The 143770-nt window shown below is 34.9% G+C and overlaps 11 protein-coding genes, 1 long non-coding RNA gene and 1 other non-coding gene across 23 annotated transcripts in view; 7 read left to right on the plus strand and 6 right to left on the minus strand.

Annotated features, from left to right (window-relative positions):
* Nucleotides 1-7261: 7261 nt before the first annotated feature.
* On the plus strand, nucleotides 7262-25330 carry LOC104906450 (uncharacterized). Its single transcript, XR_008968692.1, has 4 exons — nucleotides 7262-7848; nucleotides 9282-9457; nucleotides 11154-12482; nucleotides 25014-25330. It is a non-coding gene; the product is annotated as an uncharacterized LOC104906450 (long non-coding RNA).
* LOC104906449 (BAG family molecular chaperone regulator 3) lies at nucleotides 13485-16068 on the minus strand. The gene is made up of 4 exons (XM_010695199.4): nucleotides 14972-16068; nucleotides 14590-14846; nucleotides 14212-14358; nucleotides 13485-14122 (listed from the first exon to the last, which is right to left on the minus strand). The coding sequence occupies exons 1-4, from the start codon at nucleotides 15246-15248 to the stop codon at nucleotides 13712-13714; spliced, it is 1092 nt and encodes a 363-aa protein (XP_010693501.1). The 5' UTR covers nucleotides 15249-16068; the 3' UTR covers nucleotides 13485-13711.
* A 14264-nt stretch (nucleotides 25331-39594) lies between the features above and the next one.
* Nucleotides 39595-43951, plus strand: LOC104906446 (dihydrodipicolinate reductase-like protein CRR1, chloroplastic). Of its 2 annotated transcripts, XM_010695197.4 has the most exons (10): nucleotides 39635-39895; nucleotides 39981-40103; nucleotides 40208-40282; nucleotides 40894-40959; nucleotides 41075-41170; nucleotides 41369-41485; nucleotides 42757-42849; nucleotides 42957-43058; nucleotides 43161-43247; nucleotides 43611-43951. In XM_010695197.4, the coding sequence occupies exons 1-10, from the start codon at nucleotides 39794-39796 to the stop codon at nucleotides 43641-43643; spliced, it is 894 nt and encodes a 297-aa protein (XP_010693499.2). In that variant the 5' UTR covers nucleotides 39635-39793; the 3' UTR covers nucleotides 43644-43951. The 2 variants fall into 2 exon arrangements, with proteins under 2 accessions (XP_057249550.1, XP_010693499.2); XM_057393567.1 differs by lacking the exon at nucleotides 40894-40959 and having other exon boundaries at nucleotides 39595-39895.
* Nucleotides 40889-56139, minus strand: LOC104906447 (protein COFACTOR ASSEMBLY OF COMPLEX C SUBUNIT B CCB2, chloroplastic). Of its 2 annotated transcripts, none has more exons than XM_057393566.1 (7): nucleotides 55843-56139; nucleotides 55621-55736; nucleotides 55460-55537; nucleotides 54014-54157; nucleotides 53670-53823; nucleotides 44461-44649; nucleotides 40889-41151 (listed from the first exon to the last, which is right to left on the minus strand). In XM_057393566.1, the coding sequence occupies exons 1-7, from the start codon at nucleotides 56054-56056 to the stop codon at nucleotides 41141-41143; spliced, it is 906 nt and encodes a 301-aa protein (XP_057249549.1). In that variant the 5' UTR covers nucleotides 56057-56139; the 3' UTR covers nucleotides 40889-41140. The 2 variants fall into 2 exon arrangements, with proteins under 2 accessions (XP_057249549.1, XP_010693500.2); XM_010695198.4 differs by having other exon boundaries at nucleotides 55466-55537; nucleotides 55843-56137.
* A 2699-nt stretch (nucleotides 56140-58838) lies between these two features.
* On the minus strand, nucleotides 58839-63751 carry LOC104906445 (lysophospholipid acyltransferase 1). The gene is made up of 8 exons (XM_010695196.4): nucleotides 63358-63751; nucleotides 62244-62299; nucleotides 61305-61525; nucleotides 60798-61200; nucleotides 60541-60626; nucleotides 59897-59960; nucleotides 59697-59809; nucleotides 58839-59257 (listed from the first exon to the last, which is right to left on the minus strand). The coding sequence occupies exons 1-8, from the start codon at nucleotides 63657-63659 to the stop codon at nucleotides 59114-59116; spliced, it is 1389 nt and encodes a 462-aa protein (XP_010693498.2). The 5' UTR covers nucleotides 63660-63751; the 3' UTR covers nucleotides 58839-59113.
* A 9561-nt stretch (nucleotides 63752-73312) lies between these two features.
* On the plus strand, nucleotides 73313-74548 carry LOC125495470 (uncharacterized). Its single transcript, XM_048640199.1, has one exon. It carries the CDS (start codon nucleotides 73313-73315, stop codon nucleotides 74546-74548), a length of 1236 nt encoding a protein of 411 aa, XP_048496156.1.
* Nucleotides 74549-80259: 5711 nt separating this feature from the next.
* LOC104906444 (probable transcriptional regulator SLK2) lies at nucleotides 80260-88894 on the plus strand. Of its 2 annotated transcripts, XM_010695194.4 has the most exons (10): nucleotides 80260-80416; nucleotides 81215-82415; nucleotides 82644-82778; nucleotides 82917-82965; nucleotides 83805-84019; nucleotides 84102-84170; nucleotides 85422-85522; nucleotides 85823-85916; nucleotides 86023-86092; nucleotides 87659-88894. In XM_010695194.4, exons 2-10 carry the CDS (start codon nucleotides 81495-81497, stop codon nucleotides 88594-88596), a joined length of 2592 nt encoding a protein of 863 aa, XP_010693496.2. In that variant the 5' UTR covers nucleotides 80260-80416; nucleotides 81215-81494; the 3' UTR covers nucleotides 88597-88894. The 2 variants fall into 2 exon arrangements, with proteins under 2 accessions (XP_010693496.2, XP_019107919.2); XM_019252374.3 differs by having other exon boundaries at nucleotides 80344-82415; nucleotides 82647-82778.
* A 793-nt stretch (nucleotides 88895-89687) lies between these two features.
* Nucleotides 89688-91893, minus strand: LOC104906443 (pentatricopeptide repeat-containing protein At2g37310). Its single transcript, XM_010695193.4, has one exon. It carries the CDS (start codon nucleotides 91678-91680, stop codon nucleotides 90031-90033), a length of 1650 nt encoding a protein of 549 aa, XP_010693495.2. The 5' UTR covers nucleotides 91681-91893; the 3' UTR covers nucleotides 89688-90030.
* A 10487-nt stretch (nucleotides 91894-102380) lies between these two features.
* LOC125495471 (uncharacterized) lies at nucleotides 102381-104730 on the plus strand. Its single transcript, XM_048640200.1, has 4 exons — nucleotides 102381-103293; nucleotides 103439-103737; nucleotides 104145-104450; nucleotides 104557-104730. The coding sequence occupies exons 1-4, from the start codon at nucleotides 102381-102383 to the stop codon at nucleotides 104728-104730; spliced, it is 1692 nt and encodes a 563-aa protein (XP_048496157.1).
* A 2417-nt stretch (nucleotides 104731-107147) lies between these two features.
* LOC104906442 (probable E3 ubiquitin-protein ligase ARI8) lies at nucleotides 107148-115801 on the minus strand. The gene is made up of 16 exons (XM_010695192.4): nucleotides 115590-115801; nucleotides 115332-115465; nucleotides 113288-113412; nucleotides 112621-112726; nucleotides 112430-112520; nucleotides 111868-112040; nucleotides 111652-111753; nucleotides 110923-111005; nucleotides 110725-110829; nucleotides 110343-110394; nucleotides 110179-110256; nucleotides 109194-109241; nucleotides 108803-108874; nucleotides 108581-108680; nucleotides 108071-108194; nucleotides 107148-107730 (listed from the first exon to the last, which is right to left on the minus strand). The coding sequence occupies exons 1-16, from the start codon at nucleotides 115675-115677 to the stop codon at nucleotides 107439-107441; spliced, it is 1773 nt and encodes a 590-aa protein (XP_010693494.2). The 5' UTR covers nucleotides 115678-115801; the 3' UTR covers nucleotides 107148-107438.
* Nucleotides 115802-123573: 7772 nt separating this feature from the next.
* On the plus strand, nucleotides 123574-124923 carry LOC104900594 (uncharacterized). Its single transcript, XR_008968540.1, has 3 exons — nucleotides 123574-124024; nucleotides 124276-124498; nucleotides 124774-124923. It is a non-coding gene; the product is annotated as an uncharacterized LOC104900594 (transcript).
* Nucleotides 124924-125234: 311 nt separating this feature from the next.
* On the plus strand, nucleotides 125235-126187 carry LOC104886768 (protein disulfide isomerase-like 1-6). The gene is made up of 3 exons (XM_048641029.2): nucleotides 125235-125393; nucleotides 125616-125669; nucleotides 125762-126187. Exons 1-3 carry the CDS (start codon nucleotides 125277-125279, stop codon nucleotides 125855-125857), a joined length of 267 nt encoding a protein of 88 aa, XP_048496986.1. The 5' UTR covers nucleotides 125235-125276; the 3' UTR covers nucleotides 125858-126187.
* A 10132-nt stretch (nucleotides 126188-136319) lies between these two features.
* Nucleotides 136320-143770, minus strand: part of LOC104906441 (probable E3 ubiquitin-protein ligase ARI8) — an 8689-nt gene continuing 1238 nt past the window's right edge. The window contains exons 2-15 of one of the 8 annotated variants that reach the window (XM_048641005.2): nucleotides 141656-141780; nucleotides 141386-141500; nucleotides 141122-141212; nucleotides 140037-140209; nucleotides 139835-139939; nucleotides 139647-139729; nucleotides 139240-139341; nucleotides 139037-139157; nucleotides 138848-138931; nucleotides 138457-138504; nucleotides 138129-138200; nucleotides 137678-137777; nucleotides 137304-137439; nucleotides 136321-136733 (exon numbers count right to left, since the gene is read on the minus strand). In XM_048641005.2, coding sequence (XP_048496962.1) covers nucleotides 136496-136733; nucleotides 137304-137439; nucleotides 137678-137777; nucleotides 138129-138200; nucleotides 138457-138504; nucleotides 138848-138931; nucleotides 139037-139157; nucleotides 139240-139341; nucleotides 139647-139729; nucleotides 139835-139939; nucleotides 140037-140209; nucleotides 141122-141212; nucleotides 141386-141500; nucleotides 141656-141780 — 1593 coding nt within the window. In that variant the 3' untranslated portion in view covers nucleotides 136321-136495. Of the gene's footprint in view, nucleotides 136734-137303; nucleotides 137440-137677; nucleotides 137778-138128; nucleotides 138201-138456; nucleotides 138505-138847; nucleotides 138932-139036; nucleotides 139158-139239; nucleotides 139342-139646; nucleotides 139730-139834; nucleotides 139940-140036; nucleotides 140210-141121; nucleotides 141213-141385; nucleotides 141501-141655; nucleotides 141781-143770 lie in introns of all 8 variants that reach the window. The other 7 variants (XM_048641007.2, XM_048641006.2, XM_019252397.3 and 4 more) reach the window with 7 other exon arrangements.

Raw genomic sequence — 143770 nt, forward strand, 5'->3', positions numbered from 1 at the left:
ATTAAGACATGGGCGAGTGGATTGGGCAGTTTTTTGCTGGTACGTTCCGTGTCAATTTTGTTTTTCTTCAAATAAATCAAAAGAGTAGCGATAAGAGTTACTACAACGTAGCAGCAGTATTCTTGTTTGTCGACGGCCCAACATCATAAAGCACTTCAAAGTTCAAAGGATAAAGAAAGAGCAAAATTTTAACTTTTCCACCCTTTTCATTTTTTTATATGCCTCTTTTTGAGCAATTGATGTGTGTCGAATCATATGTGTGAGTAGGGGTGAAGAAAGAAAATATCCACTTTTGACTTTATAAATTTGGTGACTTAACTTTTATTAGAGAATGTATTGGGTCAGACGCGTCCGTCCATAATATTTGGTCGGACGACTTTCAGTTGGTTTCAAATTTTTTCAGTTGGTTTCAAATTTTTTTCAGTTGGTTTCAAATTTTTTCAGTTAGTTTAATTTTTGTTCAGTTGGTTTCAATTTTTTTCAGTTGGTCCATTATTTCTTTCGGTTGGCCCATTATTCTTTCAGTTGGTCCATTATTTGTTTCAGTTGGTCCATTATTTCTTTCAGTTGGTACACATATTACGAAACAAAGTACAACTGAAACAAAACAACAACTAACTGAAACAAAACAATAATCAATTGAAACAAAAAAATAACCAACTGAAAATGAAAAATATGAAAAGAATGGAGACTGAAATTAAGAATTTCATGAAGATCTGGTTATCGAGCAGCAGCAGTCTCGCTCGACCTCCCGCAACAACGCGAACCTCCGGCGACGTGAAAGGAAGGGCGATGAACTCCAACCGACGTAAGGAGATGAGAGTAGTGTAGGAGAGAGAAACAGAGGAAAGAACCAAAAGGCGGGAGAAAGAAGATGACGTGAAAGAGAAAAGAGGAGAGAGAATACTCTTTGGGGGTAAATAAAATCTCACGGCTGAATGAAAGAAGTTAGGGTTTATTAATATATTTTTTTTCATTTGGGTCAGCCCGTTTGACAATAAGTATTTGGTTAGACGGTCGGACCCAATACTTTCACTTTTTATTATGTTATTAAATGGATATTAGAATGAAACTTGCTTTAAACTTATAAATGTTTAAATTCTCGTGCTTCTTTATAGAGTAGATCAAACGTACATGTTCTAACTTGAAGAAAGTTCAAAGAAATTAAATTGTTGGCGTATCGAAAGCAATGTTTAATCTAGTGGTAAGATTTGAATCTCACAAACTTCATTAGCCACTTGGGAGTTGAAGACTCATCTTATCCTTCCTCCTTCCCCTCCACCAGGCTCCCACCCCTCCCTGCTCCCAATATGTTTTGCATGTTAAGTTCGTTAGAGATAATGTAACACGAATTCTTGGGTGTAGCTATTACACCATAATTAATGATGTAACAACATATTAACCACTGCTCGTTCTTCTGTAAAAATATTCAATGAACATGAAATAGATGACATGAGATTCATGCCATTATTTGTATAATCAATGTCATTATTAAAATATATGTCATTACACATGTAACATAATAAATTATGTTATAACATGTTTCACCTAAGATGTACTCATAATGTAATGAACTTTAAATCCCTACTCATGAGGTTCTTACTCTCAGATATATGTCATCTCAATTGCTTGAACTAAACGTCCTTTTGGTTAACATTTGTGATAGAAAAAGTGGTTATTAGATGTAAACCTTCTGATCTTAGCTTTATGGAAATGCTACATTTTCTTAGGAAGAAGAAGAATATTTTCCGTATAATTATTTTAGTCCAAAAGGCAACTACTTTGGTTGATTACTTCACGCTAAAAAAGAGTATTTAAAGATAATCTTACAAGGTGATGCATCCATCCAATGGTATCTAAAGTTAAAGATTGTTATTTGGAATGTCTTTCAACAATCCAATGGTATCTAAAGTTAAAGATTGTTATTTGCAATGTCTTTCAACTTTGTTGAAAAATGAGCAAAGCCTGAGATTAATCTCTCAAAAAACGTAATGCTATCGGAAGCTCTTATACAAGAAAATCGGCTCCCTATTTTCTTAACACATATTGATAGAGTATAAAACTATTTTTCTGACTCCAACCATTATTTTTAGCTTTTGGTTGAGTTGGTTTTGTGACATGGTACCAAAGCTAGCGTGACACAAATGTCACGGGTCTAAATATCATCCACTCATTCTTTCTAAGTGGAATATTTAACGCTAGGCATGGGGGAGACTTATACTGCATCCACACTTCAAGCCCAATGGACTCTTGTGTGAGAGAGTGTGATAAAGTATAAAACTATTCATGTGACTTTAATCATCAGTTTAAACTTTTGTTTAAGTTGGTTCTTTGACACATATGTGGACATCTCTAGCATTTAGCAAACGCATGCCTCAACCAATCTGACACAAGACTTCCACGTAATAATAATAATAAAAAAAATATATTATTATTATTATTGTTGTTGTTATTATTAAAAGTGTAAATTACTGAGTATGCTATGTAACGTCATCTTGATAGGTTTGCTCCTTTCGGAAGTGAACAAGTTTCGGAGAACCATTAGAATTATTCCATATGTAAGCATGAATATTTTATCTCTTAATTAATGTGAGCTTACTTTTTCCCTAAAAAGTAAAGGAAAAACCTAATAATGAGAAAACCGTTTAATAAGTAATTACAAAAAAATATTGAGAATACAAAAATTAGTTTAAAATGATAGTAAATGTAACCGATGCAAGAGAATTAGATTATACTATCTCTTGGTGCCATCATAAAGGAAAACAAATACCAACCAGGGTTGGTGTGAGTGCGTGGTTAAGGGTCTCTCGCTCCTTTACTAAGGTCTCGTGTTCGAGCCTTGGGTATGGAAAAAATCCCAGCTGGGAGGGATGCTTCCCTTTGAGGTACCCATGCAAACTCCCGCAGATTAGTCCACTCGTCTAAGGCGGTGGAAAACCTACCCCTCGTAGTAGGAAAAATAAATAAAAGGAAAACAAATTTATAGACTTTTGTGATTTTGCAAAGGAGATATTAAAATTCTTGTTTCCTTGAATTGAGGGGATATAAAACTTTTTTTTTGGTATTTTATATGTTGAGATGAGGGGAATAATCTCAATTTTGCCAATATTTGTGGTTTTTCAAAGGTGATACTAAAATCATTGTCATTTAGTACTTTTTTGTGATATACCGAGTAGTTAGTAGGCCCGTCCTATGGTCCAGGTAAGGAAAATTTTCATTATTCATATTATACTTTAAGATAATAACACTAAAATATTACTTGATTTAGTAGTTAAGACTTTAGCTGTTTAGCATATAAACTTGAAGTCACGGGTTCAAAACATATACTATGTCATTTCTCAATTTTTTTTATAATATGTATTACATGGAGTAAAACATCCTTAGGAAGAGCGCCAAATAACACCGTTCGTTGTTCAAGAACACTTTTTTAAATATATTGATATAGATATTGTTTTAATATATTACTAATCAATAAAAATTCAATAATAAAGGATTAACAACCCTTAAAATTACTTAATCACTCCCCTAACAAGAACAACAACAACAATCTGCGTGAACACCATTTAAAATTGAAATTGAGGAGATCAATTAACCCCGTGATTTGAGAACTGGGATTAATCACCAAGTGGCAATGCATTCCATTATTAGCACATAAAAAGTGTCGTCGTTACCACACAAAGTTCCAAACCAAACCTCTTTCGGAAAAATAAGATCAACTTGGTTAGTGGTGAGAGTAATATATTAATCCCTCTGTCAGAAGTAGCTGGCTAAATTATTCTCCAAAACCTGTACTTATCGAAATCAAGCAAAGAATACTAGTAAAATTTTATCATTTCAAGTTTCCAAGCAAATAAAAATTCCAACTCAATACTGATATAATTAAAGGCAAAGTCACCTAATGCATCTACTATTTGCCAATATTATTATTCTTTTTCAATGATCTAATTATCCTATCTCGGTGGCAATGTACGTCAATCTAACTGATGTTATTTCCTACATTCCAACTAAAACAAAGAGATTGTTTCAGTTTGATATATCAGATGTTAGTAATATAGGTTTGGATATAAATAAAGGATATCAGTGATATAGCAAAATATATTATTGGTTAACTTTGATAGATAATTGTATTAGGATGTACGAAAATATTTAAATATATATAATTGAGAATTTTGCATTTAGACATTTTTCTTCCGAGTGACTTGATGCAATCAATAGCGGAATTCGAGGCGGTTAATCCTTTTGGATCGGGTCTCTTATCGAAAGTTGAAAGTAAAAGCCATAATTATCATTAATTTCTTAGTCTAAATGTTTTTTTTGAGGGACTTGGTCAAATGTCCTCACTCCTTAATTGGAAAATTTTGATTACGTTACTAAACACTATATATTGTTTCCCCTCTGATCTACCGTAAACATAGCTACTGAGCACCATATGAATCTTATATATCATATTACACTAATTCGTTAGCTTGTACTTGGTCCTACATAACACTTATAGCCAATGCGTAATTTGTTTAGATGGATTAAAACATGGAAATTAATAAGAATCAGAAAGAATCATAATTGTTAATTAAGAGGGATATAAATAGAGATGAAAACAACCCTAAATTCTTTTGAAAGTATACCTAGGGAAAAGTATGAAAGGAAGAGTAGGATGGGTATGGACAAAGGGATTAAAAAAAAAACTTTTAAAACCTATATTAAGACAAGGAAATTAAAAGACGTAATTTCAATAAACCTATTATAGACAATTTGTTGTTTATTCTCAACCTATATCCAACACTAAATAAACAAGAGATACAAATTATTAATCTCATTCTTCTCCCAATCATCAATCACTTATTCTTGTCCCATCTTTTAAGTTCCACATATAATCTCATATCTCCCATACAGGTTAATTACTACTTCCAAAAATCACAATGACCGCATTTTTGTGGCTTTATCATATACTTTATTTTCAGAATTGGCAATGAGTTAATGACAACTTTGAGTGCAAATAATTATGAGATTAGACAGGTTGGATTGCACAATGAAAGAAAGAAATTCGCAGTAAAACAAAATGTAAAAGACAATTTCAGTTGATCAACCCATTAATAGCGTAAGGACAGGGGCAGAACCGCTAGCAAATAGCAATATATATATTATTCTTCTCAAAAAACATGGAAAAAGATCGACCTATTTTTAGATTTGGTATTGACCAGTTGTCCAGTTAATGCATCAGTACATGCAATCCATTATTGCCACTTTGAGAAATTATTACATTATTATACTATCATAGTTCTTGACTACACTGAGATCCAAATAATATCCACTACTTGTTTGGGAGATTAGATTACATTATAGTTTCTGACTACACTATAAGGTCCAAATTTATCCACATTGGAAAATAAAAGATAACTTCTTTAGTGGTCGATGGTAGTTGTTTCGGTAGTGGAACGAGTGACCAGCCTTGTGCTCCAACCACGGCCAAGAATAACCGTGATAGAAAGTGTGGCGGGGTCGTCATGGAAATCGAACGTAAAAGATCCTCAAAGCTGTCGTGAGGAAACCCCCTTTGACGATCACGTTAGTTAATGTACGTGAAAGATTTAGAAAGAGTGCTCAAATTGTCACCCGATGCAAGTATAAATAAGCTATTTATAATAGTACTGTTCACTCTTGGGTAGGCCTGTAACCCATGTCCATATATACAATTTCTTCTAACCAAATGTAGCGTAATGATCGATGCACGTGTACTTTTGCATAACCAATGGCCTTTATCATGCACTGACTGACCTTAAGTTATTGTTGTTAACTTATCATCGCGTCCATCATTATATTCATAGCCGCCATGGTAGTGGCCGCAATGAGAGTTATTGGACTTATACCCATATACTTGCAATATCATACTCGTTCCATTTTTTCGTGGTGGTGTTATTTGGATGGAATATCTTGCTCAGAGAATCAAAACTTCTTTTTTTTGGCTGAAAATATGCAACCACAAATTAAGATGAAGAGTTAAATAGTTGGTTATAATTCGAGGTAATATAAGTGACAAGTCATACAATGATTAGGGGAAGGGTAAAAATCCTAGTTATATTTGTAATATCATTACAAGTCCGACTATTTTTAGCAAGAACGTCCCAACCATAACTTTTCTTCTAAAATCCACTGACTAGATTCCTGAACATGATCTTATGACACCACCATAACCCAAAGGAACATTTGGACTAATAAAAGAGGCATCCACATGAAGAAGCGACCAATAGAGAGGATGATAAAACACAGTGGAAGTGGGAGGAGGGAAAGAATCAAAACTTTAATCACTAATATATATATGCAAAATATTAATACTTGTGTTTTAGTAAGATTCATTTCAACAAATATTTCCAAATTACAATTTTCAGAATTTATATCAATATATAGCTAAACATATTAATGTCATTCATGTGCAATTAGAATTGTGAAATAACAATTGAAAATGAAAAACAAGACTGAAGAAGTGATACTCTCAAGCAGGGGCGAAGTTATGTTGGGGCCTAAGAGGGTCATGGCCCCTGCAGCTCCAATATAGCTTTGAAGAAAATCAATAGTAATCAATAATTATATCTTGTTTTATAGGTAAATTGACCTCCCTTAATAATCATGTTTAGAATTCTCTGCTAAACTAATCCCTTCCACAACCAAGCCTGACTTCACCCCTACTCTCAAGCTTCAAATGTATAATAGCTCATGTGTTTATGACAAGAGTTCAACACTCCTCCTTACAAACAAATCTTCTTAATATTGTAACACACTGAAATGGTACACAATAAATCTCCTAATAGAGTAATAGTCCATAGTAGTATTACTTTATTAATATGCAACAGCAAACTACAAAGTCCACCATCTTCTAGTGCAATGTATGTTCAAAATCATCACAACAATCAAAACCCCGTCAAAAGAAATTAAACATTATATTCAAATTTAAATCGCCCGAAATTAAACACCAGTTTAAACTTTAGACCTAATGATATGGAGGGGAGAGGATTTTTTTTGCCGTGAATGTCTTGTGTATTCTCAAATTCTCATAACCCACTCACAGCACGGCCCTATAAAGATTGTATAATGGACGGATCACCGTAGTCTTAATATTTCGCTTTTGGGCCCAACAACCGAATATGGGATTAGCTTAAAGTCTTACTTAAACCTTATTTGGTATTATGAAAAAGAGTTTTTTGCGGGCATGTATGAGCTTATGAGGGTAATAGATCATTTTGTTGAGATATATTTTGCTAAATTTTTTTTGTGGGGATATATCAATTTAAATTTAAGTTTTGTTAAAAATTACTAAAACACTATTTTCAGCGAAGAAGTCAATTTTTCGGCCTTTGACCTGATAGGAACTCGCGAGTGAGCCACACAAAGTGACGGCGAGGAAGTTGGAGGAAACTGAATGTAATAGAAGCAATTGAATATTACACACTATACAAAGAGTAATTAAGCTAGTCAAAAGCGAAAAATTTGACTTTCTCACTAAAAATAGTGTTTTTAGTACATTTTAACAAAATTTAAATTTAGGTTGATATATCACAAAAAAAAAAGGTAAATTATATCCCAAAAGATATATTATTAACCTGGTATATCCCAAAAAAAAAACGCTTAGGAAGAACCAAATATACCGAATTCAAAATTGCCACTCACACTCTCCAGTCTCCAGTCTTTCCCCCCCTATTTTCAGAGTTCTCTCTTCACTCATTTGTCGATCACTGGTGAAATTTCGTCGAAAGCGAATTAAATGCGAAATCGCGCTCTTTCTCTCTCCTTCATCTTTCTCATACGCAAAAACTAGGGTTTTAGCGTTAAAGGAGCTCGATACTTCCGAACAATGAGGTAAAAACTGTATAATCTCAACTTCTTCAAGTTATCAATTTCTCTATTTTTTCAGGTTAATTTTCAATTTTTTTTTCATGAATTTTGTTGCCTTATGATGATGCTTTCACAATGTGATTATGTGATCCTAGTTCTCGAAACTGAATTTGAATCTTGAGATGATTTCAATTATTGCACGAAAGTTTGCTTAATTTTCCGTTTTATGATTTTCTCTAACTTTTGTTGGTTGATGATGATGATTATTAGAGTTAATGTGCAAAATAATTGAGAATTAGGATTCTATCAAGAAGAGGAGTAACTGGATAATTAGCTATATGCATATAGTCTGGAAGTAATTGTGTTTGATTTTTCCTGAAAACTAGATAATCTGAGTGTAGGTTGAACTCATCTGTTTTGTTGACTAGAAAATTACGTCACTTAATATACTGTATACAATGACACTCCTGAAACCGCTTATTTTAATTCACACTCAAAATTTTTACCAAAAATAGAAAGAAGGAAATTGTTGCATTTAATTTAAAACAACCATTTTTAGAAACTGTTGCATATAATTTGATACGGAGGAAGTATGAAAGATAGGTATAACATTGAATTGAGAAGTTTGGAAGAGATGATTGCATGACTGCGTTATGTAGGTGACTGAACTTTGCATTCTGAAACGGGCTTTTACTACAGTTTCGTGTCATTGTATTTACTTGTCTAAAGACATGAAGATATACAATAACATAGAGGAAAATGCAACTTGGCTAAGAAATAATCAAAATGCTTGCATGATTTCGCATAGATGCATCTAAGTGGTATGATATCGTGCCTTTCAATAGGCTTCACCATAGTTATTTCCTGTATACTCAAATTATCAGTTGTATATGTAGGTATAATCGAACTGGTTTGGTTTTGAATGGCTGTCATTTCCATGAATCTGGAAATTTGATGATCAATTTATTTATTAGACTGAGGCCGACCTTACTTTGGGAAACCATCTCCCTTGGATAGGTTTAAGGCTATGTGCTTGTTAATTTCTCTAATCACTCAACACGACACATATGAATATGATGGACCAGCATATTGCTATTACAGGTGCTTTTCATTGCATTACATTTCCCTGTACTTGTATCAACATCCATGTACATGAGTTTTGTTTTTAATTTGCTTGCATTTGCTAGAAATCATCATTACCAGCATATATCATGACATTTTTGTAGTAACTGCATCTTCTGTTATTTCTTCATTTAGTCAATCAAACCTTCTGCACCCTGTATGGAGCATGAAAATGTTATATATGTTGTGTTCTTTTATAATCCTTTAATGCAGACACATTGAGATTCTTCTTATAAATATGCTAATATCATCATTCATAAGAATACTTTTTCTTTGCGGTTGTTTTAAACAGAGTTCTGACTGATAAAAATCATTTTTATGGTAAACTCTGCAAGATAAGGGGTTCACTTTGGTGTGATGACGGATGATGATAATGTCAACTTTTGATGATGATCCCGATGTATATACCTACCGAATCATAAATATTGGAGAATGATTGGCCTTTTTAACAAGATTTTACTATTGCCAAATGCCAATTGATGCACTAATCTTACCATCATTCATATTTTCGGTAAGTCTCTTTTAGAAATTATAAAGTCATATTTCATGATCTGTATCTTTTACATGTTTGGTTTATGGTAGTATAGACTAGAACAATAATGTCATTTCACTTGTCATCCATGATTTTCCCTTATCTTCTACGTTATGTTCCAACTGCACGCTTAGAATGAACTGGTGTGAGATTCACATACAGACTGCAGTATCATGGCACACTTTGTATATTTCCACCTATTAAGTGGTTGGTGATGCGAAATTGGACTCCTCTCACGTGTGTGTTTAGAAGACCCAATAACACAATGTGGCGGAAAACGAATGAACAATGGATATAGACTTTTAGTCGAAAGAAAAGCTCTTAAAACTAAAAGAATTGTTTGATAAACACAACTCAATGAAGAATGGTGTTTAGGATAGTATGAACTATAAGCTAAAAGAATCTCCACTCTTAAAGCTAGTAGTTTGCTTAAGTTTTCACAAGCTTTACTCACTTATGATTGCTTAAGAGTTCTAAAACAAGTTAAAGGCTTCACTCACCTTAAACATGATTTAGGATGGATTTGAGAGTATTTTAATTAGCTTCACTCACTAATTATCCTAACTCTCTCTCAAATTAAGCTTTACTCACTTAACTTAAGGGTTTTGGGATTAAGTTCACTCCTTAACCACAAGAAGAAATTTTGGATTTAACCCTCCAATTTTTCAATAATCACATAGCTCAATTTTCAACATTCAAAACTCTTTTCATTCATGTTCCAAGTTACATATATATAGTACATAACTAAAAGACTTACTACAAAATAAACTAAGTCTAATACACTAAGGAGACTAAACAAAGCTAAAATACTACAAAAGATCTCCTAGAGCAGCTGAAAACATCCACTTGTTTCATCCACTTGTTTTCCTTGGATGTGAGGTTCTAAGTAGCAGCAAAAGAGAACCAATGGAGCCTTTCCTCCTTGTGAAGAATCCTCTAATCAAGAAAGCTTATGATGGCCTAGCTGCACCACTTGGGCGTCCCACATAGCATACATCCTAGGCTAAGTAAACAAAACCAGTTTACAAGCAATATGTTACAAAAAACTGATTTTGGAGCTAAGTAGCTAACTATTACAATTAGTGAAAGTAAAGCATGATTAGTGTGAATGTAAAGTATGTTTAGGACTTAATTAACACTAATTAACAACAAGCACCTCAAGCACACACCTTACCAACACCCTTGGGCAGCTGCTTGCTTCCTTACTTAGCTTCTCCTCCTTCCTTTGTTAAAATCAGTGAAATGACGTCTCAAAGGAAAGGCTACTGTTACTTCGTTTCTTCATGAAATGTCACCAAATTTGGTAGGATCAAAATTCAAGATGTTAGCAATCCAACAAAAAAAGAATCACTGAAAAATGATTTATAGATTGCTCACAATAGCAAAAACAATTTCGCTGCGCTAGAGTCTCTGAGAACGTGAACATCTTCACTTCTACTCTCCTTTATGCAGCCTTTAGAGATCATTGCTCTTAAAGATATATCATTTGGTTGTCTTCTACCATTTAAGCCCTTAATTCCCTTCTTAATCCATAAGATTAACCATATCCATAGATTAAAAAGACCTATGGACATCTTTGGACTAATAAGGCCTTTCCATTTCGCATCAGTTGGGCTAGCAATCTTATTCTCCTTTCCTTGTGAAATGTTTTCTGATATAAAAAACTATGTTACAGTGTAATTTTACCAAGGCAACATGGATGACATACGATATTTCCTTCAGATCCTACATGCAGTGACAGCAAATTTGGTTTCGTCCTATACCTGGATAATCAGCTATAACGATTACGATCAAACTTTACAGGGATTGTACTTTATAGTGTGTTCATTAGATGATCAAAGACAAGCCATTTTACTTGTGCGAAATTATTTGGCCCTATATTTATAGCACATTTGGATGTCTGCAATATCCATATATGGATTCTGAACTACGTAGCACATCCATCTTTCTGTTGTGTGATCATGCATACAAAGAAAAGCCTAGTTACCTGAAAGTGATGTACACATTTTTGCGTCTTTAGCCCCTTCTGAAGAAAAGGAATAAGATATTGACAATTTGACACGTTCTTGATTTGTTCTTCTTGATTTTTATTTCAAACGTTTACTGCAACTATCTGGTATTATAGTGTTCTCTAAAGTTCTGTCCTTTTTTCCCGGGGGAGGGGGGGGGGTTGTTGTTCCACTAGTCATTATTATAACAAATTACAGCTGGACTGGGCTTAACTTATAACTGCTTTTGGCCAACTGATTTTCGCTCTTTTTACTCTCAAACTAGGCATTTTGCACGCTTTGGTCAGCTGCATGCTCCTTTATTTAATGGGAAAGATTTGATGCCAGATTTGCTTCTCTGTTAGAATCTCATCATGGTGAATATTTAGTTGATAAGTAGAAACCCAATCTACTCTTATCACCCTGCACTTTGATTTGGACAGGTTAAGCCATGATCAAAGCAGTCATGATCAAATATCAAACCATAGAATTGTGAATTTGACACGAACATCGCCGCTGAAGAAAAATTATATAACCTTTAGTACCAGAAAGTGAAAGAGATTGCTTACATGTAGATATCTTAGTGATCCAATGCTTGTATCATTAGGTTGTCATCGTTGCAATGACACAAGTTGCTGGTTGCATGATTTTTACTAAAAGCAGTTATTATCTCGTATGCTTCAAAGACTTGCTAAGGGATTTATTATGTACTCTCTAAACATAAAATGCTGGAGCTATTTCCATCTTACCATGTGTTATGCTTCCGCTCTATTTTGTCTGTTCCACCCACAAGGCTCGCTATTATAATTGACTTTGAAGCATAGTCTTGTTCTGAATGAGTGATTGTTACCTTCTTTGTACTTTATCTACTCCATGTGCACTGAGGAATCAAAGGGACAGGGACAACTTCCGTCCCAAGTGAAGTGTTGAATACAAACAAGGTGTTCCAGGTGGCTCTGTTTTTGCTTGCTCCCAATGCACAAACTTCAAGCACGCCAGATCATGACTTGTGCCAGGTAAGAGCCAATGATCACAACTGGAAGTTTTTTTTAGTTTATACTACTATTATATCATTTTGTTGTTTTGGAGTGTAAATATTTCATCCTTTATGAGCTTCTGCCAATGTGGCTTTCTGTTTATAGTAACTACTAGTATTCTACAAAGTGTTACTTGGATCGACTCAAACTTAGGCATCATTAATTTGGAAACCCAATAAGATACCTCAAACACCAAGGACCCTTGGGTCCAATGGTATGACTTCCTATCTTCCACATGGGACACCAAGGTTCAAATCTTGGTGGAAGCAAAAATTTCATTATTGTTGGCAGTTGGGGAGAAGGGGGCGTTTGGGGCTTGTTGAGCCTTTGGATGTGGCCCTATATAAGGGTAGTCTAGAGGAAATTCATCTTACCACGGGTCCTCAAAAAGGTGCCCCCAAAAAGAAAAGATACCTCAAACAAGACAATTGTAGCAATGTAAATTACTTGGCCTAAACCCTCATAATTCCCCCTTCGCCTGATGTCACCTAAACTCAACGAGGGGTGTTTAGAAAGTTGAAGGAAGACCATTGCCTGATTGCTTCTTATTGTTGTTAATTTGGGTATTATACATACCTTTTTGAGAGTGACACTACTCCAAACTACTTGGGCTCACCACCCAAACGATGTTATTAGATAGTTACTAGTATGTATGTGTTCCCCCATCCTACTTTTCCCTTCCTACTTTTGGTTCACATTCTCATCTGTCAGATAGTAAACCTCACAGGAAGCAAAGCATGTAAGAGTAATAATATTCCCTATATCTAGTCATCTACCACTCTTTGATATCAAAGGATTCGTGCCAATAATAGTACTGGCTTGTAATAGAAGAGAGAACAAGACAGAACATTTGCAGCAAACTAGGGGTTTTCAAATTGCTTTATACCAACAATACACCTCTCCTCCATGGCTCTATCCATTGGAATATCTAGCACAACAGCAACTGAAAGCAAGATATCCAAAGAATTTCGAGTCCAACAGTAAAATAGACACGGACCATTATCGTAGTATTAATGGATATTCATGGATACATCCCCCATTTATTTCCCAAATGGTGAGGTAATAAGGGGGTGCTAACAAAATCTAGATACAGAAAAGAATGAACAAACAGAAACCAACTCCAACTGGACACAGATATGGAATATGAAGAAAAAAAATTACACATCCACACACATAAAACATATTGGGGGATATGTATAAGTTCCTCCTTACTCAAAGTCCCATGGAAACTTGGGGTTGATGAGCTTTGGAGTGGCTGATCCAGATGATGATGTAGGGGAGACAGGAACAAGTGGAGGCGCCGCCTCAAAAGTCTCCCATTGTGTAGTAACTACAGTCCCTGCTGTCGAATGCCTTGATGGCTGCTCGTGTTTCTGCGCCTGTGGCTGTAGTGGCGAGTGGCCTATAGAATGCCTTTGTCGCTGTTGGGGAAGGGGTGGTTTTCCCAGATTTGACAGCCTCTCTTGATTATGACCATTACCGTTTACTGACTTCTTAGTATACCCATTTGAATGTTTCTGCTGATTTTCGTTTGGCATATGAACTCCATTGGCTGCTGGACTCGAGTTTTTGATCTTTAGCATATCCAACGTCTCTACATATTTCTGAACTCGTGTCACCTACATCAAAAAAATTTCTCTGTTCAAAACTTGAAATAATTTCCGTACGGTATTCATCATCAAGTGGAAGAACAAAATTAAAGATTTACCTGCATCTTTCTTTGCAATTTCACATCTCCATCGGCTACAATACCATCTAATTTGATCAGCTCACCCATTAATGATTCAATAAGGGTAATAACTGTCTTCTCTGCTACTCTTCCTCCTTTCGAAATCACTGATTCAAGTGCTGACACCTGCCAATCACAGCATAAAATTAAAACACAACCCATAATTACACTACTCCCAAAATATTTCTCGATTTGAAGGTCATACAAACATTCTATAACACTTCCAAATCAATCCAAACCTTATTAATCCCGAAATTCGGGATATTCATCAGACATATCATACTTCCAAGCACAATTCGATGAAATTTAAGCAACATGCTATTAATTTAGTGAAAAATTACATCAAGGAATTTATACCTGACCAGCAAGTCTGTCAACTTCTAAACTGATCGCTGAGATAGACTTGGCAGCTTTCTCCATCTTGGCATTCTTCCGCATTTCCAGGTACCTTTTCTCTTGGCTTAATGGATCCTCTTCCAATACCAATTTCGATTTATCTTTCACCCCAACCATATCTAAAAACTCCTTGGAATCTCTCTCTTTATCCTTGTAATACACTTTCATATCTTGATGATGCAACCCTGTTGGTCCTGCTAACAATTTCTTCAATTCCCCTGCAATTTTAAATAATAGAACCAAGTCAACTCCTCATGACAAATTTTACCAAACATTGAATAAACGCAACTAATTCATCTAAATCTACAAATGCATATAATTAGGAAGTAGTAGAAATAATTACCAAATGTAGCCTGGGAATTAATGTGGATTTCATGGTAAATTGAGGCATATTTGACCCTAACCCGAATAGTTGGTAAGGGCTTGGTGTTTTGTTCCTCATCTACTCTCTTCTGTACCAGCATCCCACATGGTCGCATCTCCCAATTCTCTGGCCGTCCTTCTCCTTCTCCTCCACCGACACCGCCGACACCATTGCCAACACCTCTGTGTCGGTCGCCATTGGCTGTGTTACCATTCATAGGTGAAAGCCCTGTCAATTTAGTCCTCATACGCATCATCTTGGACAATAATATCCCAACTCTCCCTAATAAGTAGCCTCTTTTTTATTTTGTTTGTATGTTTTTGTATAGTACAAAAAAAATTAAATGAGAAAAGAAGAGCTTTCTCTTGATATTTTAACTGCCACACGTGACTGAAGAAGAAATCAAAAACTCTAGCTCAGAATGAGATGAATGAAATTGAAAGTTGAAACCTCTCTTATTAACAGTCCATTCTCATCTGAGTTTAAAGCCATTTCAAACTAACAAGTGTCTGACCAACCTTAGTTCTTCTTTCCATTGGTGATTGGTTCACCCACTAAAGAAAGGAATGTGTTTGAGGAGAGAGAAAGTTAAAAGAATAACAAGGAGAAGAAGCTAAGCTTATGCTTCAACTTTTTCCAAGAGAATCCGTGGCTTTCTGACAAAGGAAAACACACACTTATCACAGATAATATAGATCTCTTCTTTTTTTTCTTCCTCAAATTGAAGATTATATGCAAACTTACTTCAATCTCTCAGATCTCTTTCTCTCTCTTACTCTTCAGTCTTCCCTCCCAGAAAATACAATAAATTGAATGTGGGGCAAATAAGTAGCCACCCCCCCAGTTCTTGGTCAAACTAAACCCGCCCCCTCTTAAAAGTTACCGCTACTAATGACTAATAAGTAATGACACAAGTAAATTGAATAATTGGAAGGAAATGAATAGGTGAAAAATAATGAGAAAAATATCAAAGTAATTTCCTTTTCTTTTCTTTTTTTCTCTCTCTCCTTCTTCTACCTTTTTGTGGTTTCTGGAGAAAACGCGAAGAAGAGAGGGGGACAGAGATAGAACACCCCAACTGGAAAGAGAGAGGGAGATCAAAAGATTTAATTATAATGGATTGACAGCGAACCAACCAAGGTTATGATTTATATAATTCTTATCTTATTATTATTATTATTATTTATAATACTTCTTCTGTTTAAAATACTCGCTACACTTTTTATTATAGGAAGTTTTACATTACTTGTTCCACGTTTTTTTTTGGCAATAAACTCTCTCTGTTTCTCTCCTCCCACATGGGTCCCTTTTCTTTTTACTCTTTATCTCTTTCTTCTCCAAGAATTATCTAGGAGTCTGTGAATTGAGAAGTGTAGCGAGTAATATGAAACGAAGAAAGTACTACTCTAATAAGTAAGTACTCCATGTCTTTTAAAATTAATTTCTCATTTGTCATTTTTCCGTATATATGACGCGTATAGGTTAGGAGGGAGAGGGAGAGGGAGAGGGAGAGGGTGAGAGAGATTGGAAGCCGCCAAAGTTTAGGTTGGAACTTGGAAGGTTAAGATTTGAGAATATTTTTCTAATCAAAAATTATTTTTAAAGAATATTAAACTTTCCAAAAACTAGAGTTAATTCTAAAAGGTGAATATTAGCTACTAACTACTAGGGGAGAGAGGATCTTGTGTCTTTCACCAAACTTGGGTAGTTGACAGCGGGATGTATGATTATGATGCATCATGAATGATGATATCGATTCAACAGCTGACACGTGTATATGGTTAAGGGTGTTTTGGGGTTTAGAGGCCGTCCAATGATTGTGAATTAATGATGGGAGAATTAGCTTGTATACGTGGCTTGTAGAGAATAGAGGATGCATGGGATGGTAGGTGGGCTTAATCACTGTCGATGATTTCCTCTGTAACCTTCTTTGGGTCTGGAGCTAAATACGAAAAAACCCGTTACAGGATTTTAATCAAAGTAACTAAGCTCTTAGCTGCCACACGTGTCGTTATTACCTATGTAATAACTTAAGGGCTTTGCTAAATAACGCCCTAATATTTCCTATTTACGCCCTAAATACAGTATTTTTATACCGTATTTATATACTTGTATGTCTTTCTCTCTCCTCCCTTGACTCACCCCATCTTCCTCCATTTTTTACCCATCTTCCTCCACTTTCTCTCCCATCTTCTTGACTCACCACTAAACACCAATACACCACACAACCACCGCCGCACCACCACCACTGCACAACCACCACTGCGCTACCACCACCGCCGCACTACTACCCGACACACCACCACCGCATACCCCACCATCACCCCCTCTCTGTTTTTTGTTTAATATACAGTGAATTTTAAAAAAAAAAAATTTAGGGAGGCGTCCACCATGGACGCCCCACCATCCGTGGAGGCGCCCATGGCAGGCGCTCCACCACATGGTGAGGCGCCTGCCATGGGCGCCTCCACCGGTGGTGGGGCGTCCATGGTGGACGCCTCCCTAATTTTTTTTTTAAAAAAAAAGAGGCGTCCACCATGGACGCCCCACCACCGGTGGAGGCGCCCATGGCAGGCGCCTCACCATGTGGTGGAGCGCCTGCCATGGGCGCCTCCACGGATGGTGGGGCGTCCATGGTGGACGCCTCCCTTTATTTTTTTTAAAAAAAAATAATGAAAATGCAAAAAACAGAGGAGAGAAGAGAGGGTGGGGTGTGCCGGAAAATATTGCTGCCGGAAAATATTGCTGCCGGAAAATATTATTGCCGGAAATAATGGCGCCGGAAATATTTGCTGACTTGCTGCGTTGAGTTCCTCACTCTCAATTTCCTTCGTGACAGGGGGGTGAAGTATGAGAATGGAGGGTGGAGAAAGTAAAATAGTATAAATACTTAATAAATATAAATACAGGGCGTTAGTAAAAAATAATAGGGCGGTGTATAGCAAATGAGTAACTTAATGACCATTTCTCCTGCACACAGAAAAACCTATCGCGGTAATCTTTTGACGTAGAGGTAAAGTGGTAAACGTGTAAACGTGGAAACGTAGAAATATATAAAAAGCTATTGAAGGAAAAAAGAAAATTATGAATAAATCTCATACGACATTTGTAACAAAATTTATTTTTTAAGTACAAGTTAATGTAAAACTTAGCCTGGCCGCTTTGGCATCACTTTTCTATAATGGTATATTTTTCCAACCCTAATTAAGGTTCAATGACTCAAATATCGTAATGTCTGCTATTAGAATGCACTGGAATCCGACTAACCTTTCATATTGATATTCTTGACTTTTTAACTAATTAAATCGTTTTTTCATATATTCAAATTTGTAAACTAAAAAATCAAAGTAAGACTTTTAAAGAGTAAGTTTATGTTTTTTTGGACTAAATAAGGAGAATATTTATAGTACACCTGGGTGTACCATGCTCATGGTACACCCAAGATTATTTTCTCCAAATGAGCAAAATGAGCGAATGATTTGAGCAAAATGAACAAATGAGCAAACATTTCTACTCATTTAAGAAAATGAGCAAATACTTTTATTACAAATGAGCAAATGAGTAAATGAGCAAAATGCCCATATGAGCAAATTTGGTGTCAAATGAGCACCTGAAGTTCTAATTTATTACAAAAATACCCCTGGGTGTACCATGCTCATGGTACACCCGGGTGTACCATGAGTGAACTCCTAAATAAGTTTGAACTAAAATGAATTTATTTGAATTGAACTTAACTGAAACAAATTTGTGTGGAATGAACTAAATTGAGTATTATTAATAATTACAAGTAGAGTAATATTTTTCTCATCACCGATAATTATAATAATTAATACTAATCATAATAAGTAATAATATTAATACTAATACTTTTTTTGAGAGGATATTAATACTAATACTAATAATATGCATCATAATATTCTTATGAATTGATCAATATTAATAATAATGAGTAGAATAATAATAATAATATGAAGTAATAATATTATTAATAGACTTTTATCCTTCAAGACTGCTATTCGCAAGTCAATATATACAAAAACCAATAGCATGCATGACTCAAAATAATAATAATAATAATAATAATAATAATAATAATAATAATAATAACAATAATAATAGTAATAAATAATAATAATAATAACAACAACAACAATAATAGTAATAAATAATAATAATAACAATAATAATAGTACTCCATCCATTTCCTAAAGATCTTCCTTGAAACTGTTCCATATGAGACTAGGAGAGTGAAAGGAGGTAAGATGAATAAACAAATAAAAAGGGGTTAAAGTAGGAGAGAGAAAGATAGTAAAAGTGAATTAATAATGTAATGGTGGACCATATGATAGGGACATGAGAAGGTAAAAAAGAAAAAAAAAATTCAAATAAGGAATAAAGTAAAAGAGAGAAGATCTTTTGGAAACGCACTTAAACGGAAAGATGGAAGATCTTTAGGAAACGAAGGGAGTAGTTTCAACTGAACTGAAATGAATTTGTCTTAACTAACTGAATTGATCTTATATGAACTGATGAACTAGTTTGAACTGAAATTAATTTCTATTTATTCAATCCAAAAGAAACCATTATAATACTGTATAAGATCCTCAAAAATTAAACATATATTAGCAGTTAATGAAACTACAACTAATTAAGGTGATAAGAATAACAATTTTGATAAGTTCGAAATCTAATAAGTTCCAATAATTTTCAATAAGGCTTTGTTTTCTCCAACTTATTTTAAGTTCAGTTTAGTTCAATTCAATTCAATTATTTTATGTCGAAGAAAACATGCCCTAAGTTGAGATAGTTTCAACTAATTTTCAACAAATTCTAACATCTTATGAAAGAAGTTTTAGTAAGGTTAGATAATTCAAATCAAATAATTAAGCTTTGAAAATATCAGGTCAATTGCATCCACCGATAAACCATATATTTCATACACCAACCTTTGTCTTATTAGCTTTGCTTTTTACTGATTGGTGTCGTGCAAATAAGTACATAAACCCAAGTGCATGTATGAGTATGGTGCACCGTTTTTTAAACTACGTCATTTTATCATTTTGGAGTCTATAATTTTTTTTAAAATATGTTGCTATCTGTTTCCTTAAATTTTGCAACTAAAAATTTCTTTTTCAAACTTAAATTTAAAAGGTATATGTTCTTTTACCTTAAGCGTAGATGTTTATTTAGTATATGTTCTTTTCATTATAACCTATGTTTTTTCATAAATATATATTTACATGTTCTTTAATTTTAACCCGTGATTTCTTTTTTAAAGTAGAAAAGTTGTTGAAAAAGGGTCATGCTCTTTCATATAAATGGCATGTTCTTTTGGGTGCACAATGAGCATTGTGCACCTTAGTGCATAATCCACGCTTTACTACCTCTATTTTTTTTATATGCAACATTTAATTATTTTAATCCATCCAATAAAAAGGCAAATGATACATATAAAAAATTGAGGAAGTATTAACTCATAATCCAATGTCAAAAATATAATTGCATTCATTTTAAGGGTCTGTTCTCCCCAGCTTATTTTCAGTTTAGATCAGATCAGTTCAGTTCAGACCAGTTCAGTTCAGCTCTTGACAATACTTTTACTCTCACATATCACTATTTATTTCAGTTCAATTCAATTCCGTTCAATTCAGTTCAGTTAAGTTCAGCTGTTTTATGCCGAAGAGAACATGTTCTAAGTGATAGATAGGCATTTAATTTTTTTTTAAGAAATTTATGTCTAATACTACCTCCGTTTCTTAATAAGTGCAACATTTTCCTTATTTGGAATAGTCACAATAAGTGCAATCAAGCTCAAAATGGTAAAAAAAAGTTCAATATTATTACAAATATGTCACCTAAAAGCAAGAGGAGACCACAACTTTTTTGTTTCATCACTTGAATTACTCTACTTTATTGTCGTCCCAACTTTCTCTCTCTACATTCATTGGTATTCCCTCACTTTCTCTATGTTGCACTTATTAAGAAACGGAGGAAGTATTAAGCAAATGGGATGGCGGTAATGCTTATGGTTATAAATACAAAACAAGCAAATTTCCTCATTCTAACAAAGCCAAAGGCCTCGTTACAAAATCCTCGTTGCTTTGCCCTTAAATATAAGAACACTCATTCCTTTGCCTTTTAAAACTTTCCTCTTTGTTATTACCTTCTTTTAGGTCGTTAGTTTCCCTTTAAGGCTTTTGTCCATGTTTTTGGCCAAAAACTAGGGATATATTTGTCATTCTATCCATGGTCATTAAAATTACTATACCAAACTAGTACTAATTGTAGTAGCAGACTAGTAGCATTAATTTTTTTTACGTATTATCAAAAAACACAAAAAAGCATATCTATTTTTAACTTCCTTGTAAAGGGTCTAGCTTTCGTCACAGTGCTGTCACTGCCGGTGCTTTTATTTTGTTCCCTTTCCTTGCAATTTCTCTCTCATTGACCAAACCAAAATTCGGGCCACCGACACTGAGCCAAAGCACTCAAGTTAGATCATGTTGACGTGTCAATTTTTGGGTCGCACATCATGAACAAGATGTTGCTAAACTCACCCTGTGGTGACGCTTACTCGAGTATTTCCCTGCGACGTAGATGGAGACCGTACAACCTACTGATTAATGAGATACTAAACAAAGTAGGTAGCGGTACTGGACGGTTGTTAGATGGATCTGTCAAACTAACAATATTCTTATTTTGTTAATTGTTAAACAGTGAGATTATGTGACTTTAGAGGTGACTTTGATCAAATTAGGGGTGACTATGTTTCTAAGAGAGAAACTCCCAACAATCAACTGTTCGAGTTTTTTTGACTCAAACAACCAAAAGAAAGCAATTTATTATTTGTCGTCCGTATTTATATGGTATTTTTTTTTCTTTTTCTCCCTCCTTTACTTCTTCTCCCTTGATATCTACCACCACTCATCCACTCACCTCCCTCCTCTCGCAACTCCCATCCCCACCCTCGCATCCCTCTGAACCCCCGCACCCCCTCGCAAACCCCGCACGATGTATCCCCCACACTTCTTCTTCCGCTTTCTCCTTTACTTTGATCCCGTTTTTGAGATTCAAATGTTTTTTTTGTTTTTTTTCACTACTTCTCATGGAATCGAAATAAAATTTCCTTTCCACCATGGTGGAACCTAAACAAAATTCCAGTTCCATCGCGGTGGAAACGGATTTTGATTTAGTTCGTACTAAAAAAATCTAAAATTTTAATATTATGAGGTAAAGAAGAAGTTAAAAAAAAATATACAAAATACATATAAAAAAATACAAACGATTTTAGTAAATACGGATGGTAAATAGTAAATTAGAAAAAGAAAAACCAATATAATATGAGGGCCACAAGAAAAAAAGTGAGGAATGAGAGGAAAAACAAGTGAATGAAACTCACTCTCCAAAAAGCATGAGAGTATGGCAATTTTGAGAAATCAAGAGAGAGAAATCATTTTAACTATTTCTCTAACGAGTGAGAAGAGAGAGAAAACTCAACTCTATGAGCTTGGCGGGATATTGGCGAGATAAATTCGCATAGCATCTCCCCAACATTGTAGAAGAGAAAAAAATGAAGCAGATGAAAAACTTACTAGATCTAAATCAGCCAATCTCCATGGATGAGAGCTCGAACAACAACCTTTTTGAATCATTTGTATTTTTATACGTATATGTATATCAATGTAAATCATCAAGATTCAACTTTTGAATTTTTATACTAATTAATTTTATAGTTTGAGATATTATGGCTTAAAATCTTACATTGAGTAGTTTGTAATTATGGTGTTGTATTTATCTTGAATTTTGTCCATCATGAATTCATGATCTACCTATTTTTAGCATAGCTTGAAATTAGCTAGTAATCAAACTCAAAAAAAAAAAAAAAAAAACCTCAAAACTCGACCTATTGACCCGTATTGTCACCTCCCATAGCCCGTGGGTTGAGACTTGAGAAGACACACTCTATGCTTAGCGGGCTTACTGCATGTACCGCAATAGATTAATTAAGGGAAAAAATTTAGTCTTTTAGCCTTTTGCCAGCCGTTGAGTACTGTTCGCATGGATTTTCTTTGGAAGTTCTTGGTCATTACTAGGTTCAAATTGTACATCACGTGATTAGCAAATCTTTGACTTTCTTGACACCCCTCTGGCCTCTGCTGTGAAGAGTTGAAGGTTGTTGTCGTGAACTGTACTTGCCGTAATATTCTTCACCATTAACCCTACCGTTGGAATTTGGATAATAGCAAAATCTCTTCGGTACAAGAAACCTGGTTAGTGGTTATAACTCTTATCAAGCATAAATAAAACCAACTATATGATGTCAAGCAGTTTTTCATAAAATGGTCGCTTTTTTGACATGCTAAAACTTAAAATATACTCCCTCCGTTTCATTTTAATCTACACACTTGCACTTTTCACATATGCTAATGCAAAATTGATAGGACATATATCTTTAATTTTGTATTTGTAAAAATTATAAAATGTACATATTAATAAATACATGTTATGATGAATCTAACAAGATCCCACGTGAATATATTTTCATCCGCGTATAAATTACAAATGATGATCAAAGTGAAATTTGTGAATAGTGTAAAATATCAAAGTGTAACAATTAAAATAAAACCAACTATGATATCAAAGTGTAAAATAGTAGTATCATATATTTTTTGGAGAAAAAGATAATAAAGTTAAAACACATGAGTAACCGGCTTTTTTGAAACTCCTATTATTAGGAATTGAGGGACAATTGTTTTTCTAATCTCTTGCTCTTTTCTTAGACCATTCTAATCTCCTATTCTCCTACCAGGTGATTTCTTCGCGTAGAAAATTCTCTGTCATTGTTTTTTAAAAGAAAAAGGTCTTAATCTTCCTATTATTTTATGACTTTTAACATAGAGTATAATCTCTTTATGCTTAACTTGTGAGTTTAAATGCTTTCAAAAAAAATATTTTGAAAATCACAAAAAAGTGATTGTATCACTTTTCATTGTCAATTTCGAAAATAACAAAGATAAAACTTTCGACTATTTTAAATTCAATATAATTCTTTTGTCTCATAAGTCATAATATACATTATTCATCCACCATTTTGAGATGACTAAAAATACTTTAGTCTTTTTTATTTGGCTGTAGCCACATTTTATCTTTCATCTACATTTCTTTTCCTCAATATAATATACTCTCCTTATCTCATCCTAGCCACCAATTTACTTATGTCCTTAAAATATGGCCTCTAAAAATCTGTTTAAAGTAATCAAAGCAGAAGATAATATAGTAGTGTATAATAAAGGAAGTATGATTTATGTATTACATACAATTTCTTTTAAGAGCATGTTTGATTTAACTTTTCTTACCATCTCATCAGTCAATTATCATTACCACCTGGTAATGATAATAGATTCCTCTAATTTATGACCTTCTTTTCTCCCTCAAGTAACAAAATTCGTTTGTTGGTGGTAATGATTTTCTTTTCTCTTCCATTCCAAAATTTGAATCAAACATTCAATAAAATTTTGTTATCATTTCATTTCTTTATTTGATTTCATTTCATAACTTGAGGCAAACATGGTGTAACTATTTAACCACGCAAATTAAAATTCGACAGATACCAAGCAAGACCGTACTTCCCCATCCATTAGTAATTGCTGCACGTATATACATTTTTGTCATTTAGGATAGTTAAACCATCAGATAACACCAAGTTGATCTGCTGCTAATAATAAACTGAAAACAAACCGCCCAGCCGACACTCTTCTTGCATTGGCCGATTTGTAGCATAGGAGGGTGTGACATAAGTATATTTTTTTTTTTTTTTTTTGATAATTGTGACATAAGTATATCTTATAGTACTATTCTTAGCATTATTTCTTTAGTAACATCATTATGCTTTTAACACCGTATTTCTTAATTCCTATAAGTACTATTCTTACTTCAAATCAGTAAATACAAGTGTATAATAATGTGAATTGGTCATGAGGTGGTCCTCTTAACTATTATTGTTTGTACATCCATATTACAGGGGGGTCAATAAAAGAAAAGAAGGGTCTTAAAGCTCCATTAAAGAACTAAAAAAGGAAAGAAAGGTCAATATGATAATCACTCTACAGTTCTCATGCAGCAAAAAATCAAGAACCGACAGAATCACAGTAACCTCAATAATACATAATTGTACTGCAGAGAAAGGCTTTCATTAAGTGATTTCCAATAGCTTTTGGGTAATCACAATATTGTCTTTGATTTCTACTCCACTAGTGTAAAAAAAAAAAAATTGGACTTCTGTGTTCTGTCAATGTATATTTTTATAACATGAATTTTATTTTACTTTCTTTTTACTTATAGGTCATTTGAACGTTTAAGGTTATATGTTAGGCAAATGTGTAAGACAAATTTTCAAAAAAAACAAGAGAGTACTAACTGGTGATGTCTTTGTTTACTTGTTACGATAGTGACTTTCATATAATAAAACTAGACCTGGACATGGGTTGGGCCTGTTCACGAACTCGTCCCGTGGGTTTGGGGAAATGACAGGCCGGGCCGGGTCCGAGCCCATGAGTGGCTGGCCGGGCCTAAAATTTTTAGATTTTGTCCACGGCCCAGCCTAGGCTAACAGGTCTGTGGGCCGAGCTCGTGCCTCCTGCGAGCCTAGCCTGTGTTTTATGTTGTTTTTTTTGGATTTTTGACAGTTTTAGGCTAAAAAAACAAAGGAAAGAATGTTCGGCCGCCCCGCGGGCCCATAGGTCATTTAGGCGGGATCATGCTAATGCGGGACTGAAATAAAATTTCTTGAGCGTGACAGGCTCACGGCCCACGTGGCGGACAACGGGCCGGACCGGGCCGACTTGCTTGCTGGCCCGGTCCATGCCCACCTATATCAGCACTATTATGGTCATAAAATAAAGGATAACTATCTCTTGTCCTATAGAGTATGATTGCATATCCTTTCTCAATGCAATAGATGTGAGTTGTGACCACACACTATAACGTAAAAGATTTAGTTAGGTGTAAGAAGTATGTAGTTTGTTGTTGATAATGACGAATATAAAGAAACCCAACTATTTTGTTGCTAATCTAAAATCATTATCAATTAGTTGAACTATACTATAGCTGCCAATAGCTTATGAAAATAATTTTTCATTGCTATTATACGTAATTGATAAAATAACAGACTAATATGTTTGGATAAAATTAAATATACCCCCCTACTATTATCCAACCAGAAAATAATAGGGTTGGTAGCAGCTTAGAATCTTCCTAAAGCTGATGCCATTGTAATGGAAGTAGTATTTTTTTTTTTTTCTTGAGGGGGGCGAGTAATATAATATATAGACAACACATGATAAAGGCTTTCTTCCCAGAAATTAATTAATTATAGTGCTTATTAGTCTGTTGGAGTGAATCTCTCCACATTGTAAAAAGATTAATTAATTATAGTGCTTATCGATTATTGTAAACAATCAAAGTACGAGTACTACATATGAGAAAACAAAGACATTTATAATAGTACTTCTACTTGTTTAGTTGCAACATTTAACAAATGTCTTTTTCTCAAATATTAAGGAAAGAGGAGATAGAATCATGCCTTGTTTGGTTGTATATAGGAAGTCATACTTCCTAGGAAGTTATTTTTTCCATGTATTTGAAATTCTTAGGAAGTGTAAAATTGTGTTTGCTTGATAATGGGAAGTAGAACTTCCTATGGGAAGCTTTACTTACCTAGAGGGACCTAGGTAAGTAACTTCCTCCATTTTGGAAGAGGTAGAACTTCCTAGGAAGTACAAATTCCCATGATTTTGCCAACCAAATAACTTCATATACTTCTACTTCCTAGGAATTTGCACTTCCCATGATTTGTTTTGTCAACCAAACAAGGCCTCAAATTCAACCCAATTGTCTATACTTTTTACATATGAAGTAGGTAAAGTGAGTATAATTGATCAAATTGTCTCAAAACCTTTACCAAAAAAGAAAATGCTACATTTAAAAACATCTAAAAAGAAAATAGTTCCAACTAAAAACACAAAGTAAGTATTAATCTAAAAGGTAACTAGTTCGAGTGTCGAAATTTGCACTAGATAGGTAGGAACCATAACGAACCAATAATTAATTTTGCAGAACATTTTTATAACAGCTGATGCTAATAACTGAATTGAACCACCATTATTATTTGCTAGTTAAATAAGTCAAGTGAAACAGCTGAATACCAACCGCACACACAACACAAGTTCAATATCTTCCACTCAGGAGCAAGTAAGAACCAGCATTTTTTTTATTTTTGTTTTTCTGCACATTTTCATTATGTATAAGATCCCAAAATGACAATTAGCATATAGTCATCTACTCTATGATTTGTGAGGAAACATCTTTAATAGTGACTTTATTAACTATTATTGAATTATTGGAATTACTGTTTTAAAAAATGGGTCTAAGATGCTTAAAGAATATGAAAACAAATGAACAGATTAAAATTGAACAACGAAAAGCTTCATGGAGTGCATTTCAACCAAGAAAAGTTTGGTGTGAGCATCACGGGGGGTCGTCGGTGACAAAAGTTTGTGGCATGTCAAATGTGCGCATCAGTTTTGGCAATTTTCGTCTAATGGAAGATGTGACACATTTCGATTATTTTTTGTCTTAAGAAAAATACAGAAGTATTAGCAATTAGTCTTGTAAGAGACCGCCTACTTTTAAATTAAAATTAGGCAATGACAAGTTCTATATTGAAAACAAATTTTAGCCCAATAGTGATTAGTTTGATTTTTTTCAGTGACTAGTTTAATCCATTTGGTGATTAAGTCTACTTTTATATTAAAACTAGACCGTTTCTTTTAATAATTTGTGAAGTACTAGTTAGAGTGGTGGTAGAAAGTCTCTATATATGTTAGTTTAAATCTAATCTAGAAAATGATTAGCCAACCATCATGCAAACACAAGCAAAATTGAAATGTCAACTCCCTCAATCAGCTCATTCAAATGAATGAAGCAGTTTTTTTTTTTGTATGAATAACCGCGAATCTATCTGGTAAAATCTTGGGCAATACTAAAGTTAATCATAATAATCTTGTCTAAATCATATTTTTAATAACTTAAACACCAAAAAAAAATAACTGAAATTTTCATCGCCCCGAAATTACTTAAAATCACCCCCATTTCACCAAATATTTCCAACTTAACCCTTCCTTTTTATTTCTTTTATTTTCTCAAACCACCACCTCCTGCCACAACCAGCCCACCACCATCTCCAGCTCCCCCCACCCACCTCAATCCCAACCGGCCACCGCCACCTCGTCAACCACCCATATTACGAAAACTTTTTGGGGCTGAAGGTCAAAAGTACGTTCGACCCATGTCCCGAACATCCATACCAAACTTTCGGAACATGGGTTGAACGCCCTGGCCAAACGTTCGACCCCTAGCTCCAATTAAAATTTATTTTTAGGGGGTGGGTGGTGGCATGTGGTGGTTGGTGGCGGCGAGGGAGGTAGGTGGTGTCGTGGTGGCTAGTGGTGGAAAAAAGAGAAGGGTCAAATAGTAAATTTAAAGTGAGACCGGGTGTATTTTAAGTAATTTTGGGAGTAATGTTTAACAAACTTCAAAAATATTTTGTATTTGTAATATTCTTGGAATGTATTCTCTGTAAGTACCATTTTCGTTTTTTCTATTAATTTGCACATTTCATACTTTTGTACTGTTGATATGCTTTACTTAATTTGCAATTTTAAAAAGAAAATATATTAATGTGGATTTTATTAGATTCGTCTCAAAATATATATTTTTAAATATGTCTTTTGATTTTTTTTTTACCTGTTTATAAAACAAATTTTATGTATAGACAAGTGAAAGTCAAAATTCTACAGATGAGGGGAAAATATAAAAGTAAAGAGGTAATATGACTAGCATACTTAAATACTAGTTTTTCCCTTAACCTTCAAAAAGAAAGAAAATTGATCGAATATGATGAAATATCTCTTGGAATAACCTTGAGTGCCTGAGTGGTACTGTTCGATGGGAAGAGTTTTATTCTTAACATATTCTGCGTATTAATTTGGCTTGCATTGACGGACCTATGAGAAAAGGATAGAATAATCCATTGAGCAACAATGTCAAATTGTACTACATGTCGTCTTTACTGTGATTCTAGTCTTCAATGGCTACTACAATCTGAAAAGGACATGTTTGATCAATGTATTTTGCCAAGTGATGACAAACCAGCTTAATTTCTTTGTCGAATTGTTTTTAACAAATAAAGCGTATAATTTCTAGCTAAGAAATTTTTTTTTTTTTTTTTTTTGGACATCGTTAAAACGTACAGAACCATAAAACAAAACCAACTACAGGTTGGCCATTGGTATCTGTCCTAGGCGAACATGATTGGCCAGTTCATGTGCCCGCTGCACCTGTTGCCGATTAACTTTTAGAATACGACACCATTGAAGTTGTTGTCCCAGGATTCGAATGTCGTTGAGAGTCCAGGCAATTGAAATAGGTTGTGTGGCTTGATGAAGCAAACTCCGGACCAGATATCGGAATCTGTGTAGATCAAAAGTTGATAATAACCCTGAGCTTGAGCCCAAAGCAAGGCCCCAGACAAGCCCGTGCTTCAGCCACCAGGGCTGACTCAGCATAAATGCAGCTACCTTGCCCCTCCTTGTGTTAGTACTACGTTATCAACAACCCAGGCAATACCGCCAAAGGAGAAGACTTTTCCAGGACCATCCACTTGTATCTGTAACTGTGGTACCCGGAGAAGAGAACCCAAAATGTGCGAAAAGAAACCCTGGGGACCTGGTGCCTCATGCAAAATCCTAGCTGAGGAAGAGGAGTAGCCATAAAGGTGAAGTGTTGTTGGATACCTTTGTCCTGAAGTGAACGGATTAGAGGCAGATCAGGTGTTGTCCGTTGAAAACCTTTTGATTCCGTCCCTGCCAAATAGCCCATAAAATAGCCACAAAAAAGGAAGACGATGGCCATTGTATCCATCCTGCTGGTAGAAATAGTGTATCCATGCAATGAGCCAGTCTTTAAAGCTCACAAGGGGAGTTAGATTGGAAATAATTCATTGGCTAGTTTGCCATGCTAACGTGGAAGATGACAAAAGCGGAAAAGGTGTTGGCATGTCTCTGGTTCCAAATTACACTTGGACAACATCTGAACTAGCAAACCACGGTACGAAAGGTTAGATGTTGTTGCTAACCCGTTATGGAACAGTTTCCAGAGGAAAAGTTTCCATTTTGGCATGATGCGCAATCCCCATAAGATTCGAAAGAACTCCGAATTGAGAGGGGGTTCATGCTATAGATATCGGTATTTCGAGAGAGGAAGTAGTACCAGATTTGGTAGTATATTGGCCCGAAGTAGTAAAAGGCCAAATAGAAAGGTCCTCTTGGTTTGTGAGTTGTGGCACTTCAAGAGTACGTATATCACGAACTGTGCTGGAATGAAAAAGTGAATGAAGCCGGGAACATTCCATCCTTGTTGGTGTGGCAACAAGAGGGAAGCAATGGAAGCAGTAGCAGTGTGAAGAGAACATTATCCCGAAAGATGGAGGCCTTCCATGAACCCAGCGCTCATTGCCAGCACGTAATCTGGACTTGGATCCAATTTTCCAAATATAATTTGTCAAGAGCACCTTCTCAGCTTGAATTAACCCGCGCGCACCCCAAGAACATTGATCCGCATAGGACGCAGTGTAGCTATTGATGAAGTAGGCCGCAAAGTTTGATCAGCAAATACTTTACTTATAAGACCATTGGAATTCCTATGAATACGCCATACTTTCTTAATCAGAAGCGAACGATTGTGCACCGCAATACTACGTAATCCGAGTCCTCCAGCACCTTTTTGCAAATGCAAGAGCTCCTTGCTTTTCCAAGCAATTCCTTTACCTGAGCAATTGGACCAGAAGAATCTGCTAGCATGCATCCAACTTATTGTGATTGTTGTGGGAACAAGAAGACTGATAGGATATGAGCTATGGAAGCAATGAGGACTGAATTAATGAGAATCAATTTCCCAGCTTGTGAAATTGGTATATGATTCCACGCAGTTATACGTTGAGAAATTTTATCAAGTAAGAAGGTGAAGTGCTGAGTTTTCTTCCCTTGGATATCCACAGGAGTACCCAGATATGTGCCCAGGGAAACGTTGGCATTTAGTTGCAAGATACGTTTGTATTCCTGACCCATGTGCTCGGAAACATTTGGACTAAATTTGACAAATGACTTTCGTAGACTGAGTATTTGACCAGAAATATGGCACTATCGATCAAGTAGATTGGACAGTTTCGTACAAGAAGTAGTCGACGCTTTAAAGAAAAGAAGAGCATCATCAGCAAAAAACAGATGAGATATAGTAGGAGCGTACCTGTGAGCTCGAATTCCATCAAATAGTCGAATATCCGTAGCCAGTATTATCATGCGAGAGAAGATATCCATACAGAACAAGAATAGATAGGGGGAAAGTGGGTCACCCTGACGGAGCCCATAATGGGAAGGAAAGGACTCTGTAACCTGTCCATTAACCAGGATGCGATATGTCACTGTAGATATACATTGACTAATCAACTGTATCCAACTAAGAAAATTTGAGGTTGTAATTTCTCCTAACTAATAAGATATACAAAAACACTATTTAGCACTTTTCCAAAACAAATCAAAATTTGTTGAACGGTATGCGATCAAAGATTATATAAATTGTAATAGATAAAGAATATCAAATAATTTTATTTGGCATTATGCCTTACAACCCGAATAGGTAAGTTTTTGATATAACTAGGTGGGCTCTATAAATTTGTGTAATCACAATATTTTGGTGAAATCAGTTGATCTAGCTAAGGTTGTTTTTTTAAGATATGTAGTGATAGTTAAAGTTATCATATTGTTTGATGCGACTTATTACTTATATAATTAACGACGATATAATAGACTCCATCAATTGTAAATTTTCATATACTAATATGTGATAGAGTAACTTTTTACATTACTAAGATTAATATACTAGACTAGCTAAACGTATTAGCACGAATTTCATAAGAATGTATTAGTTGAATTCCCCACATTAAAATGCTGAAATTACATAGGTAGAGTTTATCTAAATTAATTAGGATTAAGAAAGGCCATATTTTTCCCCTCACAAATTAGAAACAGTACAATTCAGCAAGATTTAGATTTAAGTCTACAATCTTATATTTATAAACCCCTATTATTGAGCATGAGCATCCAACTAATTGTCCATGATTATATATGTGCAACCTTAATCAAGTAATTCTACCTTTTTTCTGTTATATTCATTCGTTGTAGGCTAGGCTCTAAGATTTCATGCGTGATTGGTTTATTCATAAAGAGCCAAAAGAGGTGTTGGAAGGAAAATCAAAGTACATACTTTGATATCAAGTAGGATAAATTATGTGGTTATTATGACAAATGAAATGGTAATTTAATTATTGTTATTAGTACTTTTAACCCAACAAAAATGTTAGTTTATTAACGGTAGTCGCAAAGTTGAATATCTGCAATGATAGCCAGCTTCGTGATTAGACTATTGTTTTTGTGAGTACTCATTGCCAGCTCACTTCCTTCAGATAGCCAGCTCAGCCTCTATCTCATTATTTCAGCGACTATTAAATAAGTTTCGGTTCAAATTTCGGTCTGCTACTGTTGAACACCAAAATGATTTTGTGAACAAGGTCATGTCTAATGGATTCTTATGAAATATGTGAGGAATGGGTTTTATCTGATCAAGATTCAAGGCTTATCAACTCATGAAACTGTGAAGCTTTTATTATAAAGTTTGTTGTATAAGAGACCACCTATTCTTAAATTAAAATTAGACAATAATAAATCCAATATTAAAATGAAAATTAATCTAATAGTGACTAGTTTAATTTCTTTCGGTGACTAGTTTAATTCATTTAGTAACTAGGTCTATTTTTATATTAAAATTAGACCATTTCTTTTAATAATTTTTGTAAAATGTAAAATTATAATGTTATCAAATTATTACATGTAAAAATGTTATCAAAAATGTTATCAAATTAACAAATTATAAAATGTTGTCAAAAATTAATACATGTAAAGTATAAAATGTTATCAAATTAATATTAATGTAAAATTTATAAGGGTTTTTTTTGTCAGAAAGGACCTAATAAAATACAAGTTTTGTGAGAAAGGACCTAATAAAAAAATTTTTGTCGAAAAGGACCTAATAAAATACTTCCGATTGTGAACAAAAATCACTTTATGCATTTTCGGCCAAATTTACCATTTACCGACGTTGACCCTTTTTTTACCCCTAGTTGACTCCTTTATGTTTTGTTCCTATTTTAACTGACCCAAACATATTGAATTCTCACACTTTCCTCCCAACAACGCAATCTCCATTGAAGGGAAGCATCAACCTATTCGATTTTATCCTGCAACCTTCATCAAATCCAAGGTATGTTTTGCTCTTCAAAATTTTCCCTCTCAATGTTTAAGGGGTTTTGAAATTTAGGGGTCCTATTATACGTTTTTCCCAAAACTGCAAATTAGGGTTCTTAAATTTACGGTAATTTCTCTTCTCCTCCTAATTTTACGGTAACAGAAACTAATTAAAGAGTCGACTAGGGTAAAAAAAAAAAGGATCAACGCCGGTAAATGGTAAATTTGGCCAGAAATTCATAAAGTGGTTCCAATTCACAATCGGAAGTATTATTAGGTCCTTTTTGACAAAAAAAAAATTTATTAGGTCCTTCCCCACAAAACTTGTATTTTATTAGGTCCTTTCTAACAAAAAAAACCCAATTTATAATGTCAATTTTTTAATAGAACATATAATTAAGAATATTGACAAACATAATAAGGATAGAAGCTAAAATGGATAACTAGAAACAAACACAACTCTGTCTGTTTTTCTTTTATCTTTCTCACTTGAAATTTTGACACTATTCATACTTAAGATATAATCTTTTTAAATTTTTCTCAATTTATCAAAAAAAATATAATCATGTGTGGTATTGTTTGATTCGTCTCAATTAATACTTTATTAATATTTAATTTTTATAATTTTTACTAATATATAATTAAAGATATTTGAGATCAAAGACATGTATAGAAAGATGCATACAAAAATGTGACCATGATTAAAAAAACACAGAGAGTATCTAACAATTTAGAAGGAATACTTGAGTGTTTCAAAAAGACTCGAAAGACCAATGTTAAGGCTATTCCAAATTCAATACTAAAAAGTTTTTCCAGAAGATTATGTCAATTAATAAAAATTAATTACCTTCAACTCAACATCAAGCTGGAGTATAAATGTCATAAGGTCTTATACGTTACTCCAGAATTTAACTTTAGATAAAACAATTCCGGCTTTATCTCCGGCGATGTTTGGGATCTTACATATTTACACATTGTTTATCTTTATGTTTCATGTTTGAGATCTTACATTTTTACATATTTATTTATCTGTACTCTTTTCCAATATTACAAGTTTCCATATTATACCTGTAAATTAACGAAACTATATACCAAACAAAGCTTAGCTTAGTGTTAAAGATTTCGCCTCATAATTTCAAGGCCGTGTAATCAAACCTCACTAAGGACTCTTTAGAGGCGAGTCCTGAGATATCCTTACCATCCCCCTCCCTCTCAGCAAATCTTACCTACTGAAGAATAAATAAACGTTTTTTCACCACGTATCTCTGAGGTTTCACGAAATGCATCAGGTATCCTCGTTGTTTCAAAAATGCACCATATGCCCTTGTGATTTGCATAAAATGCACCAAATACCCTTAATGACTAACGGTGTTAAGTTTCCGTTAGCTTTATTTATCATTTTGCCATTATTAACCCATAACCCTAAATCCTAACCCTTAACTCTAACCTAAACCCTAACCCTTAACTCTAACCTAAAACCCTAATCCTAAGACTAACCCCCCTAACCCTCCCCCAGCACCCAACTCTCCTTCCCCACCCCCCGTAGCAGCCCCCCTTCCCCACCACCCTCCCCCACCCCTCGTAGCATCCCACCACCACCCCCTCCCCACCCCCGAAGCATCCCCACCCCTGTCGAATTCCCCCTCCTTCGTAAAAAACACACACGAACAACAGAACCCCATTCCCCCCCCAGCAGTGGGGTCGGTTGGTTGAAATCGACGCGGGTGGAGGGATTCGACGGGGGTGGGGGAACATGGGGGGGAGATTCGACGGGAATCAACATGGGTGGGGGGAACAGGGGTGGGTGGGTGGGATTTGACGGAAATCAATGGGGTGGGGGGGGGGGGGATCGACGGGAGTGGGGGGTTTAATTAGGGTTAAAGGGGTTAATTAACCCTAAAAGCTAACAGAAACTTAACACCGTTAGTCATTAAGGGTATTTGGTGCATTTTATGCAAATCACAAGGGCATCTGGTGCATTTTTGAAACAACGAGGGTACCTGGTGTATTTCGTAAAACCTCAGGGATACCTGGTGAAAAAACCGATAAATAAAATTATATAAAAAGTTGAAACCGAGTAACTTTAGTCGTGACGAATGGGCCAAAGACAAGACACGTCAATAAATGATTGTCATATTATCTCAACTCATCATATTCTAATATTTAACATATCTCTATTATATAAGGGAAGAGGGGAGCAATGGTGTCCTCTTTTTTAATACCTATTTTGCCCCCTTCCCTTTCTAAATTACAAAAGAAATGTCAAAATCAAAATCGGCACTCAATAAAGAAAACTATCGAAAATTAATTTACAAGACTCGTTCACAAATCACTTAATAGAAGAAACTTTACAAATCACTCATACAATTGAGAAAATCACCTTATAAAATCACGCAAATCACTCAAATAATCAGGAAATTTTATTAAAACTTAAGATTAACATACAAACTAAAACTAATAACCTAGAACGTCAATACATACAAAAACATTTACAAAAATTTACTTACAAATCAATATTCTCAAGAACCATTCACAATTAATGGTGGGTCATGATAAAAAAGAGAGGTGTATTTTTAGTGAAATCATAATTTAGAAGTTAGACAAGGAAAAAAATTATTTACTTTTTTATAGTGTTTAGAATTTAGAAGTTAGTACTTGTACTTAATTCAAAAATCAACTAAAAAATTATAATATTAGAAATCGTAAATAAATTCAATAAAATTTCTATTTTGTTCATAGAATTTAACTTTGAAAAGTAAAAAAAAAAAGACAAAATAATGGTGAGAGACTTAAGTGACAGAAACTAAACCAATCAAATTTTGCAACTAAAAACAATTATAATTCATATGTCTAATGTTCAATTTTTGACTCTTACGCCGAAGAAAATCGAGTTTCTGTTTCGAAAAAAAATTCAAGCACGCATCGCGTGCAAAAAATTCTAATAACTAATAATATCAACTCTCACCCCTCTTTCCCTCAATGACGTATCATAAAAAAATGTTATCTATTGTCATTTTTTTTTAAATGTGACTAAGAGAAATATTCTCTAGATGCAACATTTCTCACATGCCAATCAGTTTAGTTTAGTAGTTTAAGTTCTATTATTGCATAACAAATAAAGAAATCATCACTTTTACGGGATTTTAGTAGAGTTTGATGTAATAGCCTTGAGAAACATCTTTTGTCATTAATCCATGTAACACTTGTAACGATTGTTTAAATATAGACTCTTAAGTATTACTCCCTTCATCTTTCAATAGATTTCCTTTTTTTGCATTTTTCGATGCACTTCCGTACGATTACTAAATACATGTTAGTAAAAAGTATAAAAGCTTGATTTCTGTTTTGTATATAATGAGGCAAATCAAACAAGACTCTATATAAATATGTTTTTTCTTATATATTAGGGAAAAGTTGGAAGATTTTCCTTACTTATTACTTACGAAGAATGCCAAAATTAGAAATGAAAAATCTATTTACGAAGAATGCCTATGTAGCATGGGTACTACTTCTAGGTCACGTACTCGTACCTGCACCCGTACCCGATACGATACATATCATGTATGGGTACGCCGTATGCATACCCTTTCCAAAAATTGCAAAATCTTGTCGTTTCTAGTTCCCGTACTCGAATCCGCAACCGTACCCATATCCATCTATGTGCAAGGTGCAACGTAGAACTCTACGAGCTTAGTAGTATCAATAATTCAGTATCTGAAGTTGGACGTGAAAACTTCTTGCCCTGGGTGGCCATCTGAACCATCCTTATCACTGCACAGCAGGGGTAAAGCTAACAATACGGCCCTTTATGTTGATGTAGGCAACTGACAAATGTAAACCTTTAAATTGAATGATTTGTGGGAAAAAGAAGAGAAAATAAGTTTGTATTAAACCATAGTTGTAGCCACTTGTAGGGCTAAGTATTAATTTCAGGAAGAAATTAGAATGGACCATAGTAGACTAGTAGGAGTATGTGTATTGGCCTTCAGGCTTCAACCAAGATGCAAGTAGGCTCATATATATGGGCTTCCCAGTGCTTTTACAGTTGGGCCCCTCTGGTCCACTGTCCTTTTATTTGTCACAAAATTTGTGGCTCATTAATTTCTTTAGATATCTTAATTTTAACATATCTTTAAAATGGCTGGCTAGCAAATGAGATACATATACAGTAGTTTGCAGTCACAAAAACAAAATTGGAATTAGAAGTAGGTGAAATTGATAAAGATTGGATTGGATCATAAATGGGGTAGAGAATGTGGAAATGAATTGGAAATTTTCATTGTTTGCAATAACCAGCATTATAATTTATAGTTTTCATTGTTTCAAGTCTATGGTAGGTCACATATGTCGTATTATGTCTATAAAATACTTCTGATTTGGTATGCTAAACAGCCCAAACTACTTGGTTTGGAATAGTAGAATAAAGCTAACAAAAATATCAAACCAAACAGGAAACTTTATCACACGCAATAAATGCCTACTATCTTCAATTATAACAGGATGAACTTTAGGAGTCTATGAACAAAGTTTCGCCATTTTTGTCTATACTTTTTTTTTCCCTTGTGATGGTCTGTGGAAGACTCCCAAAACCTAGCCAATCTGATCTAATATTAGTAGTATGAATCTAGCTATATGTAGAGATAATGAAAGTTGCTCCGACAACACGAAACAAACTATGATGAAATACGCATATGTGCATTGAGATATATGATCCATTTATTTAAACGGGTTTATCATGAATTTAATAATGTAATAGATAGTGAAAAAAAATATTAGAGATTGGATCTCGAAAGTACCAAGATAGTACCAATGTTTTATCCATTTATCTTAAGAATATTATTTAAAAAACAGGATTTACACAAGTTCATAGTTCATTGGCTAATGTCAAGCATTCGACCTATTTAACTAAATGAGTCGGCTAAACGTCAGTTTTGACCCAACTAATTTAGTAATATAATTATATGAACATTATCAAGGATGTCTTGGCTTAGTAGTTAAGCTTGAGGAGCTGTGAACGATAGGTCACAAGTTCGAATCCCCCTTCTCCTTCTTTGTACTTTGTACCGCCTTCGTGGCTCAAATGGATCAAAAAAAAAATTATATGATCATGGTCCTTTCCAAATAGAAGTGAGTAAGGCCGAAAACCCAATCAATACTTCCAGAAAACCCGAACCTATACAAACTAGTTTGACGAAATTAAAACAATATCTAGAAAGAAACTATCTTTAAAATTTGAAACAGAATCGAAACCACTCTATACTGATAATCTAGGTATCCAACCTTTTCAAGTAATTACATTTTCCACGCTAAAGAAAATTATATACTTCTATTTCCTTTGTTCTTAAATTTGTTCCTATTTGGTTTTTGCAAATTTTCAATGCATATATTTGAGCAACAAAAGCATTCGACATGACTATACACTGAGAAAAATCTAACAATATCCCACATGACGGTTTGTTTTGCTTATATGTCTATCAAAACTCATGTTCAAATTTTTTCATTCTTTAAAAGGAATATTCCAAATAGGAATATCACATAAGAACTGAAGGAGTATCAAAAAATGAAATTATTATATGACATGTGAATCATTATATACCCAATTTAATCGGAGGTTCAATTACATAAAAAATTATGGCGGATTATATATAATTAGTTTTATCAAATATTCTCCCTACACTATGCTATATTTTGTTTCCTTAACACTTTAGACACTTGACATGAAAAAGAAGCGTCAATCAAGTAATTGAAGCATAACCTTCCTAAACAACACACGTAAGTGTCCTCATTGATAAAAAGATGAGAGAGTTAATCAATTTATAATTGTCATATAATTTTAAGACAGAATCCCATTGGTCTTGTGAAGTGGATTCTCTCTCCTTATGATACATAGGTTTGTGTTAGGCCTAATGAAGTTTATTAAGCATCAAATTCTTCTTCCAGCCCAATAAGATACTCCTTACTTCTAAGTTAACTTTTATTTTGCAAATTGGGGCTTAATGCATTTATGTTTCCTTCTTTCAAGTATCGACTTATAGCTCATTCATAAAATCATAAGGATTACGGAGATGAATTTGTGTATCACAAAAGGATCAACATCTATTCACACCTCACAAGGTACAAAAAATTACTTGCGATTAGAACTATTGAATTTTTTTTGTTGGTAAACAGAAATATGTAAAATGCAGTACGTAAACAAGATTATGTCAAACAGCTTAATTATTTCAAACCTTTGGCAGTACATGGCATAGCAATGTGAAGTGGAAACCAAACAACAGTTGTAGAATTCCCTCCAAACAAGAACCTTATCAAAATGACAAACCTTATCCTAAACTAGAAAACCAGCAAACCACTTAGTTCAAAAACACAAGAAAATTTCCTGAAAGCCATGGCAGCATTAACCTGCCACCTTAAACCAGCAAATTACTACACTAAAGGAAGACCCCTCATTTCTTGCACAATGCAACAGCCAACCCAGAGTAACATCAAGGTAATACTGCATTGCTCTTATCCAACGTTTCATATAAGCATCTCTCTCGTGTCAGTCATTCATGGCTCGTTCGATGGCTTTACAGGTAATCATAAATGGTGCGGCCAAGGAAATAGGACGGGCAGCTGTGATTGCGGTGACCAAAGCAAGAGGAATGGAGGTGGCTGGTGCAGTAGATAACTATTGTGTTGGAGAAGACATTGGAAAGGCATTATTTTCATTATATTGCAGATTTCACTAGCTCAATTCTGATATTATAGATGTTGGTCTTTTTCCAAGCTTGTCTTTGAATCCTCTCTTGCTATTGATTAGGTATGTGACATGGAAGAAGCACTGGAAATACCCATAATGAATGACCTTACAATGGTTTTGGGCTCAATATCACAGGTATTATACGATGACACTTGACAAATACGCCAAATATATGACGCCCTTCGTTTCACATAATTCTGCATACTTACCTTTGACAGGAATTTAAGTAAAACAAAATAGAAGCAAGAGTTGGGCTATTCACATAACCGTTCTGCTGAGAACAAAGAGTTCATTGCCTTTATTTCCCTTATTAACAAAAAGACAAGTTACAAAAGGCAACGATAGTAATACCAATATACACCGCTTTCTCGGAAAATGGTCAAATATTAAGTGGTTTTCATAGTAAAGGTTAGAGAATGTGTTAAGTTGAAGAGATCAGAAAAAGGTAAGAGAAGGTTTACTTCATAAGGATTGTGTTCTTCACCAGATGTTCACTTATTTAAAGTTACCTGAACTTGAACTTATGATTTCTGGAAAGGAGAATAAAGGTTAAGTAGATATAGAGGATAAAGAAAAGGAAAGTGTGGGGCTAAAGAGAGAAAATATAAGTGAAATTTAACCTCAAAGTGTGAGATTAACTTAGGATGGTGAATAAAGGCAACTATGTGAAGTAATATGTAATATAGGGGCACTAAAACTAATCCTCCTATGTGAATTCTGACAGTTCTTTTACAAAATGAATTCAGTCAAGAGCAACGGGTATTGTGGTTGATTTCACTGATCCTTCAACTGTATATGACAATGTAAAACAGGTATAGTTGTTTTTGCCATTTCTTGTAACATTCTCTAGTCATACTTCCTCTTTTATACAAGCAAATACACATTTAAGAGTTGAAATAATACAAACCTTGCTGTTATGCTTCACAGGCAACAGCATTCGGCATGAAAAGCATTGTTTATGTGCCGCGCATTGAGCTAGATACAGTGGCAGCATTATCTGCATTCTGTGACAAGGCCAGCATGGTGAGCACATGGTGAGACTATAATGAGAAAAAATGTGAATAGAAGCTTCAATGAAAAGATATTCACTGAAATTTTGGACACTATATTAGTTATTTCATCTTTCCAAAAAAAATAAAAATAATACTAGTTGTTTCACTTTAATTAAGTGCACAAAATCATTCTAAGATTTATGGGGTTTCACTTGAACATTCAAATCAGGGTTGTCTTGTAGCACCAACATTGTCAATAGGATCTATACTTCTTCAACAGGCAGCAATCACAGCCTCCTTCCACTACAACAACGTGGAAATCGTTGAATCGAAACCAACAGCAAGAGTAAGCCTATGCACTACGCTCTCATTTTACTTATAGCTAGAATTCAGATCATGGGTACTCTCACGCCATCACAATTTTGATTATAATTCTACCAACAAATGTCATGCATAAAAGAAGAAAATTAAGTTCATATGTTGATGGACATATCTTCGTACATACAGCTTTCAAGATCCTAATTGAAAATGCATTGTGCGAGACAACAAAGCATACTTTTGTTACCAATCCTACTTTTTACTTTTGTTTTTGATCCAACAACAAAACAATGAATTTAGTACTCTCAGAAAAACACGCATGGCAAACATGCCATAAAGATAGATGTACTATCTGAAGATTGACAGTTCTATATTAGTGATTTGAATTGCTAACCTTAATGTTGCATGCCTAAATGAAACCAATTACATTCATGACTCATTCGATAGCCAGTAAAATGGTAGTAATAGTAATGGAAATGGTATGTATATAATTCTCAAGTCCATGTCCATGGTACAATATCTCTACTCTCAAATGAGTTTTTAACTTCTTATTCTTAAATCTTCACAGCTCACTACCATCTTTATGTAATCCTAGTATTAAATGGAAATGGAATTATTTATGAAGAAAAAACTTACACTTGGACATGGAATTGTAAGACCAGGGATCTTGACATGAGATTTTAAATTTACACACAAAATTATTAGCAATACCGTTATTTGAATTCGTCTACTAAACAGACTGTCCGTCCGTGTTGTGCTTCGTTTAGCTGTAGCAATTGACTACTCCCAGTCTGTTAATGTATCTCTTAGAAATGACTCCAATTATCTAGATAAACTTCTCAAGTCCTTTTCATACAGACCAGCAGATGCAATGCACACATTGGCCTTACAGACATTATATCAGCTCTTTTCTGTTTTGCTGTCTTCCTTTAATATTCTCAAATAGGACCAACCACTTGAAGAACTACACATCTATATCACTGCAAGGTCCATTAATTGGATTTTAAAAGTACAAAATAAATGTGACCCTACCATAGACAGGACGCTCATACCAGCTTGATGGTTATTGGTTTGGTTCATAACAATTATTGAAATAAGACCATCTGGTAACAGAGATTCAGATAATCAATCACAGTTGCTTGTTTACAGTACTAAAATTTTAAGACAAATGCTTCAATTGATACAGTTCTGCACTATTGGAAAGTGTAAACATCTGAGAAATCGAATGCAGAAGTCGTAATTTTTTTTGTTGAGTTGAAAGATGAATTCAAATCAGAATAACTTAGGACTGCATTACAGGATTTTCCATCACAAGATGCAATTCAAATTGCCAACAACTTGTCAAATCTCGGCCAGCTCTACAACCGAGAAGATATTTCAACTGATGTTATGGTAAGAAGATTCCAGATATAAAAGAATATTTCATAAGAAGCAAGCAACTAAAGGAACAATATGTTTGAAAAGTTACTAAAACTGGAATCCATCAATAATTCCTGAAGGCAAGGGGTCAAGTTATAGGAGAAGATGGAGTTCGAGTGCACAGTATGGTTCTTCCAGGTCTTCCCTCAAGCACAACAGTTTACCTTTCGGGCCCAGGAGAGGTGTGTTTGGTAGCCCCCCTCAGATATTACATGCAAAAAAAGAAATTAAATTCTTGTAAATTACATGCATCATACTTCTCTGACCTATAAAAACTGGTACAGGTGTTCACTCTTAAACATGAGATCACAGATGTGCAAAGCCTGATGCCAGGTCTGATCATGGCCATAAGGAAGGTTGTACGACTAAAGGTAACTAACATTTTGTAATCCTGCTTCATTTTGAACTTTTGTTGAGGAACCGTAATGTTATCAGTACTTCAGAGTTCAGACTACAGAGCCAAAGAGGTGTTTTTCTCTGAATGTCATCTTTTATTTTAATTTTTCAATTTTGAATCTTTTTGAAAATATAATATCTAGAAATAGTGATTCCAGTTTTCAGTTGTCGATTTTAAAAAAAATGATAGAATGACTTGTGAATTTTGATGTCTTAAAACCAAAAACTGGAAACTAGAAGTGATACCGAACAGCCCCTAAAAATGTCATGGAGATGTCAAAGCATATAATCATCAAACTTGCTGATTATTCTGATACCAAAGTGTTCCTCTTTGACAGAGCTTGGTATATGGCTTGGAGAAGCTTATGTAAAGGATCAGAAGGTTTTTCTCACATATCAAAAACTATCAATGTTTGGAGCCTCTTTCATATTCTTATGTCTCAAGCAACCAGAAGTCAGAAGAAAAGGGCTAACTCAGGGATCACATAAAAGGAAGGACAGATTAACTCTTCCAATATTAATAGAAACCCCAGAAAGCCATTCAGAGAGCATGTAACATGCTGATGAGATATCACGTACAAAACAGAACTGAACAGACCTTTTATTCCTGACACCTAAACACATTTATAACATCATAGAAGTATTATTATTTAGTCCTTCCAAAAGATTTTGTTTATGATGTTATTGTCTCGGTAAAACTATGCTTTGATTTCTGAAGTTGCCTATGTCAAATGTATTCATATACTATATGATTAAGAAAATGGAAATACTACTAGGACAGAGAAGATTTGCAGGTCAATCAGTTTCTGAAGCATAATCTATTACACTAATTTACCTAAACTTAAAGAAGATTGCAAGTACAACTATAAATTGCCTTAGATATAAACTCAACTTGTACATTATGCAAGTATTGTTGCTCAGCTTACATTTATAACACAGTCCACACCTTCACAGAACTTTACCTCAAAACCCTATTGCAAAGGTTACTCAATATATCCGTGTCAAGCAAAGACCATAACAGCTTGGCAAGGGGTAACACTTACCATATAGAATCAAGATCATTGTACAGCGTATATCATAACGCAAAGACACTTGACACTTGTTATGGGCTACCTTTGACTGGACAGAAGCATAGATGTCCTGGTGCACAAGGAGACTGAAATTAAGGATCTATGTTTATGATCTCACCTTTTAATTTGTTGGCAATGGCTTTTATCCACAACATGTCTTTGTCATCGTAGGCATAGCTTATGCTTGAAGCTACAAGCACAAAACCCAAAACATTCTTCTTTCCCTCATCTTGTGGCTTTGTAATGTAAAATGGCTGTATTAAAATTGAACCAGTCTCCTCAGGAATAACCTTCTCCAGCACTGAACCTGCAACATAATAAGCCAACAAAACACATGAACAAACAGGACCTTTGTAGTACATGAAAATCTAAGCCATTTGAAAGCTAACTTGATTATGAACCAAAAATATGCTATCTTAGGTATGCGTCTATTGCAACAGGAATTGCTCAGAAAACTATAACAGGAAAAGTTCAGACATATTCAGCAGACATGTCTATAGCTTAGTTGTGCCAATCAATATATAGTCTAGACTCTAGACATAGAACATAGAAATATTTGGAAACTATTTCGCTCTATATTCTATGATAAACAAGACTGAAGAACCATTTAAAGGTCAGCCCTGAGGACCAAATTAGCCCATCTTAACAGCATATGACAAGTAACTTTCTCAGGAAATCTTCATTCACAAGAGCTCCTTGCAAACTTCTGTCACAACTATATTTGCTTCTCTTGTTGGTAAAGCAACACATTTTTGTAACCTTGATTGGCATGATATAGCTCCCCCTGCAAAAGTCATCATATAACTTGATAGTGACTTTCGCAAATCTACATCATTTGTCATACATCTGTGTATCCTTTTAATATAAATCTCCTTGACCAAAGCATAAGCACAATTTTGATGTGCCACCACATACCTTGATTTGCCACAAATCCATTTTATAGCTTCCCAGTGTTCTTTTCCTGGATTCGAAAGGAACTTGCTGACAAGTTGACAACACCTGTTGAATAGGCAATGTCTGGTCTTGTACAGACCATAGCATACATCAAACTGCAACTGTAGATGCATAAGGAACTTTATTCGTCTCTTCTCTTTCTCGCTCACTTGTAGGACATTGTTGAAAGATCAACTTAAAATGACCTGCAATTGAAGACTTTACTAGTTTAGCCTTATGCATGTTAAACCTCTCAATATATCTATCCTATGACAGCCATAACTTCTTATTTTTCCTGTCACGGGAGATTTTCCTGCCAAATATCTGTTTTGCTAGTCCTAAGTCTTTCATGGTGAAGAATTTATTCATCGCCCTTTTCCAAATTGGCAATTTGATTGGTATCACGACTAATAATTAACATATCATCAACATAGAGGAGTAAAATAATAAAATCTCCCTCTGCAAATCTTGTAATGAACACACAATGATCAGATGTCATCTTGTGATACTTATGGTCCTTCATAAAGGATTCAAATTTTTGATACCACTGGTGCAAAGCTTGTTTTAAACCATACAAGCTCTTATTCAAACGACATACCATGTGCTCTTTTCCCTTAACCTAAAATCCTGCAAATTGTTCCATATATATTTCTTCTTCCAGATTACCATGTAGGAAGGCTTTTTTCACATCTAGTTGTTCAATTTCTAAATCCATGCATGTTGTCATGCCTAGAACAACTTGTATCGTCGACATTTTCACCACCGTTGTGAATATTTCTTCAAAGTTAATACCTTTCTTCTGATTGAACCCCTTCACAACCAGCCTTGCTTTGTATCTTGGTTGCGCATTATTTTCTTCCGTCTTCAATATGAACACCCACTTATTCTTGAGTGTGCGTCGACCCATTGGTAATTGTACTAAAAATGTGTGATTCTTATGCAAGGATTTTATCTCATCTTGCATGGCTTGCATCGATTCTTTATGGTAGTTATCTCTTATAGCCTCTTCATAAGACTCTGGCTCTTCCCCTTCACCACTAGTCTATCTCTGATAGACCTTGTGATAGTGGTTCACTCTCTTGTTGTGTCATCTGTTCCACATTCTCATTATTAACATCCTCGTTATCATCTATATGGTGAGATTGATCTTCTTGGTGTACTTCTCTCATGTGATCATCAATTATTATATCCGGAGAAGGAACTGAATTCATGATTATCGGTGATTCTTCATGTGATGTTTTAGATTTTCCCGTATTACGTATATCTTCAATGGTTTGATCTTCAAAGAAGACAACATCTCTTTTGACAAAATTTCCTTCGCTAGGACGCCATAACCTACAACCAAACTCATATTCAGGATAACTAAGAAAAATACATTGTTTTGTCTTGTTATCAAGTTTTGATCTCTCATCCTTCGGGATGTGAACGAAGGCTCTACAACCAAAGACCTTCAAACTTTCATAGTTCACTTTTCTCCCACACCATATCGTTTGTGGAACCGAAGAAGAAAGATTAATCAAATGAACTGCAGTTTTAACTGCCACACCCCAAAATGATTTGGGTAACTTTGCACGAGACAACAATTGAATGGACATTCTCGGTGATTGTTTGATTCATTCTTTCGGAGTTTTCTCGAGCTTTATCCGATACCTCCTACAATATTCTTCAAATGGACCTCTACACTCACCACCATTATCGGATGTCACACATTTGAATTTCATGGTCATGCTCTTTCTACTTTTGCATGAAACTCCTTGAACGCATCAAGGACTTGGTCTTTACTCTTGAGAAGATAGAACCACACTTTCCTGGAATGGTCAATAATAGATGTGACAAAATAAGATTCACCACCAAGAGATTTTTCTTTCATATCTAGAACACGTGGTCTTCTAGATGGTGGATTTCTGCGAAATGGAACTCTTGTTGTTTTCCAGCCACAATCAACAGAAGATTACAAATGAACATCCTTCAAAGGAAGGAGTTTATTTTGAGTGAGTATTTGCAATCCCTTCTCACTCATAGGTTCGAGCCGCTTATGGCATAGCTCAGTAGAACATTCTTAAGCTACATTGAATTGTGAACTAAGCTTCCCATTTGTGACATAAAGGGTTTGTTGCTTCTTTCCACGAGCAATAATTATCGCGCCTCTAGATAACTTCCATTTTCCATTAGAAAAGTGATTTGCCTACCCTTCATCGTCAAGTTTACCAGCAGATATCAAATTTAGTCGAATATTTGGAACATGTCCGACATCGTGTAGTGTTAGCTTACACCCTTGTATCCAAGCAAACATCTACAACACCAATAATTTTGGAGGATCCATTATTTCCCTCATAAAAGCCAAGATCGACGCTAGTGTAAGATGTGAAGTAATCTTTGTTTGCAGTTAGATGATATGAAGCTCTTGTATCAATTACCTAACTACAATCTTCATTTGTAAGGTTAGAACATAAGTCATCACCTACAAAATAAACTTCGTCGCCAATTATTGTAGCCATGACGTTTTTCTTGTCTTCATTGTTAGTACTCTTGTCATTCTTTCATCTCATGTCCCGCTTCCATATTCTACATTCACTTTGTTTATGTTCTGCCTTACGACAATAAAAGCAAGTGAACCTCTTAGTGGATTTCGATCTGCCTCTCGATTTATCTTGACTTTAGGAGCCTCGTAACATTGGCCTCCTCGTACTATCATCAATGTGTCGTAAGCTATTTTTTGGAATTTTTTTTTTCCTTTTAGCTTCTTCATTGAACAAGCTATCTTTCATCCTATGTTGCTCAGACTCGTGTACCCATGTCCGACACGGGTACGTGTCCAAGTGTCCGACTCGGCTATTTTTTGGAATTTTTTCTATTTGTTAGCCCAAAATAAAGTGTCCAAGTGTCCCACCCATGTCCGAGTGTCGAGGATCCGACACGGGTACTTGAGGTGAAATGAAGAGTCCGAGCAACATAGCTTTCATCATGTCAAGGGTGAGTTAACCATTCGAACTGAAGTGCTCAACAAGATAACAAGAATTTCCCAAAACTCATAACCTACTACGTGGGAATTGAAGATTTCAGGAAAAGAATGGCACATGAATTCGAAATGACGGATAAGACTAGAGACTCATAACCTACTACGTGGGAATTGAAGCTATACAAAGTGATTGAAGGAATCTTCATCCATTAAATTAATTGTCTCTTCTCTCCATTAATAAAGTATAGGTTGAAGGTAACACACATTTTTTATTCTTTAGTTATATTTCTCTCCTATTTTATCTTCGTATTATTTTTGCACAATATAGCACAAAGCCTCTCACAAGGCTAACAATTGGTATCAGAGCCATTATTACTCTCTAAAAATTAAAATAAAAGAAACTTTGAGCAGCATTTTCTACCAACTTCCGCATAGCAACTCAAAGTATTAATCATCAAAATGTCCTAAATTTCAACGGGGAAAACTATGACTTTTGGGTTGTAAAAATGTAAACGTTACTTAGTCAAGAAATCTTTAGGACATTTTAGAAAATGGCCCCACATAAAGTGCTCTCACAACCTCATAATCTCCAAGCGATGGTGAGCCTTCTAAGGAGGAAATCAGGATCAAAATGCATTACAAATTCTGAAAAATGGAATGATAGATGCTATATTTCGAAGATTAGTCAGCGCTAAAACGACGAAGGAGACTAGGGTTACACTTAACACCGAATTTCATGGAAGTGCTCAAGTTAGAGGCATTAAATTCCAAACCTTGAGAGTGGAATTTGAAAACTTGGCGATGTCTAATGATGAGAATATTAATCAATATTTTTCACAAGTCACACACATTGTCAATTAAATGAGAATATATGGAGAACATGTTAAAGATGATAGAATTGTTTTCAAAATACTTAGATAATGAAGAAGTATGACATTCTTGTTAGTGTTATTCAAATTACAAAAGATTTAACGTTGAGTGCAATTAAAATGATTGATTTATCATTTATGTAAAGCACAAGAACAACAGGGTAAAAGTGAAGCGGATCATAGTTCATCCGAAAAGCTTTCCAGTTAAACCAAATAGGTAATAACCAAAAAGTTGAGGGAAATATAGTTCTAGCAACTTTGGAGGAGGGAATAAAGGAAAATCCCTTCGCGTAGGATTTGCAAGAGAACTAACCATCTAGAGAAAGCTTATAGATGGAAGGGAAAACCTCAATGCAAATTGTCTAAGATGTTTGGGCATATTAAGAAGGATTATCAAAAGAAGCCAAAACAAGCTCAAGCCCAAATTTATGAATGTCATGATGAAGATTATCTATTATATGCATACTAGGCAACGCAAACCATTAATGATGATTTGTTGTTGGTTGATAGTGGATGCATTCTTGATAGGACAAATAATTCATTTTGTTTCATCAGTCTAGATAATTCAGTACAAATCCCTATAAGGATGGGTAATGAAGCAATTGTCCAATCAAGCGGTAAAGGTACTATTGCCATATGAACTAATAAAGGAAAAAAATTACTCCCTCAACACATGTTAGGACACATATTTTAAGGTGATAAATTGTAGTGTGGTTATCAAATGTTATTTTATTTAAACCCAGATGTCATAGGAGAGTTGCTGGGGTATTTTTTATTAGAGGAAAGAGAAAGTTGGGTAAATTTTTATTGATAAAAGGTAGAGTGTGGGTCAAAGGAGCGTAAAAGAAATAATTTATTAATAGTGAGACCATGTTAAAAATGGAATTGTTTAAACTAATTTGGGACAAACATAAAAGGAAAATCTTCGGACTATTATGGGACGAAGGGAGTAATTAATATGTCTTATATGTTCCAAACCTAGACAAGAACCTACTCAGTGTTCCTCAGATGATGAAGAATGGATATTCAGTTCACTTTGTAGGTAACACTTAGCAAGATTCTTGATCCTTCTGATAAGGAGATTCCTGCTAAGAACTAAGATGATGTTTAGCTAATTCTTAGTAAAAACAATATAATTAGAGGGATTAAGAAGGACTAATGAAGAAATTAGGAGAAAAGGACTAAGATATGACTTATTGATGATTAACACCCATAACAACCTAACCAAGATTAATTTTGGCACTATTTTGAATTATAAAGCAAGCAAGAGTTGTTGTCAAGGGTTATTCTCAACAATTCAACATTGATTACAATGAAACATTTGTGCCAATTCTAAGACATGACACTAATCGAGTTGTTTTACCCCTAGCTGCCTCAAAGGGATGGAAGGTATATCAGATGAATGTCAAATCAGCCTTCCTCAATGGGTATTTAAATGGAGAGATACATGTTTAGCAACCCTCGGATTCGAAGTGAAAGGGCAAGTTGACAAAGTCTTGAAGCTCAAAAATGCCTTATATGATCTTAAGCCTAGTAATGATTATTTTACTTAGAAGGGTTCGAAAAAAGTCTAAGCAATCATACCCTTTATGTCAAGAAACATAAAAGTGGAGATATTCTAATCCTTTCCTAATATATGGATATGATCAAATCACCATAGGCAACAATCAGGAATTTATTTTGAATTTCAAAAATGATGCAAGAATTCGAGATGATTGATCTAGGACTTCTGAGTTCCTTCCTCGGTATGAAAGTTAATCAAAGTCCCAAGATCTTTATTTGCCACAAGAAATATGCAAAAGGTTTACTAAAGAAATTTATGTTGGAGAATTGCAATCCTGTGACAACTCCACTTCAAGTTAGTGAGAAATTGCACAAAGATGATGGGCATAAGAAGTCAGATGAGAGAATTTACATAAGCATAATTGGAACTACTTTATCTTACTGCAACTAGACCTGATATTATGTTTGCAGCAATTTTCCTCTCTGGATTCATGCAGAACCCAAGCCAACATCATCTCGGAGCTGCCAAAAGGCTCTTAAGATACGTGAAGGGAACCACAGGCTATGGAATTCATTTTCAGACCTCTGCTAGTCCAAGAGTAGTTAGTTATATAGACAGTGATTAGGCAGGTCCTCAAGATGATATGAGAAGCACCTCAGGTTACACATTTGCACGAGGAAATGGTGTGTTTTCATAATTTGGCAGTTCTCAAGATGATATGAAAAGTACCTTAGGTTACACATTGCACTAGGAAATGGTGTGTTTTCATGGTTATCTCAGAAACAAGAAACAATATCCCAATCTAGAGCTGAAGCATAATATATTGCCCGCTTGTGCAACTGTGAATCAAGCAATATGGCTCAAGAAGATTATGTCAGACCTCGGTGAAATTCAAGGAGGAGCTACTATCATTTATTGTGATAATAAGTCAACAATAGCCATTGCTAACAAAAAAGTTTTTCGATACCAAGCATATAAAAGTCAAGTATCACTTCATTAGAGGAGCAGAGAATGCAGATGACGTTGAGCTTGTTAATTGCTAGGGAGATAATCAGTGGCAAACATTTTCACCAAACCCTTTCCAAAGGGTAAATTCGAGATACTAAGAAACATGCTTGGGATGAGAGAGAAGAGTTCCAATGAGGAGTCTTAAAATAATGGCCTAACCTCTCCATTAATAAAGTATAGGTTCACATTAATTTACTATATAGTTTAAACTCTATTATTAGCATTATACTATCTCTCACTGAAAAAAGGCGTAGAAGAGAAAATCTCTCCCCCCCCCCCCCTCTTTGTTTTTTAAGGTAATCGATACAGTTAATATGAATATATGATGTAAGAGAATGTAGAAGATAACACACTTTTTTTATTCTTTAATAATATATCTCTCTGATTCAATCTCCATATTCTTTTTGCACAATATAGCACAAGCTCTTACAAGGCTAACATCATCTCACAAGAAGCATATACAAAAGGAGTATTAATGAAATTTAATATGCTAAATGTTAATTCAGTAAGCAATCCAATGGAATGTAGGGTGAAATTGTCAAGTAATGACCCGTATGGAGAAAATCAGAAAATGTTAATCGAACTCTATGCAAGAGTTTGCTAGGAAGCTTACGGTCCTTAACATGTACTCGACCACACATTTTATTTGTTGTTGGTCTTATAAGTCTCTTTATGGAAAATCCATCGATTTCTCATCTGAAAGCAGCAAAGATAATTCTTCTTATTTAAAAGACACAGTAGATCATGGGTTATTTTATTCTACTTCACATGATTTCAAGCTAAGGGGATATTATAATAGTGATTTTGCTGGAGACATTGATGAACGAAAGTATAACTGGTTTTGTATTTGAACTAGGCAGCAACGTTGTTTCGTGGACTTTAAAGAAACAACCAATTGTCACATTATTCACTGTGATTCAGAATATATGGCTGCAACTTCATGCGTACGTCATTCCATCTAGTTGAGAAGACTATAGAAAGAACTTGAGTTGCCACAAACCGAGCCTACTGAGAACATGACTGATAACAAATCAGCTTTAGCTTTGGCGTAAAATCCAATTTTTCATGACCGAAGCAAACACATTGACACTAGGTTCCATTTCATGAGACAATGCATTGAAAGCAAAGAGATTGGGTTGAAGTTTGTAAAGTCAGCTGAATCAAATTGCTGATGTATTTAGAAAACCACTAAAATTTGAAGATTTTTATGAGAATGCAAAAGTTATTAGATATAGTGCGCAAGTCAAGTTTAAAGGGGTGTGTTAAAAATAGGTAAACTTCACATTGATGGAAAAATATAAATGCATCTTATTTGATGTACAAGAGAAAATTAAGGAAGCCTTTAATCATTGAGTATGGAGATTTTCTAGGGAGAATTTAAAGGAAAGATTTTATATTTTTAGTTAATAGGTCGATTTAAGTATGTAGAATGTTTATTCATTTTATTGTAACTCACATTTTTCAGATTGTTAATAATAAAGTTGAAGTGCTTTTGTTTTCCATTTCTCTCTTATAAAATTATTGCGAGTGCCCCCCTTACTTCCAACAATGACATCATAGCAATTTTTTCAGAAAAAATGACATCATAAATCTCAAGTTTGGGGTGTCTTCCCATATTAATCCCATGTTTGATTTATTAATGATTACTCCCTAAAAAAATCCATTAAGCAAGTACAAAAAAAAAACATCATGCTCTAATTAGCAATGACAGTCTGATGAATGTAAAGGGGAGAGAGGAAAGAAAAGAATGAGAGTTTAGAGCCCCTCTGAAAAAGCAAAACATAACATGCAAAAAAGGTAATAAGTCATCTAAGACCAATAAGCAAAGAATACCCATAACTTGGGATTATTAAGAAATAAATCATGGTTAGATAAAAATGGGAAAACACCCCAAGGCCCAAACTTGAAGGTTTTAATGACAAACTTTCCTTTTATTATTAAAACTCATTAAGAAAGCTTAATAGTAAATATAATTTATCTCATATGAGCTGTGACATACCCCCAGAAGAAATACACAAAAGTAATAGTATTGATATATTGTCATCTAATATTACCTGTGCTTTGGGCAAAATAGAGTGTCTCCTCCACATCAGATAGCCCAGAGTTCTTTATTTTAGCCATAAACCAGTTGAGAATCTCATCCTTTGACAGATTTTCAGGTAAGTTCCAATAACCACGTATACAGATCACATCTTGCAAAGATATCAGCTGAAATTTAGAAAATTAGGTTTTATAAGATCCTGCCATGCCAGCAAGGTTTCTTTTTCCTTTCTTTTTTTTTTGGAAGGGTGGGGGTGGGGAAGAGGGAGGGAGTAGGTAAGGGAGTGAGGAAGGGTAACTGAAAATGTTGGGTATCATAGATTCATATCCCATAACTCAACATATTATATGAACTTACCACTGAGACAGATTTTGTATTACGTAGTAGAATATATGTTGTCCAAGCAAGGTCCTCCTTCAGGACATCTGAAACATTGGGGGACATCACAAAAATTTGTTGAGCACGTTGAGGTATAGTTGTTAGCTCTTCTGGTTCTGCTCCCTGGAAGTATTAATATATCAGTCGATGGAGCTATCAAGGTTCACAAACTTGCTGCATTATTCTCCTTACACATATTAAGTGGATACAAGCCAAAGCAAATCAAGCATAAAGAAGAAGGCACAAATGTAAGAAAGAGAGTTCAAGAAACATATTTACACAATAGAAACTAAAAGTGGTAAAAACATTGAGTTGTTAACTCCCATGTTGCTCACCATGAAGTATATATATATATATATATATATATATATATATATGAGTCTATGGAGCTATCAAGGTTCACTCGTACTAACAACAGCCTTGCTTACACAGATAGTGAATGCATGCCAAGCAGATCAATCAAGAAACGCGGCCAGCCCAAATATGGAGAAAGGATTTATTAAGAAACCAATTTACACAATCAAAGATTATACTTCATAAACCTCATACAGGAAGGTCTAAAAATGCATATCTTTCATAATGAACAAGAAATGTGCTGTAACTCTGTAGAGTCCAACACTAATGGCAGATTCTACAATATGAACATGAAGTGCAAAAAATAAAATGGAAAAAAAAAAAAAAAAAGGATCTTCCGTTTACTGGAAAATTTAGTATACACATAAAAAGCAGCATCAAGCTAATACTTCCTCTGTTTCTTTTTTAAATGCAACATTTGCCTTTTTGGTGAGTCAATTAATATAATCAAATGCTGTATTAAAAAAAAAAAACAGTGGTAGTACATGATAACATGAAGACTTGGGTAGGGCTAAATGTCAGAAAGATACATGGCTAAGGGAATACTTGGAGTATGACTGTATAAGTACAAGATATTTAGTGGGGTACTTGATTGAGCTTCAGAGATTTTAGCCAAAGGTGTAAGTTTGTTTAAAAATGGTTCCGATGGCACACTCGAGCTTCTCAACAAGGTCTTCAGATGCAAATATTTCTATTGTACTTTGTGGCAGGAAACCAAAAAAATCTGCCGATTAGATAACAATTTCCACAGCATTGAACAACTTCCTCTAGCACTTTTAGATGATGTAAACTATTGAAAATGGCTATCAAGCTTACTTCAAAAAAAAAAAAGGGAAAATATATGGCAATCAAGCAATTTATATCTCACATAAATGAATGCTTTACAACATCACTAGGTGAATTTTCTTTGTTACTAACCACTACATATGAGTGTCAACGCATGTTTTCCTTTGCATAATTCAATGAATTCTTCTTCATAAAACCACATCAAAAAAACAAATCCAATAGAATTTCTCATCACATAAATTTGAAAGCATAACCAAGAAACAACAAACAAAGTTAAGAAATAACCTTCACCTTGAGAAATTTTCCCACATAAGGAAGTGTGATAGAGAAAGCCGCCAACGAAAGACCCAACGCCTCCGAAATCTACCCATAAAACCAGTATAAAATTTCTCAATCAAGCAAACTTTCACAACAACAGTCTTAATTCAAGTAAGATTTCTACTTACAAACTGAGCTGAGGTTACAGGGGAATTGGACCCAACAAAATGGTTCAAAATAATAAGAGATCCAAAACCATAACCTAGCCATCTGGGCAAGTAAGATTCGTCCAACCAAGAAATTCCTGCATAAAACCCAGTTCATTTAAATGAGAAAACAGAAAAAAATAACTCAACAGTAGAGTGCACACAAGGTGTTTGTGTTTATGCCTCACAGAAAGATGAACTAACCAAAAGTAAAGCGAAGAACTGAGAGGTTTACTTGTTGCTGAGAATTTGTGGGTGATGAAGAATCATCAAGTTTAGCTAATAATTTCAAAGCTTTTCTCGGATTTCTTCTGGTTTTGATAGGGGTAACTACATTATGAAAATAATTGGCGCGAAATGTCAATGATAGAGTTAACGGTAGCAACTGATTTCCTGTTAGAATACCCATATTTTCCATTTGTCAGTTATAGTTTGCCTACATCGGGAAATCTATATGCTATATAATGAGAGACTTTTCATGCTACTTTCCCAAAGACTATATGCGTGATTATAAATATACTCAATGGCTGAGATTTGAATGAGATTTATTTCTTTTACTCTCCCACAATAACTATGGATAATACCCAAAAAAAAAAAAAATTACCTATGGATAATTCAGTATTTTTCGTCCAATATTTTGATCCAATTGATATGAGAATTTACATTGTTGTATAGACTTATAGAGATGATTTAGCTTTCCGAAACATGATTGGTTCATATGCTATGTGTTATTTTTGTATTTAATTTTGTTCTACATTTACGTGGTAATTTAGGCCTTGTTTGGTTGTATATAGGAAGTCATACTTCCTAGGAAGTTAATTTTTCCATATATTTGAAATTCCTAGGAAGTGTAAAATTGTGTTTGGTTGATAATGGGAAGTGGAACTTCCCATGGGAAGTTCTACTTACCTAGGGGGACCTAAGTAAGTAACTTCCTCCATTTTGGAGGAAGTAGAACTTCCTAGGAAGTGCAAATTCCCATAATTTTGCCAACCAAACAACTTCATATACTTCTACTTCCTAGGAATTTGCACTTCCCATGATTTGTTTTGTCAACCAAACAAGGCCTTAGAGTGCTATGAATTGCTCTAGTCGGTGTCGTTAATTCATTTCAAAACATATTCGGGTGATGAGTCATTTGGTTTGTATCCTATAAACTTACATTTTTGAAGTGTATCGGCAAAAAAGTTATAAATTTATGATGATAAATCAATCAATATTAATCCTATAATTTTTGCATTTGCTTGATTCAAGTCGAGTCAAAGTTACTTAATATTGTAATTCTCATAATAATAGTACTAGTAAAATTCGTCAGGATAAAACATGGGTTACCTAATAGGTAGTTTACCCACTAGACTAAAAAAATTTGATGTATGATGAAAACAAACTCTTCATAAACAATTATTTTTAATGGTCTATTAAAAGCAAATAATCTACCCAATGTGTAGATGTACCTATATCCAATTCACCATGGTCTACTTGCTATTACAGGTGGCCAACAATGCGGGTCATTCCAGCCTAACATGTCTAGTGGGCCGTGTGGGGTAGGCGCATGAACATCCTGATCCAAAATTGTTGAAATCGTGAAATAGTGGATGGGCTACGGACTGATTCGAGCCCAAACCATGAAAACCCAACATATGTACCAAACCACCCTAGAACAGCCCGCAAAATTATTAATATTTATGTTCATTTTTATTTAAATAACTATCAAATTGTAAATTGTAATGAGTAAAATGTAACAATAATCAAAATAAATGTTATTGATCATAAAAATTACTAATCGTTATTTATTCAAATTACTTTATAAGTGTAAAAATATATATCATAATAAAAATCATTAAGCCTAAAATTATACAATAAATGTTATATATTAATATATCATTAACTTTACTCATTGACTCATGTTTAATTAATTTGTTTAAACATTTTTTTATAATAAAAAAATTCCTGTTAGTCCGATCCAGCTCATCAAACCAGTGGCCAGCTAAACCCGCTCCATGAATCGCACAAGCTCAGAGTAGATTATCGTAGGGTAAGCAAACTAGCCCACCAGACTAGCCCGGCCAGCCCGCGAAACTCGTGGTCCGATCCTCAGAGCCAGCCTAACCCGCTCATCCCATGGCCCAAGCCACCCAAACCGTCCATTGGTCACCACTAGTTGCTGATCATTAAAACATTAAGAGCCTTTTTTTTTAACACACGACAAGGAGATTCATTACTTAGGGCCTAAGCCCATCTAAAGCATTCAAAACATCTACAACCCAACAGTCTATGGGATCCAAAACGAGAAAATTAAATATGAAACCTACAAAAAAGATAAGAACATGGCTATTAAACCATCAAACTGTGAAGAAAACGCGCTTAGTCCAGGTGTATAACTACATTGGATATCCTTTCTTGCATATATATACTCCTTAATCACACAACTTGTAGGGTTGAAGTGTGATTTTTTCATCTTTTCATGTCCATAACAAATATTGCCAAGTTGTAACCATGTTGACATCACGTTTTGCATGCATTGACAACCCAAATCAGCTTGTAGAGCTGGACAACATCTTTGATGATTGAGCTAAGCTCATGGTAGGGAAAATGATATGCTTTATCAATCATGATTTTGAGGGCATGGGCATCAGTCTTCAGCTCTAAATAAGTGATCTTGAAGTCTTTGGCCATGGAAAGCCCTTCTCAGATTGTCAATATTATGATATTGCAGGATTCGCAACCTTGAGTTTAAGAGAAAACCCCATGAACCAGAACCATAAATATTGATCACACCACCACCACTTGTTTTGTATTGCTCTTCCAACACCCATCAGTGTTTAGTTTTAGCTACATTTTACTGCTGTACTGGTTCTCCGCCTGTGTTTACTATGGAGTTGCAGAATTTGACTAAGAGTTAGATGGGGAACAACATGTGCAATTATATTCTTGCAGATTTGCAGTTAGCTGGGAGGACGATGACTTTTCTTTCTTAGAACAAGATTTACTACTAAAACATGGTGGAAGGGGGATAACATATCTTCCGGCAAGGGTAGTAAACGTCCTCAATAAAACAAGATGGACATATCTTGGAGCGTGCATGGACCCTGCAAAACCAAGGGTTGGAAAAAGAGGGCTATTAGCCAATCCAATAAGCAGTTTTCTTTTCAGTGAGGCAATGTCATATAAAAAAAAATCAAAATATAGACAGTATAAGGTTTGTGAACTATTTTGCCACTTCCATTAAAGCACCTTTGAGTGGTACAAAACACTAAAATGTATCATAGTTTCAAAACAAGTCCTTAAGAATAGCGAATTGGCAAATCAACAGATTCTGAAAACACAAGGTAATGAAAGGAGCACAATCAATTCTTCAGGTCGATCCACGGTGAGGCTGAATTTGAGCCAACAACGGAGCATCATGGGGTTTTAGCCTCTTTAGGCAACCAAGAAAATATTGTTAGGTATGTGCGTATGTTGTTAATGTTCAGATTCACTGCTCCTTCTTCTGAACTTTCGACCTTGCTGGTCTTGGAGGTTTGACAACACAATCCAGTAGCAAAAGGGCAACAGGAATTATGGTGCCAATATAATACACACTTCCATATGCTGTCAAGGTTTCATGTAAGCTTAGTACCTGGAAACACAAACCTCGTTAGAAATTTAGATTTTGGTCGATATCATAGCAACAAAGCACAGAAAATCATTTACTTACCACTAAAGCAATAATTTAAAGCATGATTTCCACCTAAATGGAAACTCATTTGCAAAATGTTCGGTGTTTAAGGGAAATAATATCTTCTACAACAAAATTCATCTGAATTTTAACTGAAAATCTTAGATAATCTTTCCTAAATAAATTTTGGCAAACTAATTTTCTTGAGTTTTCGAACTAATTAGCCACAACTTGGACTAGAAGTTACAAATTCAACCTAGAAAAAAGTAACATTTTCTTCTATATATAATATTCCAAGCTGACCTCAAAATTAAATCCAGGCTAACTGGGTGAACTAGTACTCCTGAATTAAAAACAATCCCAAGAATACTGCGAAAACAATAAACATAAAGAAACTGACCATGAAACCGACTGCTGAATAATTCAGGACCAACATTGTATATACAAAGTTCACAAATGTCAGTATCTTCTTCAGAAAATCAGCAGATACACCCTGCTGCCATCTGTAAATTACTGTTGAATGTACAAAACAGAATTGAGTTCAGTACATCAGATAATGCATACAATGAATTCACCAGCGGCATTAGTATCAAGAAATACCTTTTGAGCCAGCAATCATCAAGGCCGACTGAACAAAGAAAAAGATGTAACCAGGGTATAAACCCTGTTATTTCAGCACAACCAGAAAAGAAGTCAGTGAATGAAGCATTACTAAGCATTGAAATTTACAAATCACAGTAGAAATAAAGTTTTCCCTCAATATAAAGAAATAAATGTACTTCAGGGAAATTCAAGTACAGTGAAATTATGACACTATTTTCAAAGTCAACAACCAAACATGAACTCAAGATCCACATCATCCCATTTTCTGATCAGGGGTTGAAGCTATGGATAACAAACAGAGACAAGATATTCCATGCATGGAAATTTCATTTTCAAAAAATTAGCATTCTTTGAGATTTCTCGATGCAAGATATACTTCACACACTCATTTGTCGATGGTTCAACAACGAATAATATCAATTGCCCAAAAGTTAGCCATGTGTATGCCTAGACAAAATGTCTTACTTCTATAAATTTTAAATTGTCCTAGTAATAATAGCCTATGCTATGACCTATGGGTGCGATCTCTTCAAATAATAGTCCAAAAAAAAAGTAATTTCCAGGCTAATCAAGTTCAATCAGGTTTGAGTTCAGATGAAGAGAATGCACCATAAGATATTAGTTCAAAGAAGATAACTCACATGCCAAATAGCACTGACTGTCTGTGTGGCAAGCAGCTGAAAGAAACCAGCCTTCTTACCCTTCTGGACCAGTCTCTCATACACATCTGAGGCAAGAAAGTATTACTTCAGACACATAAATACTAAGGTGCCGTACCCAAAATCATGAGCAAGAAAACCATAGTTTAGAAAAAGGCATAGTCATAATAGTACATAATAGGCTATAACCATATTGCAATGAGCTGAAAACAAAATGATAGGATGCCAAGATAACTTACAATGGCGGAGCCAGGTGCTAACTTGTATATTCCAGTCAAGTGGAATCTGAACCGCACTCTTCGCCAACTCAACACCAAGGATGTCAGCATTTTTGGCACGGTCCCACTTGGGCTTTGGTGGGGAAGTATTAGTCCATCCACTAAACCCAAAACCAGAAATTATAATGGAAGCTTCTGAGATAGACCAGATGAAATAATACTTCCACCGTGCTGTAAATCCACACATGTACTGATAACCCAGCTTTTTGAAGAATCCCCAATCCCCATACAAATGATTTGTGAAAGTCGACAAGGGGAATAATGGCACCAAATATAAATACAGAGCCATGCATATAGCAGCTTGAAGAATAGCCCGAGCTACTGCACCCCAAGGTGATGGTTGTTTCTCTGATGGACTCCAGAGCTGCAAAGACAAAGTAAACTCACGATTCTGAGTTTAAATGCACCCATAGTTTAAAACCTAACAACAAGAGCATGACAACGAACAAAAATGCCTCATGAACCGACCCCTTTCCCTTCTGTCCAATCAAGATAATCCTTCATTTCAAAGACAGGTCCGGCAAAGTGACTGCCGCAGCAGAGGCAATAACCAACATATTCAAACAAGGAGGGCATCTGTAGCAACCGGTTCTTTTTTTGTGCTTCACGTAGGTCCTCGTCTTTCAAGAGTCCATCCTGATAATTTATTGCACATGAGATGACTTTGAGTGTCAAGACCATCAAAGCACCTTCAAGGAAATGAACAGTGTTAATGCCTAAAAAGAAACACTAAGACAGGAAAGAGAACATAGAAAGAAAAAAATCAAACAAACATGAGTATTTCCTCACTATCTCTACCACATTCCCTCATTGATAAATCAAATAAAATCTTCTTTTACTACTTTCGCCTCTTAATTATTTTGCACAAACTAAGTGTAACAGTAAAGTTCAAATGGAGGAGCTCACAACAATCACGCGACCAAATTTTGTTATGATTTCTACTTGCCACGTAAAACTACATCCCCAAACACCACTTTCCTCAATACCACTACAATTGTGGTGAAATTACAAGAAAGATCATACATTCCAAGATAACAAGTCATCTTCACATGGAGTAAAATAAATTAAAAAAAGTTCGTGGAAATAATATTCTTAACATTGCCCATTAATGGATTGTAAAAGCTCTCAAAATTTTGCACTTAGCATCACCAACTCGGAACTCATTTGTGCAATATGATACAACAATAGCCAATAATATGTTCCACAAAAAAAACATTTGGCTCTAAAATTTTGGGAAACAAAGAACCCTGCTATGGTTTGAAACCAATTTCAAAATTTTGGAAAGCTTCTATTAAGGTATAGAGTCCATCATCCACATTGGCACCAAATAAAGAGCTTTAATAATGCTGAGCTCAAATAATTGAGCATGTAGCTACAAGAAATAGCTGCAATATAGTAAGAGGTTACCGGTAGCATCGATTCCACCCTCCTTCCATGCATCTCCACTCATGTAGTAGACATGGCTAGCAAAGAAAAGAAATTTCAAAAGGTAAAGCACCATTCATAAATTTAAACACAGCAAAATTGCATCCACGAGGCACAAAAATTTAGTGTAATATCATCATGTGAAGTAGATTGCATCAGTTTATAAAATCAGCCTGGAGCCAACCTCCATTCCCATATTTTCAACATTGTCCTTGAAAATCTCACTGTTAATTATAGGTTCATAGTGAAAAGGCATCACTTTTATAATAGGCAATTTGGAACTCCATGAAAGTTTTAGTGTTGTACTAATCATATATGCTTCCTTAAACTACATGCTCAAGTCACAGAAGAACTTATCTTGAGACGGGAAGACAAACTTTCGACGTAATTATTCACCAACATCTGTTGATCAAATTGAAGCTGTATACATAGAATGATTCTATTGTCCTTTCAATTGAAAATCAAGATACTCTTATGACCTCCACTTTCATGCTCCATACAGAACTATTAGTACATTATATACTTAACTCCCCCACCCACCCTCAAGTACTCCTTTTTTCAGCCCAAATTTACCCCAATAGAAGAAAAGATTCAAACTTTAATAATACCATTGTATCAGAAACTGGTTCTAACAGCAGTAGCGGTACAAGAAATTCCTAGTTCCTTATTATGCATCAAATCTTTTACCTACCAACTACTCTATATAAGGATAATTTTGTACTAGTACTATTTTCGTTTCAATATACAACATTAATGAGTTAAATACACAAAATTTTTGATTCAAAATACAATTGCCGTTATCAATTAGGCAGGGCTGGTGGCAGTACAGCAGTATTGAAGCAAATTAATTAAATAAACAAATGTTGTAGTGAATTTGAACAAAAAATAACAGCTTGTGCATGCAAATACAAGAGTAAAAATACATCAAAAACATAATCCTCAGCAAAACAAAACCCAACAAATTAAGCAAAAAAATAAAAACAAGGGAATCAAATTCAACCAACAAAATCAACAAATAAAAGTACACATACCCATTAATTGAAATCGACTGAAAATCAAAAATTTAAACAAACCCATGAAAGAAAATCTGACTTACCAGCCAATCAAGTACCCAAACGCGGCGAAAAAAGCGATGAGGCCACATTTAGGGCGATAAACAAGCATGGAAGAATACCCAATTAAAATAGAAACAAGAAAATGAAGATTAGAAGAAATCCCAAAAGAGATATAACAAAGAAGAACACCAGTGAAGGCAGAATAGATGTGTTTTGGGAGAGTTCTTGGTACAAGACGCCATAACAGGCTGATGGGTATTGTTGCAACAAAACAAAGGAGAAATCTGAGCACTGCAACTGATAATCCCATTGCAGCCGCCATTGATGACATGTCGAGGTTCATGGTTGAGCGAGTTAGTGACTCGGTTGGGTGAGTTGGGGAAGAGCGAGTTAAGGGAGGAAAGAAGATGATGAAATCTAAGAAGTATGAGTTTTTAGAGTATTTTCTATAGATGGTTGTTTAGGATATGAATTGGCATTGGGCCAGTGGAGTGGACCCACAAGAAAGGGAATGTAAAAAATTACTAGTGTGAATTAAATAATGAATTACTTGTAAGTTGTATGATGGATTGAAGAGCCGTTTGTGTTAGATGGAGAAGTTGACGTTCAACAGTTTATGGGGGAACTGGTGTCGTATAAGTATTGGTTATGAATCTGGGTTTGTTGAGTCAGTCTTTCATCTCATGGTGAACTTCTATTTTTGGAGTGCCTACTAGGTTGTGTTTTTGGTTAAAGTGGCTATAGGGCCTATAGGTTCATGTTCAAGTGTTTGGAGAGAAGTCTCATTACTGATTAGCGGTAGAGGTGATAGTGGATCGAGCTGTGTTTTATTTGTAAAAGTCATATTTGTTTTAAATAAAAATTAGTTCTTATTCCGAGCGATATGTATCGGATTATTTACCAGCGTGCATTTAAAGTCTTCAAAAATAGAATAGTATTTTGTCTTTAAATGATTTTTCTCTCACAAATATTAACATGAGTATTGTAGTTTAGTTGGTTAGTGCATTTGCATATCAAATGAAAGGTCATGGGTTTGAGCCTTGAAACACACATTTTTATTGCTTAATTGTGTGGGGGAGGGGAGAGTACATGTGGCAGCATGGCATTTGTGTTGTTTAATGACTTAGGCTATGTTCAGTTCACCTTATTTTTGCTTATTTCAGATCAGATCAGATCAGATCAGATCAGAAAAAATAAGTTCAGATCAGATCAGATCAGAAAAAATAAGTTCAGATCAGATCAGATCAGACCAGATCAGATCAGACCAGATCAGATCAGTTCAGATCATATCATGCTTATATTTAAAAACTTATTATTATTAAATATCTTTCACTACATATTAATAAAAATTATAATAATTGAATATTAATAAAGTACTCATTGAGACGAATCAAACAAGACCCCACATGACTATATTTTTTCTTATATATTGAGAAAAATCTAAAAGATTATCTCTTATTGTGAATAGTGTCAAGATTCTAAGTGACAAAGATAAAAAAAATACAAAAGGGGTATTATTATTTACTAGTATATTTGTTCAAAAGAATTATTATTATTGTTGTTGTTGTACTTATTAATTATTAATATTGGTAATTATTATTAATCTTATTGTTACCATTATAAATGTCATTGTTATTATTATATTATGTTATTTTGTTGTTATTAAATAATAGAATATTAAAAGCCACGTGTTAAGAACATAAGATTGACGCAAAAATAAGAAATATATAAAATATGATATCTCAAATTCATGATAACGAAACTACTATGTTCGGATTACATTTCAAAATAAGCTAAGTGTGAGATACAAATTATAAATTTAGATTCGGTATACCTCTTCCTACCGAATTTCAAATCTCTCTAGCTATTTGAAGTTGCACGATATTTATTTATTTTTTTGCTCAAGTCATAGTTGTTTGTATATCTTGTTCTATTTTATATGGAAAAAAAAGAGTTCAGTTTGCCGACTTCTCAAGTGTGAAACTTTTTTTTAAGGGAAAGTGTGAAACATTGTATAAGTGCTCTTATAAAATAATGACTTGAGTTATATAATTATTTTTAGTAATAATAATAATTATGATTATAACTATTATTGTTGTTCTTATAATAATGATAATAATAATAATTATTATTAATAATAAAAGTTGTATAAAAGTTGTAATAGAAATAAAATGATAATAATAGTAACACTATAAAGAATATCTTATAATGTATTGCATAATAATGATTTACAAAGTAATAATATAATAGTAATAATATATTTTATAAAAGATAAGATCTTGTTGAAAAAATCAGATCAGATCAGATCAGATCAGAAAAAATAAGTTCAGATCAGATCAGATCAGTTCAGATCAGAAAATTTCAGGTGAACTGAACATAGCCTTAGGCTATGTTCAGTTCACCTTATTTTTGCTTATTTCAGATCTAATCAGATCAGATCAGATCAGATCAGATCAGAAAAAATAAGTTCAGATCAGATCAGTTCAGATCATGCTTATATTTAAAAATCACTATATCTTTCATTACATATTAGTAAAAATTATAATAATTGAATATTAATAAAATACTCATTGAGACGAATCAAACAAGACCCCACATGACTATATTTTTTCTTATATATTGAGAAAAATCTAAAAGATAAGATCTTGTTATCAGATCAGTTCAGATCAGATCAGATCAGATCAGAAAAAATAAGTTCAAATCAGATCAGATAAGTTCAGATCAGAAAATTTCAGGTGAACTAAACATAGCCTTAATGTCTCATTTGATTGTGTGGGGGAGGGGAGAGTACATGTGGAAACATGGCATTTGTATTGCTTAATGACTTAATGTCTCATTTGATTGTATGGGGGAAGGGAGAGTAATAAATTTACTTAATTACTCCTTAATAAATCAACTACTCTACCAAAAAAAAGATGAGACAATCAAACTAAAATATGGCATAAAAAAATTATATCAATCAAATATTTGATCAATTAATACACAATCAAGTAGAAATCAAAAAGAAAAACACAATCAATTAACAAAGTGAAATGATTTAATTAAAACAAAATACTTTGTTGATAAAAATATAAGAAATCATTAATAAATCTGCGTAACATTCTTTTATCGCTCATCAGTTTTAATTTTAAAAATCTTAAAGAAAGTATAAATAAAATAACGGTTTTTTTACAAGTACCCCCGAGTTTTTTCAGAAAATCCACCTGGTATCCCCTAAGTTTTTAAAATACACGGGGTACCCTTAAGTTACTAATTAATACACTCAGATACCCTTAATGACTAACGGCATTAACCGAAGTTAGTCTTAACCCTAATTAACTGTTAGTTTTAACACTAAACCCTAAAATCTAACTCCTAATTAAACCCTAACCTCTAACTTCTAACCCTAACCCTAACACTAAACCCTAATTCTCCCACCACCCTTTCCCCCACCCTCCCACCACCCCAACAACCCCCTCCCCAACCCTCGTAGCCCCCCTCTCCCACCCTCACCCCTCCCCCTCCCACGTCCGTTGTCGCGAGCCCATAATCCAAGAGCCTAGTCGCCGACGAGCTTCCCCACTGTCGTCGCGAGCCCGAAATCACCGGCAAGCTGCTCCACTGCGGCGCACGCTCAACCTTCTCTCATTCGTCTTCGAACTGGAGTAGAGTAGAGTAATGGGATTCAACGGGTGGGGAGTAGGGGGATTCAATGGGGGTGGGATAGGGGTGCGGAATTCGTCAGGAGTGGAGGAAGGGAGTGCGAAATTCGATGGGGTTGGGGGAAGGGGTGGCGACGGGGCAGGGGGAGGGGGAGGGGGGCTGCCACAGGGTGGTGGGAGAGTCGGGGAAGGGGGGTCAAGGTTAGGGTTAGAAGTTAGAGTTTAATTAGGAGTTACATTTTAGGGTTTAGGGTTAAAACTAACAGTTAATTAGAGTTAAAATAACGGCGGTTAATGTCGTTAGTCATTAGGGGAGTGTATTAGTTTGTAACTTATGTTGGATCTCCTTAGTTCTATGGCTAGTTTGTTCCCTATATGTGAAAAATCAAGTTAAGTTTTTTCCAGACCTCAAACCAATACTTTCTCCGTTCTGTTTTAAATGAAACGTTTGTTTTTTTCACGCAATTAACCCCGATGTGCTTCTCTAATCATTAATATCTTTAGTTGTGTACACGTAAAAAAATATACTTCAAGTGATGAAACAAAAAAGTTGTGGTCCCCGCTTGCTTTTTGACGGCATATTTGTAATAAGATTGAACTTTTTTACCATTTTGAGCCTGGTTGCACTTGTTGTGACTATTCCAAATAAGGGAAATGTTGCACTTATTAAGAAACGGAGGTAGTATAAAAGTTATATGCATCGAGACGAATCTAATAAGATCCCACTTGACTATGTTTTTTAATTTATAATGACGATAAATTGAAGTTAAAATTGATCAATGAATAGTGTTTTTTCACCAAATATTTCATTTAAAATAGACCGGAGGAAGTATAAACAAATTTTGTTGTTCGTCCCTGTAATCATGTCCGAAGCCCGAAAATGTTGCCTACATTTCTGAAAAGTTGTGCTCTGAGGCCGATATATAGCTAATATGCTCTATGATTAATATATAAGATATAATAGTGATTATAAGGGTGAGACAGTTGTTGATATCACTTCTTCATTCTCGTTTTCACCTAAAACTAGTATTTTGGACCAGGCGATACCCCGAGTTAGTTGCAATTATCAAATATAGTATTATTCACAACTTTCATGATTGAATCTATTAGCTTTCACTAGTACAGAAAAGGCAATTTGCGTCGGATGTGAGGCGCCTATTTGCGTCGGACCCTGGTGCGACGCCAAAGCTCTCGACGCAAATGACTCAGAAACGATCTGCGTCGTATGCGAAAACGACGCAAATGGTTCAGCTATTTGCGTCGCACTCGTATACGGTGCGACGCAGATGGCTATCCCAGCCCAATTTGAGTAATGTAGAGGGCAATGTGCGTCGCACATTGCCTAGGGTGCGACGCACATTAGTGATTTGCGTCGCACCTCGGGCTATGTGCGACGCAAATTACTATTTTAATAAAAAAAAAAATTTTTTTTTTAAACCTAGAATATACTGCAAAGATGAATATCCAACAGTAGAAGAGTAGGAGGAAAAACGAGGTGAAAAATCTCATTTGCATTCGAACAGAAACTTCGAATGACCACAACCAAACTTCAATTAAAAAATGACAATGAATGTGTAGAGATAGATCTGGAAAAATAAAACTAATAACAATACCGTACAAAAATTCGAATAGATCTGGAAAAATATTACAATAATTCATAAAAACAAATCTGGAAAAATGAAAACGAAGATGCAGCGAAAAATGTTGGAGCTTCCTTCGCATCTTGACCTTCCTTCTCGTTGTTATTTTTGGAGTCTTCAAACAAGGTCTTCAAACAAGATCTGAAATCGCTCCTTGTGAAGTTCGTTGCGAAAAATGAAAACCGAAAAATTCACGAAATGAAAAAACGAGGTCTTCAAACAAGATCTGAAAAAATGACAAATTACAAACAATTAAGACATGCGAAAAACAAGAAAAAGAAAAAAAAATAACTTACCTTATTTTTGGAGTGCGAAGAACGAAATCGCTCTTTGTGAAGTTCGTTGCTAATCGAATGTTGCTGTGCGAAGAACGAAATTGTTGATGTGAAAACGAACGAAATGAAGTTCGAATGATAGATTCACGAAAATGAAAAAACGAGGTCGTCTCAAACAAGATCTGAAATAAATGACAAATTACAAACAATTAAGGCATGCGAAAAACAAGAAAAAGAAAAATAAAATGACAAATTACCTTCGAATGATAGATTAACGGATGCAGACGAAATTGTTCATGTGAAAACGAACGAAATGAAGTTCGTTCTTTGAACAAGTTACCGCACTGTGGAATTGTTGATGTGAGAACTCACGAAATGGAGTGAGAGAGGAAGAAGAAGGAAGAGAAAGAGAGAGAAGAGAGAGAAGAAGAGAGAGATGACGGCCTCTGAAATGTTTAGGTTAAGGAAAGAAATGGGAGAAGGAGAGAGAGAGGAAAGTGAAGCGCGCGGCCCTGAAATGTTTAGGTGAAGGATTTTTTAGTTTTTAGGTTTAAACCCAAAAACACGCGGGTTATGGGCCGCGAATCTGCGTCGGACGGGTCATGGAGTCCGACGCAATTTGGGCTTTTGCAACGCGCTAAATTAACATGCGACGCAGATCTGCGAAGATGTGCGTCACACCCTTCTTCGCGTGCGACGCAAATGACCTTTTGCGTCATTTCCGTTTCTGTGCGACGCAAATCAGGGGACGCAAATCGTCATTTTTCTACTAGTGTTTTAGTAATATACTGTTTAGTGCGAAATTGAAAAATGGACATGATGACATGATAATAAGTTGTTAAAAAACATCTAAGGAATTAGGGATAATAATAACAATATCAATGAAATTTGGATAAGAGAATGTTATTATAATACTTAATAAAAATGTTGAAATCAAACATTTTGTCTACATGTTTTTCTACTTACATACTTCCTCTGTTTAGAAATAGTTGCACCATTTCTACTTTTCACGCATGCCGATGTATGATTTCAACCATTAATATCTTTAATTATCAATAAGTAAAAATTATAAAAAGTTTATATTAAAAAAATTTACATCGAGGCGAATCTAATAACAAGATCCCACATAACTATGTTTTTCCTAAAATATAAATCACTAAAGACAATCTAAGTGTAATATGTGAATAGTGCACAAAATAGAAATGGTGCAACTATTTCTAAACGGAGGAAGTATAATTGTAAGACTTTTATTATGTTTTACTTTGAAACAATAAGCATTGAAATTGTAATGGATTAGTGGTTAAATGCTCACATTTCATATCAAAGGTAATGTATTCGAATTCGAATAACTATGCATTATATTTTTGATTGAAATTATAAAGATGTGTATTAGAAGATTTAGAAGAGTGTCACGTGACACTGTTCCTATGATAGGAACGTTTTTCAATATATTTGCATAGATATTAATATCCACTATCCATTCATTATCCATGGCGAGTGCAAATTCAAAATCCATATATTATATTTAAATCCACATCTATCCCACCACCTAAATGGATATCCACTTGCCACCACCTACTAAGCCTGTGCACACCGCTTGCATAAGATTCGATATCCCAACTACATGGGTATTTATATCATACCCATGTTTGAAAATATAGTTTATATGGTATACTCAGTGCTATTTGTTTTACTAGCTATCAATTGTTACTATATGTAAATAAAAAAAATCTTAAATTGGTATAAGGTAAAAATAGTTGTTGAATTAATAAAAGAACATAATATGTACTACTTTCAGTAACTACTCCATAAATATATCCTACCTTGAAACTTGAAAGCTAATTGTTTAAGCATTCAACATTAACAATTTAAAGCTAATTTACAACATCATTCCAGCAAACATAAATTTTCTTTTTAATTTGATCAAGCCTTTTAAAGATAATTAAAAATTTATTGTCATACACAATGTTAATAACTAGTACCAAGGAGGCAAGGATGTTTTGGCCTAGTAGTTAATATTGAGGTGGTGTGAACGATAAGTCACAGGTTTGAATCCCCATCCCCTTCTTTGTACTGCCTTTGCAGCTCATATGGATAAAAAAAACAACGGTTTTTTTCACCATATAACCCAGACAATTTTTTTTTTTACCATATACCTTTTCGACTTTTGAAATTCACCATATAACCTTCACTTTTCAAAAAATACATCAAACTACCCTTAATGACTAACGGCGTTAAACTCCGTTAGTCATTAGCTCCTGAACCCCCATTTATTCCTAATTAACTACCCTAAACCTAACCCTAACACTAACACTAACCCTAAACCTAACTAACCAAAAAACCTAACCCTAAAAGCCCACCAGCCCAACCCACCCACAACCCACCACCCCCAACTCACCACCCCCAGCCCCACCCCCACAACCCACAACCCACCACCCACCACCCCCAGCCCACAACCCACCACCACCCCTAACCCACCCTAATCCTAACCACCCCACCACCTGACCTACCACAACCTGACCCACCACCCCCACCCTTGACTGGATTTTCGCACCCCACCCCACCTCACCGGATTTTCGCACCCAACCCACCCCACCGGATTATCGCACATGTGACCCCCACCCCACCGGATTTTCGCACCCACACAACCCCACAGGATTTTCGTACCTCCCCCACCACGCAGCCCCCCTCCCCTTTTCCGCCATCCCTGACCACGCAGCACCCCCTCCCCTTTTCTCGCAGCTCCCCCTCCCCTTCTCCCCCTATTTCAGCGAGTTTAACTTGCGACTGTCGGATTTTGCGGTGCTGCACGAGTTTAACTTGCGGCTGCGCGAGTTTGCAGTGGTGCCACCCGACGAGGCAGGCGGTTTGCACGAGCTTGTTCTGCGAGTGCAGTGCTGCGGGTGGCAGAAGGTGAGGGGGTTGCAGCGGAAGGGTGGAGGGGGAGCTGCGAGAAAAGGGGAGGGTATAGATGACTCTTCAAATAATAACTAACTTAACGTGTTGATAACATTAATTAGTTAAATATATAATATTTGGTTTATACAAGCGATGCGTTTTTATATAAGTGAACAATATTTTTAAAAGATACCAAGGACAAGTAAATTTTGTCCATAAAGTAAGAAGACACAAAACTTTTCATACATCTTGACAATGTACTATAATCTCACAATAATATACTCTTGGAGGGGTGATTTTTGAGTAGTCATATTTACTGAAAATATAATGTTTCAATATGATTATGGACTCGAATTTCCAATATTAAAATTATTCTCCTTTCTCCACTATTAGATTACCCATTATATCACATCTAATAAAGTCATACAAGATTTATCACTCCTAGAGTATATATTTAGTTCACATAATCCAAATCCAAAAATATTATTCTTGTGCACGATTGTCTCCTTGTTTATAACTAGTGAAGACAGTAAAATGTCCCAAAATTTTAAGTATCCTACATTGATTTTGTCACAACATATGGTTGTGATCAGTTCATGCATGTGTTAAATTCTATACGGATAAGTGATAACTAGTACTTAATCTTAAGGATATATGTCAATTACATTCTTATTATGCATTTAAAAGCTTTGTACGTATTAAGCCTATATTACCTCATGGAATACTAAATATAGCTAATTCAAGCACCCATCACTTAGGCATCTGGAAGGAGGGACTAAGGTCTAAGAGATCTCAAGCATAATCATTACCTACAATTTACTAGGATATATGAGGAAAAAATAGTTTGTAGCCCACGTAATGCCCCAAATTATTTGTTTGATAAGTGCAATAATATTTAGTCTAATTTAAACTTTAATCACAAAAATATGATGTAATTTGGCGGTAGAATAATGATATTTTAAATAGATGGTTATGGTATCGAATTTTTTTGCATAACTTTTTGGGTAAAATATAATGAGAAGACACACTGCGACAAACAAATGTCACTCCATGGATGACAATGATCTCATGTCAGCGCTTAAGAGTTCCCTCGCGTTTTAATATTACCTACAATGTATTATGATACCTTAAGAAAAATGGTTGCCTACATTGTTTATGTTTTAAGAATGACCATTTTGGTAACTCGAATATTACCATAAAAAAGGCCTGAGAAGGTTAAATTACTTTGCTATCCATAATTAACTCAGACTATCAAATTATACCCCTAACTTCAAGCACCGTTGAAAGATACTCTAAGTTTATTGGTTTGAAGCTTGTGCGTTGGTCTTATTAATTATCCCGTAAATATAAATGGCGGGAATCAATTAAATGTTATGGTGCTAAAACTACATTAATAGTTCTCACCTTGCTTAATAATACTTCCAAGTGAGAATATTATGAAAGAAGTCGATTCATTAACACTATCAAGTTTTAGTACTATCAAGTAGTATTTGGTCATGAATTAAAACAAAGAGAGTTTCTCACTCTAGAATTCTCTCTGCAATGGCGAGAAATTCAAAAGTGAAGAAGACAGTGATATCTAGCAATCCAAAGCAAAAAGGACCGAATTCTGATTCGCAAGCTAAGAAAACAAGAACAATGGATGAAATTCTAGGAGTGACGGCTATGGAGTTTCAATCTGAGCAGCAATCTGAGGAAGATGATGTACGTGATATTCAGAATAGCATGAATACACATAGATTTTTCTCGGAGTGGTTGACTTCGATTCACACTTCTGCTGAGAAGGTGAAAAATGGAAAACAGAGCAGGACTGAAAATGCGCGCCATATTGATCCGATTCCGATCCTTCAGATGTCGGATAATGAGGTATTATCTAATTCCTCAGAAATCAATGCTAATTCCAGTAATGTTGAGTCTAGAATCAAAATTGAAATGGAGGATGTCCAATCGGAGGTTGATTATTGGTCTTCCTCTGTTATCTGTTATGTTTTGGGAGCAAATCCTCCTCCATATGTGATGGAAGGATTTATCAGAAGGATATGGAGGAATTATGGAGTGGATAAGGTTGCTGTGGTAAAATCTGGAATCTACATTGTTAGATTTTCATCAATGGAGAAGAAGGACCTTGTTCTAAAGGAATCGAATCCGTTTTTTGATAATAAACCTGTAATTGTGAAGAATTGGATTCCGGATATGGATATCACTAAGGAGCAAATTGAATGTGTGCCTGTATGGATTCAGCTCAGATTGGATTTCAAATACTGGAGTGAGCGATGTCTTTCGAAAATTGTAAGCTCTATAGGAAAATTTTTGAAAGTGGATGGTGCTACTGCTAAGAGAGAGAAGCTTCAATATGCGAGAATTTTAGTAGAGATGAAAATTGGTCAAGATCTTCCTGATCAGATTACTATTGTGAATGAGAGAAGCTTGGAGATGGTATTAGGAGTTGTGTATGAATGGAAACCCATTGAGTGTGCTGTTTGTAGGAAATTAGGTCATTCAGAAATTGAATGCAATAAGAAGGAACCTCAGAAGGAGTGGAGAGTGAAGAAGGTTGTTCAGCCAATGGCTGAGCAACAGAAGGAAGATGATCAAGTTTTCAAAATTGTAACCCAGAAGGCTAGGACAGGATGGAGTATGGCCAGCCCTGTTCCTGTGCAGAACACATTTTCAGCTTTGGAGGTCATGGAGGAACAAGTTATGGTGGGCTCAGTAGCTTGTGCTAAAGGAGAGTTAGAAGATATCAGGGGAGGGGACTTCCCTGACCAGCATGGATAGCATTATGGTGTGGAATGTCCGGGGGATCAATTGCTTATCAAAGCAAGCTGAAGTGAAAAAGATTATTGCTAATAGATCCCTTGGATTGATAAGTCTCATTGAGACAAAGGTGAAAGCAAAGAATATGGGTAGAATGTATAGTAACATGTTCTCAGGTTGGTGTTTTACATCAAATTCTTCTTATCATAAAGGAGGAAGAATAGTTTTAGCTTGGAATCCTCTTAGTTTCCAAGTTCAGATTGAATGGATGAATGCACAAATGGTGCACTGCTGGATTAGTCCTCAAGGTAATACCTCAGGTTTCTATTGCACTATTGTATATGCATTTAATAGTGCTATGGAAAGGGAGTCATTATGGAAAGATTTGAAGCAGGTTAAGGTTGAGAATAAGCCTTGGATTGTTGCTGGTGACTTCAATTGTGTGTTGAGTAGAGATGAAAGAATAGGAAGTCTAGTAAGGGACAGTGAAATTGCCCCATTTAGATGCTGCTTGAATCATTGTCAGCTAGATGATATCAAGAGTTCTGGATGTTTTTACACCTGGAATAATAAGCAAGAAGGTCAAGATAGAGTATACTCAAAACTGGATAGAGCATTAGGCAATGTGAAGTGGATGGAGGAGTTCCAAAATTCAGAAGTTCATTTCATGCCTGAAGGAATATTTGACCATTCACCTATGCTGATTAAAGTATATAATCAGATAGGATGTGGAAAGAAGCCTTTCAAGTACTTCCATATGTGGAGTACTGCTGAAGATTTTGGGAGAAGAGTAAGTGAAGCTTGGTCTGCTCAAATTACAGGTTGTGCAATGTATAGAGTTGTAAAGAAGATGAAGTTGGTGAAAGATAGTTTGAAGCAGTTGAATAGAGTTGGGTTTAACCAGATTCAAGCTCAGGAGCTGAAAGCTTTGAAGGAGCTCAATGAGATTCAAGCTGCCTTACATCAAGATCCTAGAAATACAACTCTTATAATTGAAGAAAAAAGAGCTGTTTGTAATTACAGGAAGTTAGCTGAAAGGCATCAATCTTTTCTGAAACAAAAAGCCAGATTAGATTGGATGAGAGGTGGAGATGAGAACACAAGAGTGTTTCATCAAGCTATAAAGGCAAGAAGATTACAGAATACAGTGTATGGTATAACTGATAGTAATGGAAATTGGGTTGACTCTCAGGAGCAGGTCAATGAAGCTTTTCTGCAGTACTACATTAAGTTGTTAGGTACTGAGAGAACTAGTAGGGTGAGAGTTCATGAAGCTGTGATTCAGGGTGGTCCTGTAGTTACAGAAGAGCAAGGAAGAGCATTGATGAGAAGAGTTTCCCCAGAAGAAATAAAAGCTGCACTTTTCTCTATTCCAGGTGACAAATCACCAGGACCTGATGGGTATGGTTCACACTTTTTTAAAGATGCCTGGGAAATTATTGGTAATGATTGCATAGAAGCTGTGTTAGATTTTTTTAATTCAAAAAAACTTCTTAAACAGCTAAACCATACAATCTTAGCTCTTATTCCTAAAGTGAAATGTCCTAAAAGTGTTACAGAGTTTAGGCCAATTGCATGCTGTAATGTTCTTTATAAATGCATAACTAAACTTCTTTGTAATAGATTAAATATGCTATTGCCTGATATAATTGCTCCTAATCAAGGAGCTTTTATACAAGGTAGATTCATTGCTCATAACATCCTAATCTGCCAAGATATTGTGAGACAATATGGCAGGAAAGCTGCAAAGCCTAGCTGTATTATAAAGATGGATCTGAAGAAGGCTTATGATTCCATTGACTGGAATTTTCCGGAAGATGTTATGGAGGCTTTGAGATTTCCAGTAGACTTTATAAGACTTATAATGGAGTGTGTCAAAACTCCTAGCTATTCCTTGATGATTAATGGTTCTTTGGTGGGATATTTCAAAGGCAAGAGGGGGCTTAGGCAGGGGGACCCTATATCACCCCTGCTTTTTGTCATTTGCATGGAGTATTTCTCAAGAACTATGAAGAAAGTTGCTGAGAGAACAATGTTTAAGTATCATCCAAGATGCTATGGTGTTAGGCTTAACCATTTGTGTTTTGCTGATGATATCATATTGTGCAGTAAAGGTGATTATGCTTCTGTGCTAAGTTTGCTTCAAGGTTTTCAGCACTTTTCAGAAGCTTCAGGGCTTGAAGTAAACAAGCAAAAATCTGAAATATACACTGCTGGTATGAGTCAAGAGGAGACAAGAAGAGTGCTTGACATGTCAGGGTTCACTCATGGTTCACTTCCCTTCAAATACTTAGGAGTGCCCATCTGTTATAAAAGAATTTCAGTTGGTGAGTGTAGTGTGCTTGTGGAGAAAATCACAGCAAGAATAAGAAGCTGGAGTTCAAGGAATTTAGCTTATCAGGCAAGAGCTTTGCTCATAAACTCAGTATTAATGAGCCTTCATACATACTGGGCACAGCTGATGATAATTCCAAAAAGAGTTATGCAGGAGATAAACAGCATCTGTAGGGCTTTCCTCTGGAGTGGAGACTATTTCAGTCATAGGCCTGGAAATGTTAGCTGGGACCATGTGTGTACTCCTAAAGGTGAAGGTGGTCTTGGGTTGAGAAGGATAACTCAGTGGAATGTAGCTGCATTGGGTAGATATGTTTGGGCAATTGAAGCAAAGAAAGATAGCTTATGGCTAAGATGGATCAATGCAGTCTACATCAAGGGTGCTGAGTGGTGGTCATATGTTCCCACCCAAGATAGTAGTTGGTACTGGAAAAGAATTTGTGAAGTAAAGGAACAGATGAAATTGTTATATACAACTCAGCAAATGACTAATATGCAGAAGTTCTCAATTCATGAGTGCTACAAGAAGCTCACTGGTGAAAATGAAAAGGTGAACTGGAGTAAATTTGTTTGGAATAGACTAACTCTTCCCAAACATAGGTTTATATGCTGGCTTGTTATGAAGGAAAGGCTAAATATAGCCCTGAGATTAAGAAACATGGGCATAACAGATGATCCCTTATGCAGACTATGTGGCATTGAGGATGAAAGTCACCTACACCTGTTTTTTAACTGCCCTTTCAGTCTAGAGGTGTGCAAGTCAATCTCTAAGTGGATGCAGTTTGAGTTATTTGGAGACAGTATTGATAGCAGCTGTAGAAAAGTGCTTACTAGCAGAAGGTCAAGGTTCCAGAAGCAATGTCTACTAGCAGTGCTGGGGGCAGCAATCTATTTCATATGGCTTGCAAGGAATGATGCTGTTTGGAACAGTAAAATTGATATCATCAGGCATCATGTTCATAGAATTCAGAAAGTTTGTATAGATAGAATCTATAGTGTCATCCCATATAAGACTACAAATAGAGATAAAAGTTGGTTAAGAGATAGAGCTAACTCAATGATGATTTGTAATTAGTTTTTGTCAAGCCTTGGGGGTGAGGGTCCAACCTAGTTGGTTTGTCTCTCCCTTGGTTTGTGGTGTCTTGTAAATTGTTTTGGTGGTCAATATACTTTACTTATCTAGCAAAAAAAAAAAAGTAGTATTTGGTCCAGTGACAAGGTCAGTGTCTCATATATAAATATGAGGTTGTCGGATAAAAACTAAAAATACTTTGGGATGAGATTTCCTCATCATTTCCCGATCCATAAAAGATCTTGCCCATATATCTAGTTTTAGTTTCAGTACTAACGAGCATATATGTATTCTCTCGGGCTCAAGCACTAACTACTCGTGACAGTAATAGGGTAAGGGCCTATTCTCTTCGGCATAAAACAGCTGAACTGAACTTATTGGAGCTGAATTGAACTTATTGGAGCTGAACTGAACTGAACTGAACTGAACTGAATTGAACTAAATTGAACTGAATTGAATTGAATTGAATTAAATTAAATTGAATTAAACGGAATGTAATAAATATATAAATAATATTTTAAACAATAATAATATGAATATTAAATAATAATTATAATGATAAGTAATAATAATGAATAATAATAATAATAGTATTTTGGATATTTTTAAATAATAGTTATAAATAAATAATATTAATTCATAAATTAATAATAATAATAATTAATGATAATAATGATAATTAATAATAATTATTTTATATTATTTGTATTAATATATTAATACTTGATGATGATATATAATAACAATAATATCTAAGAAGTAAATTTTTATTACTATTTTAATAATTAGATTTAATAATAAAAAAATATTTAGTAATAAAAATAATGATTGGGTTGGACCGCGAAAATTACATCATAAACCGTCTTGACGCGATTTGATTGGTTTATGGGCTAAAAAAGTGGGTTTATTTGTGCTTCGACCTAAACCATGTTCCTCCTAATAATAATAGTAATAATAATGAGTAAAGTTATAATAAACAAAATAATATATAGAAATAATAATAATAATACTTAATAGTAATGATATATATTTAAATAATAATAATAATAATCATAATAATAATGATAATAATAATAATAATAATAATAAGAGTAATTAGTAAAATAAATTATACCAACATAATAATAATATTTAACAAAATGGTTATAAAAAAATGGAGCTGAACTGAACTGAATTGATTGGAGCTGAACTGAACTGATTGAGCTGAACTGAACTGAAAATAAGCTGGTGAGAACATGCCCTAAAGTTAGCAATACCATCATCTATCCAAAGTTGCTAAAAAAAATTAACATATATTATATTCTTCCATTCTTTTAGCAATGCCTCTTGACAACTTGAGTATAGCCATAATTAAGAAATAAACAAAAGACCACAAAAACAATAGACTTAACTCAAGTGGTCGGCGATGGCCACACGAGGGTTTGTTTGCATCCTTTATTTGCAAATTTCTTCTTTCTTATCATAAAACTTCTTTTCTCAGAACTTTTAAAACATAAACTCAAGTTAGTTCCTAACTATTTTATAAAAAAATAAGAAGTAGAGGTAATAGCTCAGTAAAGTATTATTCTGAATCTTCATCCCAATAATATGTTAAACATTACTTTTGGACTATGTTGTCTTATACTTAGCTTTTGAATATGCCCTGCAAAATACTCCCTCCATCCCATAATATAGTACTTACTTCTCATTTTTCACGAGAATTAAGGAAAAGGGAAGGAGTAAGTACTTTCTTGGAAAATTAATGTAAAAATGAAGAATAATTTAGTCCAAATAAATTGATAAAAAAAAACAGGCACAACATTTTGGGACATCCGAAAAAAAATGCGAGCACTATATTATGAGACGGACCGACGGAGAGAGTAGTAGTTTAACGGCGCTTGGTATTTATACTAATTCTCTTTTCTAATAAAATAATAATCTTTAACTACAAATAATCCCCTGTTATCAGACTCATTTTCTCACTCTCATCATTACAATCATATCAATCACACCAACCCAATAAAATATTTCCACGTCCTACATCTTTTATAATAACACACATAAAATTCCGAAAATACCCTTTGTGTTTTGATTTTGTCAACGTGGCAACATCTAACGGTGATCCTTTTCTGTACTGCGTCACATAGGATCCCAAAAGTCACAAAACAAAGATCCCAATCCTCTATTAAATACTTACCAATGAACACTAGACACGTCATCAAAGACCTCCCTTTCTCACCGCTTTGATCAAGCCACCGACTACGTACACCTACCGAGAAACTGCCACGTGTCTGTCTTTACCGGCTATATCGGTAAAACGTTACCATTTACTGGTGCAGCCGGTCACCCAGTCCTTCCACATCCCCAGCTATCTATATAAAGTTGATTGTCTTGAGTTTTGATTTTCTCTCTCCTCTTAAAAATTTCAGCTTTCCTTTTTTTTTTTTTTAAATAACTTTATTTTCGTCCGTCGTTTTAGCTTTTTTCAGCTCGCCGTTTTCTAGGTTGGTTTCTTTCTCTTTTCTCTCTCCAAATTCAGCATAATTTCTAATTATTTCTTCAGTGATCACTGCAATTTTTGGTAATAATTTGTTCTGTTGCTTGTATTTTTGCAAAGTACCCATCTTTATATTTTTCTGCATTTTTTCTCCATTTTTTCTCCATTTATGTGATTGAAGTTAGATTCTTGTGTTAATTACTCATGTGGGTGTTCATTTTTTTGTTGATTTAAGTTGTAGATTTTTTAGGAGTGCTATTTTAACTTCAAAGTTTTAGTGGGTTAATGGTAAATTTAGTTCAATCCTTTTTTTTGCGGAAAATCTAATGTAGTGAGTGCTGAAAGAAGTAGACTTGGGGTTCTTTTTGTTGGGATTTTCGTGGATTTTGTTGATTAATGGTGTGATTTGGTTTGTGGTTGTTTATTTTTATGGAAAAAATTGTTGGGTTTTTTTTTTTCTTCTTGATTTGCTTAGCTATTTCTTGGTTTAGTGACTAGGTTTTTAGGGTTTTTTTTGTAGATAACTTAGCCCCTGACTTTTATAACTTAATTAATTATGGTTAGATACTTGCTTTTGTAGGATAAGACGATTAAATATTGTTTTTTTGTTTTCTAGAGAAAAGGATAAACGGGGTTTAAATTTAGGTTTAATTGAGCAGACTTTTCTTGGGATGTCTTGGTAGATTCTCCTTTAGTGCTGGTTGTTAATAACCAGGGTGAGAAAGCATAGTATTATTTGAATTTCCTTGCTGGTTCCCTAGGTTATTCTACTGCTAATTATAGCTTTGGTTTGTGTTTTCACTAGAGTATAAGGCTGTCAAGGCAAACAAACAAATCACTGTACATCCGAGCGACTTGGGTAAACTAGAGCTTTTGGATTGGGTAGTTTGTTATAGTGTTGGGTTTTGATTACATTATCTGTTCCACTATTGTGTTTGCGAGGTATTCTATGAGGACTCTATTATGGGTTTCTGTGTGTAGCTCTACTTGAGGAAATTGGGTATATTTTTTGGTGAAAAGTGGGGAAGTCAGGCGTGGCTTTGGAGAGCTATTTGGATTCCAGCCATCAGGGGTCGGTGCCGCTCATGGCACCTTCTCGGGTGGCTGGAGGACTGTCTCAATCTTCAGCAAGTTCTGGTATTTTTTTCCAAGGAGATGGACAATCTCAGAATGTAATTAACTCTCACTTGAGTTCGTCTTTTGGGAACTCTGCCAATTCAATTTCTGGAACAGGGCGCTCGAACCTAGGCCCAGTTTCTGGTGACGTGAATCAGACAGTTTTGAATAGTGTGGCAAATTCAGGGCCAAGTGTTGGAGCTAGTTCTTTGGTCACTGATGCAAACTCAGCCTTCTCAGGAGGTCCCCAGTTGCAAAGAAGTGCCAGCATCAACACAGAATCCTACTTACGATTGCCAGCATCACCAATGTCATTTTCATCCAATAATATTAGTGTTTCTGGTTCCTCTGTGATAGATGGACCAACAGCGGTGCAGCAGGGTTCTCATCATGACCCTAATTCTCAGCAAGCTATTCAGAGTCAACAGCAGTATCCTCAAGGGGCATCTGGTCCTTCATCATTGCAAGGATCTCAAACAGGCCAACTCCCGCTTTCAATGGGTTTAAGGATTCCCAACTCATTCATCCAAGACCCTGCTAATTTATCCCATCTGCAGAAGAAACCACGGCTGGATGTGAAGCAAGAAGATATCTTGCAGCAGCAGGTTTTTCATCAGTTGCTGCAGAGGCAGGATCCAATGCAGTTGCAAAGCCATAACCCACAGTTGCAGGCTATCCTTCAGCAGCAGAGACTACGACAACAGCAACAAATGTTGCAGGCAATGCCACCAATGCAGCGTGCTCAGTTACAGCAACAGCACCAGCAACAACAGTTGAGACAGCATCTTCAACAACAACAAATGGCTGCCATGAAGAATCCTTATGACACTGGAGGTGTATGTGCGCGCCGTCTGATGCAATACCTGTATCATCAGCGGCAACGACCACAAGTGAGTTGTTTCCTTTGCTCTTCCTAGCTTATGTTAGATTGTTGACCACTTTGGGTTGTGAAGAGTATAATTTCAAGCATATGGTTTGCTTTCATCTTGTTAGTAGTGTTCCGTTATCATGCAACCAACCCGCCCTATTAGGAGTAAGGCTTTGGCACTGTTGCTCTTCTTGTATAATGACATAAGGTACACCTTTTCTAGCCTGACTCATCTTTCTGTGTGTGTTAGCAGGAAAATACTATTGCCTATTGGAGGAAATTTGTGGCAGAATACTATGCTCCCCGTGCTAAGAAAAGATGGTGCTTGTCTCTATATGACAATGTTGGACATCATGCATTAGGGGTTTTTCCGCAAGCATCTATTGTTAGTAACTTTACCTTCTTAAATATTTTGATTTTCCTGCTGGTTTTAATCCAAGATAATCCCTGAGCTATTGTTTCCCCCCCTCTCCAATAAAAACTTTTGGGTGGTTATCTTATATATGCTCCTTGTATGATTTAGGATGCTTGGCACTGTGACATATGTGGCTCCAAGTCTGGAAGAGGGTTTGGTAAGTTCTTGTTCTGCATGTATGCATATATTTTGTTTTGTCGTTTTCTGGATCTGAATAATTGAATTAACAAAGCTTATTCTGCTGGGGGACTGGGGCATTCCGCTGTTACTATTTATGTCTTTAGTATCTCACTATCTTCTTCTTTAACATCTATTCAAGGAAAAGCATGGTTTAATGCTCGAATCAGATGAGTGATAGTTATCATGTTAAGGTGCTTTAATGCTTGCTTCATGAACCATAGGTGTCCATGTCTAAATTTTAGAAGTTACGGTGATTGATTCTACCTTCATTAAAAAAAATTTCCTTCGCATGCCATGGCATGTCAAGTTGTCAACTTTATGATTTGCGCTGACAATCCTGACATCCTATATTTTGAGAGGTGGTCCATGAAGTAATCGGAATTTGTTGTAAAATAACCCAAACTTATTGAATCTTATCTGAACTTAAAATCTCTATTAAAGGTCAAAACAACACACCTTCTATGCTGTTAACTTTTTCTCTATCGATGACTAGATTTCTACTAAATGTGTCATATTTAGCATTCGGTTTACCATGATGACGTGCTTAGCTTGCATGAGGAACCTCTATTAGCAACTTGTTCCTTTATTATATACTTTTTATGACCACTCTGAATTTTATGAAGTCGTCAGAAAAGGATGACGCCATAGGTAGCTAAGAAATTTGTTGCAGGCAAATTGGGAGAGTGAACCACAATTGTTGTGGAATATTAGTCGTCCAAATTTTGATTAGTTTGCTGCTGCGTTTCTCTGCCTTAAATTCTTCACTTGCATATGTTGGTTTGGGTGATTAGCGGCTCATGCTTTATCCTTCAACAGAGGCAACATTTGAAGTACTCCCTCGGCTCAATGAAATCAAATTTGGCAGTGGTGTGATAGATGAGCTTTTGTTTGTCGATTTGCCCCGTGAACGTAGATTTGTTAACGGCATAATGATGTTAGAATACGGAAAAGCTGTTCAAGAGAGTGTATATGAACAACTTCGTGTCGTTCGTGAGGGTCAGCTTAGAATTGTATTCACCCAGGAATTAAAGGTAATCGCTTGTGTAAGATTATTTTGAACTCTTTATCTTTTGAATTATCAGCTTCTTTTCATTTTACTTGCTTTGGTTGTAGATCTTATCGTGGGACTTCTGTGCACGGCGTCATGAGGAGTTACTTCCTAGGAGGCTTGTTGCGCCCCAGGTACTAATTTCTCCTTTCAACTCTTATTGTTAATGTACAAGCATCTAAACAACTGGTTCTGTTCTTAAACGCAGTAGTATGAAGCAAGTTCTAGCACTTAAATGAAAAAAAACTCTTATCATGTATATGGACCAAATAACTTAATCCCCCCCCCCCCCTTTATATTTTTTTTCCTTTCACCCCTTCATTTTTATTGCTCGAGGATATCATTGCTGAAGGTGGTGGACAGGTTATTTTCTGTCCACTCCTTCAGGTATTTTCCTCTTACTGGGAAGATGCTATACTTTTAACTTCTGAAAGCTTCTGTCTACATGGTCTTGTTATTGTGTTTTAAGTTTTATTTGTTTCCTTGTTTATTCTTGTTTCTCTCCTAAAGTCATTGAATGACATCGTTGGCCATACTCAGGACGGGTTTGGCTGATTCGCTCGTTGGCTCATGCAATTGTGTATTCTTGATGATGCTTACGTGTTCCAATTAGGGAGCTATATGTGTCAAAGTGCACTGCTTCATGCTAAATTGCTAATGGTGGAGAATTATTTAAAAATCGGTTGATGGTTTCTGTTTTGGATGCTTAGCACAGTGTAATATGCGAATGTCAAGTAGAGATGATCAGGTTATGTGATCATGCTCGAGCTAGATGGGTGTTGAGCTTGATTTTCTGGGGAAGCTTGATTTTGACTCCTCATTTTCCTGGTTTGTGGGAGGCAAGAGTGGTGCAATTTTTGAACCTGTTGCTTTATATGCAACCATTAAATAGCAATACAAACCTATATGTCAATCGATCCCCTACAACCCTTGTTGACGTAGGTATTTATATTCGATGGTTGCATATATAGTAACATGGATGTAAAGAATTTAATTGCAATGAATAATAGGAGAAGGTCAATTAGAAAAAAAGGGAAAAAAATGCGGCATTGGCCATGTTTTTCTGGCTCACAAAACCCTAGGACCTGCCTTACAATCGCCCCTCCATTAGTGAAGTCATGGTTTCCTTTGTCATCTTTTCTCCAAGAATAATCTTTACACTTTTCTGTTTGAGATGATCCGATATGAACTCTATTGTTGTACAAAAAAAGTTTGAAATCATATAGTGATGGAGGGAGTTAGTAATTTTCTTAACTATTCTTATATCTTATATTCTATGGTGAACGCCTTTTCATGTTACTGCCAAATAATATCTTTAGCAAGTATATCGTTGCAGTGTCGCTGGGTTCCTTCTATACTGAAGAAGGTATTTTACATATTGGCAGGTAAACCAGCTGCTTCAGGTAGCACAGAAATGTCAAAGCACGCTTGCTGACGGTGGATCTGAAGGAGTTTCTTCACAAGATCTACAAACAAACAGTAATATGTGAGTTTATTGGTATTTAATCAGAGGAAATTAATGAGTCTCAACAGTCCAACATGCTTAGAAATGCAAGACATGTTCCCTCCCTTGTCAGCTTTTATCTGAAGGTTTACAAACAGTAGAGCATTGTGCGTGCCACTACACATGTTTATGGATTTTGAAACCATATTGGCTGTCCTGAATCCGGAGTTTGGAGGGTTTTTTTATGAAGAGATAATATATATGTTCTGTATTTAAATTATAAGGTCCCTTCAATTCTTGTGTGAGTTAAGAATTCAAGTTTAATTATGTATGATGCAACAGGGTTGTAACAGCTGGTCGTCAGCTTGCTAAGAGCTTGGAGTTACAATCACTCAATGACTTGGGATTCTCTAAAAGATATGTTAGGTGTCTGCAGGTGTGCAGCTAGTCACTAGTTATAGACTGATCTTATTTTTATATCTACATATATAGAAGTATACGATATAGTTACCTATAATAATGTTTGGTTTCATTGGTGACAGATTGCTGAGGTTGTTAATAGCATGAAAGACCTCGTAGATTTTTGCCGGGACACTAAAGTTGGGCCTATAGGTAATTTCATACATGTGCTGTTCATTTGATTTTGGAATGCAGTCCCGTACTTTAGAGCCTGCATTGATTTTCTTATTTTATATGCTGTTTATTCTTGATAAATCATTTGTAGCCTGTATGTAGATATCCTGGTGGATTTCGATAGTCGACAGTACTGTTGTTGAATGCTTGAGGTCTACCCTGGCAATAACATAAGCAAATACGAATTGCTAAGTAAGGTCGGCATTCCCTGGCGTATGTGCAGCCACCACGGGGGGTGTGTGTGTGGAGGGGGGGGGGGGGGTTTGGTTTATTTTCGTTCAGCGTAGTTGTACAAAGCAGTATCATGCCGGCTGACAAAGGTGATCCCAGGAAAGGGATGCTAAAATTGAAAATTAGCTTATGTACTAAAATTTGTATTCTGATAGAAATAGAAAGAATAGAAGAATTTCATTCACGATAGATGACTTGAAGAGTGTTCACTGATGCTCTACTCTTTCATGATACATACCTCAGAAGCTGGACTATAAGAGGCTTAGGAATGAACAGAGAGTTTGTGAAGGATGGGAACTTTTAGATAGGCTGTTAATGTGAAAATCCAGCAGTTAATGATTACCACTGACCAAATTCAAGATAACTTCTTGTATGGAGGATCCGTAGTTTCTTGAACATATCTTGTTGTATGATTTTCTGCACTATCTCAGAAGAAACAAGCATTAGTCCTGCTATTCACTTCCTGTTTTTACTTCATCCTCTGAAACAGCTGGTTCCTTTCTATCTTTCTCATCATGTAACCTTTTCCATGTGCTAGTTGAACTATGTTTTTACCTGTAAAGGTTTATGTGCTATTTCTTAGAATTGTTGCTTCTTTATACTTTGTGTCGTCACATAGCCAGGGAAACGATTTTCCTGAAAGTTGCTTTTGGTCTTGGTTTATTTTGATTGGATCAACCACAACCTTAGCCAGAACAGTTGGTCTAGCCCATCAAACTCAAATGCTGTAGAGGATGTATTATGTACGGGTATTTTGGCCTATGATCACTGTGCTAGAGGGTAACAATAGTGTTGTGTGTTGAAAGTTAGTCTGTTTAAAAGTTGGTACATTCTTTCCTGGTTACAACCTTAGCCACAACAGTTGGTATAGTCCATACAAAACAAAGACAAACTCAAATGCCATTCTTTCCTGGTTACAACCTTAGCCACAACAATTGGTATAGTCCATCCAAAACAAAGACAAACTCAAATGCTGGAGAGGATGAAAAGTCTACATGTACTATTGGCCTATGATCACTGTGCTAGAGGGAACCGATAGTGTCATGTGTTAAAATTAGTCTGTTTAGAAGCTGATACATACTTTTCTGGTTGGTAGTTTGAGCTGGGATTGTTCAAGTTTTTTGATTAGAATAAGATCAATACTCTAGTTTCCGTATGAGGTACATTCTCATGCTTTGCTCACCAGGTCTAAATGTCTAATTTTAAAATCCCGAGTTATTTTACCAACAACCTTTTTTTCTTAGTTTACTTTAATGTGATTCTTGTACTTTCTTTTGATGGAAAAGAACTCTCATCATACTTTCTCTTGTGCAGAGGGCTTGAAAAGTTATCCCCGACATAGCTCTGCATCCAAGCTGCAGATGCAAAGGATGCAGGAAATGGAGCAGCTTGCTAGTAATATTCAGGGTCTGCCCACTGACAGGAACACGATCAATAAGTTCATGTCAATGCAGCAGCCAGGGATGAATAACTCCTCTAACATGGGCAATAACCCTAACATGGTTGTCAATAACCGAGGTGCACTAAGTGGCCCTGCAGCAGCTTCCTTAGCACTGACCAACTACCAGAGTATAATGAGACAAAACTCCATGAATTCAAGCCCTAATTCACTTCAACAGGAAGCATCTTCATCTCATAACAATCACAATCAAAGTCCATCTTCGTCTTTCCAAGGGGTTTCTAGTGTCCTTCCAGGATCAATGCAAAACTTACCAGTAGGTGGCGGGTTTTCAAACCCGCAAGTGGGTGCTCAGCAGCAGCAGTATCGCACTGTGAGTGGTAATGGTTTACCTCAACAGAATCAACCACTGAATAATCAACAGCCATCACATGGAAACCAGGCATTGCAGCAGCACATGATCCAGCAGCTGCTGCAGGATATGTCTGGAAATAATACGTTGGGACAACCAAAAACCCTTAACGGGCAAATGATGAATGCAAATGCAGCTGCAAGTGGGTTGGGATATGGAAGCAATGGTACACCGGCAACACCAGCTGCATCGAGCAATATTTCAGGAGGTGGGCCCCCCAATCTGACTAAGAGTAACAGTTTTAAAGGTCCTTCAAACAGTGACTCTTCAGCAGCCGGAGGTGGTGGTTCAAACGGTGGATATAATCAGAAAGCACCAGAAATGCCACAAAATCTACGATTGACAGATGATATGGTTCCAGATTTGCCCCATGATTTTGCAGATAACGGGTTTTTCGGGAGTGATCTTGATGACAATATGGGCTATGGATGGAAGGCCTGAGGAAGTTCCCATACAGGCTAATGGACTAACTGCTGGTTGATTCTCATTTGGCACATCTTATTATTGGTGCTCAGGAATCATTGTACAGGATATTGAGATAGTTTATCAAATTCTACTTTCCTTTTTTGGGGGTTTAAATTCAGGAGTCCTTTTTTCTTTTATATTCTAGTACCACAATAGTATAACATCAATCTGTCCTGGGTTTTTCTGATTTCAAGTCTTGGAAGTGTAATTTATCAGACAAAACCTATTGCTTCAGTAATGTGGTAGCTTCACAGTTTAGTTGGCTTTCTGAAAACTTTGTGCGTTTGCATTTTGTGTTCTTTCAAAGCTTCAACTGTTTGGCTTCGAGACTCTTGGCTAATGTTTGGTCTTCCAGTTTGTGTTGTAGTTTGGTATGTGCCACCAAAAGATAAAATGTGCGATGAAGATTTGACTTTTTATAGGTAAATTTTTTTTATCAATTTTGGATTTTTTTCCACATTATCTCTTATTATTACAAGAACTTCAATTCAAGATAGTATTTCAGAAAAAATGAAATGAATTACTAATAAAAAGTTTCTATATTATCTAGAAAAGATGGTATAGTTTCTAAATTTGCTATATTTCGTCAAAATAAATTAGTATTTGCTTATTCTTTTAAATATAGGTGACACACATTAATCTCTATTCTATATGTTAAGAGGGGTAGTGCACAAAAAAAACTACTTTAATTAAAAAAATAAAAAAAGTAAAAATAGAAAAAGAACTACCTATAAATTAAAAAAAGAAAAAAAAGATAATTAAAAAGAGCTTACAAAAAAAACGTCAACAATTCAAAAAAACCTAATTTATTATATGTAGTTAACAATTAATTTAATTTTCTACATTTCCTATAAAAATAATTTTATACCTATTTTCGCACATATGTGCATATAAAACTAGTACTCTATATTTGAAGCATTGAAAGAGTACTAATTCTTTTGTATTTTTGGAGGTTCTCTCGTGATTCATTACGTCGGATGTCATCTTTTTAGTTGTTCTACAACTTCTCTCTATCTGTTTTTGTTATGACTTTTAAATTCCCGATTCCTCCAATAAAGAAACTGCCGTTTCATAACAATATGAGCGTTTTTGTTGATAACATGGTTTGATTGTATATTGAACAACAAACGTTGTATAATTACAAACTTTGCATATTGAATTGCACAAATGTTGTACATGAAATCAAGGTACAAACATCATCTAAATGGTTGTTGAACTTAGACCCGATTAACATGGAACTTTTTCCTACAACAGGCTTCCGTTGCCAGTTAAAAACTGACTTGTAGCAAGAATAAGCAGTTAAGAGACTCTTCTCTCATAAGTAAATCCTAACTAAAGTACAAAATTGTTGATTTTCAGATTGCATTCCTTCGGAACAAAAAATCCTGAAGTGAATTGAACAATGCATCCTTAAACTTTTGCACTGAACAACATTGGCATTTTAGATATGAATTCTGCAGCTTCGGTCTTGTTTCCTACTCGCGTCAAAACCCTAACAACACAAGCATAATGCTCTTCTACGGGTCGTATCCCATATTTATCATTCATATCCTCCAGTATCTTCCAAGCGTTGTCTATATAACCTAAATAAGCACAAGCCGTCAATATGGCAGTTAAGGTAACAGGATCAGGTTTTGTCCCATAATTTAACATTTCATCAAAAAGATAAAGGGCTTGATCAGCAGCTTCATATGTTGCATGAGCTGTAATTATCGCTGTCCAAATCATTACACTCCGATGCCTTGATCGATCAAAAACACGCCTTGCACCTTGAAGAAACCCAGCTTTTCCATACACGTCGATCATACCAGTTGCCACATAAATATTATCCACGAAATCATTTCTAATAGCATAAGCATGTACTTCTTTGCCTCTATTTAGATTGCTGAAGTGGGATAATGCAGACAGAACACTCGAAACTGTCACAGAATTTGGTTTAAAACCCAAATCCTGCATTTCCCGCATTAAGTTAATTGCAACCTCATGAAAATTGTTCTGTTCTAAACCCGAAATTACACTGTTCCATGTACTCAAACTCGGGTTTTCCATCACCCTGAAAAGTTCCAATGCTTTCTCGACATAACCGTGAGCTAAATAGCCTGAAATCAAACAACCATATGTAATTTCATCTCTCTCACTCGTCTCTTCGAACAACTCCCTAGCATAATCCAACATACCACATTTAGCATACATCCCTATAATTGAATTACAGACCAAGATATCTATTTTGATATTATTCTCCATAACAAATTTGTGTATTTCTCTCCCTTGAACAAGATCCCTCATTTGAGCACAGGCCTGGAGTACATTTGCCACAGTCAAGTTATCTGGTTTCAAATTCACAACATCCAACAATAGCTTATAAAGCTTCAAACAATCCTCATAATACCCACCTTGTGAATACCCTGAAATCATGGAATTCCATGATACCATATCTTTTTTCCCCATCAAATCAAACACTTTCCTTGCCATACCCATTTCATCACACCTTGCATAGCATGTAATCAAAGGATTAACAACAAACAAATCGGAATCGAACCCGTGTCGCATAGCATAGCAATGAATCTCTCTAGCTAAGTTAGTATCCGTATACAAACTCGACAACGACTTCAAGATGCATGTAAGAGTGAAATTATCAGGCTTCAGTGATTCATTTGATTCTCTTGCAAAAGAAGAGAATAACCTCAATGTCTCTACTGGCTTATCATGACATGAATAAGCTATGAACATAGCATTGTATGACCAAGTATTTCTCTGGGGAATTTCATCGAACACATTGCGTGCATTACAGAGACGGTCAGTTTTAGAGTAGAAATTGATGAGTTTTGAAGCAAGAAAATTATCGAGGTTGAAGTTAAAGAGGATGAGACGAGCATGAAGTTGTTTACCCTGTAGTATAAGACGATGATTTGCGCAGAATTGAAGAAGGTGACCAAAGTCGCCATTGTTGAGGGTATATGGGTCGTTGTATAGGTTTTTTATGGCGAGTTGAATTGGGTTTAAACATGAATTTGTGAGAGAAATTGTTTGGGGATATATAGGTCGTCTTAAGATCTTCATACATTCTGTAAAATGCTTGATATTTGCTTTAATAGTAGATTTAATTTCAACTTATATGTAACATGATTCTTGGGGGTGAGTTTGGGATTTGTCAATTTGGAGAAGTATTTTTGCGAGCTCTTTCTTGTGAAATAATGAGGAAGTGTTCTCCCGGTAGGGGATAACTTGTTCATGTCATGTCATTTTTGTAATTTCACTAGCAATTTGATACAATATAACAATTACTCGATATGATTAGATATAGTTAACTGATATGATATAATAGTTAACTGATATATTGTTAGGTTCTAATACATCAACTAGATTACAACTAACAATCCACAAATAAAAATATATGAAATTTTTTAAATTTATAATTTTTTAATATTAATTTTTGTCATAAAAAATACTGAAATGCCATGATATTGGACCCTATCGAGTATGAAAATATCATTGCTCGTGAAACAAGGAAATAATAACGTTTGTGTCAGAGTTGGGGGGAGTTGGTATAATTTTTTTTTTTTTGTGATTACATCTGTATAACCAAGCTACTCTATCTATGTTAGAGATGGTTAGATGGGAGTATATATAATTATGGATAACATTTTGTTAATATTGACTAATATATTTGGTGGATTACTGCACCTATCACCAATTGGTTTTATGATGAAATACTAATAACTTTGTATGTGGTCAACCTCACCTCCTACATGAGCTTGTGTTAGGCTCAATGAAATTTATCACATCTGTTTCATGTTACCCCCAATGAAGTTTATCAAGTTTGTTTTGATTACTATGTTAATAATAAAGCTACATGATCAAATAGATGATGATTGTGTATAAAGTGTTTCACAAGTCTTTTTTTGTTTTTGTTTTGACAGAAAGTAGGCGGAAGATAAGGAAATGCCACTACTAAAGTGCCTCTAGTCTCTAGTAAGATTTGATCCTACAACCTTAAGATTGTGAGATACAAATCTTACTATCAGCACAAGTTTCACACATGTTAGATGTAATATGCAACTTTGGAAATACAAGTCTCCATCCAAAGATGCATGGTCATTTATATGAAGTTGATTCAAGATGAAGAGAAAATAAAGTAGTGTACACATGTTCTCAATACTAAAGTAAAATTCTCAATTGACATGAAACATAATATGCATGTGCAAATCATAAAATGCAGATTATTTAAAAGGGTAAAAACAATCTAAAAAACTAACAAGTTTAAAAATTAAATCAAACATGATAGAGTTTGTCTTGTAAGAGACCGCCTACTTTTAAATTAAAATTAGGCAATGACAATCATAATATTAAAAAGAGAATGGGCCTAATAGTGACTAGATTAATTTCTTTCGGTTACTAGTTTATGTTAGAAGTGTGATCAATGAGAGAACCGGATATCCACTCCAAGGCACGGAAACTACGCTTTCCTATTAGTTTAATTTCGCCCCTCTAGGATCACCGGGTTAACACGAAATAACTAATGAGATACAATGGAGAGAAACAATCCACTTAGATGATCTTCTAAGTGAATCAAAAAGAACTTGTGTTTTTGTGTTTGTGAAGAACACTCAAGAGAAGATTGCAAGTTTTCTCTTAAGCTAAGCAAGAAGTTTTGAGAGTATAGAAAATCTGATTTTTCTTCTAACCCCTCACTCATAGGAATCCCAAGGTTTATATAGGAAGAATAAACCTTTCATTGATAGTATCACATAACCCATCTTAATCACATTGACTAGAGAGGTTAATCACATAACCCCCATTTTAATCACTCATCAAAGGTCTTTAATCTACTGATTAAAGGACCTTAAAAGTCATTAAAATGATCAACAAAGCATCACAACGGATATAAAACCGTCGAGGCAACTTTTCGCATTCCAAGGCAGAAGACACGTCGCGACTCGCGAAGAAGCTCGCGAGTCGCGAGGCGCTGGTCGCGACCCGCGACGCTGTCGCGACTCGCGACGGGCCACTGGTCGCGACTCGCGACGGTTGTCGCGACTCGCGGCCAGTCTTCTGTCTCCCTTGGTTTATCAATGCGTTTTGCCACTTGATGCACTCTAGCCTTTTGCATACTAGACCTCCTCCTCTTCTAGTACATACCCTTATGAGTTTCAAACCCATTACCCTATAAATGTTCCAACAATCCTCCTCCCATTTATAGGGTAATGTTGAAAAGTTTTTCAACTTGCTATAAATCGCAAACACACATGTTCATGCATCATGGAAATATCTAACGATTGAATTTCCATTTAGTAAAAGTAATCTTTACAATAATTTAGATCATAATGATAGACAAAGCTTTGAATCATATAACCATTACAAATTATTGAAGTTACTAATACACACAAACATAAACTAGGTTCTTAAAACCTCCGACACCTATGAAGCCTTGGTGTCCATATCCATTCATAAGCATTCCAAGTCAAGCCTAGACTTGATGAAGCGGCCAAACTTCTAGCTTACATAGGTAAATCTTTCCGGACATGCTCCTACAATTGAGCACCTTATCAAAGATTTATTAAGAATAAAATTCAACCTCTTTATCATTGTAGCAACAAGCACTAACCTCGGGATGTATTAAACAAGTGCTCCCAACCTCTTAGAGAAGTACTATCCTCCTTGAATTTGAGATCTAACGTTGTATTAGACATCAAATAGAGTTTTCCTTCACCATAGGTTGATCAATAGGCTTAAGACCCATCCCTTTGTTCATTTTGTTCACTAGTTCCCTTGACAACGGTTTTGTAAACGTATCCGCCAAGTTCAAACTAGACCGAACAAAATTAATAGTTATACAACTATTCCTTATCATTTCCCGCACATAGCTATGTCTAACTCCAATGTGCCTTGACTTGCCATTGTAGACTTCACTATATGCTTTAGCTATGGTTGATGCACTATCACAATGGATAGCAAGAGGTGACATTGGTTTCACCCATAAGTCCACCTCACTCAACACATTCCTTAGCCATTCCGCTTCTTGGCAACAAGAAGCCAAAGCAATGAATTCCGATGCCATAGTGGAATCCGTTATACATGTTTGCTTCTTGGATGCCCATGAAATGGCACCTCCTCCAAGAAGAAACACCCAACCACTAGTGGATGAATAATCTTCCTTATTCGAAATCCAACTAGCATCCGAGTAACCTTCTAAGATAGAAGGTTCTCTTTTATATGTTATGACATAATCCAAGGTCTTATTCAAGTACCTTAACACTCTTCTCAATGCTTGCCAATGCAACATACTAGGATTACTAGTATACCTACTGAGCTTGCCAATAGCAAAGGCTATATCCGGCCGAGTGCTAGTCATAGCATACATCAAGCTTCCAATTAAGCTTGCATACTCCAATTGTGAAATTGGAGTACCACTACTCGGAACCAAGTGAATACTAGGATCCATAGGAGTAGCAAAATGAGTCGAATTTGACTCATTATACCTCTTGACCACTTTCTCAATATAATGAGATTGTGATAAAGAAAACGACCCTTTCCCTCTTATTATTCTAATACCTAGAATAACATCCGCTTCACCCAAATCTTTCATGGAGAAGCTAGAGGAAAGGAAGACTTTGGTCTTTTCCACTTGTTCCAAATCAGTCCCAAAAATAAGCATATCATCAACATATAAGCAAATTATAACTCCTTTACCGTTATTATCAAATTTGCTATATACACACTTATCGGACTGATTTATTTTGAACCCACTAGACAACACAACTTCATCAAATTTTTGATGCCATTGCTTAGGTGCTTGTTTAAGACCATACAAAGATCTAACTAATTTGCAAACTTTAGTTTCTTGACCTTTAACCACAAACCCTTCAGGTTGATTCATGTACACTTCCTCCTCCAATTCACCATTAAGAAAAGCAGTTTTTACATCCATTTGGTGAATTACTAGACCATGAATCGCAGCTAATGCTATCAATAGTCTAATAGTAGCTATTCTAGCTACTGGAGCATAAGTATCAAAGTAATCGATACCATATCTTTGCCTAAAACCTTGGACCACTAACCGGGCCTTATGTTTTAGTATGGTTCCATCGATTTTCTTTTTCCTTACAAAAATCCATTTACAACCTAGGGGTTTGCAACCGGGAGGTAAATTAGCTAAAATCCAAGTGTGATTACCCATTATAGAATCCATTTCATCATTCACTGCCTCTTTCCAGAAAGCAGAATCATGAGACTTCATAGCCTCATCAAAGGACCTAGGATCCTCCTCCATATTGTAACAATATGAAATTTGAGTCGAAATTGACTCCCTTGACCCTTCAACTAAATATAGTTGAAAATCCGGTCCAAAAGATTTCTCTTTTCTAATTCGTTTACTTTTCCTAATTTCCGGTGTTGTAGTATCATGATCATTTGAAATGTCATCTACAACATTGGAACTAGTACTAGGTATCATGTCCTTTGGTCTTGGAATCGATGAGAATCTAGTCTCATCAAATATTGCATCCCTTGACTCTATCACGGAGTGAATAGAGACAAAGTCATTGGGCTCAATGACATAAAACCTATAGGCTTTGCTATGTACCGCATAGCCTATAAAAATGCAATCAATTCCTTTTTCACCTAAAGTTTTCCTTTTAGGTTCCGTCAATTTGACAATTGCCCTACAACCCCATACCTTAAGGTAATTGAGATTAGGCTTTTTATTACACCAAAGTTCATAAGGGAGTCTTATTCCTTTTATTAGGAACTCGATTTAAAGTAACATGCAGTTAAAATTGCATCACCCCAAAAACCGCATTAAGACCCGAATTAGAAAGCATAGTGTTAACCATTTCTTTTAGGACCCTATTTTTCCTTTCCGCTATACCATTACTTTGAGGTGAGTATGGGGCGGTTGTTTCATGAATTACACCAATGGAACTAAAATAACTTGGATTATAATATTCACCACCCCTATCCGTTCGAAGTCTTTTAATCTTTTGATTAAGTTGGAGTTCCACTTCGATTTTAAAGGTCTTAAACTTTTCTAGTGCTTCATCTTTAGTAAATAATAAATATATGTAACAAAACCTTGAAAAATCATCAATAAAAGTTACAACATATTTCTTATTTCCTAAAGAAGGTGAACTATGAAAGTCACACAAGTCACTATGCACCAATTCAAGCAATACCGTTTGTCTAGTCACACTAGGATAAGGATTTTTTGTAATTTTATTTAGCACACAAGTGTACACTTCTCTAACTTTAAATCGAAAGGAGGTATTAACCCCATTTTAGACATGTCATATAATCTACGATAATTCACATGACATAAACGATTGTGCCATAGAGAAGAAACATCAAGCATGTAAATAGAACTAGTACCAATTTTATTATCAATACTAAATTTAAACATTCCATTACAAAAGAAACCTTGTCCAACAAAAATACCACCCTTGGAAAGTACAAATTTATCCGACTCAAAAACAACTTTAAAACCATACTTATTCAAGAGACCTCCGACACAAGATTCTTCCTAACTTCCGGTACATACACAACATCCCGGAGAGTTAAAGTCTTTCCCGAGGTTAACAACAATTCTACTTGGCCTATGCCTCTAGCCTTTACCGTAGAATCATTCCCCATATACAAGATTGGACCATCATCCAAATCTTTCAAAGACTTGAAGAAATCCTTGTTATTGCACACATGTCTAGAGGCTCCCGAATCTATCCACCAAGAATCATCAACCTGCACACACATAATTTCAGAAATCATAGCAACAAAATGCATTTCTTCAATTACATTAACATGTGCATTGTTACCTTGGTTTTGAACAACACTAGGTTGTGTGTTCTTTGTCTTCTTCTTGTTGTTAGAAGGACAATCCCTCTTAAGATGAGGACCATTGCATATCCAACAAGAGAGGGTCTTCCTCTTCTTGTTTGCAACATTGGTTTTGTTATGTTTGTTGTTGTTGTTGGATTTCTTGGTCTTACTAGACCCACCAACCTCTACCAAATTAACGGTAGATTTAGGAATACTAGGAGTAGTATCCTTAACCCCATCTTGAGCCCGGATCCCCTCTTCAATACGAAGATGAGTTCCTAATTGCTCCATGGACATGTCTTCCTTTTTATGTTTTAAAAGATGTTTTGTATCTTTCCAAGAATTTGGTAATTTGTCAATGATTGAGGCAACCGCAATTGCCTCATCCATCACCATACCATGTGATCTTATTTGGTTCAAAATATGATGAACCTCATGGAATTGCTCCATAATAGGCCGATCATTAGTCATTTTAAAAGAATTAAAATTACTAACAAGGAATTTCTTACTTGAAGCATCTTCCGAAATGTACTTGGCCTCAAGAGCATCCCAAAGTTCCTTTGCACTCTCCACATTTTGGTAGAGATCAAACAACGGGTCGGTGAGAGAGTTGAGAATATGACCACGACAAATGTAGTCATCATTCTCCCACTTGATCCTCTTCCTAGTAGTCTCAAGAGGCTCTTCCTCTCCATCTTCCGGGAGTGGTGGCATAGGAGTTGATAAACATACACCACATTCAAGGCGGTCAACAAGAAGTGCATCTTCTTTTGCCACCTCCGATAGCCCACCCCCTCAAACTTATCCAACTTTTGGAAGTTCATAGTCATGTCCTTGAGTGATTGAGCCATATCCGAAAAGAAAGAAAATTAAACTAATAGATTGTTAGAGTTTGTGATCAATGAGAGAACCGGATATCCACTCCAAGGCACGGAAACTACGCTTTCCTATTAGTTTAATTTCGCCCCTCTAGGATCACCGGGTTAACACGAAATAACTAATGAGATACAATGGAGAGAAAATCCACTTAGATGATCTTCTAAGTGAATCAAACAAGAACTTGTGTTTTTGTGTTTGTGAAGAACACTCAAGAGAAGATTGCAAGTTTTCTCTTAAGCTAAGCAAGAAGGTTTTGAGAGTATAGAAAATCTGATTTTTCTTCTAACCCCTCATCATAGGAATTCCAAGGTTTATATAGGAAGAATAAACCTTTCATTGACTAGGGAGGTTAATCACATAACCCCCATCTTAATCACATTGACTAGAGAGGTTAATCACATAACCCCCATTTTAATCACTCATCAAAGGTCTTTAATCTACTGATTAAAAGACCTTAAAAGTCATTAAAATGATCAACAAAGCATCACAACGGATATAAAACCGTCGAGGCAACTTTTCGCATTCCAAGGCAGAAGACACGTCGCGACTCGCGAAGAAGCTCGCGAGTCGCGAGGCGCTGGTCGCGACCCGCGACGACTGTCGCGACTCGCGACGGACCACTGGTCGCGACTCGCGACGGTTGTCGCGACTCGCGGCCAATCTTCTGTCTCCCTTGGTTTATCAATGCGTTTTGCCACTTGATGCACTCTAGCCTTTTGCATACTAGACCTCCTCCTCTTCTAGTACATACCCTTATGAGTTTCAAACCCATTACCCTATAAATGTTCCAACAGTTTAATCCATTTAGTGACCAGGTCTACTTTTATATTAAAATTAGACCGTCTCTTTTAATAATTTTCAAACATGATATGGCAAAGAGATCACGAGTAATATAATAGAGATGCTTTGAAGTCTATCATCATATTCATCAAACACAATTTCTAAATGTAATCCCCTGATACGTACACATTAAGGGAAATTCCTAGGAGAAAATGGCCACGGCTGCCACCAATACCAATGATCCTGATTACAATCCAACACGGCCAGAGTGGTCGACCAAAACTTGCTAACTGGTGATGAAAACAAGTTTATAAACAATAAAGTAACATTATTGATACTCAATAAGAGAATTCAAGGATTACAATAATTACTCCCTCTGTTTCAAATTATAAGGCATTTTAGCTAAAATTTTTTGTTTCAAAATACAAGGCATTTTACATTACTAATGTAAAACTAAATGCAACTTTATACTATCAAGATAAGATTATAGGTTATTTTCTATTATCAATACAATATTTAATGTAAATTTTTATTACCTATGCAAATTTAACTAAAACTAACTAAATATTCGTAAAAGTAGTTTACATGCTTATAATTTGTAACGGAGGAAGTAGTTGTCAAGAGGGAAGACTGAGAGGATGAGGCTTATTCAATCAGCAATAGCCATTAGGGAACTTACCAATTATAACCAAGTATATAGCAAGAGTGCATCTTGGAGATTTGAAGATACCGAGAGAGTATCATACATAATTACGTATCAAATCCAGGTCACTATTAAAGGGACATATAAGAAATAAGTATATCAAGGATCCTTGAGTCTAATGATATGACTTCCTTTCTTCTACATGGAAGATCAAGATTTAAACAGACCCTTCTTTGGAAAAAAAGAATGCAACTCAATTCTCATAAACTTAACTAGCGATGGCCAACAGTGCGGGTCAATCCAGCCCACCTCGTGGGCCGTGTAGGTCGGGCTTGCAAAAAGCCCGGTCCAGTCCCGCTCGAACCGTGAAATTGGTCGGTGGGTCGTGGGCAAATTTCTTGAGCCTAACCCACTAAAGCCCGCTACTAAAACCGGCCCATGAACCGGACCAGCCCAGTCCAAGTAAATATTGAACTAAATTGTGTATATTTAATCAAATTATATATATTTTAATCAAATTGCATATATTATAATTCAATAAAATTTTAAAATAATGAAATTATTCATTAATATTGATAATTGTATATATTTTAATTCATTTTAAAGTTTTGATGTAATAATAATGAATGATTTTAATGATTAAATATTTTTTTAAAAAAAATCTCATGCTGGCCCGCCAGCCCGGTCCAACCCACTTGACCCACGAACCGCTTCCCGAACTGTGAAAACCGGTAACAGACCGATGTGGGTCAAGATTTTTCAGCCCGCGAACCAGCTCGCCCAACCCATGAATTTCACAGTCCGGTCCTGGACCGTGAAATCTCAGTCCAGCCCGCTAGGGCCCAGGATCCAGCCCGCCAGGGCCCAGGATCCAGCCCGCCCAGCCTGTACCAGTGGCCATCACTAAACTTAACAACCTTTACCAATTTGACACTAATTGTTTCTCACTTTTGTTGATACCTTTTTTTATAGTATAGAAAATATTCTATCAAATATATTTTGTCTTGTCTAAGACATCAATTTCCAAACAGTGAAAACATAAAAATTGAATTTCTCTATAATTAATTAATTTAGATTGGGAAAGAGATTTATTTTCTCATACTTGGATACACATTATGTAAGGGAAGAAAAAAGAATTAATAGGATTCATTATCTCCTTTTTAAAATTCCAAACAAACTAGGTTGTAGTCCCGGACGATGCTCCGGGTTATTGATATTTTCAGGTTAAAAGTACCATCTAATATTGCATAGCTAATTGGTTAGAACTCTAGTGTATTAAGTTGAGGTCATATGGTCGAATCTTATATGAAGCATTTTTTTTTTGGAAAATGATATACATAGCCCTTAGGGCTATGTATAAGGTGGTTAAAATAGAAATAAAATATTGAATCAAGTATTTATTACCTCAATTGATGTGAAAATGTGTCTTGAATTCTTAAATTGTTTCCATTTAAAGAAATGTATTTAATGCTTATATGTAGCCCTTAGGGCTACATATATCATTACCCTTTTTTTTTTTAAATGTGCATAATAATGACATCAAGTGAAACAACTAAAGGAAGAGTGTTATGAGGAGCATAAATTTGTTTAAGAGTGCTTTTTAATATATTAGTAGAGATTCTTCCATATTTTGAAAACATTAGGAAGGAAATGTTGACTCACTCTTTTACATTAATCTATTATATATATATATATATATATATATAATATATATATATATATATATATATATATATATATCTATTAAAAAAACTAATATGAACTCGGTGTACACTAATTAGTGTGCACCCGATCCATATCACGTGAGTTTAGGATTGTGTATATTGATATGATATAAGTATGTCAAAATGATATAGTGTATGTTAAAATGATATAGTATATGTTAAGATGATATAGTGTATGTTAAAATGATATGGTGTATGTTAAAATGATATAATGTACCTATGTATAATATAATATATCTATTTTTGATATATTGTATTTGTACCTATGTATACTATAGTATATCTATTTTTGATATAGTGTATCTATTTTTGATATAGTGTATGTTTCTGTAATGCGTTTAAGTAAATATTTTCCTATAGGATATAGTGTACCTAGTTATGATATAGTGTTCCTATAGGATATAGTGTACCTAGTTACGATATAGTGTACCTCTGTATGATATAGTGTACCTAGTTATGATATAGTATATCTATTTTTGATATAGTGTACCTATGTATCATATAGTGTATCTATTCTTGATATAGTGTATCTATTTTTGATATAGTGTATGTTTTCGTAATGCGTTTAACTAAATATTTTCTAGTGAGTACTTCTTAACCGGTCACGTGCATGGGTCTGGTCCACACTATTTTTAGTGTGAACCAGGTCCATGCAAGACGGATTGTTAAAAAACACGGACAGGCAACAAGGGTTATGGTTTATCGGTTTGAATCTGAAGTAGAATCAAAATATGAGTTTGATTTGGTTGGAATACAATCCTAATTTAGTTGGGATTTGGATTGAAAAAAAAAAACTATCGAGGTAAGCTCCTATAAAACTATAAAAGCACTACCAGTACTACCTACGAGGTACAGACTACAGACTATAGAGCTTTGGTTGGGAGAAAAATAGGAGAAGTTTGTATCGAAATTCCAATCTCTACCGAATGTCAGATTACAAAGAGATGTTTTCGATGAGTCGAGAAGGAGAAAGAGAAAGAAAGAGAAAGAGGCGTGGACGTCGGTCTGATTACAAAAAGAATGGAGCTAGGAAAGAAAGACATGATCTTGAGATTTCTGAGCTGAAATTAGTTGGTAGAATGAATATTCCTCCATTTAAGTTGGGTGGAATGAATATGATGAAAGAAATTGAGGACAAAAGCAGTCTTAAATATCAACGTATGACTTGGGATTCCCTTAGAAAAAGTTTTAATGGTTTGATGAACAAGTTGAATGTTACTAATATCAACAACATTATTCCAGAATTTTTTAGTGAAAACTTGTTCAGGGGAATTGGTCTATTTTGTCGATCATGTATGAAGTCACAGATGGCATCTCCAGGTTTTACTCATGTATTTGCTGCTCTTGTTGCTTTGATCAACACTAAGTTCCTTCTAGTTGGTGATCTTCTTTTGAGGGGGATTGTATTTCAGCTTAAAAGAGCTTACAAACGAAACGACAAGCCTCAACTCATAGCTGCTGTCAAATTCATAGCACATCTTGTCAATCAGCGAGTTGCTCACGACCTTCTGGCTTTCGAATTGCTAACTATTCTATTGGACCAGCCTACTGATGATAGTGTGAAAGTTGCTGTTGATTTTGTCAAGGAATGTGGCTCTATCCTTCAAGAACTTTGTCCAAACGGTCTGTATAGTATCTTTGAGCGATTCAGAGGGATCCTGCACGAAGGCGAAATTGACAAAAGGGTTCAGTTTCTGATTGAAGACCTTTTCGCCATCAGAAAGGCTGAATTCTGTGGATATCCGGCTGTTCGGCCTGAATTGAATCTTGTGGAGCCAGAAGATCAGTTCACTCATGAGATATCACTGGAAGATGAGATAGATTCTGAGACTGATCTTGGTATATGAATCATTCTTTTTTCTTTTAAAAAAGTTATTTTCTCATTTGAATTTGCTGGTATTAACTCATCTAGCTTGTATTCAACCGAGTAGCATTATTGATATCTTGAACTTTATCTAATCATCTATATATGTGTCAAATGCAGACATTTTCATGCACGACCCTGATTTCTTCGAAAGTGAGAAATCTTATGAGGAGTGGAAGAAATGTATACTAGGAGTTGAGTCAGAAGATGAGGCTGCTTCTGATGCTCGATCTGATGAGGAAGAAGAAGACGAGGAAGAGGATGAAGATAACGAAGAGGAGCTGATGCAAATTAAAGATGAAACAGAGACTAACCTTATAAATCTTCGAAGGACGATATATCTAACAATCATGTACAGTGTTAATTTTGAAGAAGCTAGCCATAAGTTGCTAAAAATCATACTTGAACCGGGGCAAGAGGTAAGCAATCCTTCTGTAGTGAATTTGCTTTACAGCTTTTGTGTACAGCGTTAAATTATGTTCCTCAAAGATTTTCTATATACATAATATATATGTCTTGGCCTAGTGGTTAAGATTGAGGTGATGTGAACGATAGGTTACAGTTTCAAATCCCTTCTTTGTACTTTGCACCGCCTTCGTGGCTCATATGGATCAATATATATATATATATATATATATATATATATATATATATATAGTCCAATGATGCTTATTAATGTGCTAGAGCAATTAGTACTCTATTAATACTTGATCTCTCTGTAATCTGTGCCATTTCATCTGCTTGTTGCATCTCGCTTTTAGTAAAGCTGTTCTTTTCATCACCTTCTAAGTGCTCGTTGTAACTTATCATGATGTTACAAATGCAGATAGAGCTGTGTATAATGCTGTTGGAGTGCTGCAGACAAGAGAGGAAATATCTCAGATATTATGGTCTATTAGGCCAACGCCTTTGTATGCTTAACAAAGTACATCAGGAGAATTTCGAGAAGTGCTTTGTTCAACAGTACTCGATGATTCATCGCCTTGAGACAAACCAGTTACGCAATGTGGCCAAATTCTTTGCTCATTTGCTGGGCACTGATGCTCTTCCTTGGCGCGTATTAGCTTACATACGTCTGACAGAGGAGGATACTACTTCTTCGTCCCGTATCTTCATCAAGATCCTCTTCCAGGTATCTAGAAAGTAGTTTTTCACTAATTAGGTTGATATATGATTTTAGTTTTGCTTGCTTCTTGGTACAACGACTAGTATGTTTATGTTGAATCTGATAAATGCAGGAATTGTCTGAGCATCTAAAAATCCGCCTACTCAATGAACGACTTAATGATCCAACAATGGTGGGACAATTCGAGTCAATACTCCCACGAGATAATCCTGAAAACACACGCTTCTCTATTAACTTCTTCACTTCTATTGGTCTAGGAGGTATAATAACAGAGAACTTGATATAAATGTCCAAATCAAAAATTCTCAATACTAAAGTAAAATTCTCAATTGAACATGAAACATAATATGCATGTGCAAATCAAAAAATGCAGATTATTTAAAAGGGCAAAAAAGAATCTAAAAAACTAACAAGTTTAAAAATTAAATCAAACATGATATTGCAAAGAGATCACGAGTAATATAATAGAGATGCTTTGAAGTCTATCATCATATTCATTACACCTAGGTAACTATTTCATGGCAATGATGGTAAATTTTGTTACTTTGTTGTGAGATCAACGTTGCATTACTCTTGAATATATCAAACCTTCCAAATATATAAGAAAGGGATCTATTGCATGTGTAATTTGCTGTGATGATTTTCTGACAACAACTCAGATCATTCACCAAAATTTCCTTGAAAATAGCATCAAAAATTTGAATGTGACAAGATTTAGTTATCTTATCAATGCAATCTCCCAGAAATCTGTAATAACCAGGCCTTGGCTCAGGTGGTAGAGTTGAGTTGAACCATGGATCAGTAGGAGCTGGTTTAGCAAAACTCTCAGATGCATTTACCATGATAATACATCTTAGTACAAAAGTGAGGACCATAATTTGAGTGAATACCATTATTTTGGATGATGTTTCTTTTTCCTTGGAAAATATGTTAAGAAAAGACATTATTTTGGATGATAGTAGCATAAAGATTTGGAGCAATTTTTTATTTATAGGACATAAGAGTGTTTTAGCTACTTCATGTGTTTAAGATTTGCATTTAGTGTACAAGCTAAGATGCTCATATTCACATAATACGTTTTTCTTGATTAGTCACAATGACTAGTCAAAATGAGTGTATTAAGTTACTATTGTAAATGTGTTTTATTTTAGATTCCTTTTATGTAACTTAAACTTGTAACGGTTTTGTGTTATTATCTAATATTAGAGGTTGAAAACAAAATTGACTGTTAGATTCCATTATCAATTGCGGCTATATTATCGATCGTTTTCGCTAACAACTTCTCCAAAGAAATCATATATCCAATTTCTTGTCTCATCTCGTATCTCACTTCTGTCCGAATTTGTCACTTCATCAACCTAAATTTAATTAGTACCTTCTTTCATTTGAGCTGGTTTATGTTAGTGTTACTATTCATGTGCTTGAATATTAAAAGCTTGGAGTATATAATGCTTGATTTACATGCACTTTTTTTTGGTTTGTTTGTTTGGGCATAAGAGGTGACAAATGGGGCCAGTATTGAGTTTTTTAGTTCAAATTTAATTCTGGGTGTATAAGTTATATTTCAAACTTGTTCTGTTCACATTTTTTTCATTCGTTATTATCATAAATAAGTTCAGATAAGATAAAAACTAAGGGCTTGTTCTCTTCGGCATAAAACAGTTGAACTGAACTGAACTGAATTGAACTGAACTGAACTGATCTGAACTGAACTGAATTGAACTGAACTGAAATGAATAGTGATATGTGAGAGTAAAAGTATTGTCAAGAGCTGAACTGAACTGAACTGGTCTGAACTGAACTGATCTGAACTGAACTGAATTGAACTGAACTGAACTGAATTGAACTGAACTGAACTGAACTGAATTGAATGGAACTGAACTGAAAATAAGCTCGGGAGAACAGGCCCTAAAGAGGTTAATAAGTTCAGTTAAATTGAACTAAGTTCAATTCAGCAAAAATAAGGTAACAATCTCACAAAATAAGATCTAATAACTTTAGATTAATTCAGATAAGTTATACTAATAAGTATAGATAAGTTCAAATTAGTTAGAATTAGCAAAATTAAATTAAATAGAACAAGATAGGTCTATAACCTATTTTCTAAAAACTCTTGTCAATTTCCATCAATTAGTTTCTTTTGGAACGGGTCAGTTCAAGTTGAGATATTCGATTAGTATTAAAATCAGGTTACCTAGTCTTGTGCCAATAAAGATTTGGGTATGTTAAGTTCGAGTTAGATAATACAAATCAAGCTGATTTTGCCAAATCCACATGAAACAAGAAGCCTAAAAGATGCCCAAAGTAAGTTGTCAGGAACTCAGGATGATAGATCATACTATCGACTTCGTATTCGTTGACAATATGAAATCATGAGCTAAGTAATCAAATGACCCCCATATAAGTAACCTTAATTGACAAATTATGTTATCGGATTTTCGCAATTCTTTGGCCAATTGTCTTTCACCACAGTATTTTTTATTTTTTGATTCAGTAATTAACTGGCCAAGTAAGCTCAGCCCTCATGAATTAGGGGGTAGCAAGGGATCCCAACCCATAAGGAAACTTTCAAAGATTGGAAAGTGGAATTTAAATATCCACACAAACACCCCAAATTTGGGATTTATGAGAGTCGGACTCCCGACCATGAGGTTAGGAGGTGGGAGCTCCAACCATTAGGCTCCCACGTGATTCTCACGCGGCTTACACTATAATTAATACTTCAACATTCTTAATATCAAGATATTCACAACTGCATAGTAGAACTCCTAGTTATCCCATAGGTAGAATTTTAAGGATTTATTGCTGTACAACCCATCCATGACACGAAAACTCCTAACAAAATACCAAAAGGAAGAGTGGGAAACCGGGAAAAAAAAAACCGAATTTCTTATATACCTCAACCAAACAACCCCTAAATCTTTTTTCTACTAACTATTCTTGGAACAAGTGGAAGTTGTACTTGTTAGCTAAGCATGCTTGAAGTATCACAAATCAGTCATTTTTAGGCTCGAAATTGGGCTGAACAGGCTCCGATATCGTAGTCCATGAATCATCAGATTTAGGTGTCCCAACCGGGCTGCTGATGTTAATGTCACCTACCCCTCTCATGACTTTGACGATTGGGCTAGAAAACGGGTTTTCATTTGGGCTATTCCAGCTGCAATCGTTTTCACCTTCCTCTCGTGGTACCTCCACCATTGGGCTAAGCTCTGGGATGCAATCCACTTCAGGGAGCCCAGCCTTCAGACCCTCCACCAATTTATCAAAGTAGTTTTTTGACACTCTGTGTTTCCAAACCAAAGTTATATCGACAAAAAGAAAAACACTGGTTTAATAAATCACCAAGAAATCAGCAACAACCATGATAAAAACAAGGCAGATATAATCTCGTTAGAGATATAAATAGGAAAAATATCATAAGTGATGAAGGGTACTTGAAAAAACATATGTTGCATGTATTGTGGAACGGATGTAGTAAATGATTCTTGTTTATGCTTGAAAATATTGTCATAATACAATTTTGGGATTGGTCACATTTTCAAATATAGAAAGAGTATCAGACATACCCCACTTTTATGGAGGTGGGACAATATGGCAAATAAAACTGGGTGAAGTGAGTATACCTGGTGAGCGTAACTATCTTCTTTCGGGATTCTACGTACTCCATATAGGGAACCTTTGCATATAGCATTTCTTGGAGCTCCTCAACAAGTTTATAAAGTTCCATCACAAGACTTGTTGCATATTCTGAAACACAATCATCTCAACTAAGTTTTTTCTTTTCCTAAAAAGATATCTCAATTAAAGGTATAACCGTATAACTTCCATATAATAGTTAGGCAACCAGAAAACGACATAAAGTCTATTGTGCCCTCACTCTCTCCTCCCATAACCAAACACCTAACTCTAATTTAGTTCATAAAGGTCATTGCATTATGTTACCCGTATCCAAGTCCCCAACCCGGCTATTTTATGAAAAATTTCCATGATTTTAGCCCCGAATGAAGGGTATAAACATCCATACCTATGCCAACGCGTCAAGGATCCAACAATGGTACTTGAAGTAAAATGAAGAATCCAAGTAACATGTGCAAATAAACTATTTCAAAGATAATGACGGAAAATAGGTATACCTTGCAAATACTCAAAGAGCTGCTTCTTGGCGTTCTCATTCTCAGGCAAAAAATATCCATATACATGTGTGTATTTAAGGACTTGCCAACATTCAGCAACCTAACAAAAACCATGGAACAAAATCTTGAATTCATAATCCACCTTACTAGCAGTGTGCAAAGTTTGGAAAGTGTCAGCATAGTTTATAAGTATTATCTCATTGCATCAATAAAATTACTTACTTGTAGTAATGCTTCAACAAGAAACCCAAGCACTTCTGGAGAAATTCCAAAAATGCCAGACAAAAGATCAAGCTGAGAAAAACAAAAAAAAAATATATAGAAACTATTAGTTATCATTATTTTCAGAATTTAGTTTGTTTTCAACTTAGGTTTGTTGAGTTGGGAGTTTTTTCATTTTCCTCCGTTTATCTGTCAATAATGGATGGTATAATAACTTGATTTTTCGAACCCTTGCCTCTATTATTCGTGTCGACACTTTTAGCTGGTAAAACAAAGGTAAACGGAGTTCAAACTTGATTTATACTGAATAAAATTCAGTTCAAGATACTTCCTTTTTGAACCAAACGCAACCTTAAATAAAATAGATGCACGACATGCTAAGAATCCCTACCTCTCCATTCTGTAGCTGCTTCAAACTTGTAAGCGCCTTTTCCCTAGACTGCAAGGATGAGATTAAGCATAGCATAACTTCCATGTATCTTGTAGGCATGTATACCTCCTATTCTTAATAATATACACACTTCTCAATTGGAACAAGGTAAAAGTACCTCCATTTCCTCTAGGCGTTATTGAAAAGAAATAGATTCGGCGAATACAAGAAAGGAGGAAGAAAAAAGGAAATAAACAAAGCAAATATCAAACAACAGGGAATTTTCACCATATACTCTGAGGTTTAAGGAAATTTACCATTTAACGATAGCTTTTCAATAATGCACCATATACCATTGAGTTTTAAATCTTTTCCCTAATTACCTTTCACGATGGATAAATGGAATCCTATATTAGCAAGTGAAGACAAATTGATTCCCAAACATATGAAATAGTGACAGCAAGTTGAAAACACAGTTGTCAGAGCTCCAGAAACATAAACAAAACTATGCAACAGTTAACATCCTTAATAGTTTGTTTCAATAGGAACCTATGGAGGGAATGGCAGAGACTTGTCCCTTATTTGGATATAACATGGGGACAAAGGAAGGGGATCGTGAGGGTTCATTTTCTTTCCCCTCTTAATAAATCAAATCGTTCCCGTACAAGCGCACGCTTCCCTCACCTTCCAATCCTTCCCATTCTCTCTTCTTCCCTTCCCCATCTTTCTCTTCATCATTGCTATCCAAACAAAGTGTATGTCATTAAAACGTGATTGGTGAATTAAGCAAAACGTCAAGGTTACATGATACATTTTTGAAAAGTTAAGCGTATATGGTATTTTTTTTTTGCAATTTGGGGGTATATGGTGAAAATCCCCCCCCCCCCCCTCCCAACAAAAAAAGGCCAATAAGAATAAGTGTGTAGATTATGAAGCAATTGTGGTAGTATTATTGTTTTAATTTGTCGACTAAATTGTCTTAGTAAAAATATTTTTCGTATAATACCGAACCACAGGTCGCCCATCCTTCATAATAGTCATTATATCTCTCGAGGGGATTCTTGACTGGTTCTATAAAAGCATCCTGAAAAAAAGGAGACCAGCAATATTAGAAGTTGACAAAAGCTAAGCCATACGGCAAAATGCATAACCAAAAGGTCCAAAACTTACTACATAGCCTGTACAATTATGCTCCCAAGCCAAAGAATCATCACCACACAATCTGAAAAGCATGACCAATCCAATGTCACAATAAGAAAAGTTCACCAGATACTACATCCGTCCCAAACAAGTTTGGAATTTTTTTTTCCATGGTCAAAATTTATCAACATCTATCACCATAATTTTACTCTAGTATATAAAACATATACTATTATAGTATTAGATGTATGTTGTTATATTTATTTCTATGTATATCTTCACAATAACAACACTTTATATATTCAGTAACACGTAGACTAAAGATAATATGGTCACATGTGAAAAAGCAAAGATAGGAACTAATTTGTGTAAATAATATTTGTAGAACAAGGGCATAGATATACAAAGTTACCTGCAAAATTGAAATTCGCAGACGGGACAAATTACATATTTACTGGATGATGCCAACTCAAATGGAGACTTGCAATCTTGACATGTGATTGTATTTGCTAACACCCTAAGAGTACACACAGAGATATCGTCAAACGCAACTTTGAGAAATTTTATTACTCAAGATGACGAGATGCTATGAGAACGAAATCATCATTACCAATTTTCTGACTGGATAACGCTTTGCGACGTCCATTCAGTAAGCGTACCACAATCAACAGGTTCATGCGCTTCTCTGGAACACTGCATGATTAACATCCATTACAAAAACTCCATACATTGTTTTGCTATTCTTAGTGAGTTTGCCTCAGATTTTCTTTTCAGTGAGTACAGCTAATTAAATCAGTCTAGGCAACAAAATGTGAAAAATAAACAGACTTCAATCCGCAAAAAAAAAAAGAAAAACCTTTTGTTAAAAAAAAGATGAGCCTGAAAATTGATCTTTGGCTAAACAAAAAGTCTGTAGTTGAAAATGACTTATTAATCATTATTTAAAACCTGAAAATTGATCTTTAGCTAAAAACGAAAAAAAGGAGAGGTTTTGTTCAAAAATAATAAAACAAAACATATGGTTCCAACAACATGAAACATACATATATAAGCTCTATCCGTTTCAAAAATATAAGGCATGCACACTTCTTGAGAATTTGCTTTAACCACTAATATATCCTTTAATATGATCGATTAAAATCATACCATTAGATTTATCTTTGAAAAAATAATATTACAATATTCTTTTCCTATAAATTTTATTAATATGCATATTGCATAAAAAATTAGAGAGTGATTAACGGTCAAGGTTTGACCTTGAATAATGTTTGTCTTGTGTAAAAGATGGATGGAGTGTGTATGAAAGAAATGAAGTTTCAGAAGTCAGGAAAAATCTTACACTCCAGCAGAAACTATGTAAGCATTGGCAAGTGACATTGCCTTCCCCACAATAACAAAACAATACAGCGTAGTTGCAATCAGGAGCAGGACACCATTTTGCCTGAGAAACATAAAAATGGTTACGTTAACATAGGAGTAACACAAATTTAGGAAAACAATTCAATAGCAAAAATAACTAGTCTTATATGAAAAAGTTAAGTGGCATTTACCATACCTTACGGTTCCTAGCAAGATAAGATCTAAGAAGGTGATTTTCAAATTTCTCTTTATCATCCTTGGATGAAAGAAGTTCTATCAAGTAGAGGCCCACAGCAGCATCACAAGATTGTTCAGGGCATCGCAATGTCAAACATCGAGGACCATCATTGATTGCTTCACTTATGTACTCTGAAAGAAGGGAAGATAAGTATATGATTTGTGAGACAAGCCAATATATCCTATCTTAGTTGGACTTGGGTACTCTCGTAGACACAAATACATGTCCTAAGTGTTTGACTCGGCTATACCATAGACAATGTCCACGACTTCAACCCACAATGCATGTTGTGTCAAAGTGTCGGAGATCTGACACGGGTGTTTGAGTTTGGATGAGGAGTTCAAGGATCATAGAATGAAAGTAAAAGCAGCCTAATATGCTCACACCTAACATAATGATCTAATCAAATGCAATACAACGCGCTTGGAGACACCAAGTCGAAGAAAATTATGAAGTTTCATAGCTAAACAAATCATGACGCCTCAAGTAAAGCAAAATTTCCAATAAAAAGTTATTTGACCTTTCCAGCAAGAATGGCAGATTTGATGACCACAAGAAACCGAATACATCAAATAGCTCGGAAAATCCACATGACATATTCTGCAAGCAATCTGCAAAGAGCAAATGCAATGCATTACCAATATTAAGAAAATAAGATGGTCCAGAATAAAAGATAAATTATGAACAAATCATGTTGATGGAGTTGCTTACTTGAGCTGCATTAGCTGGGGTTTCGGAAACAGGTCTAAACAGACCAACTGCCCTGCGGACCTTCTCTTCACATGCCAACCATTCATCATTGGTTCGATTGACAGTCCTTCAAAAAATGCACCATGTTTTTGTTATAGAAAATATTTCCTAAGTTCCTAAACTCTGGCCAATTCCAACAGAAGAACAGAATAACCCAGCATTATGCTTATATTTTTCTTGTAATAAAGATGTTTAGTTTGTTTCTATTTGCTAGTTAATCAAGTAGATTTAGCGAGAAAGCCTTTCCTAGAAGTTAGTAGGACACCTAATTTGATTTAACCATTAGGTGACAAAGCATCATGAGGAAACTGCAATGCCCTTACTCTTTCCTTTATCTCATCCCGAAGTAAGTACAAATAGGTAAACATATACCTTGTTAGATAACTTGGAAGCTATATAAGAAGGCTGGCTAGAGATTTATTAAAAACTCTAGCCCCACTAAGCTCATAATGAGAATGTTTTAACTTCTTTTTTTATTATTCATGTATTCTAAATTCTCATAATGTATATTTGAGGGAGGAGCCGTATATGGTGAACGTTTCACATACGATTCTCGAATATCATTTCTTCTTAACTCTCCCCACCCAAGAAAAGAGGCAACAAAAAGAAGCAAAGAACAAATCATTACCATTTAAAATGGTGGAGAAGAATCGCAGCTTCATTTTTTGACAATAAAAGGACAGTAGCCACCTTAGTAATTTTGTTTTCCAGCCGTTGACGAACATCAGCTTTGCTCAATATAGTGTAATTCATCTAAAACAATGCAAAAAAGAAAACAGTAAAAAAGTTAGGTTAGGAGAGGCCTCTAACTTGGTCAAAGGCACAACAAGATTACATCCACTGCTGCAAATATTGTACATCATATATACTGCCTCCATTTCTTTTTACTTGCAACGGTTTGACTTTTACACTATTCACCAACTCTACTTACTTTATCTTGAGTGATTTATATTTAAGGAAAAATAAATCCATGTGGGATCATGTTAGATTTGTCTCAATGTATATTTTCCGAATATCTACTTCACATAATTTTTAATTACCGGTAATTAAAGATATTAATGGTTGAAGTTATGCATTGATAAGTGTAAAAGTCAAATAGTTGCAAGCAAATGAAAAGAAACTAAGTAAGTATATCTATTAATATAAAAAATAGTATATCGGGTCCAAAATTTTGGGTATTGTGGGGTCGCCTATGTCGCACATGCTCGGCGCCGCCTCGGCTTCCACTCAATATGACCTAGTGTTTTGAGAAGTTATTTTAACAAAAAATGCCACTAAGGCATGCCTAATCACATATCAGCATTCTTTACCCTAAAAATACATATATATTCATCTATATTATGAAGTACAGTATATGATAAATCTTCAAGAGTTCTTGAAGAATTTGGTGTCCACTAGAAATATTTTAAATGCCCTTCATTTTTTTTGAAAATATATTACAATTATGACTATTATAAAAAAATTTATAACTTGGAGCACGCATTGCATGCAATTGAATCGAGTTACCGTTAGAAGTTAGAACAACGCATTACCATGAAGGTGTCGTAAAACTTTCTAAAACATACCAAATAACTACTCATTCCCTCGTAGGTACTCCATGGCTTGCAATAACTCCTTGGCTTGGAATAACACTTGTTTCATGACCAAAATCTCATTACTCGACATGGAAAAGAATTCTCCATCTCTTTGTACATAATTTCCTCCGAAATTTTTCCTCCACCCTCTCCTCCCCTCCCCATCTCGATTTCCCCTTCTTAGCTTTTCCATCAAATCAATAAGACAAAACTAATATTCATTTGTATTCTCCATAATTTTTTTTTCTGTTAAGATAGATGGTAACTTAGGTAGAACGAGGAAAACATAACCTAAACTAAATATAATTTTATCAAATACTACCTCTGTTTTTATTTAGTTGCAACGTTTTGACTTTCACGCTTGCCAATGTACAATTTCAAATCGTTTTATCTCTAATTGTATGTAAGTAAAAATTATAAAAATTTTATATTATGAAAGCTTACATCGAAACGAATCAAACAAGACCACACATGACTATGTTTTGTTTAACATATAAATCAATAAATGTGGTCAAATAAGAGAACATGAATAGTGCAATTTGTCAAACGTTGCAACTAAAAAAGAACGGAGGTAGTATTATCTCAAGATAGGATTATATAGGTAAACATTTCTACATAGATAAATCCTAAATCTATCTTAACATTTTTCCATCAAACCAAATATACCCATGGTAATGCTAATTTATCCTAAAATGTCCACTTTCCTTCTTGAATTTTCATTCCCATCCAATACCACCTTGTAGGTGGTAATGAAAATTGCTTCCTTTTGGAGACAAAAACACAAGTTTAGGGGTGAGATTGGTTGTCCATAGAGAAAAAATGTCTCCCCATGAAAATTTTAAGGTTACTTCCCTAATAAAATTACACTTAAAATATATTCCCATTATCGCAATTTATTAACGACTACCAACTGGCCGTTAGTTTATTAGGTGATAAACGTTCTAATGAGGCATCAAAGGTTCTAATGTCTAAAACAGTCAACCAATAAGATAACTTATTATTGTACCCATTTCTAAAACAAGCCATCAAACATAAATAAAATTTTGATTTCTTTAAACTGACTAGAAAAAAAAACAAGCTTTTTATTATTTTAATTACCTTCTTATTATGCTCCAAAGAAGTAAAAGACGAACATTCAGATTCTTCTTGATCAACCATCTCAACATCATCTCCCCAAGCGAATTCACGATCAAGAAATTCGATGAATTCCCAGTCATCTTCAATATTAGCCCCTATTTTCCCAAATACAAAAAATAAAAAACAAAAACAGGGTATTTCAGAATTACGGAAAACAAAAAGGTAATTTAGAAAAAGAATGATTAAAAGAGTAAATAAATAAAAGAAAGAGTTTGTTACTTTGGTGATCATCTAAAGAAAGCAATCTAGAGAAGACTCTATGAAGTAAATTAGGGTTAGAAGGTAGAAATGAGCGGAAATTAGGCATGATTATTTTGTTTTGGATAGTTTGATTGTATCTAGGATGTAAAGCAGAGAAGAAGCAGAGGAAGTTAGGAGAGAGAAAGTGGGAGAAGAAGTGTCAATAGACAATAGACTGAGTTTAAAAGAGTGTAGTTGACTGGCGTTTACTTCTTTAATAAGTAATTTCGTGCATTTTGGTTTGGCATATGAGACCAATCATATTCCCATACCCGATATGAGCCAATATCATGACATTTATGTAATTTTTATGACAAAAGTAATATTAAAAAATTATAATTTTTTTTTTTCATTTTTTTGGTGCTTGTTAGTGGAAATCTTATATCATATCAGTTAGCTATTAAATCATATTTGAGCTACATTTAATCATATTAAGTAAATGATATGGGAAAAGTCGCCCCATATTGAATATTTTTTTTTTGAGGGGAAAAGATAGCACCATTCTCATTCATCTTTGGACAGAAAATCCATAAAAACATAGGGCTCAACCTCAACAGGACTGTGGTTCTCCCATATTTGTTCTACACCACCAAGGATGTCTTGACCTAGTGGTTAAGATTGAGGTATTGTGAACGATAGGTCACAGGTTCGAATCCCCCTTCCCCTTCTTTGTACTTTGTACCGCCTTCGTGGCTCATATGGATCAAAAAAAAAATATTTGTTCTACACCAAAAGGTACTATCTTAGCCAGGTGATGAGCTACAACATTGCCATCCCTTTTAACATGAGACCAAAGCAAAGAATTAAAACAACTACTAGACATGAGAATATCCTCCAAGACAGCATCCAAATCCGAGTAGTAGACCATGGCTTTTGAGAGGCGCGATATGAGCACTTTGCTATCCGATTCCAACACAACATTATCATAACCAAATCGTTTTGCCAATCTAACTGCCATAAGCAGCGCCTTACCTTCAGCTATTTCCACCGGCCAATGAGCTCGTACTCGCCTCGAGGCTGCGAATAACACTCGTCCATCACAGTCCCTAGCAAGCACTCCCATGCCCACCCATCCTTCACTAGCTAGGGAAGCATCACAATTCAGTTTTATCACCCCTCTCGACGGAGCCTTCCAATGTTTAGCACTCTCCAAACCACCTCCCCTTCTCACTCCATATATACGCTCGGCATATTTATCGTGCTCCTCTATGGCTCGCTGCACTCTTGCTAGAATCATTGCGTTGGGTGACTGCGCATTATTGAAAACCTTCGCATTTCGCTCCATCCAAATGCACCACGCTAAAGTCACAGCTTTCCTTTGAAGCTTTTTTTCGGTTTTAGCCCAGCTCGCCACTACCTCCTTCATTTGTTTTTGTGCAACACCTTCAATCATTTGCGCACAGCCACTCTCTTCCCATAACTCCGTGACCCGAGAACATAGAAACAAAGCATGCGCTGTTGTCTCCTCCTCCCCGCACCATGGACATTGATGATTATCCATCATATGTCGATAATGTAGCAGCGCTCGAGTGGGTAGCGTATCCATACAAAGACGCCACAGAAACAGCCGCACCTTTGGGGACGCTTCCACCTTCCACAACGTCATCCAAGCCTCGTGAAATTCATCCAGGTTAAACCTCTTCTCGAGCATATAAGCCGTTTTAACCGAATAATCCCCATCTTTTGTAAATGCCCAGGTGATCATATCCTCCGTGATTCGTTCACTCAAGGGGAGAGCAAGAATGCATTTTGTATCACGTTCACTGAAAAAACGAAATAGGAGCTCGATGTTCCACGTATAAGACCCAGGGAGCATTAAGTCTTGAACCTTCTGAACTTCCTCCACCCTAGGGATCAAGATAAATCGCCCTTCTTCATCGGCAACCCATGGGTCTCCCCATATGTTCACGTTCGCACCGGATCCCACACGCCATATCATTCCTTCCTTAATAAGAGCCTTCACACTCCAAATGCCTTTCCATGAAAAGCTAGGTGAATATCCAAGTTGTGCATCAAGATAAGTACCTCCATGATAATACTTTGCCTTCATTACCTTTCCAAGTAGCGAATTTTCACCCTTCATAATCCTCCAAGCTTGTCTCCCAAGTAATGCATCATTAAAAACCTCTAGATCCTTGAACCCAAGCCCACCCAGACATTTGAGCTCACACATTGTTTTCCAACTTCTCCAATGAACCCGTCTCCTTCCTTCCGTTTGGCCCCAGAAAAATCTTGCCATAGCCGAAGAGATAGTATGTGTCACCCAGCTTGGGAACTTATAAATTCCCATCAGATAAGTAGGCATTGCCTGTATCACAGATTTCAACAGAACCTCTTTTCCTGCTCGTGATAACAACTTTTCCTTTCAGCCCTGCAATTTCTTCCAAATTCTATCCAAAAGAGCACCAAACACTGCTTTCTTTGATCTCCCTACCACAGTATGAATACCCAGATACTTCTCATGTCTATCCACTCGTCTCATCTGCAAAAGACTCATCAATTCTTCTTTTTGTTCAGTCCTAACCCCTTTACTGAAAGAAACTTCCGACTTATCATAATTGATTTTCTGCCCAGATGCTGCTTCATATTTGTTGAATAAATCAACTATTTCTAAGCATTCCTGTCGGTTAGCTCTTGCAAAAAGTAGACTGTCGTCTGCAAAAAGAAGGTGAGAAATCTCCGGCCCACCCCGACTTGCCTTTGCGCCATGAATCCTTTTTTCCTGATTTGCATTAAGTAGCATACGAGAAAAAGCATCTGCTACCAGTATAAACAGGTAGGGGGATAGGGGGTCCCCCTGCCTTAGTCCCCGGGAAGGTTTCACAGCTCCTTTTACTCGACCATTTATCACAAAAGAATAAGTCACAGATGAAACACAGTTCATTATTAGATTCACCCACCTACCATCAAACCCCATTGCCAACAACAGTTTCCGAAGGAAACCCCACTCCACCCTATCATAGGCCTTGCTCATGTCAAGTTTCATAGCAATCACACCTCTGCGGCATTTGTCCCTATATTTCATAGTGTGAAAAAGCTCCATATCTATTAGCGCATTATCAGTAATTTGCCTTCCAGGGACAAAAGCACTTTGATTTTCAGATACCGGGCCAGGGAGAATATTTTTTAGTCTGATAACAATAGCTTTGGAAACTAATTTATACACCACATTACATAGGCTGATAGGCCTATATTGAGCTACCTCAGTGGGATCTTTTACTTTGGGAATCATGACAATGTTAGTCTTGTTCACATACTCAGGGATTACAGAGCCATGTAGAATATCAATAACAAACTGAGACACATCATCCCCTACAATATGCCAAAATTTTGAAAGAAATGTGCATGCATACCATTAGGGCCGGGAGCTTTACATGGGTGCATTTGTTGGAGCGCCTCAAAGATTTCAGTTTTCGAGTACGGTTTCATCAGCTCTACATTCATATCGTGTGATACAGTACTCCCCATATGTTGTAGTACATGCTGCATTTCAGAGGCCGTAGGCACCGTCGAAGTGAAAAGCTTACTATAATAATCCGCCACCACCTCTTCCAATTTGTCATCATCCTCCTGCCATACACCCTCTCCGTCGTACAAACCCTTCATCTTATTTCGAGACCGTCGTTGTGAGGTCTTATGGTGAAAATAGCTAGTATTTTTATCACCATCCCTAACCTCTGCTACCCTCGACCGCAAGTACCAATAGGCCTCCTGCTTGCTAATAAGATCATCTAGCTTCATCTCAAGGTTGTTGCACTCCTCACAACTTTCCTGCGAAATTCTTCTTTGTTGCGCCTTTTTAAGAGCTCCTTCGGCCTTCTCTACTTGCTTCGTCAGATTGTGCAAGCTCTTTCCACTCCACCGCACTAACCCCCCGGCAACCTTCTCAATTCTCTCCACCACCGTCCTCCCAGCTGCCTTCTCCCATTCCTCCTTAACCACTCGCTTGCATCCCTCTTCCTACAACCATGTTGTTTCAAATTTGATCCCTCTTCGCCCAGCTCCTTGTGGCTTCGGCTTAGGCACCAACCGCACAACAATCGGGCAATGGTCCGACTTATATCGTAGCAAGTGGGACACTGTAGCCCGAGGAAACAAGTCCACCCAGTTAGACGTCGCCACAAAACGATCTAACCTTTCTTTCACCCTTGTGTCAGTTGATTTCCCCCGTTCCCACGTCCACCATTGTCCCTCATATCCAAGGTCACGTAACCTGCATGAATCCAACACTTCTCGAAAATGTGCAATTTCTCTCCTCTCCGATAGCGCTCCCCCTTCCTTTTCATCATATGATATAATTTCGTTAAAATCACCACCCAGAATAATAGGAAGCTCCGTTTCCGCACATAAGTGACGAATAAGGGTCCATGTATGATGTTTCATTGACCCCTCCGCCCATCCATAAATCCCAACAAATCTCCACTCCACACCATTATTTGTCACCACATCACCACATATATGATGTTGAGAGAAAGAAACTAGTGTAAAACTTATTTTTTCCTCCCTCCAGAACACACAAAGACCCCCAGAGCGGCCTTGGCTTGAAACACCAAACGCGTTCGAGCAGTTAATCGAAGCTTTAAGGCTCTCCACCCTATCTTTATCTACCATAGTTTCCGACAAAAAGATCAAGTCGGGGGCAACTTCACGACTCCATTTACGGAGTCTACGAACTGACCAAGGGTTGCCCATCCCTCGGCGGTTCCAGCATAAAAGACTCATTGGGCTGGGCGGGTCTGCTCCTCTGCAGATCCCGCCTCACGCTATCCAGATATTAGTTCCATATTCCTACTCTTCTTTGCGTCCCCCAACTCCAGAAACTCGCCTTGAGACTCCTCTCTTCCCCGTTTATTTCCTGGTTCAAGAAGTTCGTAATCGAGTTCAACTCCATCCATAACATCCCCATAATCCCTTGCTATCTTTTTCCACTTTCGCCCTTTCTTCCTCCCTCCATCTGCTGCCCCAGATGAAGGGTCAACCATATCTTTAGTCAACCCAACTCCCCCTTCCTCCCCCTTATAAGCCGTAGCTTCCAGTCCCAGCACACTCACTTCTGTCCCCGTATCTTCGACAGTTTCTATGCCCCCACCTGCCTCCACACTCTTACCCTTACTTTTTCCTTCGTCCTGCTTCTGTCGCAGCATCTTAGTCCCCACACCTCTATCTATCTCTTCCTCTGTCCCCTCCCTCCACACACCTTCATTTAGTGATCCCTCTTCCCACACCTGCTCCTTTTCGCCTCCCACCTCATCAGACATTGCCTTCTCCCCAGCACTCTCCCGACTCCTCGGCACAAGCTCCTTTATTTCGCCTTGTAGTTCTCGTCCAGGGGTTATAGCAGTCAATGCCCCATATTGAATATAGGAGTATACTTTCTCGGTATATGATGAGATTATGCCTATTTTCGGCCCCATTTTCTCGACCTATTCATTTTCCCCCTATTGAATCAATAATTGACTGGAGACTAGAGAAATATTACTCTTCTACTTCCTCCGTCCCAAAATATAATTCTCATTTCCCTTTTTTCACAGTAATTTATGCAAGTAGAATCTAAGAGGGATAGTAAAGATTTTTTGTTTATTTAAATAAATGTTGTATAGAAAAAGATGATTTTAGGAGAGAGAATGGAGAATAATTGGTGAAAAAGCATTAATTATAACATTTTGGATGAATAAACAAAGAAAAAAAAAAATTCAAGAAGCAAATAAATGATGGGACACGATTTTTCTACACAAATTATGAAAAAATGTGGAATTAAATATGGAAATGGGAATTTTGGGACACCCAAAATGGGAATGAAAACTATATTGTGGGACGGAGGGAGTAAAATATAATTCCTGTTCTTATTTTGGGAGTCAAATTTTAAAAATTTTAGTCCAATTTTCTCATTAATGTATACAAGAAAACATATTCATCTGGGGTCTTGTTAGATTATCTCAAAGTGTACATTCATAATATCAATTTTTTATAATTTCTTTACTAATATAAAATAGAATATATAATAGGTCAAAGGTAGTTTTGGAGACTGTGCAAAAAGAAACAAAAACTATATTTTAGGATGTAGAGACTAGAGAGTAGTAAACAAAAATTATTAAAAGAGACGGTATAATTTTAATATAAAAGTAGACCGCCTATGAGTGATTAGGCTACAAAAAAATTACGTTTGTTTAATTTCAATATAATCTATGCTAATAATGGATGTTTAAATGTCTTTGAAAAGAAGATTATATTTAGCTAAGGTTTGAACACAATTTTTGAAATCTCATAAGAAGTCACACACCCATATCTTCAATTCAAGATAATTAGATGAAAAAAGGGGCAAAGGGGAAATGACGTAGTAATAGTGGTGGAAGTTTCGTACTGATTATACAGTAGTCTAACACCACTTTTTCGTTCTGAGACTTGGAAAGGTAAAGGTAAAGGCATACGGCATATGAATCTTACTTGGAAGTCACTAATGGAACCATCTTTAATCTATAGTATTATTTATAGTATTATATAAAGCAAAATGATAAATCTTATGTGGCATGATTACAATCGTCAAGTAATTATAGAGCATTGATGATTAACTAATAACTCTTCCATAAGGTATCCACATGGCAATACAAATTATAAATAAAAAAATTATGAAAAAATCAGCCAAAATTATGGTAGTGCCGTGAATTATGCTTATAATTTTGGCAATTACTATCATCAAATCTTTATGTCATAATCAATACTAAATCATTGCCAATTAGATTAACTCGATTGATACAAAAACGTCATTTATGAAAAGGATTTTAAAATCTCAACCAACCTTTATTTTTGAACTTTTAATTGTTAATCAACCTTATTTTACGGATTTTAATAAAAATTATGCTATGTACAATATTACAAATATAAATAGGCATAATACCATAGCTTACCACTACTCACTGCATAAGCGTAAAATTACATTCAACCTAATATACCTCACAACATGAAATATGTAGCATTTTTATAACATAATATTTGCCACTCTTCTCCTCCGACGTTAGACGAAAAGTAATTGTAGGTTCATTATTTTATTTATTTTGATAAGGCACGATGTAATATACTATATATTTTTCCTTCAACTTCATTGTGCGCAAGCTTATTATTTTTGTCATTTATTGTTTCTAATAAACACTTAGAAAATCTAGATATATCTTGGAAAAAAAAAAGATAGATAATGAAAGAGGTAGAAAAGGCTGGCAAAGTTAAGCAAAGAAAATTTTTGAAAAAAAACTAAAAGCAACTAAAAAGAAGACAAAAGAAAATTATGTTGTGGTGGAAATAACAATTTGTGCAATTAATTTGTAGTGTCTTTTGTGGAATGGAGATTATCTAAGCAATGTGAATTTAGTAGGAGTGTAAATCTACATTTCATATTAAATAATAATATCGATATAAATAAGTAGGACAATATATAATAGAAAGAGTGATTTGAATATTGCTATAAATAAAAAAAAGTTAAAGAAGATATGTGATTAAATAAATGTAATTATGTAGTAGCTTAGTATGTGCCTATGTAGTAACTATCTTCTTCTATAAATGAATGATATAGCCAAATGCCAACTACATCATTTAGTATATTGATGAGTGATAAAAATCTTCATTCCACGCATTAGTACTCCCTATGATGAAATATTGTGATTCAACTTTATGCACATTTAGAGTAATAGTGTCTAGTATATATGACTGCTTATATTTTTAATTCATAATCAGAAATTTCATGACAATATTTTCAAAAATAGTCAAGTGAGCGTCTTACATATATGTCAGTCATAAGTCAAAAAAAAGTGCAACACACAGGTCATAAACTTATTCCAAATCATATTTTTAATATCATATTATACTCCATTCGTTTCACAGAAATCTTCCAAATGCACCTTTTATATTTGTCATTGCACATTTTGTATGATCCTTATCTTTAATTATATATTAATAAAAATTATAGAATTTGCACAAACTTTTATATGAGGCTGGCCACACCTTGAATAAATGGTGTGGCCACCTAATATAAAAGCCCGATATAATCGACTCCAAGGCAAGCAATCCGTTTTTTGAGCCCATTTCTCTTTGCGCGATACAACCGACCCCAAGCGAGCCCATATCTCTTTCTGTTTTTCTTCTCTGCCAGTTTAGCCCATTTCTCTCTCTTTCTTTCTCTCTCTCTTTTTCTTCTCTGCCAGTTGAGCCCATTTCTCTCTCCAGTCCGTTTTTTCTTTCTTTCTTTTTCTGGCAGTTCGTAACCTCCATCATCAAGGGTTTGGTTTTCATTTTCGTTCGTGAGTTTTATGTTGTTCGAATTATTTGCGGAATTATGGCTAGAGTAAAGACTATATCTCGTCGTCGTCGGAGTGATGGTGGTCGCAGCGTTTGTAGTCCGAGTGATGGTGGTCGTGGTTCAAAAGGTAATTTTGCGTTTTTCAATTTTTTTTTCATTGTTTTTATTGCGGAATTATGGTTATTTTGTTTGATTATGATTGTTTTTTCTTCTTTTTTTCTATTTTATAAGTTTTTGAGTTTCAATTTATAGTTGATTGTTGGTGGACTTGCAGGTTTAGTTGAATTTTAGTTGATTCTTTTGGTTTTGAGTTAAATTGATGATAGTTATTCTTTTTGTTTTGGCTAATTTATTTGTAACCTTTGTAAGATTTTTTAGTAACCCTAGGTTTGAAGTATATGTTGGGAGCAGAACCAACTCTACAAATATAGAAGTAGGTGTTGTCATCTTGCTACTTCTACTACTAGCTATTCACTCCACAAACTATTTGCTTAACTTACTCTTTGTTTTTCTTGTTATTGCATGATTATAGGAGTTCTGCTCCGGGTTGTTGCATGGGACTGTTCCAATGTTCTTTAAGTCACAGGGTATACCAGATAATGTGAGTTTTCTATATCTATTTTATTTTGAATGTTGTTATTTAGATGTTACTTTTGATATTTAATCAACAAGGGTGGTAAATCTAGGTTGCAGGAGTTGTGCATTTGCATCTTTTCTGATCTAGAATTGATTTACCATGTTACTATGCAGGGAGGACATTATGGTGTACCATGCTAGATAAATATTTCCTATAGAAAGCCCTAAATAGTCTTAGGAAACAATAGTAATAAGTCTATCAGCTGCTTATTAATAATCGTTGAGATTGAAATATTACAGGAAAACACTACTGTCCAGATTGCCGTGGGGAAGACATTTGATGACCTGGTCCTCAGCAACTCCAATAATGTTTTTCTTGAGGTTAGTATTCATGCCCTCTGCACTCCTACGATTTTACCCGCAAAGCTTTCTTTCTATAAAGCTCTTCTTCTTTGTTTCCCTTTCACTATGTGTTTTGCTTTGTGAAAAACAAGATGATTATAACAAGACCCCAAAACTATAAGGATTTTTTCCTCTTGGATCTGTTTTTTGTTCATTGTTACTTCACCAACTTTGAATTGCTTTTGCTAAATTTTTATGAACTTCACTTTTGATTTTACTTTATGAGGCTAATACCTCTCCCCTTCCTGGTCTTTTTACTTTTGGGAAATGAAAATTTTTCATGTCCATGAACGATTAAATAGTAGATGTATTATTGAAAAAGGTCAACAATAACTCATTTCTCTTCTTACTACCTTTATTTGTTGCTGTTGTAAAACATTAAGGTCTACACACCATGGTGCATGACTTGTGATGCTGTGAGCAAGCAAGTAGAAAAATTGGCGAAACATTTCAGAGGGTTGGAAAGTCTAAGTTTTGCAAGGATAGATGCTTCTGCAAATGAGCATCCCAAACTTCAGGTTAGTAAGCATGAATCTTGCACCTAGGTGCTTACTACTTTATATGCCTACATAGTAAAGCGAACGTAATTGATTGGTTTATGTATATGTCTGTTAGAGCCATGCATGAAATCAAAACATGGCCATTCCGTTATGTAAAGGTTGTCCTAGAACAAATTTTTACATTATGGTGATCACGAAAATAAATTTGTTGGGTTAATTCTAAGTAATTGTTATTTGCAGGTCACAGACTACCCGACACTACTGTTTTATCCAGCAGTGGATAAATCAAATCCAGTAAACATACATTCCTCTGTCTTGTAATTTATAGGTCACTGACTACCCGAACTTGCCATTTATTGACTGAGTTTGCTCTTTCTTCATTCCAGATTGCATTGCCTACAAAGTCCAGTTTGAAGGATTTGGGAGCGTTCACCAAGAAAAATGTTAAAGCTGAAGAACATGCAAATAAAGATGAATTGTAGAATGCAGAATCCTTCTTTCGTTAAATAGTATACTAGTTTTTACATTGCCAAATATCTTAACTTCAGCAAAATCACTAGTATAAGAAGAGGTTTAGAAAACATTTGTGTAGATTCCAAGAAGATTAACTTTATGAAACCAATTTTGTAATAGAAACCACAGTAATTTTAGACTGATTTTTTAAGAGGGAAAAAGATGTTGGTTCCTGATCCAATTGAAGATGGTCCATCTTTCCTTACATTTGTAAGTGTGAACTACTCATAGGAATTGATGTGAGGCCCATATCAAGTAAACTTACCAAATTACCCGTGCATGTTTACTGATGTACTGTTCTCTAGCCTCACCAGATCAATAACAATGAGTTCGACTCTTTCTTACATTCAAATGAATATCTTCTAAGCTCTAGAGATGTTATCTAACTATACTATTCGAACCAGAGCCCAGTTCAGTTTGGGATTTTGGTGTGGGTTACTTTTACTAAAAGTATAGGTTACTTTTGCTATAATTAGGGGTTATTTTTACTATATCTAGAAGTTACTTCTACTGAAAGTATAGGTTACTTTTTGTAACTGTAAGGAGGTTACTTTTGCTATAATTAGGAGTTTTTTTTGTAATATTTAGGAGTTACTTCTACTAAAAGTATGTGCTACTTTTGTAATTATAAGGGGTTATTTTTATTGAAATTAGGGGTTACTTTTTAATTATAAGGGGTTACTTTTAAATTATAAGGGGTTACTTCTACAGTTTATAGAGGTTACTTTTTGTAATTATAAGGAGGTACTTTTGTAACTATAAAGGGTTACTTCTACAGTGAATAGGGGTTACTTTTTGGAATTATAAGAGGTTATTTTTACTAAAAGTATAGGTTAGTTTTTGTAACTATATGGGGTTACATTTACTATAATTAGGGGTTACTTTTACTATAAATAGGAGTTACTTTTATTGAAAGTGTATGTTACTTTTTACTATAATTAGGGATTACTTTTATTGAAAGTAGATGTTACTTTTTGTAATTATAAGGGGTTACTTTTACTGAAACTTGAGGTTACTTTTTAGGAGAAATCCATTACTTCGTAATAAGTAACTATTATTATTTGTACCCGTATTTTATCATACAATTAACCCATTTATTTTACAAGTAACCCTCATATATTTTTCAAATGACCCATTATATTATAAAAGTAACCTCATTAGTTAATAAAAGTAACCTTAATTACATGTCTAAGTAACCTTATTTATTTGTTCGAGTAACCTCATATGTTTGCAAAAAGTAACTATAATTATTATATAATAGCTTAAAAGGTTTATAGAAAGTAATCATAATAATAAGAAAGGTACAAGTAACACATTAATTAGTTCATAAAAAGTATCCCCATTATATTTTTAAAGTAATCTCATTTATTCATATAAAGTAAAACGCATTGCTTTTCAATGCTAAGGTGTTACTTTTAGTGAATTAGAGATTACTTTATCGAATGTTAAGGGGTTATTTTATTGACACTAGGGATTACTTTTTATAATGCTAAGGGGTTACTTTTACTGAAAGTATAGGCTACTTTTTGTACCTATAAGGGGGTTACTTTTTTTGTGAATAGGGGTTACTTTTATTATAAATAAGGGTTACTTTTACTGAAAGTATAAGTTACTTTTTGTAATTGTAAGGGGATTAGTTTTACTATAACTAGGGGTTACTTTTACTATAACCAGGGGTTACTTTTACTATAACCAGGGGTTACTTTTTGTAATGTTAACTATTAAGGAGTTACTTCTACTAAAAGTAGGTGTTACTTTTGTAATTATAAGGGGTTACTTTTATTAAAATTAGGGGTTACTTTTTAATTATAGGGATTACTTCTACAGTAAATAGAACGTTACTTTTTGTAATTATGAGGGGTTACTTTTGTAATTATAGAGGGTTACTTCTATAGTGAATAGGAGTTACTTTTTATAATTATAAGAGGTTACTTTTACTTGTAAGTGTCATAAAAGGTTACTTTTACTGATGAATTAGAGGTTACTTTTTATAATTATAAAGAGTTACTTGTGAGTCTCATCAGATTTTTACAGAGCATTAGATAATCCTATTTTCTTCATCTTCTTCAGTTGGATAAGATCTTCTCTCTCCTTTACTCCATTTCTATCTAAAACTAACCTTTTTCAGAGGAGAGAGAAAACCATCAACAACAAAAAATTGAAACAAGTTACTATCATAGACCTCGAGTGTCTACCATCACCATACTCCTAACTTTTGTATTACAGATGCGCAGTCACCAAAATGAACTTGATGGTAACATATCAATACACTAAAAACAGAACATGCGCAAGCTTCCGATAATAAATAACAAATTTGCTCCTTCAAATCCTAAATCGTCAGCAAGTGCCTCTTCTTTGCTGTGAAATGTCATACTCAACCATTTCGAAGCTCCATTAGCTTAGAAAAGCTTGTTTCAAGAATGAAAACGTTTCCCGTACTTCATTGTTACTAAGAATCAAAACCAATTGTACAATGTCATATTCCCGGAATTGCACTGATTTCCGACGAATAATCACTAATCGGAAACCAATAACCAATCCTCTGGAATTCTTGGCCAGAAAACTTTATTTGGAACCGGAATTCCGTCAATCTTCTGTGAAAATGTCGGCATTACTTCAAATTCCGGCGGAAATGGAACAATGTCTACAATTTCAGGCGAGTAAGCATTAATTGGCACCGAAATTCCATTAATCTTCGACGGAAAACCTAAAATTTGCGGCGAGAAAGCGTCAATTGTACGAGCACGACTAGGAGATCAATTCGACGGTGGAACGAATATGGAATCAAGTCGGTGGAAGAATTCTTCAATCTCCATTCTTCTCAAAGGTTGAGTTTCTGATGATGAAAAAGTCGAAGATCTGAGGAAGGAGGAAGGAGGAAGAAGGAAGGAGGAAGGAGGAAGGAGGAAGGAGGGAGGAAGGAGGATCGAAGAGGAATTTGGGTGGGAGGAGAGAGAAAATGAAAAATCTAAGGGGAAGAGAAATTGGGGGGAAGGAGGAAGAGCTATAGTAATGTGGCCACACGGTTTGGTTTCCGTGTGGCATGTTGCACAAAAAACGCTTTGTAGAATTTGATATTCTAAATGTATACATTTATAAGATTCAAATAAGACCTCACATGAGTATGTTTTTTCTTATATATTAGAAAAAAAATTATTTATAAGATTATCTTTACTTTTGAATAATGTCAAATTTGTAAAGATAAAAACTTTAGAAGAATGAAGGGAGTAAACTTTATTTGAATCATGAGCCAATAGTTTTAAAATTGTCTAGAACTGTTCAAATGAAATTCTCAAATTTTGCAAGCATTGACGATAGTCAATGCAGACATTGATAGTTATATCTTACATGTAAAAGTACTCTAAAATTATCTAGATCTGTTCAAATAAAATTCTCAAATTTCGCAAGCATTGACGATAGTCAATGCAACATTGATAGTTATATTTAAAAAGCTTTTTTCCTTCTATAAGATCACATTCATTTATTTTCTTGAAAGTAAAAATTTGAAATATTTGTATAATATTATCTTAGAACTATGAATGTGTTAAAATATTAAGTATGATAAGCTTGGATCCATTTTTTAGGTACTAGAATTTTTTGCACGCGATGCGTGCTTGAATTTCTTTTCAAATCAGAATTCGACATAAGAGTCAAAATTTGAACATTTCAGAAAAAAAAAATTATATATCATTGAAATTTTCAGAAAATGTCATTGCGAACATAATAATATTCTGGAAATGCACGAATATTGTTAATCTAATCATGACCTATTAAGTTATTACCGTTTTAAATTTATTTTAGTTTTTTCCCTCTTTTGTTTGGAGCTTCTCTTCCGAGTTATAAAAAATTTATTAGATCGTAGTATTGTGTAGTTATAAGCCCACAATCGAATCCGTGCAACCTGTATGATATATGGCACGAAATATTTTTTTTCTTGACTGTGGCTGTGGGAACTGGATATGGTAACATCTTTTTGAGGGAAAAAAAGGAGGAATACAGTTTGCCAAATATAGATAGCTCTTAAATTTAGCAAAGTAAAAAATGCAAACACTATTTTGTAATTTAGAAAGAGAAGGGGGCAAAATTGGCATTACAAAAGAGGACACCATTGCTCCCCCCTTCCCTTATATAATAGAGATAATTATGCAAAAAAAAAAAAACTAATGATCAAATGTACGCATTGATCTAGACTGTAAAACAATTAGGTAATACTCATTGTAATTCTCTTGTCCCGGCCCACAATATTAACTTCAATACTACCTCCGTTTTCTAAAGATCTTCCCTCTTTTCATTTAAGTGCGTTTCCAAAATATATTCCCTCTTTTACTTTATTCCTTATTTATATTTTTTTTCCCTTTTTACCCTCTCATGTCCCTATCATATGGTCCACCATTACATTATTAACTAGCTTTCCACCCGTGCAAAAATGCACGGGAGGTTTTATGTAGAAATGGTTTGGAGCTGTATATAACGTACGACAACATTATTTTGTATATTAAGTAGTTGTTTTTATTTGAAATATATTGAATTCGTGATTATTTAGAATCCATGTATTTAAGATTAAAAGAATAAAATGTAAAATTATATTTAATATACATAAAAATCCTTTGTTATAACATTTTAAACTTTAAAAATATTGTGATCGTGATATATACATTTATAATTACGTAAATGAAACAAAAAAACACATTAAACTGTGGGGAATACTTTGTTTATAAATTTAAGATTTTAGGATGTTTCTCCTAAAATCATGATTTGAATAGTAGCTGATTGATTTCAAGTTTTCATAATCATATTGTGTATTAAAAATAAAATTTTAAAACCGGCTTATGACCCGTATGTTTAGTGATTGATGTAGCTAATATCATGATAAAACATGTGACCAACCAACTTTTTTTTTTTTTTTTTGCTAAGCAAAGGTTTGCTTTCTCTTAGTTGGTTTTAGGTTGTAACTGTTTGCTCTAATTAATATAATTACTTGCTTAGAAAAAAAAACTTTCTTAAAACAAAATAAGTTGAATGAAGAAGCTTTTGTTCTGCTATCTTTTATACAAAGGCTCATATAAAAACACAATACGCAGCACTACTGTCACTCGATCATGCAACAACTTTCACTCCTTTGTTATAACATTTTAACTTTAAAGATATTGTGATCGTGATATATACATTTATAATTACGTAAATGAAACAAAAAAACATTAAATTGTGGGGGAATACTTTGTTTATAAATTTAAGATTTTAGGATGTTTCTCCTAAAATCATGATTTGAATAGTAGCTGATTGATTTCAAGTTTTCATAATCATATTGTGTATTAAAAATAAATTTTAAAACCGGCTCATGACCCGTATGTTTAGTGATTGATGTAGCTAATGTCATGATAAAACATGTGACCAACCAACTTTTTTTTTTTTTTTGCTAAGCAAAGGTTTGCTTTCTCTTAGTTGGTTTTAGGTTGTAACTGTTTGCTCTAATTAATATAATTACTTGCTTAGTAAAAAAAACTTTCTTAAAACAAAATAAGTTGAATGAAGAAGCTTTTGTTCTGCCTATCGTTTTATACAGAGGCTCATATAAAAATACAATACGCAGCACTACTGTCACTCGATCATGCAACAACTTTCACTCCTTGCTTTCTGCAGTCCCGCTCAACTCCTCTCTCTTATTAAACTATCTTATTACAAATTTTTATTTTTTTATGATATGATTATCCAAATTGTATTAAAAAACAATCTCAAAGTTTTAATAGCATGATTTTCATCAAAATGAATGGGGTTATCTCTAAATTTCTAAGTGAAAAAGTTAATTTAAATAGACAATCACTCAAGAAAATTATACAAATATGGCATATTTTTGTCTTGATTTGCCTTTTATTTCTTAATCACCATATGACCTGTGTTCTTTTCCATATTCTTTTCGATTTTTAGAATTGTATTGTATAACAATTTCAAACTTCTATATTTACATTCCAACATACTCGTGAAAGAGGTGTATCTCGTAATTTTAGGTTGAAATATTTATTATGGCCTTGTGATTAAAAAATTTAGAATCTTGTAATGAGAATATTTAAAACTGGCTTACGACCCTTATGCTGCAATATTATGACTTGTGAATTATCTATAATTAGTAGTATGATTGTTCTTATTTTATTAGAACGGGCCTTATAAAAAATATTCTAAGTTTTAATTAAAGAGAAAAGAAAATTAGAGAGAAAACTTCAGCCTACGTGGCAAGACATGAAGCTTCCTCTGCTCTCTTCATCCTAATTTTTCCGGTCACCTCTTTGCTTTTGCCACGTGTCATCTTCTATTTGAACCTATTGCTTTGCTTTACCACGTGGTAATTTTAATGTAAGGACAATAATATTACTTTAGGAAAGAATATGATGATATTACTTTAGGAAAGAATATCACTTCGGCCATCAGTTCAAGCAAATCGGTTTTATAGGTGCGATAATATTACTTTATTTAATTAGAATTTACTTTAGGAAAGAATATGATGATGAAGCAATAATCTATGCAAGAAATCGGTTTTTTCAAGCAAATCAATTTATACACTATGTAGACCATGATGAGGCAATAATCCCATTATTTTATTCAAGCAAATCGGTTTTTTTTAATATTATTCTAAAAAAAACACAATCGATTATGGGTCCTATATAATACCGATATCAATTCTTTAACGGTCACTACAATACAATACATAAATCATCTCATTACTTAATAAGATTAATTTTTTTTTGTTATAATAAGATTTTATAAATATAAAATTCTGAAAAATAAGTAAAATTATAATAAATCAGATTTTTTTTTTGTGAAACATGTTTTTATTTATTAAATCAGATTTTTATCTTTTAAAAAATAAAATTTTCAAAATCAGAATTTTTTTTTTGTAAATCAGTTTTTCGTCCAAAAAAGAAAATTAGAGAGAAAAGAACATTCCGAAATTATAACTTGAGCTGGTTTTGGGAAAGGATTAGATTTATTACACTTAGTGAGTGAGAAATATATTGAAAAAATCAAGATTGTAAGTTTTAACAGTTAGTGAAAATTAATTTAATATATTAGTAGTATAACTGTCATTTAGGAATTTATAATTGAGATTGAAATATGGATGAATGAACATTTTTATTTCTGGACAATCAGTTTATATTAGGGTGTGATTACATGAACATCTTATATAATAACATTTTTTACCTTTATTTTCCCGCAACTATAATAACAATTCTTGGTGGGTGAATTTTGAATTTTAAATAAAAAACATTTAATTATATTTGACCGGTAGCTATAATTTAGGCAGTTGTTTAAAACTTCTCACACTAATATCATTGTTTGATTTCAAGGTAGTTTTTTTTTGGAAGGAAATTATCATGCCATGTGATATCAGATTTTTTGGATGTGAACACGTTATATAATAGAGTGTCGAATTTGGCGATGACACGTGGCAGATGTAGTAGTAGCATGACACGTAGGCGAATTGAACATTGAATAATGCTGGCTTGACACGTAAGCAAAATGAACCTTGTTTTATATATATATATATATAGATTCAATTTTACTCCCTTTCTCTCCCTACTTTAACCCCTTCTTAATTGTTTATTTATCTTAACCCCTTTCTCTCTCCTACTTTACCCACCCCACACCCACACAACTTGATTCTCATTGGTATCTGTAATAACAGTAACAAGGAAGATCTTTAGGAAACGAAAATAGTACAATCTGCAATAACCTTAATACTTTTCTTCTCGTATATAACTCACATACTTAATTCTTTTAAGACTTAATGCTCAAAGAAGTGGATAAACTAAAATCAATTAGTCCAGAAAATTATGGTATACAGATAAACAATTAAACATATATGGTGAGATATTGTAATAATATGATATGATATTCACTCTTTATTTTTTCCTCACCTCCTAAATGTTCTTTCAAATCTAAAAGGCAGTATCTTGAATAAACAAAAAACTATTAAACATTTGTTGCAATCCTTCTAAAAGTGGAGTTGGAGAATTAGTATTTGCAGTTGGGAAGGAAAAAGGAAGGGAAATTTCATGTGATTATTAATCAGTAAGATAATTATATATGTCAAAATAGGTAAATGTAATAAGGTACTGTGGTTATTTTTACATTTTCCTAATGAAGATTATTATTTTTGACAAAATTGAAGATGTTACTTTTGGTCCATTAAAAAAAGTATGTAAATTGATTGGTAAATCCACTTCTAATTATAAGAAAATCAAGAAAAAGTATTTTTTATTGTTTTGTTTTGTTTGTAAACAATTTCTTTTGCAGAGAAAGAATATCAAAAGCTTATTAACAAATGAAATAACAACGAAGTTAGAGAAAGGGAAAATTTTGTCATTATGCAAATACTCGTAAAATATAATCAAGAGAAAACAAAATCAGATATATGTATTTTACTAGATTAGTTTGGTATCTGTTATTGATTATAATAATATCAATCGCAATGATGTTTGATTGTGCAAGGGCTATGTTTCCATTAACAATATCTTTTTCAATCTTAGTTGGCTAAACAAATGAGCGACTGATTATAACCAAAATTTGAGCTTTACTACTTATACCTTAAAATACTACTAATACTCAAGCATATTGGAAATATTAATATTTTACGTGCAACCTACATTGGAGTATAGCAATACGTTCTAAATGAATATAATTTTTCAGCAAATATTAACAAACTTTAAAAATCATTTTGGTGAAAATACTACTCCATCTTTTTTATTTTGTTGTTCCTATTTGGAACCAGAAAAACCAATACAACTTTAAAAGATTATAAGCCTTTGAGTTAATCTGGTAGACAACCAATAACACAAAAGTTTGAGAGGTAAAAGATTAAATATTGATCTTTAGTGTGAATAAATTTGTTGCAGCTTAAAGTCCAAGGAAATTTAAGTCATAAAATTACACTATATATGAAAAGATTTAGCGGTTTTTTCACTAGCTAGATACCCTCGAATTATCAAAAAAATTCACCTGGTACCCTCCATGTTTTCAAAATTCATCAGGTACCCATAAGTTTCAAACTAAGACGCGTCATCAAATACAAGGCAGAGGAAAACATGCGGCTCTAATACCAAATATTAGAACAATTAAATTCATACAAGATGAATATATAAATGCGAAAACTTAAAGAATATTGCACAAATAGAATATGTATTGAGAAGATGAAGAAACCTTGAACACTTGCCGCAACCCGACACTCACCACATGTAAGTAAGTGTATGAAAAATTCAGAATAGTTGTTGGATCCTTCTACCTCTATCTAGATGGTGTAGATATTTTAGAATGAAGTGGATGCAGTGACCTTTTTCTGAACAAGATGAATAACGTTAGGATTAATTAATTTCAATAATCTCACCTCTACCCGTTCTTCTGAAAATCGTCTAAACTTTTCATAATCTGGGAATAATCCCAACTTATAGCATATATGCCAAAATAGGTCATTACCTGTTGGTAACCTGTAAATCCAATTTAAATATTCTAATTGTGTAGTTAAGTTTTATTTTAAATACCCTAATTAGGTAATTGAACACTAAAAAGACTAAAACACCACACCTCCTCCTCACCACCACCCCTCCACCCACTAGGGGTGTGCAAAAATATCCGATCCGAAATTTCGGATATCCGATCCGATTTTAAGATTTCGGATATTTCGGATCGGATATCCGGAAAAATTTTCGGGTTTTCGGATCGGATACGGATCGGGATTTTTCAAAAATTTCAACGGACCCGATCCGAAAATCCGGTGATCTGATCCGAAAACCCGTGATTCGATCCGAAAAGTTCGGATATTCGAAAATTTCGGATCAGATTCGGATCGCAATTTCTCCGATCCGAAATTTTCGGATCGGATCCGATCCGATATCCGACATTGAACACCCCTACCACCCACAAAAAACCCCCCACTCTTCTAAACCACCACATCACCATCCCTTTCCTCCCTCACCCCTACCACCATATCCTAATTGGGTTGTCCTGGTGGTAGATTTAGGTGGTAGAGAGAGAGAGGGGTTTTTGAGGAGCTATGGAGAAAAATGATCAAAGAAACTTAATTAATTAAATATAACCTGTTAAATAGATTGTAGGTAAAAAGGATCAATTTAAGAAGATAAGGTATTAAGATGTGATTATTTTGAGATTATCGAAACTATGGGTGCCGTTGAAGTTGGTTCGAACTGCGGGATGGAGCGTTGGACTGGTGGTTCGGGACTTACTGCCGTGAGGGCGGTGGGGTGGGTGTTTCTTTGTTGGGTTGGAGGAGTGGGGGGTTTTGTCCATTTAAATGAGATTCAAGTTGAGAGTACCTTGAAAGTACATTATTTGACCCAAACAAGGCACTTGATGCAAGTGCATAGCCATATCCCTTTATTTGTTGGTCTTGCCTTATACCATAGTCCATAGACATTATCAAACAGAAAACCACCAAGCTTTTTTTTGTCTTTTTAACATAAATCAAAGTAAATTAACCAATATGCAACAACTTGCCCAAAATGTTATAGAAAATATGGTGTGAAACCATAACGGTTTCCATAAAAGTAAAAGCATGATTGCCCGTTTGTGTGGCTTATCAATTAAACATAGAAACGAATTCAGTGATAGCACATAACACAAATGTAAGCAAGTAGATCATTTGTGAACTTGCAGTGAGGACAAGTCCAATGTTTTGTCTCATCAGTACACCCTCTTGCTCCATTATTGCCTCCAGCAGCTGTTGTGGCGAGTCCTAGCTGAAAACTCCTGGAGCTTATGGTTCGACGAAGTGTGTTCATGTTCGAATGCCCGTTCTCCATAGCCCAAACCATGTTATCAAAGTAGTTTCGAGCCACACTGTATGTTTTGAGTCACGCACAACACATTACTAACAGTCGAATGTAAGAAACTCGAAAAGAGTGAAACACCAACGGCATTCTCTTAAGCATTTAGTACTTATGTACAAACATTTGAGGCCGGGTTCTCTTCAACTTATAGAAATACAATTTCAGTAAGAACCAGTTGTGAACTTGTGATTAGTAAACAACTGAACATAATGTTTCTTTAATCACTTAAGATTCAGCTGATTATAATAAGTTCAGTTTGGCAAAATCCGTTGAAGTATACAGGGTCTAAGTAAGAATTTTGAAACATCCAACTTAAAACTAAAAGAACTTTCGCACAAAAATTGCATCTAAATGAACATCAACTCTCCAAGATCGGAAGCAATGACTAATTATTCAGTAAAGAGTAGTTTAAATTGGCAAGATTAGTTTCAATTAACAAGAAAAATGTCCAGTAAAAATCAAGTGCAGATAGCATGTAGAGGGGAAGTTAAAATGTGATGCTCGAACTTTGGGATTACAAAGTGGACATTGATTTCGACACACTGGAAATTCAGAAAAAGAATAAGGCCCTCATGTTTACCTTGTCTTCAGACATAGATGATTACGGGTTTGTAAGAGCTTATCAGCTGATGTTTCTGCCAAATTGAATATAGCCGGCTCAGCTGTGCACTGATAAAGCTGTTCGAGTACAACTTCAGCTCGTCCTAAGAGAGGAACTAAGATGAATAAGTTGGACGAGATAACATTTATATGTCTTATAGATATCCACTTTTATGACAAACTCCTAATTTATAACAGTGTTATGCACATGATATTATAGCAGCATATTGGATACTCTACCTCTTTATTTCCTGCAGAATCCTAAAGATGCTCATAACTTTTCCCAAAATTTAGAAAATGTCGTTGTTGTATGTAAATTAAAAACCCATGTAATGAAGATAAAAACAAGCATACTTAGCAAATAGTTGAAAAGAATCCTCCTCTCCTTTGCAAAGTTTGGTAGATAGTACTCATAAACACATGCCCATTTACAGATTCGCTTGCAATCTGCAATCTGTGCTCATGACAAAAAAAGGAAAGAAAGAAGGTAAATGTCATATAGTTGCTCCATTAATTTACACTTCCTTCAGTTTTTTAGTTGCATGCGCTATTTATAGACTAAAAACCTTGATTGAACATCGATTACTAATATATACAAACAAGTTTTTGTATGTTAGATGTTAATTATAATTCAATGTGTTAATTCAAGATATCAACTTTATATAATTTATACTAAAAGATATATATCTAATGATATTATTGTTCAAGTTTATGCGTGCTTTTATAAGTGTGGAAGTCAAAATGTTGCAACTAAAAAAACTGGGGAAGTATGTAATTCATACATAACATTAGTACTTGATTTCACCTGCTGCCACGCCTCTGTAACAAAGCTAATTTCTGTTTCCCTCAGGCCATGTTCGTCAGCTATTGATATGAGCTGCAGGGATCATAAAAATGGAACTTACACATTTATCTTAATTTTGAAAAAAAAATATTAAGTCTTTCAAGCAAAGCAAACGTCTATGAATTTTCTTGTAGTTGATCTGAGTTACTAATATGATTCTACGAAATAATGAATAACTAAATAGACAAAATAATACTTGAACTTTCAGAAAGTCATTAGATAACTGCGCAACATTTTATCAACGGGAACAAAGTGACTAGGAATATCACAGCATTTAAACAATTCTCACCATGCCATTTTCCAGCTTCTCAGCTTCTTGCACAGCTGCTTGTAGATGCTGTAAGAGAAAGATTACGATACCAAAACATAAATATAATGAATATGTTAATAATTCCATCCCAAAAACGGAAAAAAATTATTCTGGCCTATACATATGCGGATGTGCCACTCAATCTTATCGATGTTTCATGTGTTGATGTCAATTATTCTCTGATTATTTATTTTTTTAAATACAAAGTTTGTTTAAATCTGATAATGTGGACCAATAATATTGAGTGGACAAACAAGTGGGACAGAAGATTTGGACTACTCGAAAACGCCCCCTCTAATTGGTTTAGTAACGGGGCAGTTATTGGGGAGGTTCTCGATCAATTTCAAATTACAGACGCATCTTTAATTACCATATCATGGGTCTTCCACTGGTTATGACACCTATCGTATCTTATTACGCTCTCCTGAGCTATCTTTCTTCGTTCCTCATCTTTCTATAAGAACATGAAAATAAATGGTTCATTAATAACAGCTTGATCAGTGAACATTTAGTAATTTTCAAGCTTGATACAGTGATAAAGAAATTTTAAGTAACCCACCTCTACTTGTTTTAGTTTCCTTTCACAGCATATATGTTTATATTGGTTGATTTGGTTACCTTCCACGCAAACTTCCTTCAACCAAGAACCAAGGCACAATCTGCAAGTTTTATCACTGACACTAAATTATTTGTTATGCAGAAGAAAATAAATATAAGGAATAATCAAATTTGTGACTCAGAATTTGCAGGCAGAATATTTACTTGCAAAAGTGAAAATTACACGATTCACATTCCATCCGATTACAGTTGCTGTTCACCTCCAAAACTCTCCCACAATTTGGGCAGCTTTTGGTAGCAATTCTCCTATAAGAAAGCATGAGCTAAGTAATACTATCACGTAAAATCAATGGTGTTCCACATTTTAAGATTCAGTCAAATTAATAACAGATTTCGACTATAAAACATGATTTTTTACTTGAAAAAACTGATGTATTTGAAGTTTCAATTAGTGTTTTTCGTCATATGCAGTTACTGATGTTTACTCTTGAAATTCCTTTTTTGATGATTTCTTGATTTATCATGTTTGTAGTTGAAGTAAATCAGGCTTTAAGGAACAAGAAAAGCGAAGACAAACAACTCAACAAATTTATGAGAAATTCATGTCTTACCGGTTTTGAGCCTGCACAAGGCTTTCCACTTCCCAGCGACTAAGAGCTGTACAGCTAATTGGTTGATGAGCTTCCTTGGTACACTGCAAGAAGAGAAACTCTGTGATCAATATATGGAGAAGAATAACTTCTTTATGAAGTTACTGGTATGTGTTAAGTGGTAAATAATTCGAAGTAAGGAAGCTTACCTTCCAGCAGAAGCAATAAGAACATTTACAAGTCACCCTGGAGATTCTACAACCATTAACAAGAAGCACAGCATAATTACATCCAGGAGCAGGACACCATTTGGCCTATATATGTTCCATTTAGGTCATGATAAAACAGCGATAAAAGTTTTATTTGATATGGGAAGTTTCTACTCTAGTGAAACATAAGAATTTTATGCACCTTTGTTATATTGCCGATATAGGATCTCCGAAAGTAACGTGCATATATCTCTTTGTCATCATCCGAAGCCAGCATATTTATCATGTCAAGGCCAACAGCAGTGTTGCAAGAGGAATCAGGACATCGTAACTTTAAGCATGCAAGACCATCTTTGATTGATGTCCCAATATATCCTGTACATACAAGAGATTAAGATACATATGGATGGAAACTATTCAATATCAACTAGATGGAACTAAGCATTTGATGTGCTGATATGGAATGATGAGAAATGAAAATTTTGAGTACAGATATTGGTATAGTCCTGTTTTTATCAGTTTCTACTCCATCTAATGTATCTTGCGCAAATTCAAGCTAAGTCTACAACTTAGGGCCCATTATTTAATAATGCTAGTTTCCAGTTATTAGTTCTAACTTCTAAGATCGTAAAAATCATATGATATAAGATATATAATGAACTTAAAATTAGTCAATCTCATTCTAGTCCTGTTAATATGAAAACTAACAGTAGAAAACTAGAAGCTGAAGCCTTAAAACAAAAATTATCATGAACAGGTTCTTAATTGATCTGCCTTGCATATCACACAACCTTCAGATCGTTACTCTCTAGAAGCTTCAACTTTGCTATATGCGGAGTCCTTTATTTACTTGTTCAGGAGATATAATACACCTAAATCTACACTATATCATGCACTTACATTACTAGAAATTGTCCAATTTCTATAGGATGATTTTCTTATGAAATTTTTATGATTCTTTTTTACCTTTAGGTTACTCTGCAATGACTAGCTTTATTTTGTGACATACTGTATATATGAAGCTTACCAGATCACTTCTGATATATAGGTAATGCGTAATAAACTAAACCTGCAAAATTGAGCGAAGAGTACAGCAAGTGCTACTTATGACAAAAGATAGCTTGTTGCAACTAATTTTTACTGCGATATCTATTGAAAATTTAGCTCACAGTAGACAAATTCCCTTTATACGCAAAATATAATATAAAAGGAACAATCTGATAGGTGAGGGAGAAATCAATGAGATATTAGAAATTCAGAGAATATTTTTACAACATGAGAACTAACCTGTCCAACAAGTATTACAGAATATATGACCACAGGAAGCAGCAGCAACCAGATGCCGAGAAAAATTTCCTGAACAAATCCCACATGTCACCTGTCCAACAAATCTCAAACTCATGAACTGGTTTTCAGCAAGAAAACAACTAAGCCATTTGCTTAAAATACAAGCTGTATATGGACATTATTACCCGTTGTGCCTTGTTCTCATAGAACATTTACGTAGATAGCCCAACACTTTACAGCAAAAATTACATCGTAATAACTTACATCTTTTGCATCTGGTGATTCCATCGCAACATCCATGGGAACATCTGTAAGACCAAGTTCTTCACGAAGCTTCTGCCCGTTTGTAAACCATTCATCCAGAACAGCATTAGCATTCCTTTCAGTCAAAAACATAGTGACACTTCCTCATAATCTCGTCAACCAGTAAAAAGAACAGAATGGATCAGTTGAAATAGTAGGGTCTATTGGAAGATAGATGGTTGAGATATGCTAATCCAAATTGGTAATTCTACGCATAGTTGAAGGAGTTACCAATCAAAATGAAGTAGAAGGAGTGAAGCTTCATCTTTCGTTATGGAAAGAATATCAGATATATTCTTGATATCGCGTTCTTGACAGTGACGGACAGCAGCTTCAGTAATGACCTTGTAAGGTTTCTAACACGATGATAAAGGTGAGAGCACAAATCAGTTCAAGCTTTTGTTTTATCAAGTAAGCTCAAGTTAAATTAGAAAAGGTGGATACATCCATTTCAGTTAGAAAAAAACTGACATTTTCATGTTAAAGTTTTGCTTATTATCTAGGAGCGAGGGATATGTGATTACGTCTTAGTGTGAATGTGGCGTGTGTATCCATACATGATAAACAGATTAAACACCAGTTGTTACTCAATGCGGAGTTCCTTAAACAGTGAAAACAATTAAGAAGAATCTAACACCTAATCCAAATTGATCATTGCATTAATCGCATATAGCTATAACTCGAAAACGTGTGCACCAAGTAATGTAGCATACAAGTACTTGTAATTTGGTCGTCCATCAGAAAGTTTGGGAAATAAGTAGCATACAATCAGCATAACCTGCTGTTCTGGTTTGCAAAATTGTTTTTATATTAAATTTTGAAATAGTGAACATCAACTTATACTCAATATTACAAAGTGACAAATTAGTCTACTTATGACAAGACTGTTTTTCTAGCTATCTAAGCATAGAGCAAGAGCATGAAAGACTTGAAACATTCCATCTTATCGTGTTATTTTCTTCACTAAAAAATTTGTTACCCTCCAAAAGCAAACCCTAGATCTAGAAGCATCTGTGAAAGCACAAAGTATCCAAGTTCAATTTCAAACACTTTCAATTATACATACATTTTGTGCACCACAAAAACAAAGATCTATAAAGTCTTGATCACCTCCATGAAGGAGTTTAAATGTTTAATGGTCTACCAACCATTGTTGTCACTAGTATATAAGAAAAACCATCATCATATGAGATCTTATTACATTCGTTTCAATATATATTTTCAAGATATGAACCTTTTTTGATTTTTATCATTACACATATTTAATGGTCAAAGTTGTGTCAGTAGACCGTGAAAAACAAAAGCAGATTGACAATTATGTAGCCTTTCTAGTATGCTCTATACTAGGCCACTCTAACTTGGGCACCGCATATACACGTCCAAGCGTCAGACTTGGCCATTTTATGATGATATTTAAAGAAATGAGTGTTCATGGGTCCTTGTTCATTTCCCATTACATAAAGAAAACCATTGCAAATGATGAGAAAGAACAGATTCTGTAGCACAAAAATGAAGTATTTTCTTCAATCAACATCGTTTCGATATATAACATCAACATTTTAGTTTCCGGTCATAAAAAATGTCAAATTTCAAGTTTTTCTTTATGAAAAAACATAAGCAAAATACAAAGAGGAAGTCATGGAATTTTGACATACTTCATCAATTTCAAAACACTTGCTACACTTCCTTAGAATGAAATGTCATAATACTTGCTACATACTACTTTTGCACACTTAAAAAAGTCAAATCTATCTACATTTAGGCCTTGTTTGGTTCACATGAGAAGTAATTTCCCATGGGAATTCACATTTCATGGGAAATTTTTTCCCTTGTTAATTTCCTAGGAATTAGACAAAATTGTTTGGTTGACACCATAGGAAATTGCATTTCCTAGGAAATTACTCACCAAGGGGGGGCTTGGTGAGTGATTTCCCATGTTCCATGGGAAATTCTATTTCCCTTGGAATTTGTATTTCCTATGCTTCTCCCATTTCCCTCCAACCAAACACAACACCCATAATGTATTTCCTAGGAATTTGTATTTCCAAGGGAAATAGCTTCCAACCAAACAACACCTTAATATCAAAATATATGGTGGGGACCATGTTTTTTGGTTTAAGAGGGGATTTATCTGAAGCTGTCAAAAGTTGACTCGACATGACAACACGACACGAACCATATACTAAAAAGTAAAAGTGTCAAACTTTTTTGACATATTTATATAAATGAGTTAACACGTGTTTTATTGTTAATATATGGGTTGGGCTAATGTTAAACTTTCAACTGAAAGTCTGAAACTAACACGACTTTACATGTGTACTTAAAAATGTTACAAAAATCGAGCAT

Source organism: Beta vulgaris, chromosome 3 (assembly GCF_026745355.1).
Source record: "Beta vulgaris subsp. vulgaris cultivar EL10 chromosome 3, EL10.2, whole genome shotgun sequence".
Taxonomy (NCBI): Eukaryota; Viridiplantae; Streptophyta; class Magnoliopsida; order Caryophyllales; family Amaranthaceae; genus Beta; species Beta vulgaris.

Excerpts from the sequence above, each read along its gene's own strand:
- LOC104906449 (XM_010695199.4), bottom strand. The coding sequence starts at position 15,248 with ATGATGCGTATGAGGACTAAATTGACAGGGCTTTCACCTATGAATGGT. Across the intron at positions 14,359-14,589 it reads TTGACAGACTTGCTGGTCAG|GTGTCAGCACTTGAATCAGT; the intron begins GTATAAATTCCT and ends TGTGATTGGCAG. Across the intron at positions 14,123-14,211 it reads AATTGCAAAGAAAGATGCAG|GTGACACGAGTTCAGAAATA; the intron begins GTAAATCTTTAA and ends TTTTTGATGTAG.
- LOC104906447 (XM_057393566.1), bottom strand. The coding sequence starts at position 56,056 with ATGGAAAATATGGGTATTCTAACAGGAAATCAGTTGCTACCGTTAACT. Across the intron at positions 53,824-54,013 it reads ATACAAAATCTGTCTCAGTG|CTGATATCTTTGCAAGATGT; the intron begins GTAAGTTCATAT and ends TCTAAATTTCAG. Across the intron at positions 44,650-53,669 it reads CTATTTTGCCCAAAGCACAG|GTTCAGTGCTGGAGAAGGTT; the intron begins GTAATATTAGAT and ends ATTATGTTGCAG.
- LOC104906446 (XM_010695197.4), top strand. The coding sequence starts at position 39,794 with ATGGCAGCATTAACCTGCCACCTTAAACCAGCAAATTACTACACTAAA. Across the intron at positions 40,104-40,207 it reads TTGGAGAAGACATTGGAAAG|GTATGTGACATGGAAGAAGC; the intron begins GCATTATTTTCA and ends GCTATTGATTAG. Across the intron at positions 40,960-41,074 it reads TATATGACAATGTAAAACAG|GCAACAGCATTCGGCATGAA; the intron begins GTATAGTTGTTT and ends TATGCTTCACAG.
- LOC125495471 (XM_048640200.1), top strand. The coding sequence starts at position 102,381 with ATGTCAGATTACAAAGAGATGTTTTCGATGAGTCGAGAAGGAGAAAGA. Across the intron at positions 103,294-103,438 it reads AGATTCTGAGACTGATCTTG|ACATTTTCATGCACGACCCT; the intron begins GTATATGAATCA and ends TGTCAAATGCAG. Across the intron at positions 103,738-104,144 it reads TACTTGAACCGGGGCAAGAG|ATAGAGCTGTGTATAATGCT; the intron begins GTAAGCAATCCT and ends TTACAAATGCAG.
- LOC104906445 (XM_010695196.4), bottom strand. The coding sequence starts at position 63,659 with ATGAACCTCGACATGTCATCAATGGCGGCTGCAATGGGATTATCAGTT. Across the intron at positions 61,526-62,243 it reads GGGTGGAATCGATGCTACCG|GTGCTTTGATGGTCTTGACA; the intron begins GTAACCTCTTAC and ends ATTTCCTTGAAG. Across the intron at positions 59,961-60,540 it reads CAGTCAGTGCTATTTGGCAT|GGTTTATACCCTGGTTACAT; the intron begins GTGAGTTATCTT and ends CTGAAATAACAG.
- LOC104906444 (XM_010695194.4), top strand. The coding sequence starts at position 81,495 with ATGGCACCTTCTCGGGTGGCTGGAGGACTGTCTCAATCTTCAGCAAGT. Across the intron at positions 84,171-85,421 it reads GGAGGCTTGTTGCGCCCCAG|GTAAACCAGCTGCTTCAGGT; the intron begins GTACTAATTTCT and ends ACATATTGGCAG. Across the intron at positions 85,917-86,022 it reads GATATGTTAGGTGTCTGCAG|ATTGCTGAGGTTGTTAATAG; the intron begins GTGTGCAGCTAG and ends CATTGGTGACAG.
- LOC125495470 (XM_048640199.1), top strand. The coding sequence starts at position 73,313 with ATGGCGAGAAATTCAAAAGTGAAGAAGACAGTGATATCTAGCAATCCA.
- LOC104906443 (XM_010695193.4), bottom strand. The coding sequence starts at position 91,680 with ATGAAGATCTTAAGACGACCTATATATCCCCAAACAATTTCTCTCACA.
- LOC104906442 (XM_010695192.4), bottom strand. The coding sequence starts at position 115,677 with ATGCCTAATTTCCGCTCATTTCTACCTTCTAACCCTAATTTACTTCAT. Across the intron at positions 110,830-110,922 it reads GTTATCCAGTCAGAAAATTG|GGTGTTAGCAAATACAATCA; the intron begins GTAATGATGATT and ends GTGTACTCTTAG. Across the intron at positions 108,681-108,802 it reads TTGTTGAAGCATTACTACAA|GTTGCTGAATGTTGGCAAGT; the intron begins GTAAGTAATTTT and ends GGTTTTTGTTAG.
- LOC104886768 (XM_048641029.2), top strand. The coding sequence starts at position 125,277 with ATGACTTGTGATGCTGTGAGCAAGCAAGTAGAAAAATTGGCGAAACAT. Across the intron at positions 125,394-125,615 it reads ATGAGCATCCCAAACTTCAG|GTCACAGACTACCCGACACT; the intron begins GTTAGTAAGCAT and ends TGTTATTTGCAG. Across the intron at positions 125,670-125,761 it reads CAGTGGATAAATCAAATCCA|ATTGCATTGCCTACAAAGTC; the intron begins GTAAACATACAT and ends TCTTCATTCCAG.